Source organism: Tachypleus tridentatus, chromosome 2 (genome assembly GCF_004210375.1).
Source record: "Tachypleus tridentatus isolate NWPU-2018 chromosome 2, ASM421037v1, whole genome shotgun sequence".
Lineage (NCBI taxonomy): Eukaryota > Metazoa > Arthropoda > Merostomata > Xiphosura > Limulidae > Tachypleus > Tachypleus tridentatus.
The window spans coordinates 87667448-87811626 of record NC_134826.1 but is presented as its reverse complement, the minus strand read 5'-3'; the positions used below and the strand labels follow the sequence as shown (position 1 = coordinate 87811626).

General features: G+C 34.7%; 1 protein-coding gene across 5 annotated transcripts; it reads left to right on the top strand.

Moving 5' to 3' along the window:
- The first annotated feature begins 40719 nt into the window (after window positions 1-40719).
- On the top strand, window positions 40720-118904 carry LOC143244433 (thyroid hormone receptor beta-like). 5 transcript variants are annotated; one of them, XM_076489076.1, is made up of 3 exons: window positions 40720-40933; window positions 101613-101748; window positions 116547-118904. In XM_076489076.1, exons 2-3 carry the CDS (start codon window positions 101679-101681, stop codon window positions 117908-117910), a joined length of 1434 nt encoding a protein of 477 aa, XP_076345191.1. In that variant the 5' UTR covers window positions 40720-40933; window positions 101613-101678; the 3' UTR covers window positions 117911-118904. The 5 variants fall into 5 exon arrangements, with proteins under 5 accessions (XP_076345191.1, XP_076345193.1, XP_076345194.1 ...); XM_076489078.1 differs by lacking the exon at window positions 40720-40933 and adding an exon at window positions 62407-62545; XM_076489079.1 differs by lacking the exon at window positions 40720-40933 and adding an exon at window positions 74852-75073.
- Window positions 118905-144179: the final 25275 nt, after the last annotated feature.

Here is a 144179-nt window from a genome sequence, read left to right as displayed (position 1 = left end):
AATTTAAGTTTTCTGTGTCGTTAATGCCAAGAGCTTTAAACCAATAACGAGAACTAAATCCAATGAGAATGGAACAGTTTCAAGAACATTCAGTTAGATAAATCAATACTTCACTTTCACGGAATTCAACAGCAAACTAGAGTCGGCCACTATACACATAACACAACAGAAGTTGTGTGCCTGTTTGTTGTAGCGTATAGCTAGCTACACAAGGCACTATCTGTAATATGGTGTATGTATGTTTTCATAGAGCAAAACCACATCGGGCTATCTGCTGAGTCCACAGAGGGGAATTGAACTCCTGACTTAAGTGTTGTAAATCCGTAGACTTACCGCTGTACCAGCGAGGGACGATATGTGATCTGTCCCTCGCGGGGAAGCGAAGTATTTGTTCTGGTTTTGGGAATATTTTTATTATTAGATAGCTAAATAAAACCCCATATTTTATTCATTTCAATACCACATTGACCTACGAAATAATGATGATTTAGTTGTAAGTGACAGAAGATTACCAGAGAGTTGTGGTTCGAGCCCTGTTTTATATCGGTTCGAAAGTTTATAAAAAAAATTAAATGATGTTAATTGGAATTGTTTGACTTAAAAGCTGTAATCAGTTAAAACGATTGTACTTCTAAATATAAGAAAACTTAGACTGATCTTCGAAGAATGGCGTTACTTAAATTTTAGGTTTTACTGAAAGAACAAAAGGCAAGAATCTCTTTGCTTGCTGTTATAGCAAACTGAAATTATTACAGATATATCCGTTAGTCTAAAGGCTTGTAACTTTAAAAGCCACTGTATAGCAAACAAGCAGGTAGAAATTTCCACAGCGGTCTATACAGATAAACAAGTGTTTAGAATTCCTGAACTGTTTTGGTCAGTCACGCTATTCAAAAGCACGTGAAGCAACAACAACAGAGAACAGAGAAGAAACTCAGTAACCGGAGCTCTTTGTTCATCAGGAAGAAATGACTACTGTAAATATGGCCGTCATTGAACCGGAAGTGAGAGGCCACTGGTTTCTTAGCAGATGATTTAAGTTGTGAAACAGTACTGTGTGTGTGTGATGTATAACCGCTGGGAAACAAAGAGTAGATTAGAGATAAGACCATTTTAAAAGAACTGTCCAGAACAATAACAAATAAGATTAGTGTTTAGTTGTTCAAGACAGATTCAGTTCAATGTACAGTTGAATCAACGTGTCTCGCTTGATTACACTAGTTTCGGAGAATTCCACTTCTCATCAGTAGATTGAACATCAAAGAGATAGATAACCTGGACCTATGTCACAGAGAAAAGATCAAACATACTGTTACTGTGAAAATGCTTCGTAGTCACTATGAGAAAAACTTATAAATTGAACTTAGATTAAACAGTTTTACCAATACGAAATTGATTGATTATTTCTGCTGTTATGTAAGGTGAAGAACTCAATAGTGGCCGATGACACATTTTCTTCACGGATGTTTAGATGTCCAGAACAACTGAAAGTTCTGTCAACTTGCTGATACCGGAACCGTACACGCTAAATAAAAGTTGTTCACTACGACTATAAGAGCATAGTCACATCTATTTTCTGCTTTAGAGACATCGTGGTCGCTGTCAAATTGACTATCTAAAATGTATCAATAAGCAAGATGACTATAATTTTGTAGTCGTGGATATGAAATTGACTATTAAGTAGTAACGATGATCTATTACTAGTCAGTTTGATTCACTCTTAGTCAGTGTGACTGACTCTTAGTCAATTCCAATTTAAGCAATTAGTCAGTTTGACCACTTCCCAGTCAGAATGACCATGTCCCAGTCTGTTTGACCACTTCCCAGTCGCCTTAACTACTTCATAGCAGCACTGCTACGCTAGTCTTAAGAACTACTTTGTGGTCAGGAAGACCAACACCACAGTCAGCATTATCTCATGAATTGACACTCTTGATGTTTCTTATATCATTAATGTGCAGTTCAAACAAATGACTGTATACATACATTTTGTTCCATAAATACAACAACTGAAACGTAGCCAGGACTAAACTTTGCAAGAATTTATTTATTTATTTATTTACTTTTATTTGGGGGGGGGAATAAATTTCTTTAAAACAAAATAAATCCTACCTAAATAAATCTTATTTATCGACCACTACTATTTCTTCACTGTTTTATTTGACAATTGTGTTTTTATATTGTTGTGTGCGTGTGTTGGAATATTCGAATATGAAATCAAATAATCAATACATTTATTATTACAATCCACAACGATCTAAGTTATGACTGAAATAAACTTTCCCCACGTGGTTAACACTCGCGCTGACACTGCACGTCCGGGAAATGCATCCGATTCGTCTCGTGGTCAGCAGCGCAAATCGAGTACAAATGGAAAGCAGCTACATTAGACGCGAGCGAGATTCTCTCTTTTCCAGAGGGGTGTACCAGATTGAGTTTATCTGAAGACGGGAGTTTCTTGTGCAAGGAGGGCTGTAAGTGTTATTTGTGAAGAGAGGTTGATCATTCCTCAAGGTGGTCGAGGGGGGATTTAGGGGCTCACATACAACAATACATACAGAAGGGGGGAGTGAAGACGGCAGGTCTACTCCTTAGCGGTAGCCGAAGGTAGGGATGACACTATAATCCCAAAGGGGACGAGGAGGGGAGAAATCACACACAGCAATATTTTGTAGCACATTAGAGAATTACATATGACGTTTATAGAATTTATAATGACCGAAACTTGTACTGACACTGCACAATTGCCATGTAACCGCGCAGATGACGGAAAGAAGAAATCTAGGTAAATATTAATCGTCTTATTTTCCTATACCATGTTTCAATAAAACAATATAAGAATACGAATGTTTAACTTTCTAGATTAGCTGAAGTGAATCCATCCGTATGTTTTTGTACAACTCGTTATGTGTAGACAAGGATGGTTACCCGTTACATTGTGTAGGTCTGTACTACTGTAGTCTAGTAGTAGTAGAGTAGGAATATTTATATTTAGGTAATGTTTTGAAGCAAGTATGAAATCGAAAACATTCCCCAGTCTTGACATTACAAATGCACATATTTGGTATCTTGAATGCATATCCTGTGGTAGAATCAAAAGCCCGCAATGATCCATGTTGCTGTTCTGTTAAATTTAGCGCCAACTACACCGCTGCTACAAAAATTTGTTACGGCCACCGCTACACAGATTAAAGTTATATACTCATTAAAAAGGACCTTGTCTGTTATTAGTTTATAGACTTTTGATAATGAAAGATGACATACGATAATACGTAAATAATAAATCCTTATTTTTAATAAATCAGCAGAGCTACAAATGCTAAAGCGTACACACTTATGCGACGTGTGTATTATGGCGGGACCCACTGACACAGCCAACAATGGAGTTACAAATGGGGCGGCAAGACAAATAATTTGAAAACAGCGAAAAAGTGAAACATATATTGTGTTTAATGTGTGTTTCTTTAATTTAATATTACAAGCTATCTAAAAATCTAGGTACAAAATTTAAAGGTACAAATTTAGGTACAAAGTTTAAATTTTTAAACTCTATACTGTAATATCGAATAGTGCGAGACAGGAGCCTGCAACATATTCCCCCAACCCCTCTCCCTTCTTTTCAGACTTTGGGTGCCTCCCATAATCCATACCGGTGAGAAAAATGTAGGATCCGGTGGATATTGCATCGAATCATGAGCAACCGAAATATATATGCAAAAACAGTTTAGGTTGAGAAAATATTTTACGTAGAAGAGCGAACAACGTTTCTACCTTCTTCGGTCATCGTCAGGTTTACAAAGAAAGAAAGAGGTAACTGACCGGAAGCTGACCACATGTTTAGAAGGGGGTTGTGTAACTGAGTGTCGGAATGTAGAGGGCGGTCTTAGATGTTTGAATGTATAATTTTATATTATATTTCTTTCTTTGTGAACCTGACGATGACCGAAGAAGGTCGAAACGTTGTTCGCTCTTCTACGTAAAATATTTTCTCAACCCAAACGAGCCGTTTTTGCATATATATTTCTCTACAAGTGGATTTTATCGACATCACTAATGAGCAACCGAGTTGTGTAGTTAAAATAATAAAAATTGTATACCCTTACGAAAATCGGGGGATACTATGGATCACGCATCAGCATGCGTATGTGTCTGCATAGATTTCCTTGTGTTCACTCTACAGTCCACAATTCCTTTCGAATTTCTGTCCAATTTAGTGAATATGCTAGTTAGGTTGAAGTCTAGCCAATAAATGTTTTTGGCCACCCACGGGAGAGGGCAAGAATTTTCATTTTGAAGTACGTTTTCATTCGCTAGATTAAGGGCAAGTCCGAGGATACACCGTCGGTTCGCGGGCGATCGACATTTGCTATTTGTTATTGTTGAAATTTATCATTAAATTTAGTTAAATAAATGATACATTTTACGTTCCAGGATGAAAACCCGTGACATTTGGATGCATGTCTTTCATGATATTTATTAATAGACACTGTGAACTTTGGTAAACTTTGGAGTTAAACATGGCAGAACAATCAGAAGTTTTCAATATTTTCTTTTGCATTAAATGTAATTATTAGGTTAGGCATTTTAGCAAGCTTCATTCACATGTTTATTTGGTTCCTGAGCATGAGCCTGGATTTGTTGTCCCATGTGGGGTTAATGGATGTGAACGACCATTCAAAAGCATCAGATGTTTGAAAAGACATATAAATAAAAAGCATGGATGGTTTGCTACTACCAGTATGCATGATAATGAAGCTGGTGGTGAATGTGTCGAGTACTTTATGGAACAGAGGTATAAAAACTCTGACAGTGATGAGACAGTTGATGGTAATAAGGAGATGGTTGTCACAGACAAGCGAAGAACCTTAGCTAAAACAATTCTGCAGTTGCGTGAGAATGAAAAAATTACTTACAAAACTACAAGTAATGTTTTAAATTTGTCCTGTTCTATTATGGCTGCCAAAGATGAACATTTATTCCAAACCATAAAAAGAACATTGATCAGTGAGGGGTTCCTAGAAATAGTATAGTTACAGTGATGGAAGCTTACAACAAAGAAAGTCTTGACTTTCATTCCATGATTGAAAATTTCACTGACCACAATAATTTCAAGCCTTACTTACATTGAAGATAATTTGTCATTTGTAAAACCTGTTGAGTATGACCTTGGAATTGCTGGTGATGGGAAACATGACACAATGCAGTATGTTTCTTTATTAAATACTCTGAAGGGTTTGTTTAAACATGATGATATTTTTCACCAGGTTGTTTATCCTCGCCAGTCAGCTGATGATTGTCTTAGAGATGTCGTTGATGGTAAACATTTAAAAAACCATCCATTCTGGCAAGAAACTCCCCTTGCCCTTCAAATCATTCTCTATTTTGATGCTGCTTTCTACTATCAACTAGGCAATATTGAACCTGCTTTGAGATTTCAGCTTCATTGTACATTCTTAGCAATCTTGTTGAAGAGCCAAAATGTAAAAAACAAAACATGGGCTAAATACAGTGATGAGACCTTTGATTGAAGAACTATCTGTTCTTGAAAACATTGGTATTGATATTGCCAAACCAGAGGAAACATTCAAATTCAGAGGTGCACCTCTTGTTGTTGTTGCAGATAATTTGGGAAGCCATGCTATTGGAGGGTTTCTTGAATCATTTTCTGCTCTCAGATCATCTAGATTCTGCATGGCAACTCTGGATGATTTAAGAAAGTTGACTGATATTTCAAAATGTCTAGAGAGATATATTGCATCCTATAATTACCAAGTTTCAATGGTCGAAACTGAACCGACCTTGTCAAGTACATATGGGGTTAAAAAAAAAAAGATCGCCCCTGAACGTTCTGCAGCGATTTCATGTGGCAAATGCTCTACCACCTGATATATTAAATGACCTTTTTGAATTTGGCTTGGTGTCAGAAATTTTAGTTTTATTCATAGATCAGTCAGTATGTCTTGTCTGGATAGTTCAGCCGTCAGTACCTTGCAGGCAGAGTGAAGGAGTTTTACTACAGAGGAACTGATAAAATAAATAGGCCTGAGCTTTTAAGAGGATCTGTACACATTAAGCAAAAAGCTGTGCAAGTTTGGTATCTCTTAAGGTTATTTCCATTACTGGTGGGTGATGCAGTGCCAGAAGGCAACAACAAATGGGAAGTTCTGTTGGCTCTGCTGGACATGGTAGAATTGATAATGTGTCTATCAATGTCATATGCAAGCATTGAATTTTTAAATTATGTGATACAACAGTTCCATTCTCTTTATGAAAAAGAATTTCTAAATAGAACTCTCAAGCCAAAGGGACATTTTACTTTGCATTGCCCAGAGATGACCCGCAGATTTGGCCCACTGAGGAATGTTTGGACCATGAGATTTGAGGCCAAACATAGTATTTTTGTTGTTGTTGCAAGACGTACCAAACACAGGAGGAATCTAGCCAAAACAATAGCAATGAGACACAATATAAACTTTGTTCACATTTGGAAAGCAATGGATTTCTTGGAATAGATTCCTTTGACCTGACTAATCCTGTCAGATTGCCTGTGAATTCACTCGGAGAAGAGCGAAACCTTGTCAGTGCATTTGTTGGGGAAGGCGATTTTGTCACTAAAGCATCAGGTTGTACAGTCAACTGCCTCACATACAACACAGAGACAATGGTTGTCAGTAGCTATGAATTCGACAGTCTTCAATTTTCTTCAGTGATCTGTTGCTTTGTTCTTTGGGGAAAACCTTTTTTGTATTGTCAAAGATACCAAACTGTTAATTATCACAGGCATCTTCATGCTTACACTGTAAAGCCAATGAGAAGCTATGAACGAACCCCTGAGCATTTCAGATCTTTATGATCATTACCCATTGCCTTGTTATGTGAACAAAGGTGAAAATATGATCATCCAACATCACTACATTCGTGGCGACTGAATGATGACAAATTTTAAACAGAACTCGGTAATCAGTGGTATATTGTAACCTATTTTACGTAACTTGGTGTGTACCTTCCAGTGACACATTTTATCAAAAGATTTGACATATTTTATGTATATTTGTTTCTGCCTTTTTGTGACACATTTCATCAAAATTGTCAAACAGAGAGAACTTGTGTCATATTAATATGTATCATGCATATTTGCACCAAAATCACCACTATCATTACCATCTATTGAGGTCAGACTACTTATATTTGCTTTAACCTTTTAAAGGCTACTATTTGTTAGGGAAAAAACAAAATTACTTATTTAGCTGATTTATACCAGTCCTGCTGATGTTAAATTTATGGAACTTTAATATATCTTTTTGGTGTTTTGTAGTTGTTCTTCAATAACAACTTTTCTACATGTGTATACATATAAATCATTTTTGATCAGTACCATACTTTTAGATTCCAGAGAGATGGCTTTATCCTACCACATTACATACAATGAAAAAAAAAATGTGGTGTCAGTGGATGATCTGGGATTGTTGCCCAGTAAGACTTCTGACAACCTAAATCTGGATGTAGATGCTACCAACTTGTCAGCTCACGTGTACATGGAAGACTGGCAGGACTGGGTGGATGTTCAATGGTCTGACATTCCAAAACCATGAGCAAAGTTGCGCGATTTTCTGGTTTCTAATGCTGGGGCCTCTGACGGAGAAATAGCTGTTGTGGTAAGTCGTTTGTAAGAATGGGCAACCCATTTAAATTTGAGTGATTATAATCATTTATGTACTCATTGGAAATCACTTTGCGAAAACTTTATTCCAAAGAAAAGAAATAAAATTGTTCAATATACATTATTCAACACAGCACAATTACTCTTGTTAATTTTTTATTACAAATTTAGACCCGTTACAAATTTAAATTTGACCAGAATCCACCGAACCCTGAAGTGGCTTCAAGCAAGCAGAGTGTATCTTCACCCGGTCCCAGTACTGAACAAATTCAGTCCATATCATCATGGTAGGATATGTCCTAATGAATGTCAAACAGATCTGCCTAGATCCACTGCTTTGCTGTTCTCGCAAGGGAAGTCTGTTGAGAAAGAAGGTCGCTTCCATTTACTGGATGCAGTCTACATTGAGGTTTCCAACTATACCTTGTAAGTGCTGTGCACTGAATACCATGTGTACCATTTCTGATTACAAGCGTGTAATTATATCTCTTCAGATGTCTTCATCTGTACTTGATAGCCTGCCCAAACTCTATTTTCCAGATATCCCACTTCAAGCAGTATGACCAAGTAATGGCTGAAATATTTAAGCGCTACTCTCAGCTGTCGGATGCCCCAAGTACTATCCACATGTGCATTATGTTATGTTTGTTGTGAAATATATTTTCATCACAAATATATTCTTTTATCTATACATTTGACTTTATGAGCCCAAAAGCCAATGAGCCCAATACAATTCGTCCTAAAGTACATAACAGGAATGACCACATCACCATAACAGGAATGACCTTGTAAGGGTGTAAATGTATTATGCAATAAATATGTTCATTAGTTACAAAATAAATTAAATTGTATTTTTTGTGTTGTATAATATTAGTGAAGAAACAAGTGAAACTTTTGTGGAAAGTTATATTTTTTAAAATACACACAAGTACATATATCTACCAAGGAGGCGCTCGTACAACTGATTTATTAACCAGTATGTGTATGAGTTTCAGTTTCTCAGATTAAACCTGAAAAATGCCAAAAGTGGTTTAAAAGAGATACCGTTTAAAATAAGTGTAGTTATACCAGGGCAGTTTTGTTATTCATTCTCAATAGAACTCATTCTGTCAATTTTAATTGCAGGAGCTGTGGAGGATGAGGTTTTGTCAGAAATTCCAGAATAATAGAAAGCGGAAGGATTCATCATTGTCTATAGTCCAAGAAAGAAAGAAAAAGATGAAAACTGCAACAGGTGAAACCCCATCTCCAAACCACATCTCAGAACAGAGGCTATATGGATTAAAGCAATGCTTGTGTGAAAAGCCAGTTGGTAGAGAGGATGAAACTTCCACAGAAAAACACAAGGAATGGATGAAAACTCGTCTGCATTGCAAAAAAAAAAAAGTAATCTTTGTAAAGTAGACTTGCTTATGGACAAAACTCTGCATGATCGTAGGAAACTGGTCATTGACAACACTCCTGTAAATGAACTTATAGAGCATTATACTTTCCTTGCGGTATCACCAGCACAGCTATTGAATGAATTTAAGCGGCTAGGAAATGATGCAGAAAAAGGGGTGTCCAACTTTCTCAATATAAGGACTCAGTAAATTCTCACCTGCGGGACAGAAACATATCGCCAGAAAATAATCCATTGCTATCATTTCTTATAAAACAGTCCTCACACATGCCTGATGTTACATCTAGTATTGCCATTTTTTGGTATCCCTTTCCTTCTAAAAGTATCATGGTGGGTACTGAAGTTATGGAACCTGCTGAGAGTGGTATATACATTTAATGTGGTTCAATTTCTCAGTTCTGTGATCAGTAATTCAAACTATATATTGATGGTTTTGATATTTGTGCCACTGAAGATTTTGTGAAAGCATTCACTATGTATGTAGGGAGTTTTTTATATCTTCAACTTGGCATTTCAAACAAAACTCAAGAAAACTTTCAACTTTGTTGAAAGAGTTGTTCTGAAGCTCTATGATGAGTCCAGGAAAATTACCAAATCTGAAAAAGATGCAGACAGATGTGTTCTTCAGTTGCTTGATCTCTTGAATGTCATAAAACATAGCAGCGGGAAATCTGTCAAAACGTCCAAAGGTTATATTAGATCAGGTAATAGTAACTTGTTATGTGTATTTGATCCAGGGTGTATTTGCGAAAACCATGTGTAAAGTTCAGTTGTTTATTTTCAAATTGTTGCTGCATTTTGAATTTTATTTTGGTACATGTATATTGATGTACACTTGATTCAGTTTGGAATAACAATGGTGCTGCTAAAATGCATTTTATGTTTTCCAGGATGGTGGCAGGTTACTGGGACTTAGGTTGAATCATCAGATGGCAGCGGGGTTGACTGCTCAGTGATGGTTCTGTTGACCATAACTGACTGAAGATGGTCTCTTTGCCTAACAGTGACATTGCAGAGGTGGTCCTGACCGGGTCAACATGACTTATCTTCCATGGTCGTTGGACAGTCTTAATGACAACCGCTCCTTGGACGAATAGGGTCACACTGACTATGTCATGACTACTCTGTAGTGGTTTGCAGGCAGGCAATGAGACTATTGTCAGGTAGTCAGCATTGATCAGAATGACTACCTTACGAAAGTCATAACAACTATCATTGAGCAGTCAAATTTATTACCTGCCAGGTATCCCTGCCACCATCACCTGACCTTTTTCCGACTACACAATAGTACAAATGACTAATATTTAATGGTCATATTAGGTAGTCATCGATTTTAGCTACTACTTGGAAAATTTTTTTTGGCAACGCTTGACTACCTGATTTACTATTCACAAGTTGTTCTTATTTTGAGTGTAAGAGTAAAATATTCATTTAAAAATGGGAAATTATATGCAGCCATAATATATACTTTTTCCTCCATTCGACCAAGTTCTGGGCTCAACTGCTCATCTAGTATGTATTAGCCAACAACTTGTACACGTGTATGGATGACTCTGACAGCAACTTTAATGAGCGAACAAGTTCGGTTATGGGATTCGAACCTGCGACCCGCAGATTGCCAGTCAAGCGCCCTAAATATGAGACAATGTCAGGCCTAACTAAGACTTTTTAACGCTTGGCAATCTACCGAAAGGCTTAGCTTCTTCTTTACCAACCTATTGACCATCAACTCAGTACACGTCAAATGTTCAACCAATTCACGCTATCATTGGTTTATTTATTTCGCTGACAAACTATTTAAAAGTTTTGTTATGAAGAGAAGGTGCAATAACAGTAACACTTTAGGCTGTAAAATAATAAATATACCAAAATATTTTTCCTTTACAACTTTTATTTCCTGTCGAAAATCATTTTGAGCTGACATAAGAGATGCAAATTGGTTCAACTGAAAACTGTTCTGACACTTAACCAGAGGTCAAGGACACTATTAGGTCAAGATTTTAATAACGCGTTCGCTCTAACACTTAACCAGAAGCTGACATTTATCCGAAGATCGAGGGTACTTCAAATTATATTCCCGTCTAACACTTATCCAGAGGTCAAGGTTACTTATAGTTCAAAGTGACTGGTTTTAATAACGTTTATTTTTTCTGCGTTTACTCAATACATGTGAGAGAATAATTTTTTAAAAAGGATCTTATATTGGTGACGATCTCTGGCTTCCAGAAGAGACCAGTGTCCTTTTTAAAGTCCATAATATTATTACTGTAAAAATTACTAATCTATAACTTACATGTCGTTTCCTTATTTCAAGGTGACAGATAATATAAACACAATTCAATAACTGTGTATGTTTTCCCTTTCACCATATCCTCCGCTTTAAAGGACATATTGAATGTATTTTATTCGTTTGTTTGTTGTTAAGCAAAACGCTACGCAATAAGCTATCTGTGCAGTACCCGCCACAAATATCGAAACCCCGTTTACAGCATTATAAGCCTTCAAACTTACCGTTAAGCCACTGGGGGTAGGGGTGGCATTTCATCTAAGTTTCATTTTATAATTCTCAGCATGACTTTCACAGATATATCAACGAAACAGAAACTAAAGCTTTGTTGATGTTAAAGGCACTAAATGAGAAAGTTAATACATATTTTATTATCAAAAAGGCTCGAGCGACCCGAATCATCTTTCTTTAACCAGCTTTTTATCAAACATAACTCTCTCCGTCCAACGGTGGTTCGTGCTTTGATTTTTTTTGTACGAAACATGGTCCGCTTCGATAGAGCTCTTCGAAGTTCACGTCTTCCCCAGTCACTACCGACTATAAACAAGGTTAGTGTGGACTACAGTTATTACTGTTTTCAGACAAGCCATAGCAAAAAACAAAGTCAGTTGCCAAGGGAACTTCACTGCACTAATGTTTAACAGTTTAGTGTTAATGCTATGGTACAAACACATATTTTAGTTTAAACCGAAAAGAAACACTCAGCAAGAGCGTGTACTAAATGTCTAATTTTACGATTCAAATCCTTGAATTTATTGTTAATAGAATTGAATTGTGAACTTTGAACTCAGCCATCTGGTGGTACATCATGAAAGATTATACTATTATTTCATTGTCTTAACAAAAATACGAAGCGTCTTTTTCTATAATATTTCGAATCGATATCCCATTTCTTTCTTACAGCACCGCAGAAACGAGTTTTCTCTTAAATAATGGACTTCTGTTGAGATAAACAAGTCGTTTATTGAATAACCTGAAATAAGAAATCAATAAATAAACAACATTTGATGATCACAATGATTTATTGAAACATCTTTATTGAGTTTACGCTATTTCAAAAGTAATCTAAAATACGCTACCTTCCGTCGAAGTTGGTACTAATCCAATATTATGAGACGCCCATTTAGAGTCTACGGGTATTCCTTCTCAACAGTTCTTTTTACACTATATATATATATTATTTTAATATTTTGTGAGAAACCTGTCGTTTTAACTTTACACTTGTTTGGTCTGAACGCTATATTTTGTTGTGGAGTTGGTGGGTGGGTGGTTGGTTTGGCGTTTTATGGCACAAAGCAACTAGGCTATCTGCGCCTGTGGAGTAAGTAATGTTCGTGGTTCATTTACGGAAACTCGGCATGGCCAGGTGGTTAAGGCACTTGACTCGTAGTCCGAGAGTCGCGGATTCGAATCCCTGCCGCACCAAACATGTTCGTCCTTTCACCCGTGGGGACGTTATAATGTGATAGTCAATCCCACTATTCATTGGTAAAGGAGTAGCCCAAGAACTGGCGGTGGGTGGTGATAACTAGCTGCCTTCCCTCTAGTCTTACACTGCTATATTAGGGATAGCTAGCGCAGATAGCCCTCGTGTAGCTTTGCACGAAATTCAAAACAAACCAAACAATCGTTTACGCACATAAAATACGTAATTTTTGTTTGTTAAAGTGCAAACCTGTATACTCGAAGAATAAATCGAATCCTTAACTTTTGCTGCTAATCTTGGACAACCCGAACAGTCCCTAGTTTTCAAGTGATAGACTAGAGGAGAGGTAGCTAATTAACAATGTCTGCCGTCTATTCTGGGGTACACGTTTACCAACTAATAAGGGAATTGACAGTCACATTATAACGCTCCCATGGCTGAAAGCGCAAGCACATTCGGTAATAGTTTGATTGATTGGAATTAAGCACAAAGCTATACAATGGGCTCTCTGTGCCCTTCCCTCCACGTGTATCGAAACTCTGTTTCTAGCGGTGTGAATCCGCAGACATACTGCTGTGCCACTTGTGTGCTCGGAAACGAGGATTCGAGCCTCAGATTGCACGTTGAGTGCCTTGACCTCCAGAAAATACCAGACCCTTTTATGTCACGTTTTACTGGCCTCTTTGTTGCACGTGCAACATTTACCTGATTATATCTTCTTAGATTTAAAGAATCGTTATCTTCATTCAAGGTGCTCGCGCATGTTGACGCTCAGGTTGTCCTTGTATATGTGTCAACTGTATATGTTCTTTTATATGTGTTACAAGATCAGTTTCTGACAGTGTTAACTTCTAGCTATAGCAAATGTAACAAGCGCTACAAGATGAGTTTTTCAGAGTGTTAACTATTAGCTGTAGCAAGTGTAACAGCTGTAACCATATGAGTTTCTCACAGTGTTAACTCTCAGCTGTAGCACAGAGTTTCTTACAGTTAACTCTTAACTACAGAAAGTGTAACAAGCGTTACAAGATAAATTTCTCAAAGAAGAGCTGTTACAGACTTAAATAAATTTTGAGAAACTAAAGTTCAAATAGAATAGAGGACATTAAAATTGCCCCTACCAGTGGCACAGCGATAACTTTGCAGTCATATAATGCTAGAAACCCCACGTTGACATCTCACTTCCCCCAGATCTGTTTCGAATAAGAATTACTTGCTTGTGACATAATATTAGTTTTACCTTATATCTAACATTGTTATGCTACATAAATATATCCGTTAAAAGGCGCCCTTGCGAAACGTATCATGGTATCCTCACTGTTAGCCACATTCTCCGTGATATTATTGGCCGTAAACCCAATAATATATCACTGAGGTTCACTAGCTTATATTATTTCGGTTAGTCCTAAATTTAACTTCCAAGCTACCAATGCAAGACAATATTTGTAATAAAAATATAGTAATAGATTACAAATAAAAATAAAAATTAATGACTTTCGATACATTAAAAAGCAGAGCCAATATCTTTAAAAAAACTAACAATAAATAAACAAAATGACCACCAGCTTTATCTTCTTTTTCTTTCTATCACAATTAATATTCTTCTTTGTTTTCTGAATATGAGGGACTTTTCAAAATTATAAAGATATCTCAAAAATATCTGAAACCTCCAAAGTTAAAGAGGTGGGTTTGAGAAGTATCCATGACGAACTCTGTTAATGAAGAATGAGATTAGTTTTAACATTCCATTAGCCCCCTCCCCCGTTCCTCAGCGTGTCAGCGGTAAGTTTATGGACATACAAAGCTAAAATTAGGGGGCTTGATTCTCATGGTGGATTGTATGGTTTGGTTTGAATTTCGCTCAAAACTAAAATGAGGGCTATTTGCGCTAGCCGTCCCTAATTTAGCAGTGTAAGACTAGAGGGAAGGCAGCTAGACATCACTACCCATCACCAACTCTTGGGTTAATCTTTTACCTACGAATAATTGGTTTAACCCTTATATTATAACGCCCCCACAACTGAAAGGGCGAGCATGTTTGGTGTGACGGGTATTCGAACCCGCGACCCTCGGATTACGAGTCGAGCGCCTTAACTACCTCGCCATGCTGGGCCCCCGTGGCGAACAAGCCACGGGTAATAAATTATTGTGCATCTTTACGCTGAAACGAACAAACAAACTATTAGCAGCTTACTGGTACAAATGAAGAACATCGAATATTTTTTTCCAAAGCGTGTTTTGCAAGTTATCTTATTTCGGTTGACGAGTGACTTCTACCAACTCCCGTCAAACTAGTGTAAATCTAATTTACACATAAATATTTCATTAGTTCCGAACCAATTGGAACGAGGTGTTTATCAAGGCAAGAAGAAAAGAAGTGGTAATAGGACTGTCATAAGATTTACATTTAATCCCAAATTCTAATTCAACTCAACGAGAAATTTCGAATTTTTTATTCAAAATATATATATATATATATATATATATAATACAGTCAAACAATCCCAAGCTCCTGGTAGATCTCTTTCTGTGTACAAACGTAATAGGTAAATATGGTCGGCTACATTTGTTTAATTAGAGAGAGTTTCATGTTATCACTACCGCGTTCGGAATATTCTGTTCAGTTTGAGTTTGTTTTTTGTTTTTTTACTTCCTAATCTTCTTACGCCGGCAGTTGGGGGGTTATTACTGTCCAAGTACCCCCTTATTTCTCTAGTAGAAAGATGTTATAAACCAGAGAGTGAAGCTTGACAGGAAAACAAGCCCTCTTCCACGCTCGTTTTTAATTTAAAGTATAGTCCTAGGATTTAGAACCTCTTTTGTAAGGCAAAGGCGTGTTAAATCTCGGTAGTAATTTATGTATGATGTAACAGCGCTGTGACATCGATAATAGCTTGTGTCTCGTCGTTTCTTTCTGACTTTTTGCAAGAATCTGTGATCAGAACTAACCTAACTAGTTCAGAACATAAAAATAATTAAACATTACTGAATACAGTGTTATGTAATAAAGTAATATTATAAATCATTTCATAGGAAAATCAAAACCTATAATGATTATAAAGAATCACGTTTTAAGTCTTAACAGCAAAGCATACGGTTTTAAGTTAAGGCTTGGTTGAATTAGTTTAATACATAGAGACACTTTGATCTAAAGTGCTTCCTCATTACAACTGTACACATCTACATGCTCGAGCATGTAGAATATAAGAAAATTATCAGCATTTTAAGGTAATAGAATGCAATTCCAATAGAAAAAAAAACATTTCGTATGAAGAAATATACTCTTCAAAAATAGAAACGCAAAAGGCAAAATATGAGACAAATTGTTAACAAGTTTATTCCGGGTAGTTCTGTATGACATGTGTGAACCTTTGCACATTCACTGCTGAGCATCCAAAGTCTGCAAAGGCGAAGTCCACGCTCACTAGGTGAAGTTTAACGTCACTCAACGTCAATAACGAGTATGCCCCCCGTGAGCATCAATAACTGCTTGGCATCTCCTGCCCATGGAAGCGATGAGATGACGAATCACATCCTGTGGAATGACTGTCCACTCAGCCTGCAAAGCTGCTGCAAGCTGAGGTAGAGTCTGCGGTTGAGGTTGTCGCTGTCCCAGACGTTGGTCCAACTCGTCTTAAAGATGTTCGATGGGGTTTAAATCTGGTGATCTGAAGGGCCAGGGAAGAACGTTGATGTTGTGGTGTCTCAAGAAGACAGTGGTGAGTCGGGCTGTGTGAGGACGGGCGTTGTCGTGTTGAAAAACGTCGTTGACGTTCACCATGATGGGTTGCACATGGGGCCTAAGAATTTCGTAAACGGTTGCGTACGGTCTGATCGGAAATCCTACGCAGCCCTTGTATGGTTGAGGCAGTAGACGTCGCAGTGGTGGTCCTATCCCGAAGGTGACGTAACCGGATGTAGCGATCTTGTGCGGGCGTGGTCACACGAGGTCTGCCAGATTGTGAACGGTCACGAGTTGATCCATGTTGTTGGTGACGATTCCATAGCCTTGTTATGGTGCTTGGGTGGACATTCACAGCTTTGGCAACATCTGATTGAGATTCGCCTGCTTCCAAGCGACCAATGGCGTTGTTGCGTTGTGCTTCAGTCAGTCTTGGCGTAACTGTATTGCGTGTCGGTGGCTTAACACTGAGCTATGGAAACCGAGAACCCGTCACTTTTATAGGGATTTTGCACATGTTGCACTTGCAGAACATGCAGATCTCTCAAACAAATTTATTGGACACGCATGCGTTTTGGCAAAAAATCCGATGTTTTCCTCCGTTTTCAAAGTGCACAACTTTCATTGTCATTTTGGTCTGACAATCAGTGCCTTAACACGTGTAACATCACATACTCTGTGCTTGTAACGTTATTACATATATTTCTCTTTAAAATAACAAAAATATCCCTTTTGCGTTTCTTTTTTTGAAGAGTATATTTATAAATTAAACTACTTCAACCAAGCCCTAAATATAATGATCAGAATGCACTCAATCGTCGGTTTGGCATCCTAGCTATTAACGATGTTTTCGGTCGTAATGCCAATAATACCTCACATGGTTCGTGTAAATTGTATTACAGTTAGTGTAATTGAAATACTATTATACATATTTATTTAAACCTATATTGGTCCAGTAAATAATGATAAAATTTAGATAATTATAAGACTTATTGTAATGCAATAGCAAACAAACATTAATATTGCTATTAATGTTTATCAGTGTTTACAATATATATATCAAAATGACTCTAAATCCTGGGTTAAAGCGCAGCAATCGGTAGTTTTAAACGTTTATCAAAGAGCGAACAATGGTCATTTACACACTTTGAACAGTAACCGAATAGTGGAGCTTACCGTCACTGTTATAACGCACTGCATCTAAAAATACAGAACTTATTCAAGAGCATATTGAGAAAACGAACCTTAAACCTTCCGATCCGTGCCACAAGACTGTGACCACTAGGCCAAAAATGGAATTAGCGTGGTTATACAACCATTTAGGATCTAGACAACTAGTCGAGTCCATTGCTTTACGTATTTGTGTATGTTTAATGTTTTGGATATGTTTATGACGATAATTTTTTATTCGCTAAGTAATGATATTCAACCTAATAAGCAAGCCTAATCGTGTTCTAAAAGTCGAGTCTGATATTTGAAGAACAAAAAAAAACAACTCATATTTTAATTTCACCTTTGGCTTAGAAATAGTATCAGTCGTTACTCATAATTTGTTAATATAGTTATGTAGTTAGTTATCCATCAATGTCGTATCTATCTATTCAAAATGGCTCTAATGTAAATTAACGTAAATGATACATCACCTCGTCTCTTTAGCGTGTTCACTTATACTCGTGATTTTGTTACCAGTTATAAACATTAGTACGACGTCTATACCAACTTATAAATCTTTCTGTTCTACCAAACCGTTTATAGTTCCCTGCATTTGTGCTTTAAAACGACTCGTAAAAATTGTATTAAATGTTGACGACGTGACGGTCTGTACAGTATTGAGAGCCATCTGTCGATGAACATATATAACACATCAAATACTGAAATTTTCTCACTCGAGCGATGTCTAGACACTGAATGTTTACGTACACACATGTCGACAAAGTCATACGTTTTATCAGTATCAAAACATGAACATTAGAAAGAATGATCTAAAAGAATGTATATATTTATGTTCATATTCTACCATTGAATGAAAAAATAACCTTTAAATAGGAACTACACGCATGAGGACCCGGCATGGCCAGGTGGTTAAGGCACTCGACTCGTAATCCGAGGATCGCGGCTACGTATCCGTATCCACGTTACGCCGAACATGCTCGCCCTCTCACCCATGGGGGTGTTATAATGTGACGGTCAATCCCACTATTTTTTGGTAAAAAAAGTAGCCCAAGAGTTGGCGGTGGGTGGTGATGACTAGCTGCCTTCCCTCTAGTCTTACACTGCTAAATTAGGGACGGCTAGCGCAGATAGTTCTCATCATGTCTCATTTTTGCGCGAAATTCAAAATAAACTAAACTACATGTACGACACGAAACTTCCAACAAATGGATGCTTAAGGTATTTATAAATATAAAACTTTTGACTGGCATTTGCTTTATAATTATCACTCTATCTATTTTTCCATTTTTACTTATTTCTACCTAAATTATACTTTTAAACCATCTAAGTTACCACAATTATCCGCTAGAGAAACTAAAACATATCTTCCAACTTCTTTTCCAGAGAAGAAAATCCGCTCAGAAATGAGCAACAAAACCCACTGTTACCAGATAGAATTCCACTTGGTGGTTCTGTACTGTAGTAACCAGTATTATCAGAAATGTAGATTGCGTAATAGGTGCTGTCTGAAATATTACTTCTTTTCAAAGATTCTGACATCAGCCTAGCGTGAAAAGTATTACTATAATAAAATTCATAGCACGACAGAAATTAGATACCATTTTTAGTCTTTTGTGACTTAATAATTACAGCCTTTCGATAGTTGTTTATAATGAATGTCTTCTTTCACATATACTCCCTATATTATTGAATTGTGTTCATAAATATTACTTATTTGCGTAATAACCTAAACTATATAAAATAAATATTCCAATCAATGCATGCACTGTATAATACAAGTATTTTTTGATACTTGAAGACAGGGAAATGCACAATCTCTTTCACTTATTAAATGTATTACAAATGTATGCTTAATGTATTTTACTAGTTTCTAACTCTAAAGTCAGTCAATAGATGGCAAAGCATTTTGTATCTTTCTCTGTCTTTCATTTGTTTTAAAATTTTCACGCAGAATTACAAATACACGATTGCCTGGGTTCGCTTCGCCTCTAATTTTGAATTGATACACCAAAGGAATGGAAAATGGTATACAGTACCCACTGCTAACTCTTGGTGATGAATAAGAAGATTTGGCCGCCGTTCTTATTGTGCACCCATGGCACCATAAGCTCAGTCACCTGAACGAGACAGACCGTTATCCATAACATTCGTTAGCTCAGTCATCTGGATAAGACAGACCTTCATCCACAACATTCGTTAGCTCAGTCATCTGGACAAGACAGATATTCATCCAAAACATCCATTAACTCAGTCATCTGAAAACAACAGAATCAAACAACAATAATTTAGTCGATTTTGACTATTGTACATTGGTGAAATCAGATGTTCAGAGCAGCAAATGGACATTATTCCAATGTAGAAATGGTTATAAAGAGACTAAATAATGGTCAGTGAAGTGTATTCCGCTTAAAGTTAATAGTCAAAGACATTAAATATATGTATAAAAAATTGTTATGACCTCGAGATCACGTCCAATGGTCCATACTTTGGACCATTGTCATACTAACTTCGTCATTGGCTGCACCAGAAATTTCTGGTTTATACCATATTTGGAGCACTGTCATACTAGCCAGATTTTAGTTACGCCAATGACTGTACTAGACGGTTATAATTTTTGTTTCTTCCATATTTACATCACATTTGTATGACTTAGGGATCATTGTATAATCATCAAGAGTAACCTGATAACCAGAAATTCTGGTTTATAGTTTTGATATATTTGGGCTTATTACTTCCTTTCACGATGTGATTTGGCAAATATTGAGGTTTTTAACTAAACTTTATTGGAATGTGAACATCTTAGTTTACGCTAAACATTTTTGGCTTTTATTTTGAACCATCTTAAATTTCATATGTAAAATTCTTTCAATTATTACGACCTTTGAGTTAAGTAACTTTAACGTGAAATGTTTTCTTGGTTTTTTATTCGTCATTTTATCTTTGCACTCGTTGACGATAAATTGTCAGTGGAACACTGTGCTGGCCCACGTGGATCAACCTATTATTCTTGGACCTTCAAAGTAATAGAGTAACAGTAACGATCACTTTTAATGGCTGTATGTATAACGAGGTTAAAAGTCAACCTTACATCTATCATTCTTTTACCTGAATCACGTTTTGATCTCGCATGGAGATACGTGCTTCGAGATGACAGGATAGTTACATGGCTGAGATTCAGACAAGCGTTACTCTTTCTGATTTGTTTTTATTTAATTTCGTTTTTCTCTCTGCTGTCAGTAACTGGTGTTGAGACTGACATTGTAATGTTAGGTTCACAACCTATTAATTACACTTCGACAGCGCTCTCTAGTAGCAGGTTCTTGACGGTTAATATAGCATTTTGATGGAGGTCAAGCAACCCCAGAGCTCCAGAAGATAAAACAAAAACTGTTTCTTAGCGTTCCTAAGTAACGCAAGTGATACCTGTTGGCTCGCGTTCGTTTTTATTACTTTACCTTCTGTTCCCTCTGCCCTTGCGTACTTGAACAATAATAATTACACTGATTGATGCATATGCAGAGGTTTAATATGTTGCATTAAAATGATTTATATATTGCTATGTGTAGCCATATCCTAGCTGATGATTGTATATCTTTAGAATAGTCCGCAGCGTAGTTTTTAGTGTAAAAGGCTTCGTTGTGAAGCTGTCATATCTAATCCTCACCATGATTGGAGTAATGAATAATTAACAGAAAGGGCCAGCTTCTCAGTACCTAATAACATGATTGTAAAGCTTTTTTTTAAATCTAAAGCAGTATATAAGCCTGAATATGCATAAATGGAATAACATCATACTTCTCTGTGGGACACTCCTGATAAAGAGAATATGGAAATTGCCCTTACAAATTGTAAACACTTTACTTATTGTTTCGTCCTTTACTAATACTTTTATCCCAGGTATTTCTGATCAAGAGATTAAGAAAATTCTCTTTGCGAGCTCGAAACTTGGTTTTTGTACTACAGAATTTCCTGCTGGTCACCTCTAGTCACGAAAACTCAAAATCTATTGTAACAAACTATAATTTGTTTAAGAAGTGTTAAAAACAATAATTATCTTAAATACTCTAAATAAGTAATTTCTAGAAGTTATTCGCGCCTGGCACGGCCTGGTGGTTAAGTAATTCGCAATATGCAGGTCGTGTGTTCAAATCCAAGTACCGAATGTTCTTGATCTTTCAACCGTAAGGGTCATTATAATTTTATAATCAATCCTATTATTCGTTGGTTAAAGAGTAGCTCAAGGATGGATGGTGGGTGATGTTGACTCTTGTCTTCCCCTGGTCTATCACTTCGAAATTAGGAACAACTAGCGCGAAAGTCAACAAGAAAGGAAACAAATTGTGGCTTATGTAAATAGTTATTGATCAATACAGAGGTTAAATAATTATCAATCGATATAAAGGTGTACAGTTTACATCTTCCCCTTTTCCGTTAAGAATTAATCAATCCCATTTTAATTAAATATTATAAGACATAAAGTGTATTCGAATCTGAAAATTCATGATTGGAGTAATGAATAATTAACAGAAAGGGCCAGCTTCTCAGTACCTAATAACATGATTGTAAAGCTTTTTTTTAAATCTAAAGCAGTATATTAAATTAAAGAAGCTTTGACAGAATGCGCATGACACACCTCTGGGGCTAGGTGCGATTCCAATACACACACCCTTTATTGTTGACAGAACGAGAAGTGACGCCCTAAAAGACATAAATATAGAAGAAAATCCACATCACTACTCCGTATTTCTCTTTTTCAGTTTCTTTGGCTGCGAATGAAGGGTAGCTCCAATTTATACAGCCTCGTTGATGACCAAACCAGGATTCACACCTTAACAATAACGTTTAAGTTAGGTAATGCATACACATACTATGAAACGGTGAGACTTGATTTTATAATTTCAAATGGAGATAAAGTGATTATTTCAATTATAAAACATTCATAACAATATTTTGATAAAAGCTTTTGAAGCACGTGATTGAATAACGGGAGGGCTAACAACACACTCTCAGACGAAAGATATGAATTTGAGCTTTACTTAGCTTTAAGAAAAACACTGAGAGACTGGAAGAGGGAGAGACAAAAAGACTTAAAGAGAATATTAGAAATAAAGATTGGTATTTGGAAAGATAGACACCGAGACTTTAACTACAGTATCGGTAATTCACACTCTTATGGACACACGAAATCATATTCCACTGCTCTTATCTTATCATTACCACTACTGACTTGCCTATATATATTTCACAATACCTAGCCTCTTCATCTCCACTAGCGACCTTTCTACACATATTTCACTACACATAACCTCACCATCACCACTAGTGACTTATCTACATATATTTCACTATATCTTAACTAGCGACTTGTCTTTATATATTTCACTATAACCAATCTTTTCAAATCCACTAGCGACTTATCTTTATCTATTTTACTATACCTAAGCTCCTCATCTCAACTAACGATTTATCTATATATATTTTGGGATACTTAAGTTCTTCATTACCACCAGCAATTTCTCTACATATGTCACACTATAACTAACCTCTTCATCTCCACCAGCGACTTCTCTTAATATATTTCACTATACCTAACACCTTCATCTTCACTAGCAACTTTTCCATATATATTTCACTACAACTAATTTCATCAACACCACAAACGACTTGTTTTTATATATTTCACTATATTTAACATCTTCATCACCACTAGCGACTTGTCTTTATATATTTCACTATACCTAACCTCTTCATCACCTCTAGCGATTTTTCTAGCTATATTTCACTTTCTCTAACCTTTTCATCACCACTAGCGACTTATCTTTATATATTTCACTATACCTAACCTCTTCATCACCTCTAGCTATTTTTCTAGCTATATTTCACTTTCTCTAACCTTTTCATCACCACTAGCGACTTGTCTTTATATATTTCACTATACCTAACCTCTTCATCACCTCTAGCGATTTTTCTAGCTATATTTCACTTTCTCTAACCTTTTCATCACCACTAGCGACTTGTCTTTATATATTTCACTATACCTAACCTCTTCATCACCTCTAGCGATTTTTCTAGCTATATTTCACTTTCTCTAACCTTTTCATCACCACTAGCGACTTGTCTTTATATATTTCACTATACCTAACCTCTTCATTACCTTTAGCGATTTTTCTAGCTATATTTCACTTTCTCTAACCTTTTCATCACCACTAGCGACTTGTTTTTATATATTTTACTTCTTCTTACCTCTTCATCACCCCTACTAACTTGTCTTTATATATTTCTCTATACCTATTCACTTCATTACCACTAGCGACTTGGCGATGTATATTTCATTATACCTAACCTCTTCATCTCCACTCACGGCTTGTCTTTATATATTTCACTATACCCAACTCTTTATTTCATCTATTCATTTCTATATATATATATCATCCAACCTAACCTCTTCATATCCACTAGAGATTTGTTTATATATATTTTACTATACCTAACCTCTTCATTTCCACTGGCGATTTCTCTATGTATTTTTCGCTAAACCTAAACACTTCATATCAACTAGCGATTTGTCTATATATATTTCACTATGCCTTACCTCTTCTTCTCCACAATCGATTTGTCTTTTTTATTTCACTATATCTAACCTCTTCATCTCCACTAGCGAGTTGTCTATATATATTTCTCTATACCTATTCTTTTCATCACCACTATCGTCTTTTCTACATATAATTCACTATCCCTGACTTCTTGATCTTCTCTAGTGAGTTGTCTATATATATTTCACTATACCTAACCCATTTGTCTCCACTAGTGAGTTATCTACATATATTTCTCGATATCTTAACTCTTCATCATCGCTAGTGACTTGTCTTTATATATTTCATTATACCAAACCTCTTTTCTCCACTTGCGATTTGTCTATATATATATTTCACTATTCTTTACCTCTTCATATCCACTAGCGACTTATCTTTGTATATTTCACTATACCTAACTTCTTCATCTCCACTTGCGATTTGTCCATATATATTTCACTATATTTAATCTCTTCATCTCCACTAGCGACTTATCTTTATACATTTCACTATACCTAACCTCTTCATCACCACTAGCGACTTGTCTTTATATATCTCACTATACTTAACCTCTTCATCACCACTAGCGACTTGTCTTTATATATTTCTCTAATACTAACCTCTTCTTCTCCACCAGCGATTTGTCTTTATATATCTCACTATACTTAACCTCTTCATCACCACTAGCGACTTGTCTTTATATATTTCACTATACCTAACCTCTTCATCACCACTACTGACTTTTCTCTGTAAATATTTTATCCTCTCAACCTCTATAACACCACTACCAGCTTGTCCACTTTAATAATTCAGTATGAGTTAAACTCTTTGATTTGATCCGTATTTTAAAACAAATTTTCAAGTACAGTCTAGCTCCCAATATGCGTGTAGACCCTAAACAAGAAGGTTTTTCCATGCTTCACACCTACTTTTCAACAATGGAGAAATTTAGAATTTTTGACTCAGTGGATATTGAGTGTGGTGTACATATGGTTATCAAATGGGAAAAATAAAAATAAAAGATTAGTATTCAAGACACTGAGTGAATGAAGTGGTTGAACAAGTACAGGTGGGTGTTAAAGTAATGTTTTAATGTCATATTTCCAATTTTCAATTACGCTGTCTTCTCTCAAGATGTTCTAATTCCATTTAAAGATCACACTTCTTGTCGTTGCAGTTACACGAAATGCCCGTAACAGAGAAGAATGGGAATATGTAAGTAAATAGCGTTTTGATCATACCTCTACCGGGAAAAAAAAACAACCAAAAACTAAATATAGTTTAATTCAAAAAAGTTGGTCTCTCCCTATATCCTTCGTGCGTCCAGTCATTTAAATTAGATCAACTCTGGATAATCATTGAAAAAAAAAACCACAAAAGCCTTGGATGCGGAATATCTGGTTTCATTTGCAGAGATTAAGGAAAGAAGGCAGGCGTTGTTACATAAGGGGGGGATTAGAAAAGAGACAATAAAATATCTAGTAATTATTGCTTAAAATAGGCACAATGGAGATGAATCCAGATACAGACTGACTGAATCCGGTTCATTGTGTTCGGGGTTATCCAGTACGGATACGTCTTGAAAGGACGTGGCCATATTCATCATCCTGATACGTGATAATACGTTTTTAATCAATGCCACCATTTGATGGATAGAGATAGTTGCATGATATATAGCCAACTGTATGTAATTAAATGGATCTCGATGTCAGCCATCCCCTGTCCTTTTGACATTACAGGCTTTAACTTTTGGTGCATGATTTGAAATGGTAAAACTCTTAAACTTGGTATGAAAATTATCCGGTGCTAACTAAACTGCAGTGTCGCACGTGCAACGCAATCGTAGCACTTCTCGGCATGAGAAACGACTACCTTTATGTCGTCGGTCTTGGAGAGAAGGTTTGGTTTTAATTTCGCTCAACGCTACACTAAGGCTATCTGCACTAGTTGTCCCTAATTTAGTAGTGTAAGACTAAAGGGAAAGCAGCTGGTGATCACAACTCAGCGCCATCTCTTGAGCTAATTTTTCTCCAACTAATAGTGGACGAGCATGTTTGTTGTCACGAGAATTAAAGCCCGCAGATTACGAGTCCATCACCCTAATCACCAAGCCATGTCGAAGCCTGCAAAGAAGGTTCTTTGTTTATGTCTACTTGTTTTTAAATTCCACATGAAGTTACACGAGGGTTATCTGCTCTAGACGTCCCTAATTTTGAAATGACAGGCTAGAAAAAAGGCAGTTAGTCATCGCCATCCTCCGCCAACTCTTGGATTACTCTTGTCAAACCGAATAATGAGATTTGACTGTTATTCTTATAATGCAACCAGGGCTCAAAAGTACGAAGCTCGATGTTTCTCTGTGTGTGTGTGTGTCTGTAACAGGACGCAAAACATGGATCCTCTGCTCCACAGCCCGATACGTTAACCTTATTTACGTTCCAACTTTCATGCGAACTCTAGATTTAAAAAAAACAGAACAAATTAAATAAACTGTAATTTCCTTACTAAAGCACTTAATATTTTCATCACAACGTTATGATGTTAGGTTAAGAAGTAAGTAACTGACGCATTTACAGATATGGTTAGCTAAGCCTAATTACCAGTTAATAACAATATTGTGTTATTTAATTTATTATAAGTAGATACTGATTACTAATAGATTTAATTATTATTAAGTTGTATATTTACATACCAGTTAATAATATACTTAGGTGATTGTCCTAGGCCAGTATTTCTCAGGTTGTACTAGGTATGCAGTTAATATTGGTTGTAGAAGAAAATATTAATTTTTTAATGAGTTCAATTTGTGCTCTCCGTTTACTTACAGACGACTTTCCTCACCTTTAAGTTTGCCAGTTTTTTTTCGTTCCTTCCAATTCACGAAAAAATCACATCATATATTCTTCAACTGTGGTGGAAAAATAAACTTCCCATTAAAGAGTAAGTGTTAAGTTTGACTACTAGGTATGTCAATGTTGCTTATTTTTTATTTATTTATTTTTTTAATTAGGCCTGAGTCTTTAATTCAGAAACAGAGATTGTAAAATAAAATTGTTAGGCTCGCGCGTTGCTGAAATAGGCTAATAGTCACTAAAAACGTGGCAACAATCGATATCCAATCGCCACAACTCTACATACGTCATTTTATACTTGAGTGTTTATCATGACAAAAAAGACCGCCAGAGGGCAGTAAAAACAAAAAGTGAATTTTCACATATTACTGTACGATTAGAAAATTCCAAAGCGTGGATTATTCCATATTTCCCCCCTTTCCACTAGTGGATCAGCGATAAGCTTAGGGATCTAATAACGTTAAAATAACGGTTCGATACCTTCAGTAGAGATAGTGAACACTGCGTGTAGACTTGCGTTTAAACCTATACGAACAAAAAATATCCTAGAAGCCAGGAATGCTTAGAGACAATGAAATTCAAAAACTAAATTTAAAAAGATAGAATTTGTTTGGGAATTTCGCACAAAGCTACTCGAGGGCTGTCTGTGCTAGCCGTCCCTAATTTAGCAGTGTAAGACTAGAGGGAAGGCAGCTAGTCATCACCACCCACAGCCAACTCTTGGGCTACTCTTTACCAATGAATAGTGGGATTGACCGTCACATTATAATGTTTCCACAACTGAAAGGACGTGCATGTTCGGTGTGACGGAGATTCGAACCGGCGACCCTTAGGTTACGAATCGAACACCCAAACCACCTGGCCATGACGGGCGGTCGCCATGAGTGACACTGCCTTTTCAGAAGATGATGGAACTATGAATATAATACGAAAAAACTAAGAGCTTCCTTTGTTCGAAATATCTTGAGGTTTTACAGTGCTAAAATTCGGGGCTCAATCACAACGATGAACAAACTTTGAGACACAAACTTGCACCCGTCTGTAAAGACATACAGAGTGAGGTTTTTGTAGGTGAATTTTAGGAAAATAAAATGTATTATAATAATACCCAATTTTTGTCTGCCTTGAAAAAGTGCGGACACCTTACTCTGCAAAAGCGCATGCTTGCGTGCTTGATTCCAACAGATGTAAATATATTTTTTAGACATTTTGTATAATAGCGCATTAGAAGTTCATCGAAGATTTTAAAAAGGTCTAACTTTAAGACATAGAATAATGTTATAAGTTTATTTATTGAGGGTATTAAGTACACGTTCCCCGAGGTGGGCAGAATACAAACAGCCCATTATGTAGCTTTGTGCATAACTTATTATAGGAATCCTGTGTTTAAAGAAGTACTGTTGTAGTAATTAGACCATAAATATTTGGCGGGTTCTCTGTTCGTCAATGTAATTCTTCACTTTGGAAACAACGTGTCTGAAAGACTTAATGTGATGGCTCAAATGTTTGATAAACAAACATCACGTAGAAAGCTTCTGTGTCCAATTTATAATAATTTACTCGTATTTTCGTATGGGTGTGTGTGTGTTTTTCTTATAACAAAGCCACATCGGGCTATCTGCTGAGCCCACCGAAGGGAATCGAACCCCTGATTTTACCGTTGTACTAGCGAGAGGGTGGCTATTTTCGTATGGAGTAAGACCGACCATCACAAAAAAAATCTATATATTACCTCTGCCATATCTTATATTTCTCACACTAGGTGCAGGACCAACGTGGATGAGAGGTTTACTAGTTTTATTATTTAGCGCTCTGTCCTCCGAGGGGAATCGAACCTTGGATTTTAACGTTGCAAGAGAATTGTTGTTACGCGATGGGCAATAGCTCTATTCGAGGTTTTTTAAAACAGTGAACTTTAGTTGACTAAAAAAAACTTTTTTCGGGGGTATACAAAGTCAATGTATACAAAAATACAAAACAATTAAAACTCAGCGTTAAACGATATTAAGTACAAACGAAAACCTATTTCTATTAGCAATCGTCTTACCATAGATTTGTTGTCTCAGTAGCACAGCGGTATGTCAGAGACTTACAACGCAAGAAACTCGGTTTCGATACCTGTGACTCGTTCGTGGACACAGCACGTATGGACCATTGTCTAGCTTTATGCTTGATAACGAACAAACAAACTACTGGTCATTGTGATTATTGTATTTATAAGCCATTTATAATACTCACCTTTTACTATAATAACCTAAACTGCTCACTCCCTGAAGCCTCAGTAATTTTCCTCTGGATTAAGTGATATAACATTTAATTTGACTGTCTGTGTGACAAACACTTTGTTTCTTTACGTTCGCACAGTTTATGTTGAAATTTTTGTACTGTAGGTGTATCAGTTGCGTTTCGGTTTGGTTTGTTTTGTTTTGTTTTTAATTTCGCGCAAAGCTATACGAAGGCTATCTGCGCTAGCCGTCCCTAATTTAGCAGTGTAAGAAAAGAGTGAAGACAGCTATTCATCACCACTCACCGCCTACTCTTGGGCGACTCTTTTACAAAGGAATAGTGGGACTGACCGTCGCATAATAAGGCCCCCACGGGTGAAAGGGGTGACAGGGATTTTAACCCGCGACTCTCAGATTACGAGTTGAGTGCCTTAATCTTCTGGCCGTGCCAGGCCCAATTGCATTTCGGATAAACTTTCATCTCTCTTTATCCAGCCCAGCTACACAAATTCTAGTATTGAACGACAGGTCTCCTGGACAATAGATGCTATTTCTTTTACACACTACTGATCTGAATCCGAAATGGACAGGTTAAGAGAATTTTGAGTAAATAAAAAGGAACTTCTGCAGTTTCGTGATTTTTGTCACAAACGTTAGGCCTAACAGTTTATGTTTTGTTCAAATTTTACCCCTACCCCCCAAATCAGTTTTTCAATACTCAATATTCTATTTTATCTTTCATCAAATCAACGTAGAAAGCAAATACACAGATCACTGTGTTCTCTACTCCAATAAAATTATATATACATATTACTTTAACAAGCAAGGTGATCGTGGAAACAAGTAGCCATAAACAGTAGCAACTGGTCCGGCATGGCCATGTGGTTAACGCACTCGACTCGTAATCTGAGGGTCGCGAGTTCGAATCCTCGTCACATGGAACATGCTCGCCCTTTCAGTTGTGGAGGCTTTATATTATGCTACCGTCAATCTCACTATTTGTTGGTAAAAGAGTAGCCCAAGAGTTGGCGGTGGGTGGTGATGACTAGCTGCTTTCCCTTTAGTCTTACACCGCTAAATTATGGATGGCTAGCGCAGATAGCCCTCGTGTAGTTTTGCGCAAAACTCAAAACAAACCAAACCAATAGCAACTATTGAAAAATACGATCATAAACAGAAGAAATTGTGGAAACAGACGGCCACAAACAGTAATAACGTCGTGTAATGTTTCTCTAGTACACAAAACTATATAATCCTAACCAAAATAATTTCCGATAGGGTCCATACGGGCTCCACTGAGTTTGTAAACACATTTCCCTAAACTATTATTTATGTACAATATTGCTTGTGACTACACGAGTCTGGTTATCACAGTCTCTAGTACCATTTGAGTTACGCAACAAATGACCTAAAGGTTACAGGGTACGTAATATCATACCAGCTATAAAAGGTGTGATAGTGTATGATACAGGGTTTCTAAAAAAGTCATGCAAAAAATGAGCTTGTAGGTTACAGAGCCCACACATGGAATTATAGATTACAGAATTTATACACTAATTTATAGGTTACAGGGTCATTACATTAATTTAGAGGTTACAGAGTCAATACACCAACTGCTAAGTTAGAGAGCTCACACATGAACTAGTAGGTTACAGAGTCAATACACGAACTGCTAAGTTAGAGAGCTCACACATGAACTGGTAGGTTACAGAGTCAATACACGAACTGCTAAGTTAGAGAGCTCACATATGAACTAGTAGGTTACAGAGTCAATACACGAACTGCTAAGTTAGAGAGCTCACACATGAACTAGTAGGTTACATTGCATTTCCATTAACGTGCAGGTTACAGGGCCCAAACATGAACTGTTATTTTACAGTGTCCATACAATGTAATGCAATATACGGACACCACATAGAATGAATCACATTAAAATTATTCGAAATTTTGAGAGATAACACATCTTTCTTTAAAAACAGTGTTTTTGATGGCGTTGTCTATTCTGTTCTTGTATGAACACCTTCAGGTTATTTTTCTTGTCTTTGATTCAAACCATTAACATTTTTCTCTTCAGTAACATGTTTGTAACACACATGATTAGCATGTTGACCTGCTATCTGAAATAGGACTTCTCAACATGATTGATTACTCGTTGTTTTTTGGTGTGTTTTTTTTAATATTAATGTCTTAATAAAGTTACTATATATTTGAATTGACATGTTGATGGCACTGGACTTCCTTCCTACTTCTCTGGCCCGACATGGCGAGGTGGATTAAGGTGTTCGACTCGTAATCCGAGGGTCGCGGGTTCGAATCCCTGTCGCGCCAAACATTCTCGCCCTTTCAGCCGTGGGGACGTTATAATGTGATGGTAAGTCCCACTATTCGTTGGTAGAATAGTGGTTTAAGAGTTGGCGGTGGGTGGTGATGACTAGCTGCCTTTCCTCTAGTCTTACACTGCTAAATTAGGGACGGCTAGCGCAGATAGCCCTTGAGTAGCTTTGCCCGAAATTAAAAAAAAAAATCTGCTTCTCCATTTTGACATCGTTAGCAATCGTCTCATTTTTAATTCACTCACCTCTTATCTGCTTTATTGAATAAAACCCCTGGCGGTTTTCGTCATTAAGAATGAAACTTACATGTACTGACCTCTAGCAAGTAGTTCTTGTACAGATGAAACAATAATAACTTTCGTAAGACTTAAACAATAATATTTTTTGTAAAGCTGAAACAACAGTAACAACGATATATCTTATAAAGCTGAAATAATAGTAACATTTGGAAAGCTTAAACAATAATATCTCTTGTAAAGCTGAAATAATAATTACTTTTGTAAGGCTTAAGCAACAATATCTCTCGTAAACTGAAACAATGATAACTTTTGTGAGGCTTAGAACATAATAACTCTTCTAAGGCTGAACAATGGTAAGTTTTATACAGCGAAAGTAATAGTAGCTCTTGTAGGGTTAGAACAATAGTAAGATATTTTTAGTGTTAAAGTACTAGCGTCTGGTCGTTATTGTATTTCAGTCAAGATAACGTTGATATCACGTTTTAATGTTTTGTAAATATCTACTATTTGTGGCTATAAGATACGTTCTGCTTCTTGTTAAAGGCAAGACTTATTTATATAGTGGATGAAGATATTCAAGTTTCGGTTGGCTCTTTGGGTTTCGAAATTATAGACTCAAAATGTGGGTCTATCTGTTGAGAGAAAGAGGTAATGGTGACGTTATCGTGGTGATGAAACAATGTAACATTACTAATACATCTTTGGCTGAGGGTCCGTCACGTCCAAATAAAAACTTACTGACACGAAGCGGCTACATAGGCCTCACTTACCAAACAAAAGTCACAGCTGCTCTCGAAAACAACAAGGAACACGAGCCTTAAATAAAGACAAAATGCTCAGTTTTTGTCGTGTAAAAATATAGAGTCGGGGTAACTAGTTCTGAACACTATTTCGTACGCTATTTTTGGACCAACCTGTTCTCGTGCTCTCTCGTTCTTGTCACGAGAGTGACGAACAGCCTTGATTAATTGTAAAGGGAGTCTGCGCGGCGAAGAATTACTGTTATCGACGCAACCCATCGCTGGTCGTTTGTATGTGTGTAGAGAATGCGTGCGAGCCGGTATTAATTGCTGGAAGTTTCTCTGGTGCAAGTGGTAGGGGCGCCAAGCCAAGGGCGAGAAGGTACGGCGGGGTCATCGTATGCTGGGATCGGGAAATCCCCACTCTGGACCTGTTGGCAGACCGGTTCTCAGCGTTCCTGGCTTTCAATCACGTGTCACGTGTGTATAGTGCGACGCTCGCGCAGGTCCACAGACTGAATCGTATTATGCATTTTAACTAAAGTCGACTGATAGCAGCTGTTGAACCGCCACAGTGTGATAAATTCCAGCTTCGAGAAGGTGGCCTCGATTCAGTTGATCTGGTAACTACCATTCTGTTCATCGTTATCTGAAATTAGCACCTGGCAGACAGGAATCGCTGTTTTGTCTCTCACAACAGGGAACATTCGTTCAGTTACAGAACCACATACTCCTTAGTTGGGAAACCCCCTTCTGAAAATTTGCATGGATTAGCTGGACATAGTTTGTTCTATTCTGACATGTCGGATAAGGAACCTAGTTTCTAGCGTAAACTGTTGGATAAAAAAAACGTTTGGATAATGAGGGAGGGGGGGAGTGAAAAGGTAATATAAACACCAAGAGAAAAATGTAGTGTGTCCTTAAATATGTCTCCCACAGGTTCCTTCTGGAAGAACCCATGACAGCATTCTTTCTAAAACAAATTATGACTTACAAACAAAAAGCTGCCTTAACTGTATGACTACAATGAAGTATTTACATGTTGTTCGTTTCTTTTATTAATTATGTTTTTACCAAGCATGTTAAGAAGCTTCAACTCATTCTCTTGTTATAAAATAAATTCATACTTTTCATCAATTTAATTTCCTTTTACGCACCATCAATTAACCAGGTTAGTGGATGTCTTCTTACATCAATACTAATCATTCCTAAGGACTATGAATCTGCCTGGTAAGTGGATGTCTTCTTACATCAATATTAATCATTCCTAAGCATCATCAATGAGCGTGGTTACTGGATGTCATGTTACACTAAACATTCCTAAGTACCATTGATGATCCTGGTTACTAAATGTCTTCTTACATCAACATTAGTCATTCATAAGTACCATCAATGACTCTGGTCACTGAATGTCTTTTTACATCAACATTAGTCATCCATAAGTACCATCAATGACTCTGGTTACTGGATGTCTTTTTACATCAGTATTAATATTTCCAAACTACCATCAATCTGCCTGGTTACTGGATGTCTTCTTTCGTCAACATTAATCATTCCTAAGTAGCATAGATATGCCTGATTAATGGATGTCTTCCTGTTTGTCTTTGACCTATTATCTTCTTACACTTTTATTAACTACTATAAACTTGTAATTCATTCCGACCACCAAGTACTGTACAACTATCAAGTAACTGCAGTACAACTACCGTTCTCTCGATTATTTCTAATAAACATCGCCCGGCATGGTCAAATGGTTAGGGAGCTCGACTTGTAATCTGCGGAGTGCGGGTTTGAATCCTCGTCACACCAAACATGCTCGCCCCTTTCACTCGTGGGAACGTTATAACGTGACGGTCAATGCTACTCTTCTACTAACGAATAGTGGGATTGACCGTCACATTATAATGTCCCCACGGTTGAAAGGGTGAGCATGTTTGGTGTGACGGAAATTCGAGCCCGCGTATGTGTGTGTTTTTTAATTTCGCGCAAAGCTACACTAGGACCATCTGCGCTAGCCGTCCATAATTTAGCAGTATAAGACTAGAGCGAAGGCTGCTAGTCATCATTACCCACCGCCAACCCTTGCCCTTCTCTCTAGTATTACACTTCTAAATTAGGGACGACTAGCGCAAATAGCCCTACTGTAGCTTTACACGAAATTTAAAAACACACACAAACACTCATAAACATAACTTAATCTTACTAATCAAACCCACAGAAACCAGATTGTGAGTCCAGTGTTTCAACCACCAGCCCACGCCTTGCAACACTAGAAACCGACTAAATACTTCAAGAACCGGGATTTAGGAAGAAACATTTCAGATTGTTTTAAGAATTCAGAAACGGGAAAATAGAAAAAATAAAAAATTACAATAATTAAATAGTATATAATTAATACTTGGAAACCATCGGTATTTGATGAAACCCGATAGTTAAGAACTGAAGAGCAAACAAATATAACTGTGCGTTTCATAAATGTATTTGTGAAGACTTAGAAGTATTTGTGCAACGTATAGTTGTTTTGGTTTCTCCCTCAATTCTGTAACTAGATCTTATATAATTTAGATCTGGGAGTTTATGAAGTAAAGGACATTCAAACAATATTTCAATGAGTAAATAATTTTATAAGATGTAAAAACAGAAATAACAAAATTTTCTTAACAATTTTGAAATGGAAATTTAAATATTAAAAGGAAGTAACATTTTGTGAATGATTAAAGAATTCCAAGATGGTAGTTTAAGATGGCGACAATGAATGTTTGTTCCAAGAGATAATAGGTTGAGTAGTAAAAGATAGTAAGAATCAGAGACTGGTTTAAAAGAATACAGAGATAAGAATAGAAACATCGTGTAGTGTTACTAATACTTAAAATATGATGATACTAATGGTTATCTTAAAATATCAGATTCGAGAAGTTAAAAATGAAAACAGTGTAAAACAGTTCACTAACAATGTCATTTCAATAACATTTATTGAAACAATTAAACCTCTAGCACGTGAGGAATGTCCAACAAAGTCGAAAACTTTTCCAACAATGAAGAAACTGTAACCAAATTTTTGTTTTTAATATGCAGTAGCGTTCCAAATACCTTAACAAAGTCACAAGAAATTGAGACTTAACCTATAGCTTTGTTCGAATAAATAGGGTGAATGTTTTTTGTTGTGTCTTCGATTTCAAGGTATCTCTCTTTAGTAACTACTGATAGATGTTTTGAATTTGTTATAAAAGAATGCAATGAATTTCGTTGGAAGAAAGAGGAGGGATATCTGTTAATTTTTAATTACATTTTAATATTTGTTTCTATATTTTCTTGAAGTTGAATTTTAAAACAAAATATAACAAAGTTAAACTTTACTAACTGTTAGTTATCATTGATAAAAATGTACCTAACCTGTTAGGGTAAAAGAAGTATAAGAGAACAATGCGTCTCTGCTAGAACTGTGTAGAGTAAGTAGTTTATGTATGTGTTGTGTAGGCTAGCTGGTTAAAGTACTCCACTCCTAATCTGAGGGTCGCGGGTTCGAATCCCCGTCATACCAAACATGCTAGCCTTTTCAGCTGTGGAGGCGATGTAATGTGACAGTCGATCCCATTATTTGTTAGTAAAAGAGTAGCCCAAGAGTTGGTAGTGGGTAGGTAGTGACGACTAGCTGCCTTCCCTCAACTCTTACACTACTAAATTAGGGACGGCTAGCGCAGATAATCCTCGTGTAGCTTTTCGCGAAATTCAAAAACAAACTTTTCTATGTTACAAATGGCGTATTAAGTTATTTACTTAGCGTTAAAGGGTTCTGGAAGAAAAAAATCTTTAAAATGTAAGAATATTCGCGCAAGAAGTGAATCTTCTAAGTGTGTGAGTGTGTTTTCTTATGACAAAGCCACATCTGGCCATCTGCTAAGTCCACATTCTAAGTGATTCAGAGAGTTGTGGAAAACTGATTTGTAACAAAAAGGTTTAAGAACTTGTTTCAATTGTTTATCGTAATCTGTATGTTAAATATATTACCTTATAAAGAGTTTGAAATTATTTCCCAGTGGGCTAGCGATTATTTTACTTACTTACAACGCTAAAACCCGGGGTTCGATTTCTCGTGATGAACACAACGGATAGCCTAACGTGGTATTTCTCCAAATCAGGCGTCACATTTAAGAACTTGTTTCAATTGTTTATCGTAATCTGTATGTTAAATATATTACCTTATAAAGAGTTTGAAATTATTTCCCAGTGGGCTAGCGATTATTTTACTTACTTACAACGCTAAAACCCGGGGTTCGATTTCTCGTGATGAACACAACGGATAGCCTAACGTGGTATTTCTCCAAATCAGGCGTCACATCTTTATATGTCCTCTAGTGGCTCATTGGTAAATCTGTAGACTTATGATGTTAAAGTCGGGTTTCGATACCTATGATGGGCAGAGGACAGACTGCCCATTTGTGTAGCTTTGCACTTAAGAAAAAACCAAACCATTCTTATAAAAAATTACTTTAATTAAGATTTTTATGAAATAGTCTTATAAAGGATCGTCCCGTCTCATTCTGCCATTAAACTAGTATTAAGCCTAATTAGGCTAACACATGCTGAGTTGCATTTCCTCTAAGCCTAACTCATAAATCAAAAGTTCACATAAAATATCAAGTTCACTAGGGAACATTAACATCGTTATAGAGGACATTGTACAATTAATTAAACACGGAAAATAAAATATTAATGTGAGAAACAACTAGCAGTTAAACGAGTTTTTTAAGATGATATTAACTGGGCGTGACTCGATAGTTAGCATACGAGATTGTGTTTAGGAATGTCCAATGTTCGAGTTTGCCATATGTCGCTGAACATATGTCACACATTCAGATGCGAGTGTGTTATAGAGTAAAAGGTAGTCCTGCTATTCGATCATAAATAGCCGAATAAGTAACGAGTGCTATTAACTGATCAGCAGTTCTGAATTTTTTGTAGCTATGTCTGAACTCTGACCTTTGAAAAACTTTCACAACATCATAAAATTTACTCTTAGAAAGAGAATTAGTAAACGAAAACACAATCTATTACAAAACCAACACTTTGTTGAAAAAAGAAAGAAAAGCAGTATTCCAAAACTCACTCTGTGGTAAAAAAAACAAAAAGAGAGAGAAAACATTCCCCACTCCCAATAAGAAGAGTGAAAGAGTATTTTAAAACCTATTCTGAGATGAAAAACGAAAGAAAAAATACTGAAACTATATTTTATCACCTTTAAATAAAGCAAGCTGGTGTTACGTTGTGAAAAATTACAAAAAGAATACGTTACGCTCAATGCCAGTTTCGGTCGGTTTCAAATAATTAGGAAAGCATCGATGTGCTTCTCCATATTAAAATGGAATCTGGCGCCACCTGACGCCACTACTGAAAAAAAAAGCATTAAAAAACGTTCGACGATTCCCCAAGGGAAGCATGTATAGAACCTTGTGTTACAACGTGCATAATATTCGTTACCACGTGCACATATTGACCCGGAGGCACTAAACCTGATCCACCTTCTTTGCTTCCTTCGTTAAAGACTGACTCTACAGTTCGTCACGAGCTACGAGTCGTTGAACAGTTTGATGGCGCGCAGGATTAATTAATACGAGAACTTTGGAAAGAGCATTTATTTCAAAATGTAAACAACATTCTGAAAATAGTCGTGTCAAAAATAATACCTAATTCTTTGACAACCCTAAATAAAGTTTAAAGCTCTTAAATACGAATATTTAGCATACTATAGGGGTCGGACGTCAACTATTGGTAACAGCATCTAGACGGTGAATTCAAAGGTTTATGGTTTGCAACTTATTGTCTTAAGATTCCTCGCTATAAGGATAACAACCAAAATCACATCATACGATAAAACAAACGTTAACCAAGAACTGACGATTAGTGCTGTCTTCTCTGTAGTGGCTATCAACACAAATGAAGGGATGGTTGTACACAGATAACTAGCTCTCTTGTGGCCGTTTTGCATATACTTGACTTTCACTTTCAATAAAACGCAATTTGTATGTTCCCTTCCATCATAAGTCAAATCCAAACAGATTCTTTCAAATGATTATAAATCACCAGCGACCTTGGGTTGACCTAATTACGTAAACGGTAAATCGTGTTTATGTGCGTTATGAGTTTTAATTGTTATAATTTTGCGGGAAATCACCGTGATTTGTTCAACTGGTTATTGTTTCAAAGGAAACAAGTTATTTTGTCGTTTCTCTAAAACAGGTTCTTGCACATTTGCGTCATAACCATCAAGTACCTATTGTAGTATAATAATAAAAGCTATGTAGGCTGCGCGAGGTACGGAACGTTAAGACTTTCCCGCTATCCTTCCGGGTTAGAATGTTTGCTTTTGGTTTTGTTTTTGTTGTTTTTTTTCAAAATATGTGTGTGTGAGAGAGACAGAAGATAGGATCATTTTTATTGTGAAAAATATTCTAAAGGCGAAAGCAACCTATTAAAGGTTCTTCGAATTTATAGATTACCTTGTTGCTAAGAAACTAAATCATAACCATAGTTTTTACGACAGATTTTCGGGAGGTCTTGTATTGCTTTGAAACCTCTCTTGCGTATCTTCCTTAGCTATTGATAGTAAATAAATGTATATACAGCTGTCTCAAAATAACTAAAGTTCCAAAATAAAACAGATGCAGTTAAACTGGCTGTATGTAGAGTTGTTACAAATTAACTGGCTGTATATAAAGTTGTTACAAATTAACTGATTGTACATATAAAGTTGTCCCAGATTGTCTAGACGCACCTAATAAAGGATAATGATATTGTAAACACTTAAAGAAATTTCCGAACACATCGGGATACAGTCTATTCGCTATCGTAGTTTTAGGGTTGACTGTTTTGTGCTGTTCCTAGTTTTACTCGACAGGTATCATTTATCTATCTACTTATAGAGGAATAGAAGAAACTGTTTAGTCTTAAAATAATGAGAAATTATTAAAATATAATATATATATGTATATAAAACATTGTATATAAAAAAAAAACAATTATAAACTAAAATGGAAATTTCTATTACTGATATGATTTCCCTTAATAAGAATTCAGGAACAATTTAAAGTAAATTAACGTTTAATGATGTTAACGTTGGTTCATTTTAAATTTTAGTAGTGTTGCCAGGCGACAATTATTTTACTATTTGTTGTTTAACGAATTTAGTAACAGTTCAGTAAATACTTTATTAAGCTATAAAAGTGTTGCCAGGAAACAGATAATTGACTGTTTATTGTTTAAAACTTAGTACAGTTTCATAGTGACATATGTTGCCAGGAAACAGTTATTTTGCTATTTGTTGTCTAACTAGTTTAAAGCAGTTGTCTGGTGACAGTTCAGTAACTAATGAATGCTGCCAGACATTTATCTGACAAGTTTACTGTTTTATTATTGATGTTATTACTCAGGTTAAGGATAACGTTTACCAGGCATTAGTTACTAGGTTAGGGATAACGTTTACCAGGCATTAGTTACTAGGTTAGGGATAACAGTTACCAGGCATTAGTTACTAGGTTAGACATAACAGTTACCAGGCATTAGTTACAAGGTTAGAGATAACGTTTACTGGGCATCAGTTACCAGGTTAGGGATAAAGTATACTTGGCATTAATGCGCTACACGAAGAAAGCTCTGAAGCTAAGACATGATTGTTAAGAGAGGACACTAAGAAAGTCTTTATCATGTTTTATTTCTACGTTGCTAGGATACAATTTTCCGAGTAGTGCAGTTTATCGTGTGTTTAGAATCCCAGTGTCAGTCCCGAATCGGAACTATCTGTTACAAGGAATGTAAGACGTCAACTTACGTCACGTAGAAAGTGCTGGTAATAAAAAGAGTGAATTAAATCGAGGCCGACTAAAAACGACTTTCCTCGCTTCAACAACTACGTCAAGGTGAGCTTCGATTTTTACAAGTTGACCGCATTTTCTACATTCCATGTCGGTAGTAGGTTGGGTGGCATTGACATAACACAGATGCCAAATTGACACTCCCCCCTGCACGAACGCGGAGCAAAAGGCCCAATTATGCAAACTAATTCATTCATTATAAATGTTGAATGTGTATTATAATGCAATGTTCAGCCTTCAAAGGCCACTGCTTAAATAGAAGAGCATTAGCCCTGTTGCTATGAGACCCAGTACAAGGGGAAATCCCACAGACGTAGTAACTTTCCCTGGACTTATATAGAGGTTCCTAGCAGCTTGCAAGTTCCAGAGTCGTTCTGAATTCAAATCATTTCATCTCTGAGAGAAATTCCTCCAGTTATCATGACGATGAAGGACTGCACTCCACCAGCAGATCATTACACTCTTCGATGTGAGGTAGGCTTCACTGCTAAGCACGTTACGTTACAGTGATTGTAGTTATATTATTGGCACTTTACTGTTCACTGGAATTTTAAATATATTAAAGGCTACAGAACCAAAAGTGTTTGATGTTTTGAAACACTTTACAGAATGCGAGATTCCATCTGAATATTAATACATCGAAACTTCTTTCTTGTTTAGGTTAAGTATTACTGTTTTACAAGTTATCACCACGGATTCAATAAATTTGTATTTGTTTAGTAACATAAAGTGGCCTTAACCTGCGCCACCATCAGTTATTAGAACTGTTTTAGCAATTATCATAACGACTATCACTATATTTTTATCTCAATTTCTTACTTCCTCGTGTTATAATCACGTGCATCTTTTCACAGTTCTGATAAGGATATTGGTTTATCAGTTCGAGAGATTCTATCTTGCTAGTATTATTATCTGAACGTAAGTTTTTGTAGTTTTAATCACAGTTTTCGTAACTGATATTCAATTATACACTGTTTTCATCATTAGCATCATACGTTCTGTACTGATATTTAATTATTCACTGTTTTCATCATTAGCATCATACGTTCTGTATTTCTTTTTTCTTTTCATGATTCCAGTTTTCTTCGCTTACAACTTCCCTTTATTAGTTTCATAACAAGAAAATTCTCTTTATCATGAATTCTCTTCCCTATCATTTCTTACAACGGATACATTTTCTTTTTACTCGCCCTTCCTTCTCATTTCTTACAACGGTTACATTTTCTTTTCACTCACCCTTCCCTATCATTTCTTACAACTGATACATTTTCTTTTTACTCACCTTTCCCTATCATTTCTTACAACGGATACATTTTCTTTTTACTCACCCTTACCTTTCAACTTTTGCACAGGAACTTTTGCTCTGTATATATACTATTTTCTTATTTCTACAACGAAAACGTCACATCACAAACATGACTAGACAATACAATTTTGAATAGTCACAAGAGAAGTCACAAAAAATTTCCCTCTATATTTCAAAGTAAAAACCATGTGACAGAAGAGAGAATACTGATATACAGAATACGTGTCACGAAGACATGTGACAGAAGAGAGAATACTGATATACAGAGTACGTGTCACGAGACATGTGACAGAAGAGAGAATACTGATATACAGAGTACGTGTCACAAGACATGTGACAGAAGAGAGAATACTGATATACAGAGTATGTATCACGAAGACATGTAACAGAAGAGAATGCTGATATACAGAGTACATGTCATGAAGACATGTGACAGAAGAGATATTGATATACACGTGTCACGAAGACATGTGACAGAAGAGAATAGTGATATACAGAGTACGTGTCACGAAGACATGTGACAGAAGTGAATACTGATATACAGAGTACGTGTCACGAAGACATGTGACAGAAGAGAATACTGATATACAGAGTACGTGTCACGAAGACATGTAACAGAAGAGAATGCTGATATACAGAGTACATGTCATGAAGACATGGGACAGAAGAGAATATTGATATACAGAGTACGTGTCACGAAGACATGTGACAGAAGAGAATAGTGATATACAGAGTACGTGTCACGAAGACATGTGACAGAAGTGAATACTGATATACAGAGTACGTGTCACGAAGACATGTAACAGAAGAGAATACTGACACACAGAGTACGTGTCACGAATATTTGAGTGGGATTTGAACTCTTATCATATCATCTAAAAAATGTAACTTGGAATTGAGTTGTAATATTTGTAATAAAATTCGTCACGTGATGGTTATTTAAAGAAATGGTGTTTTGGTGATGAGATCTCTTTATTTAGAACGGCTATTTCTATCGCACAGTATTAGTTGGTCATCTTATTACTTAACACAGGTGGTGTGATTACTAATTTATTCCATTAACAACAAGGCCTGGCATGGTCAGCTGCTTAGAGTGCTCGACACGCAATCTCAGGGTTGTGGGTTCGAATCTCCGTCCTACCAAACATGCTCGCTCTTTCATCCGTGAGGGCGTTATAACGTGACAGTTAATTTCACTATTCGTTGGTAACAAAATAGCCCAAGAGATGGTGGTGGGTGGTGATGATAAGCTGCTTTCTCTCTTTGACTGCTAAATTAGAAACGGCTAAAAGATATAGCCCTAGTATAGGTTTGCGTGAAATTCAAAACAAACAACTTAAACAACAATACAGGAAACAGTTTAATTTTTTCACACAAGTGGAGTGGTTACTAATTCATTCTTCTAATAACAATACGAGAAAGTTTCATTCTTGTAACAAACATACAGGAAACAGTTTAATTTTTTCACACAAGTGGAGTGGTTACTAATTCATTCTTCTAATAACAATACGAGAAAGTTTCATTCTTGTAACAACAATACGGGAAACAGTTTAATTTTTTCACACAGTGGAGTGGTTATTAATTCATTCTTCTAATAACAATACGAGAAAGTTTCATTCTTGTAACAACAATACAGGAAACAGTTTAATTTTTTTACACAAGTGGAATTGTTACTAATTCATTCTTTTTATAACAATACGAGAAAGTTTCATTCTTGTAACAACAAAACAGGAAACAGTTTAATTTTTTTACACAAGTGGAATTGTTACTAATTCATTCTTTTTATAACAATACGAGAAAGTTTCATTCTTGTAACAACAATACAGAAAACAGTTTAATTTTTTCACACAAGTGGAGTGGTTACTAATTACTAATACATTCTTCTGGAGTGGATAACAATACGAGAAAGTTTCATTCTTGTAACAACAATACAGGAAACAACAATACGAGAAAGGAAAACAGTTTAATTTTTTCACACAAGTGGAGTGGTTACTAATTCATTCTTCTAATAACAATGCGATAAAGTTTCATTCTTGTAACAACAATACAGGAAATAGTTTAATTTTTTCACACAAGTGGAGTGGTTACTAATTCATTCTTCTAATAGCAATACGAGAAAGTTTCATTCTTGTAACAACAATACGGGAAACAGTTTTATGAGTAAGAGTGGTGTGTTCAAGAAAGACTGTTGGCGTTTTTTTTTTTTCTTTAATTTCTTGCTTATTTAATAATGATAAACTTTTCAATATAAAACTATATTAGCTGTTAGATTACGTTTAGTTTTCTACAAGGATAAACGTATTAAAGTTGGGAAGTTAGCCGAATAATTATTAAATTGTTTTAAGCTGAGTTGATGCATACTGGAAAAAGGAAGACCTTGCGTCATAAATTCGGTTTTCGTCATTTGAAACAAAAGACAGAAGGTAGAAAGATCCGTCGATGGTTATACGGAATGAGAATAACAGGAAGGATATACTCAAGAACCAAAGAAAAAGTGACATTCAAAAAACAAAAGAAAACACGTGTTTGGAGCTTTAATACATCCAAATACTATAACTTCTATATACCTTATTACTTCTATAATAGAAGTAAGCAGAAAATAACGAACAAAATTTATGCTTAAAAGTATGAGACTTCGGCAAGAATGTGTTGTTTTTTTATGTCAACCGTACGTATATTGAATAATTCGATTTTTGTCCACCGTGGTTATCTAAAATCGATCATAGCGGGTTAAGCCATCACACTGATCCACTTTGAGTGGGGAGGGGGCATATATTTTCTCTGGTTTAAAAAACGATCAACTAAAAATATTTGTCTTTGTGTAATTTTATATATGAATAATAGTTAATACACAACAAATCCCTTTTTCTCAGTACCGAATTTAATTTTAACGACGTGACGTTCACTTTTCGAACGTTCTTGTCATGCACTTTCAATATGAAAACGTATTTTGAAGTAATTCATGGACCGGCATGGCCAGGTGATTAAGGCACTCGACTGGTAATCTGAGGGTCGCAGGTTTGAATCCCCGTCACACCAAACATGCTCGCCCTTTCAGCCATGAGTGCGTTATAATGTGACGCTAAATCCCACTATTCGTTGGTTAAAGAGTAACTGCTAAATTAGGGATCACTAGCGCAGATAGCCCTCGAGTAGCTTTGTGCGAAATTCAAAACAAACAAACAAACAAGTAATTCATAAACCGTGATAAAACCGTTAAAAATATAACAAATTTTGCATATTTTTCTTAAATAAAGAAAAAACAAAAATGCCTTTTTGTAACTACATACCGTTACAATTAACGCTTTAAAAGATATTCTTGTATGATTAATCAGGTTTCACGAATCTCTTACGTCTGGCCTATTCACGATCACTTTTTTTACTAGTACGCACATAATTGTTTTTGAAAAATATGTTTGTGCTTCTGTATTTTTCCTATAGCAAAACCACATTAGGCTATCTGCTGAGTCCATGGAGGTGAATTGAACCCCTGATTTTACGGTTGCAAATACGTAGATTTACCGTTGTACCAGCGGGGGACTTGGAAAAATGATATAGAGAAATTAATGGTTAATTTGAAGTGATTTTAAAAAAGGAAATGGTTCACAACGTCATGCCGAAAAATATATTTGTGATTCGAGCGAACTTCAGGTACGTATGTACTTATTACTTTCAAACCTGTGGCCCAGCATGGCCAGGTGGTCAAAGCGCTCGACTCGTAATCTGAGAGTTGCGGGTTTGTCTGTCTTTTTAGTCGAAGGGGCGCTATAATATGACGGTTAACCCTACTATTCCTTGCTAATAGAGTAACCAAAGAGTTAGCGATGGGTGGTGATGACTAGCTGCCTTCCCTCTAGTCTTACACTGCTCCATTAGGGACAACTAGAATGGATTGCCCACGTTAGCTTTGCGCGAAACTCAAAAAACAAACAAACAGAATAACACCTTGTTTCACTGTTACCACTAAGTAGAATGTTAACAGATTAATTTGTTCTGGATTGCTTTTAAGATCTCATTAAAACAGTAATTTGTTTCAGTCTTACCAGTAAACAGTAATTAAGGTAGTTATTTATCTTGGTATTATCTTTAAACAGTCTTTAAAACAGTAATCTGTTTCGATGTTACCAGTAAACAGTAATTGAAGGAAGATCGTTTTTACCAAATTTTGTGTATCTGGACTACGTCTTATATTGAGCAATATAGTGGCATGTAGTAGAGTAGACACACGAGGACTATCTGCGCTAGCCATCCCTAGCTTAACAGCGTAAGGGAAAGAAACTGGTCTTGACAACCCACCGCCAACTCTTGGGTTACTCTTTTACCAAGTAATAATGGAATTAAACGCCACATTATAATGCCCATACGGTTGAAAGGGCAAGCAAGCATGTTTAGTATTTTTCTTTACAGTCTATTAAAAACACAATAACATTATGTTATTAGGTTGTTGTTGTGGTGGTGTGTAATGCTTCACATATCACAAAATATATCAGGCCTCTGGATCATCGTTTAGTCAGTGAAATCACGTGTTGATGAATAAAAGAAACCACTTAACAGCTTCTCTCTTAAATAGGTGAAAATTAAAAATGTATCTGGCCCCTACGGAAGTTTGTTTTAAGGAAAAACCGCAATCTAGTAAGCCCCTAAATCTAGCGTTGTAATTCTGTATACTTGCCACTAAAACAGATTATTTCAGTTATCTCCACATATAACTAAAATCGGAAATCGATAAAAAAAAAAAAACTGGAAAAACAAATCGTTTAATCTAGTTAATCCATTTCTGTTGATTACTTTAACAAGTATTTTTTTTTCTTTTCCTAATCTTTACACTCAAAAATGGCCCCATACACTTAGCTTTCTATAATCATTCTTTACTTTGCTGGTACTAATCAATGAGCACGCGCATTTTTGTTTGATATTCTGATAATTCAGAAAATACCTGTAATCACGGTACTAACTTATAAAATCAAACATTTTAAAAATCTCACACACTTTTAACCTTTAGGCTGTTTTAATAAGTCGTACACCGGTGGCACAGCGGCGTGTCTGCAGACTTAGACGTTCAAAACCAAGTTTCGATACCCGTTGTGGGCAGAGCAAAGATAGCCCACTGTGTAGCTTTGTGCGTAATTCCAAATAAACAAGCAAAATAAAGAAAGATTAATAAGTTAATTACAAAATCGCGTAGGTATCGGGTGTGGCCTTGCTCGGACTGCAAATCCTAGGTTTCGTGGTTCGCGGTCCACTGCCGCAAAAACACGTATGTGGGAAGCCGTGGGTACGCTATAAGATTGGCGGTTGAATCCCACAATTCAATCAGATCACGACTAGTTCATAGTTTCTCGGAGGGTGTGGTAAACTATCTCGCTTCCTTTACTCTATCAGTTAAAAATGAGGGGAGGCTATGCGTAGATGCAGCCCTTCCCTTTTTATCAGCCGGAAAAGGGCATGAACTATGAATTTCTGCTACTTACATGCCTAACGATCATGAAAATCGTAAAACATGAACCGAAATACTTCTCTGGTTCTCATAACGGTTGAGTTTGTGAAGAAGTCTAAACACTTGCATAAACCCATTTTTCTTTTTTGTCACCGAAATCTGAATTTAATTTTAGTATTTTGTTGTTTTTCAAATTTGTGATACGTTCGAGAAATTTTTGACTATAAAATTAGAAAAACAAAATGGACCACCACTTACCAACAGTTTATGTATCACTAGTCCTGTGGACCACCACTTACCAACAGTTTATGTATCACTAGTCCTGACGAACGTGATGTTGAAAAGTTGCCTGAAATGAGCCCGGTATGGCCAGATGGTTAGAGCGCTCGACTCACTTAATCTGACGGTCGAAGGTTCGAATCCCTGTCCCACCAAACATTCTCGCCCTCTCATCCGAGAGAGCGTTACAATGTGACAGTCAATCTCACTGTTCGTTAGTAAAATAGCAGCCCAAGAATTGGCGGTGGGCGATGATGACTAGCTGCCTACCCTCTAGTCTTTCACTGCTAAACTAGGGACAGATAGCCCTCGTGTAGGTTTGTGCGTAAAATGCAAAACAAACATTGCCTCAAATGAAAAGTATTTTTATCATTACCTGCATCTAAAGAATGTTTTTTCTAGCTTTATTACCAAAATGTTATATTATTTTAGTACATGTATTGCTGAAATTGTAATGGATATGAATATTATATTTATAATGGATATATTCTTTGTAGTAATTCAAGTCATCGACTGTAATATATTATTGTGGTTTGTGATAAGTTATTTTTTGAGTTACTTGGGTAATTAAAACAAATAGTTATGCTATGTAACTTCTGTAGTACGTCTTGACGTACAGAAGGCATATTAATAGTAGAAATAAACGACCTTACAACACCGAAATGTTGCTCGAGTAAAAAACTCCAGAAGAAACTATAAATCTTAACACTGAGTGTCTGGTTAAATAACATTTTAATGTTATAGGGTTGCTTATTTGTACTATTGAATTGTTATGTTCTTTTTATATCAATTTGGATAAATGTATACAAATATTTTTATACACATCGTAATAATATTTTGAACAATAAATGTATATTGTTTATAATTGTTAAATTCATCAGTACGCAAAAATATCTTAATGGTTTTCGTGTTGGGCATAACAATACCCGTTTAAGCCTTCTTGACAATATTGTTTAAGAAACATTTAATTAAAAGCCAATGAACACAATATTATTGTTAGGCCCAGGTACAATCACGTGTACAACTCTAACTTTTATTTTGGTTTTCTTATTTATTGTTTGTGCCGTTAGAATGTTCAAACAATAATAGTATGTTGTTACTGACGGACAAAGAACCGCCTTTCGAAAAAGCTAACATTTGAAGTTTTTTCATGTTTTGTGATCCTGCGAGCTTTTTCAGTAATTACTGTTACTTTAGTTTTTTCCTTATAGCAAAGTCACATCGGGCTATCTGATGTGTACACCAAGGGGAATCGAACCCCTGATTTTAGCGTTGTAAATCTAGACTTACTACCTTCACATTTTAATACCCCCACGGCTGAAAGGGCGAGCATGTTAAAATGTGATGCTCAATCCCACTATTCGTTGGTAAAAGAGTAGCCCAAGAGTTGGCTATGGGTGGTGATGACTAGCTGCCTTCGCTGCTAAATTAGGGACAGCTTGCGCAGATAGCCTTCGTGTAGCTTTGCATGAAATTCAAAAACAAACATACATATAGTCAGTAGTTATTCATATATTATATGAACCTCTGTTAAAAAGTTCTGAAGGTTTTTCAATCACTGCTCTAATATAAGTACTCCTTAAAACTGAAACTAGTTGATTATGATAGATTAGTTAAATAATTTCCGGATATTATAATATGAACAAACCAGAAACAAGTGATGTTGTTAATGTAATTAACAAAAGAGTAAATCTACCTGTGATTGGTAGCTCATTGTACCAATCACGTTTCTCTCATTTAAAAGATTAAAACTGAAGATTCGATATTAACGACTGCTTTTTAGAGTTTTATACGAACGATGAAAATGTATTAATTTAACACGTTTACGCCTAACAGTTGATTTGACACTGTTGATCCATGTGATTTGGTTTTTGCCTGTCAGATGCCAGGTTTGATTATTGTCTTGAAAATGGAGTTAATATGTTTTTCGGACATTTTTTTGTTTATTTGTGATTAAGCACAAAGTTATACAATGGGCTATCTGTGTTCTGCCCACCACGGGTTTTGAAATCAGATTTCTAATTTTATAAGTCTGAAGACCTGCCGCTGTGCTACTGAAGGAGCAAACGTTTTGGAAATGTTAGGTAATTATATAAATGTGGTAAGATAAATCGTTTTCAGTGTATAGACTGCTAAAGGAGATAAGGCCAAGAACGTCATGCACTATTTGATTGTCAGAAAGTGTTTCGAACTTAAAAAAAATACATTAAAAATATATATTATTTTTACAAAATGAATCGAATAGTGATACTTTAATTATTCGGGATTATTCGATTGAAGCGTGGTTAAAGCTGACTTTTGTACTTAATAATGATTTAAACATTTTATTATTTACTGACAGTGAGGCCTAACATCTTTTGCTGGATTCAGTCGAACTATTATGGGTATTTAATAATCAACCCCATATTATGGGTGGCGTGTGTGTTTGTAGTTAAGCACAAAGCAACACATTGAGCTCCCTGTGCTCTTCCAGCTACGAGTATCCCATATTATGGGTGGCGTGTGTGTTTGTAGTTAAGCACAAAGCAACACATTGAGCTCCCTGTGCTCTTCCAGCTACGAGTATCAAAACCCGGTTTCTAGCGTTGCAAGTCAGCAGACATACCGTTGTGCCACTGGGTTTTTTTGGTGGCTAACAAATTAAAATAAAATCAGTCAATACACACATTTGATTAATTTCAAATTAATTTTATTTCCTATTTCCTCTACAAATAATTTCTAGTAAATTGATCTATTCCAAACAAGTACAAAAGTTTAAACTACCTTTACAGATGTTAGTAGAAATACAGAATATTTGCTTGGTGACAAAATTTGAGAAAAATATCCAAATATCAGAAGAATATTTTTAAAATGCCACATACGATATTAACATACTAGTAAAAACTTATAACGATTCTGAAACATTTTCAATATGTTGTTATACGTATATCAGAGTTTACATTTATGAAACTGAAAGTCTTTGTAGAAACCAAAACTTAAATATATTTTAAGTTTGTAGTTCGAAGTTGCTTTATTTGACCGATAGGATACTGAAACTTACAGACTTATATACGGGTAATTTTCATACAAAATTTTTCTTTAAATAAGGCTGCTCGTAGTTTATATTTCATTGCGATACACAACACTTTCTTTAATGTATATAGGGTGTCCCAAAAAAATGTATACACACCTTGAATGATTATAAATACAATGTTTATTAAGATATATCTAGGTTTTATAATCCAAGTTTAAAAAGACAAATGTAGAATCTTTTGAGGTATCGCAGGTGTTCGAACTGATGACCGTTCTGATCTACGCACTGCTAATAACGCGGACAGATGGAATTGCAAACTTCACGAATCATTTCATTTGGTATTTGGGTGCATTCTCTTTCAACTACTGCTTTCAGCTCATTGATTGTTGCAGGCTTTGTGCTATAAACCTTATCTTTGACGTATCAACATAGAAAAAAAGTCCAGAGGTGTGAATGTGGATGAAATCTTGTTTGAAAACTGTGCATCTTCTGCAGATTTTGCCAGGTACCACTCACAAAATTCAACTCTCCGGTCAGGATCATCTTCATTGAGGGCGTGGACTAATGCCAGAATAAAACTTTTCCAATGAACGCGCTTCAACATGCGATGGACGCTCGATTTTGGGATTCCTGTCTCACGGGCTGTTTGCCGAACAGATTTCCTTGGAGATCGGTGGAGACTTTCCAACAGCTCTGCTTCTCGTGTAGGACTAGTGGACAACCGCGGTCTTCCAGAACGCCTTTATGGACGTCTTGAACGGTTCCTTTTTTCTCAAACTTATCTCTAATGTGAGTAATGGTGAGTCGCATTGGTGGATCTGTTTGAAACTCCCTTCTAAACCGTCTTTACACTTCAGCTACGTTCTCACACTTCCAGTAACACTTTAAGATAAATTTCCTTTTCTCAAAGCTTAGTCTTGCTTCTGACATTACTTCAGTTGTACCTGTAAAAAAGAAAGTTTAGTGAGTTTTAATCATTCAAAATGTGTATACATTTTTTGGGACGCCTTGTATTTATTTGTGGTTTATAGTATTTATACATATTTTTGTTTGCAAATATCGGTATATAAGTCTATTATAAGTTTCACTACCCCGATCCAGCATGGCCAAGTGGTTAAAGCAAGTGGTTATGGACGTCTTGAACGGTTCCTTTTTCTCAAACTTATCTCTAATGTGAGTAATGGTGAGTCGCATTGGTGGATCTGTTTGAAACTCCCTTCTAAACCGTCTTTACACTTCAGCTACGTTCTCACACTTCCAGTAACACTTTAAGATAAATTTCCTTTTCTCAAAGCTTAGTCTTGCTTCTGACATTACTTCAGTTGTACCTGTAAAAAGAAAGTTTAGTGAGTTTTAATCATTCAAAATGTGTATACATTTTTGGGACGCCTTGTATTTATTTGTGGTTTATAGTATTTATACATATTTTTGTTTGCAAATATCGGTATATAAGTCTATTATAAGTTTCACTACCCCGATCCAGCATGGCCAAGTGGTTAAAGCAAGTGGTTATGGACGTCTTGAACGGTTCCTTTTTTCTCAAACTTATCTCTAATGTGAGTAATGGTGAGTCGCATTGGTGGATCTGTTTGAAACTCCCTTCTAAACCGTCTTTACACTTCAGCTACGTTCTCACACTTCCAGTAACACTTTAAGATAAATTTCCTTTTCTCAAAGCTTAGTCTTGCTTCTGACATTACTTCAGTTGTACCTGTAAAAAAGAAAGTTTAGTGAGTTTTAATCATTCAAAATGTGTATACATTTTTTGGGACGCCTTGTATTTATTTGTGGTTTATAGTATTTATACATATTTTTGTTTGCAAATATCGGTATATAAGTCTATTATAAGTTTCACTACCCCGATCCAGAATGGCCAAGTGGTTAAAGCACTTGACTCGTAATCCAAGGGTCGTGGTTTCGAATCCCCATTACACCAAAACACACTCACCATTTTAGCCGTGGGGTCGTTATAATGGTACGGTCAATCCCACTATTCCTTTGTAAAAAGAGTAGCTCAAGAGTTGACGAAGGGTGGTGATGACTAGCTGCCTTCCCTCTAGTCTTACACTACTAAATTAGGGACAGCTAGCCCAGATAGTCCTCGAGTAGCTTTGCGCGAAATTCAAAACAAATCAATTCAGTATCCTATCGGTCAGATAAAGCAACCTCGAACTACACTCTTCAAGTATATTTGTGTTCGGGTTTCTACAAAGACTTTTCTTTCTTAAAAATACTTGTACTTAAACTTTACAATACGTAAAGTTTGTTACTTGAATTATTGATACCGGTGGAACTGAATTCAACGTGGGAAATGTTTCTAACTCTACCTTGTTGTGTACTTAAGCCTAAAATCTGATATTACCAAAGACGCACTGAAATAACCATTTAACGAAACTTCAAACATTCATTTTGAAGCTATTCACATCATCGTTGGAAAATAGTATTGTTTTGTAGTTTTCAACAATTATAAACTTTCAAACAGTCAACCGAAACAGGATGCCTACTGCCTGCCAAGTATGTTTTTAAACATACAAGTACTATTATTCTGTCTGTAAAATGGTTAAAGTATTGTTTTATTTCAGGGTTTTTTACTGACACTATGACATATACAAATAACGTAGCTCTATTTTGAAACGTTTTGTTTGTAAGAATAGGTTTATGTGTGTCTTTGCACATGACTACTAAGTGGAACTGTATTGTGAACATGGACGAACAATGCGATCATACATAATCTAGTGAAAATACACGTTAATGCTACCCCATGAATCAGACATGACACGAATAACGTACGTTACCGTATTTTACGCCTTGTAAGATGCTACACTGTGGAATACGCACCCTAAATTTGGAAAGACAATTCTAAGAAAAACAATATTTTGACTCAGCAACCCATACCCTGATGCAACCTTGACTATTTTTCAACCTACTTAGTAAGTAAGTCAAATACTTCACATTCTTCACAGTATATCAACAATATTAGTTAAACTGAATGTTTTATGTTATTGAAGATACTTGTAATTGTTAAGTAATGAGATAATGGTCTGTATGAGAGGCTGTTTTGAGTAGATCCTAAGCTAACATCTTGTCTTAACAAATCACTTTTGTCTTGGAAGACGCATGGCGATTTTTCTAGGTATTTTTAAAGAAAATAAGTACGTCTTACGAGGCGTAAAATACGGTTATCAAAACTGCGGTCAATGGACAAAATTTAACATAATGTAAGTAGTTTGTTTGTTTTGAATTTGGCGCAAAGCTACTCGAGGGCTATCTGCGCTAGCCGTCCTAATTTAGCAGTGTAAGACTAGAGGGAAGGCAGTTATCACCACCCACCGCCAACTCTTTGGCTACTCTTTTACCAACGAATAGTGGTATTGACCGTCACATTATAACGCCTCCAGAGCTGAAAGGGCGAGCATGTTTGGTGTGACGGGGACTCGAACTCATGACCCTCAGATTACGAGTCGAGTTCTTTAACCAATCCTTATTTAAACAAGGCTGCTTGCAGTTTATAGTTCACGGCGATACACAACACTTTATTTCATCTATACTTAAATAAGTTTCTTTGTGGTGTATAGTTCTTGGATAAACACTGCAGTTAAAAGCATACACTTTAAATACTATTAACAAATGTACTGGTGTTTCTAGAAGAATTTATGATCTCCCATATTTGAAATGCTGATGCTAAAATCAACATACCTTTATATATACCTAAACGTTTCCCAGAAATTACGTTATTTAGAAGTGTTTCTTTAACTCGTTGCTGGTTAGAGAAATAAATAAAGATTCATTAATGTATGTCATTTAGAGAAAAAGCAGTCATATAATATCCGACACTACTTAGAAATGACGGTTGAATACACAGTATTATTTACAATCAGAAGTAAAGGTTTAGTGCATGCTGTCGTTTGCAGTCACAAGTGATGATTTATTACACACTGCTATTCACATTTAGAAATAATGATTTAATACACACTGTGGTTTACAATTAGAAGCGACGATTTATTACACACTGTGGTTTACAATTAGAAGTGACGATTTATTACACACTGGCTTACAGTTAGAAGAGATGATTTGATACACACTGTGGTTTACAGTTAGAAGTGCTGATTTATTACACACTATGGTTTACAGTTAGAGGTGATGGTTTAATACACACTGTGGCTTACAGTTAGAAGTGATTGTTTAACACACACTGTGGCTTACAGTAAGAAGTGATTGTTTAATAAACACTTATTTACAGTTAGAAGTGACGATTTATTACACACTGTGGTTTACAGTTAGAAGTGATGGTTTAATGCGCATTGTTATTTACAGTTAGAAGTGAGGATTTAATGCACAGTATTAGTTAGAGTTTGAAGTGATAGTTTAACACACACTGTTGATTACAGTTAGAAGTGATGGTTTAATACACACTATTGATTACAGTTAGAAGTGATGGTTTAATACACACTGTTGATTACAGTTAGAAGTGATGGTTTAATACACACTGTTGATTACAGTTAGAAGTGATGGTTTAATACACATTGTTGATTACAGTTAGAAGTGATGGTTTAATACACACTGTTGATTACAGTTAGAAGTGATGGTTTAACACACACTGTTATTTACAGTTAGAAGTGATGGTTTAACACACACTGTTGATTACAGTTAGAAGTGATGGTTTAATACACACTGTTATTTACAGTTAGAAGTGATGGTTTGATACACAGTGTTCTTTACAGTTAGAAGTGATGGTTTAATACACACTGTTATTTACAGTTAGAAGTGATGGTTTGATACACAGTGTTCTTTACAGTTAGAAGTGATGGTTTAATACACACTGTTATTTACAGTTAGAAGTGATGGTTTGATACACAGTGTTCTTTACAGTTAGAAGTGATGGTTTAATACACACTGTTATTTACAGTTAGAAGTGATGGTTTGATACACAGTGTTCTTTACAGTTAGAAGTGATGGTTTTAAACACGCTGCTATTTACAGTTAGAAATGATGGTTTAAAATATACTGTTATTTACAGTTAGAAAAGACGATTTAATTAATACACACTGTCGCTTGCAGTTAGAAGTGATGGTTTGACATATACTGTGGCTTATAGTTACAAGTGATGGTTTAATATACACTGTGGTTTGCAGTTAGACGTGATAATTTAATGCACAGTATTATTTACAGTTAAAAATGATGGTTTAATACAAACTGTGGTTTATAGTTTGAAGTGATAATTTAATACACAGTGGTTTACAGTTTGAAGTGATAATTTAATACACAGTGGTTTACAGTTTGAAGTGATAATTTAATACACAGTGGTTTACAGTTTGAAGTGATAATTTAAGTTTACAGTTAGAAGTGATAATTTAATACACAGTGGTTTACAGTTAGAAGTGATAATTTAATACACAGTGGTTTACAGTTTGAAGTGATAATTTAATACACAGTGGTTTACAGTTAGAAGTGATAATTTAATACACAGTGGTTTACAGTTTGAAGTGATAATTTAATACACAGTGGTTTACAGTTTGAAGTGATAATTTAATACACAATGGTTTACAGTTTGAAGTGATAATTTAATACATCGTAGTTTACAGTTAGGATTTATGATAATGGTATTTACATTGCATAATAAGGATTTAAAAGGTTGTGTTATTTAGAATAAGGAGAGACTAATTTATAGAATGTGTATTGTGTATCAACACTATGGTTTGATTATTTATTTGTGTATTCTGGTTTACAACCTACCAAACTGGATTTCTACAAAAGTTGTAACGTTGTTAAACATTTTCTTGATAATAAAGAGAATTTGTTACTGTGTTATATTTTTTATACATAGTGGTGATTTCATACAGTTTATTGTTTTGAGAAACTAATTCTTTATATTTAAAACACATGAACCAGTTTTTCCATTTATATAGTCCACGTATGTTACTGTTTTTGCTTATAACCCTAAGAAACTTGTTTTAATAAGATTACGTCTAAAATAAATATCCTGTTCGACTGGAAATGTCGTGTTCGGTTTTCGTAACAGACAAACTTCACGTATTTATGTTATCTTTATAACGTCTTTGCATAAAACGATTTTTCGAAAAAACTGAACCATCTTGAGTGTGTTGTTCACCGAGAAGAAACTAAATGATAGGTTACTGAAATACTGTGACTGTCATGTTACTGGTGTTAGCACTTGTCTAGCCTGTATCTTTGAATATAGGAAACGAGTTACAAAAATCGATAAATAAACAGTGATGTGTCCTTGTGGGTAACAACGTTATATTAACATGTGAGGAAATTCTTATGGAATTATGTCTTTTGTTAAAAACTGAAGTTGAAAAAAAAAATAATAATAAAGTGTTGTACCAAATTAAATAATCCAGCCTAAGCCTGAAAGATTATATTCATTGTTCCAGCATGTGTAATTGCGTTCATAACAATGCATGATGGTTGTAATTAAAGATTATATTCCTTGTTCCAACATGTGTAATTGCGTTCATAACAATGCATGATGGTTGTAATTAAAGATTATATTCATTGTTCCAACATGTGTAATTGTGTTCATAACAATACATGATGGTTGTAATTAAAGCTCGAAAATTGTCATGATTGGAAATCAAGTAACTTTCTGATAACGAAGGCAAAATACGACGATTTTATTTACCTTTTAAAACCATTTTCATAAAGGAGAGGTATCGTGTAAATTCCTGAAACCCAAGTCAGAAATTTAAACACCTGAGTTGTGAATGATTTACGTTAATTGTTAGTGTAAAACTTTAGAGAAGTATAAACTACATACCAGTTTGTATTTTTGTAAAATTGAAACCTAAATATTTTCGAGAAAGCAAAGTTGAATCATATTTGTCTGACTACCTAAACGTAGGCTTACAGTTCAAGAAGCCATGTTCAAAATAGGCCTAAGCAAACTGTATTGAGTTTATTTCAAGATACTGTATTTTTGTTTTAAGCTCTATGGTTTATAAAAAAATCAAATCTATAACCTGCAAAATTACAAAATTATTGTAAACGCTGGTCACCTACCTGAATTAACTGTATAATTTACGGCCTGTTCATACGCCTCATGTTAGTTGAAATGAAATGTACAAAGTATAGGGCAAACAAGTTGTAAATGAAATGATTTTAAACAGTATTCAGTTGTACATAGCTGATGAACAATCATGTGATTTGAATTTATAATTTTGATCATTCTTTTTGTGACGTAATAATACATACATACATATATATATAATTGTTTATATATATATAATATATATAAATGTTAAAAACGGTTTTTGATATAACACTTGTACAGTCTTGTAATAATACATACATACATATATATATATGTTTTTAACATTTTTCTACTTGACTTTTAAACAGCAAATATCTTCAACTTTTGTTAGCAATCCGAGCTATATAGATTTTAATCTCTGACGTATCTACGTACTTTTTCGAATGAAGTTGGTTCTGATGTTCAAATGGTTTTAAATATTTGGTTTGTACAGTTGTGATATTAATAATTAATGTCACGAAATATACGACACTCGATAAATTTCACTTTATTTACGTTTCCAATAAAATTTGATGATAAATTCGCATTGTTGAAAGACAATATGCTGTTTGTAAGTCTAATTTTTATACAGGCGTCTACAATAATGTAATTACTATGTTAGAGGTATTGTCTGGTTTGATACCCGAATTTAAGGTTCATCCGTATTTTAAGTACTTCTAATATGGAAATCTAACTGTAAATAGTCAATAAAAAACTTATTGAAAATGTGTGGTAACAGTTGAAAATAACGATATTCGTAAACATGGCCATGTACAGTTGCACTTTCCATTTGTATATGTTTATACATTTAAAAATCTGTAACTAAACTTACAATGTCATGGAAACAATATTAATATGTTACATAGGGTTACAGAGACGTTCATAGTTTTAGAAATATGAACTACAGATAAGTATTTATGATGTTATCAGTTGTCAAAACTTGCCCCGAACTCTATGATTATATTAAAAGAACACAGATTATAATGAAAATGTAAAAATAATATTTAAAATAATGAAACTAAAAACTTCTAGTTCCGTTTTAAAACTGACTCTGTAATAAAATAAATTATGTAAGATGATACTTCTGAAATCTAAAATCCAAATGTATATTTAAACCCGTGTATTAATATAAAACATCCGTGTTGGCTCCACTGTCCATAATTTATAGTTTATATTTATGTTTTAAAATTCTATATTAAAAAACGTGGTGTATGTTCATCCTACTGTCCCTAATCTAAAGTTTTTACTTATATTTTAAAATTTGTATTATAATAAATTGTCCATAAGAGCTCTACTCTCTGTTATTTGTAGTATCTATTTATGTTTCAAAACTGTTTATCAGACAGTTTCTTGCATGTTCATGCTGTTGTTCCTAATTTACATTTTTCCTACGTTTTAAAATTGTGTATTAAAAGAAATTATCCATGTTTACCTTAATGTCCATTAATCCAAAGTTTCTTTACTTATTGATGTTTTTGTCCTTGAATTACCAACTTCGAATTGCCTTTTACGATATTTTACCATTTCATTAATAAATAAAGCTGAAATAAATAACTGATTAGCAGTCATGCTTGTTTTTTGTTCAATATTTAAAGATCTTTCTCTGTCGGCTGCCAGTTAGAAAATGTCACAAATAATAACGTTTTTATCGTAAGAAAGGTCTATCAGCACTAAACCAGCTTTCGCTGTGTTTGTACTCACGAATCAATATTGTGTTTTACTGGGTATAGTTTAATGTACTGTCTCATATACATGTATATTATTGACACTTATTTAAATACTGCTTTTGGGAACTTTACAGTTACAATAGAGGAAATAATATAATAAATATTCTAGCAGCTACATTTTATTAGATAAATGATATACTGACCCCCAAGTTTTATACATCAAAGCCAATATTTCTGTAAATAATGAATATGGAAATATCGATTTTATCCTCATGCTCACAAAATTGTGTTTCTTGTTTTGAAGGGGCATTTGCTTCCCCCTTACACATTACAACAAAATTTCACCTAGTGTGATGTTAAATTAACATCGTAGTTAAACTAATTATTTTTAGTAATTTTTATTAAATTGTAAATTTGTGTTTAAGCACACACATGTATTATTCCACTCTGTTGACCTACACAGTGAAAGCTAATCTCCTACATACATGTTCCCCCCTCATAAGAATGTTTCTGTGGGCACCCATTAATTGGTTGAATCGTATAGATTTCAACTAGTTAGCGATTCGGGGGAATTAGGCTTGTCTTTATATTATGTACTCTTTATCAAGTTTAGGTTGTCTTTTTCAGTTTTATGATGTCACCTTATTTTATTGATACAAAATTTGGAAGTCTTCTTTTCATTAAAATTGTTCATCAGTTACATGAACTTGGTGCCGTGGATGCATTATAAAAGTAACCGACAAATCCCACTCTCCAATCAGATAAGAATAGCCCAAGAGCTCCCCGCTAGTACAGCGGTAAGTCTACGGTCTTACAACCCTAAATCAGGGGTTGGATTCCCCTCGATGGGCTCAGCAGATAGCACGATGTGGCTTTGCTATAAGAAAACACACACATAGCCCAAGAGTTGTGGGTGGGTGCTGTTAACCAGCTGCCTTACCTATAGTCTTTCAGTTTAAAATTAGGGGATTATTATGCGGAGATAGCCCTTGTGTAACTTAGCGCGTAAATTCTAGACAAACAAACATTGGTCATGTTTTACAGAAGAGAACTTTCGAAGATGTTCTTAACTTTGACAATTTTATATTATGTAGACAGGAACTTCTATATCGTATAAGTTAATTTTACTTCCACCAGGTTCAAGGACATGTTCAATTTCTTACCATCATCTGTTACGCAAAAATAATTTATCTCAACAAATTTACTCTCCCCACCAAAAAAAAAAAGGTATAAGGGAGAAACACATCAGTCCAAATTTGAAATGAAATTTAGGTGTGTCTTTGTTTGTTTGTTACCAAATTTTGTGTAAAATTAGATAATCTCCAACAGCCAAGAAAAATAATATCAGTACGAGGTTATAATTTAACTTAAATTATACCTACAATCATTTCGTCTGATTTTAAATACGTTTTTTTGTATTCTAGCGTACACGTTTTTCAGTGCTATTCTAACTATTTTCGGAAATTTATTTTCATTACATATTGTTGAAAAGAAATTATTCATATGTTTGGTACAGTTCTTTTTGGGGGAAGGAGTGATACTCTATAGCTTTTTCTTCATTATTTGGTTTGTCAAACATACATAAGTTTATATTTTGCTTTATCTATGATTACAATTGCATTATCATTATTTAGCCGTTGGTAAAAGAGTAGCCCAAGAGTTGGCGGTGGATGGTGATGACTAGTTACCTTCCCTCTAATATTACACTACGAAATTAAGTACAGCTAACGTAATAGTCCCTCGTGTACCTATGCGCAAAATTCAAAAATAAACAAACAATATTCTAGAAACGATTTAAAATGTTCTTTAGATTGTTTTTAAGTTTCTTTCAAACAATGTAGTTTGATTCTTTTCGAAAATTATTCTAAAAATGATTTAAAAGATTCTTCATATTGTGTTTAAGAGTAAATAAGTTTTTTATGTTTAAATAATTCCTTAGATAAAATCTAAAGGCTTTGTTTGGTAGCATTTGTCTTGAAAGAGAGAGGATATGGCCCTTCAGTAATTAAACTTGGTGGTTAAAATATCATTTGACAACCAACCCATCTATTTTACTGACAAACGTCTTTATTTGATTTTAATTTATATTTTCTATCTACAATTCAGTACTTGTTGTTGTGTGAAATTGTTGAATAATATTTTAAAGCGTTTTTGTAGATTGTCGAAAAATATTTATTCATTTCCGATTGCTCAACCCCGTGTTTTGGATGTTACCAATGTGTCTGTAAAGTTAGGTTTATATTTATGCCATTTACTCTGTTTTTAGGAAATTCCAAGTCTGTGTTTTTTGGTTTCTTTGTTTGTATGAGTATTTAGATTGTTTAATTTTTTTTTTTACTAGTTTGTTTGTTTTTTACCGTAAAGCTATGTCTTCCTCTTATTATTGTTTTTTTTAATTATATGTGTTTTTGTATTTTTCCATATATATATACATATATACTTTGTAATTTAACATAAAGCTTTGTCGTCTTCAAGTTTTTCCTGTGTTTTTAAGCTATATCTGAAAACTAATTCCCCTCGGTGGGCTGAGCAGATAGCCCTTTGTGGCTTTGCTATAAGAAAAACACCCAACACCCTGAAAACTAAATGTTATTTCTTTGATTGTACGTTTGTTTGACATGTTTTTAGGATTTTAATTTGTGCTGTGTTTAATATTTTTAATATTATTTGATTTTTATCTGGGACTTATGGTCATATAAATTTAATTATCAGGTCATATTATTTAATGTTTTTAAAATAATTTTATGTATAATTTAATTTTTTGTGTATTAATTGTATATTAACAGTAAAAATTACTGAAAGCTTATTTAGCTGTTGAACGTTATTCTAATAAAAAAATTGCATACAGCTATAAAAAGTGTTTTAAACATAAGGTTAAACATAATGAAAATGTTATCTTTCTTCATTTGCTAGGTGAGGATGCTTTTTTGGAAAAGCGAAATATATTTTTAGTTTTCCCAGAGAAAATGTTTTTCGGAATTTTAATAAATACATATTCGGGTTCTTTGATCAAATATAGACTTTAATGTTCTTCAACATTAAAAACTACATTTATTCCATCAGTAGATTCTTTTCTTTGTTGGATTAACAGCAATTTTTAATCAATTAAAAAACAAACTTTTAAAGTGAGGGTTAATTTATTTTTAGTTAGAAACAAAAGAGCGACGCTATGTGGGCGGAAAAAGTACTTCAAGAAAATTAAGGCTTAGGATGCCGGGAAAGCCAATTTGTATAGTAACCTTACAGTATCGACATATTGAAAGTGATTTTAATTTCTAAAATTATCTTTGGTTTATTTACTTCTCTAATTGAATAATGTTTGTTTAACATCGATAAGTTTAACTACAATTTTCAGTAAGTAAAACCTCGTCTGAAACATTACAATCCTAAGGTATCGGTAATATTAATAGTATTTAGCATGACAAATTTTTGTGGATAGGTTTGAGTTACGTTTATTTATGTTGATAAATTCTAAACTTTGCTCTTCTTGTTAATTATTAACAATAATATAGGAGATAATTTTGTTTTTCTGTATTTTATGGAACAACACACATTCTAATTTATGACTTATACTTTCTTCCTTAAATTAGCTGAAAGTATAATTTAGAAAATCTGAAATAAACTAATATTAATAATGGACCCAAAAACATTTTGAGATTTTTTGAGATCGTATTGAATTCTTAGCTCACTTAGCGTGTTAAGAGAAAGGATGAAGGCGTCAAAATTAAATTACAGTATCTGTGACAAAGGAATTTCGTAATATGCCTGAGTTTAATCCTACTATTCTTTTTAACGTGTGTAACAGCTCTTGCTTATTTTCTCGTAATGACTCTGATATTAATAATCAGTTTTCGTTATGAATTTCCATTAACCCTAAAATTACACTGAACTTCGAGCGACATCAACATATGGAATAAATTTATGTTTTTGTCTGTTACAATACATCGTCTAGAGAACTCATTGAAAATGCTGAATTAAATCATTGATTTCATACATAAAACATGGGAACTTCACCAGCATTTAGCGGAATTAATGATAGTGTTTGTAGTATGATATTAGGGCTCTGTGCAAGTCTAAGTTATAACCGACGAGCAGTTTCGTGCAAAATAGTTCAGGAAAATATGTTTAAAAAGCAGTAACTGTTTCTACGGTTCATAACTATTAATGTTATATATAGCAAGACATTTTTAATTTTCTCTTTAAATCGCATCGCGTTTTCCAAGTATACTTTTTTTAACGTTTACCCATTAAGCTGCTTAGAAATAACTTCGTCGTTGAATGTAAAAGCAAAGGTGTATTTTTGCAACTACTTGCTACTTGTAAATATTTAGAAAAAATCAAAATGGAAGCTTCTTTTTTTGCATTGCAATACGGTCAGGAGACTTGTAGATATGATATCTTTGTTTATGTAGGTATAATGACTTAAATTATGTTGTATTATGTTGACATGTTGATAGTATGTTTGTAAGGTACTCATGTATATGTCCTCCATGATGGTGTAACATTTGTAATATATGCACGTATAACTTATGCAGCGCACGTGAGCAGTTATGAAAATCGTGTAAAAAAGCATAACAATATAACATCTGAGGAACATTGTTACGAACATTGATATGTTTGTAACGTATTTATCATATCTCAGAATTACAATGATAAAATGTCTGTAGCGGGCGTAACTATGTTTGTAATGCATGTTTATATATTTCAAGTGTATAATAGTGTACTGTATGAAATGAATGTTGGTATTGTATTTGGAATTAATGCAATGATAAGTTTTGTAGCTAATGCAGGTATGCACCATCATCTGCCGTAGCTAAGGTAGGTGTGGCAGCATCCCATACCGTAGCTAATGTGTGTGTGACACAATCACCCACGTTTCACTTCTATAGAGTAAGTGTGAGTAATCACTTCAGTACATTTTTATAACGTCTTAATGTTTGTACAATGGCTGTGGTTTACGTATATTGTTGTAGTGGTCGTAATTTGTATTGGTATGTTTGTAATGTATGTAGACTTGTGTGCCATATTTAATATTTATTTTGTATATTCAGTGTTAGTTATCACGTAAGTTAAATGTATATTAACTGATTTAGGCAGTCTTCGTCTCACGTATATACTTGACAGTTACATCTTCACGATACACATTCCAGCAAAATACGTAACGTATCTAACAACCATACTTTCACGATATGTATTTCGCTGAAATTCCGATTTCGCTGTGTGGTATAATTTCTAGACTCACACCACTGTGTGGTAATCCTTTTAGGCCCGTATCAGTGTTTGGTGGGCCTTTTAGACCCATTTTTCCCTTGATACGTGTGTTCAGTTTTTCTTTGCACGTGCTGCTACGATGTTTAAGTCATTTCATTCTTTTTCTCCGTTTTCTTCCAGCTGTTTCCCTCTCCTTTTGGTATCTTACCTAAATATTCAAACCTATTACGTAAATTGGCTAATAATTGCCACCAGCACATAGTACTGCATTACCGGTTCGGTTCGACCAATCACGTGTCTGTTGTAAGGTATCTTGTTGAATTGTGTTTGCATATAATAAAGAGTCCAGTTGATAAGATCGAAATTGTTCAAACTTGTAAACTGATGTACATATAAATTTTCATAAGGAACTTAACATAAAAGAAATACCTGTTGCAAGTCGTGACCCCAACGTATCCGTCTCTCTTATCACAGACGTAGAAAACTATTTTTCCTCAAATATTTGCTACGAATTTACAAAGAAACGTCTTAAGCTTGGAATATTAAATACATCGATTTTATTACATGAAGAGATTAATATCAAGACTATGGCGATTTTTTTCCACTGGCCACCACTGAAAATGAGTTGTATGCAAATCTATGCTTTTATCTTCATGCCTAAAACCACAGAGGGTTTGATTAGAGAGTTTAATTTAGTGTTTAAAAGCAAGCTTTCTGCTTCCAGTATATATATATAACAGTTTGTAGTACAAATAGCATTGTTCAATCTGCCATTAAGGATGTAGGCTTTTCACAATAAAAGTAAAGTTTCGATACCCGCAGTGAGCAGAGCACTGGCAAACAGCTCATTGTGTAGCTTTGAAATACTAGAAGAACCTTTTTATATGAAAAACTTGTTGAAGTAGTCATATGCAAAAGTCTTGAAACAAACCATATACATATATTGAATAGTGAATTTAAAGAAGTTTCATAACATACTATATGGTGAAGTGAAACGGGTTCAAATCCCCATAGATAATAATACGTGAATAATATAGCGGATTTATTAAGATACGTACTTATAAGATGTGATGTACAGTGTAAAACATCATCAAGGTAAGCGTTAATGAAACACAAAAATAAGTCACACTTAATACACTAAGAAAGGTATCCAAACATTTATTGTAAATGATGTTATAAGAGTCGTGTAGTACACTTGAATACATGTATAATCACATTCGTGCAGACAATGCAATGTCCATCCCAATCATCGTGGTCTATTGAAACATTAATCTTGGTGGTGATTTCCGGCACAGAAACTCAGTGCAGGACAAGAAAGTCATGCAATGTTTGTCGATACCCCTGCATGCTTTATTGACAGCCTCTGTTAGGGTTGTCCACAAAGATGTCTAATCTTAGTCTGCTAACCCAATTCACCTGCGGTTGGTACATCCTGTTTGACGTTAATGGTTACACCTATAAATGACCATCCTGTCAAACAGTTCTTTTACACACTATTCAAGAGCATCCTGCACTGGAAGTATGGTTGTTTTTTCTTTGTTTCTGTTCATTGAGAAAAAAGCGCTTGGTGGGCCTGTTTCGCGTTAACACAGTGAACCATTCTGTCAGTGAAGTGTCCTTCCGTGCGTGTTCTTGTAGTGCTTTTGCAAAGTTTGAATCAGGATGTCTTCCATGTCTCAAGTACAGTTTTATTTTCTTATCCAGAGAAGTCTGACACAGCATTTCAACCCACAAATGTGTGAAAGAACAGCAGATCTGTGTGTGTTTGAAACAAGATAATTGGTATTGCTGTGTAGAGAGATGTGCGAGAACAGCAGATCTCTGCGTGTGTTTGAAATAAGATAACTGGTATTGCTGTGTAGAGAGATGTGCGAGAACAGCAGATCTCTGCGTGTGTTTGAAATAAGATAATTGGTATTGCTGCGTACAGAGATGTACGAGACAGTTTTAATCTGTACCTCTCAGTCGTAGATCTGTGTTTAAGGTTAAAATTCAAGGAACTTATTTGAAATATTAAAGTTCACGAACGAACAACATTTGTGGATTTTCATACAAGATCTTTACTTATTCAAAGTGATACGTGTGGGGAAATATATGAAAACCTCCTCAACGTAATTCACTGGTTTACTGACGTGACCTAATATCTTTCTAAATATATTTAAGTACCATTTAAAGGTTTTTGAATATCTTTGTTATTATAAACGCAGAAATAATCACGTACGTTAAATGTAAAGCAATACACTTACATAATTATGTTTTCCCTCTATGTTTAGATTTTATTGTCGTCCACTGGGTTCTCGCATTTATAATAGCTTATAGGTTTATTCAAGTGTTAAAACCAACTCTCCAAGACGAGACGTGTTTAAATATTTTGATGACCGTTAGAATATTTTATTTTGTTGGTTCTCGATGTTGAACATAATGGCGAGGATTTTGTGCAGTACTTTAGTGCGAACATTTTAGATATAACAACAACCACTGTTACCTTAGTAATGACAAATGTAACGAGAATGTTATTAATTTTAAAAACCAAGGCCAATAAAGACCTCATAAAAGACGCGTGCATAGTCAGGGGATCAGGGGAAGCAAGTACTGCTTAAGGAAGTTCTGAAATTTACGACATTAAACTCTTTCAAGAACCTAGGGTTTCTAACCCTGAGAAGCTCACTTCTTACATGCTCACACAAAAACACCTGTTGTGAACATAGTTACAGCTCTCAATAGAATAATCACTACTGTAATCTACATAGCATCAAAATAGCTCACTAAAAGTTACCCAAGCACTTTGGGCCAAGTGGCTAAAGTTCTTGACTCTCAATCTGAGGGCCATGTATTCGAATCCCCGTCTTACTAATGTTCGCTCTTTCAGCGTGGGGGCGTTATATGTGACGGTAACAAGTCTAACTTTTCGATGGTAAAGAGTAGTCCAAGGAGGTGACTAGCTGTCTTCCCTCTAGTCTTACACTGCTAAATTAGGTACGGCTAGCGTAGATAGCCCTCGTGTAGCTTTGGGCGAAATTACAAACAAACCAAACCCAAGCACGTTCAAGTCACCGATGTGTACAGGAAGTATGACGTAACGCATCCTTCTGTAGACTGGAAGTTTATACCTCACAATATTACTCCTTATCGTGTAGCAGGAGACTACGTCAGATGTTCCACTTGGGATGTCGGTGAAAGCACCAATAGCAATGATTTGTACTCTGCTATACTCGAGTGAACCAACAAGAATCGCTGAATGCCAAGGTGAAAGAGACACGTGTATAGATCCTGCTTTTGTAAACTCCACATTGAACACAATCATTACTTGGTGGAGAGGGCCTGATGTCAGCAGCAATTAAGTCGTGTGTAACTTGGATGTGGAGAATCGAAAACAAAATAGTATACAACAATCTACAAACCTATGTAAGGGTCTCAAGCTATTTGGCAGTGTTCGAACCCTCGAACATCGAGGAAAGTCAAGAGAACAACTCATGTAAAAGAAACACCTCATATTAGTGGAGCTGTGGTACTGATAAAGTCCGGAATGCACGGAATGAAGCCAGGGCTAAGTTATGCGGATAAAGCATGACCCAGCCCATAAAGGGGAGGCAAGAACTGCACAGAATAGAAACTATGTTCTCTACAGGTGATCAGCTTCCAAAGAACGTGACATGAAACAAAATGGTTTGTTCAGCAATATCTGTCTCAGAAACACTGTTCTGGCGAATTCACGTAATTGTATCTAGTACAGGAACCAAAAACATGGCAGTTTGAGTAATTTAAAATTATGATAGCAACTACCTCTGAGCATATGAATACACGAAAGTAACACCGTCGTGTACAGATACATTAACTAGTGTGACCATGATGACATGAAGAAGGCAACCCCTCATGTGCAGATACATTAACCAATTTAACCAGATGACATGGGGAAGGGGCTCAAGCTAGATCACTTTCTATCTGAACCACAATTACGTGAAGATATTATGGAAGCCCTCTTTATGTTAGAAGAAATACATAAAGCCATAAATACATCTTAAGATGAAACTTTCTTTTAAGCGTACCAAGGCTACAGTCACATTATGCGCATTCAACAACAGATTTGCTGATAAAGACGAAACATTACTAACTGTAGTGGGCACTGCCATCCCTCTGAAAGAATTAAGTTTCTGAAGGTAATCTTTCACAGAAACCTTTAACAACCTCATTCATCGTGGTAATCACAGCTACCAAACGAACCAATACCATGAAAATCTCAGTAGAAAATAGACCAGCTGAGAAGAGCACTGATAAAATAATTATTAGTTTTATCTCGGTAGCCAAATAAGAATGCTGTTGTTTTGTTCATAACAATAACACTGCTACTAAACTAACCATAGTAACCAAAAATATATCATCAAGTGCCTGCTGGTAAACAGATTGAATTACAATGTAGTACAGTCTTCCTGTTATATAGAACAAATTGGATTATGTCACAAAATCTTAATTCCATACTTGGGCCTGGCGTGGCTTGGTGGCTGGGAGCACTGGACTCGCAATTTGAAAGTCGCAGCTTCAAATCCCGTCACTAAAGAGTCTCGTCTTTTCAGACTTGGTGACTTTATAATATGACGGTCAGTCCCACTATTTGTTGGTAAAAAGTATATTTCAGAGTACTTTGCGTGTTTAACGAAAATATTTCAGTATTCATTGTCATTTAACAAAAAAAAACGATAACACGATAAACTCTTTTATAGGGTACGTTAATTTCTATGACCATCAAGGATTATAAATTCTCTCCCTACCAAACTGTTTTAATTGGATAACCTTGTGTCGAACAACAGAATAAAGTTTTAAAGTCGGTGAATTGGTCATTTCTGGAGTTGTGAATGGTGTTCGTAATAAATACATTTACCTCTTCTTATTTTCAACCATCATACCCCTGGAAAAGGAAGTTCTACGTTCCGAAGGTTATCGGGAATTTCTTTACTTTGTGATTGATTCATCTAGATTTTTTAACGGTATGCGTATTAATCAGTGTTTTTATTTCTGGCATAAACTAAACATGAACTGGAACTAAACTTTAACATGATTGAAATATTCAGACATGCAGAGCAATGACTTATCCATAGCTTCATCTCTCTATGTAGACTGTCACTAGCTCTGGTTTCTACATTGCTTTATCTTCGTATGATACCATATTACTATCAGTTCATTCATCTTGTCACTGCCCTTAATTTAAATACTCTATATATTTCTGTGTAATAAACTATTAATCATTTGATAACCTTATATCTAAGAAGCGCCCCCCGCTAGTACAACGGTATGTCTCCGGATTTACAACGTTAAAATCAGCGGTTCGATTCCTCTCGGTGGGCTGAGCAGATAGCCCGATGTGGCTTTGTTATAAGAAACACACACACATCTAAGAAGCAAAGCGAACGTTAGCTGTACTTTTATAATAGTCCTCCAGTGGGACAGCGGTTGATCTTCGGACTTGCAACGCTAAAATCAGGCGTTCGATTTCCCTTAGCGGACTCAGCAGATAGCCCGATGTTACTTTGTTATCACAAAACACACGCTTTTATTACATAAAATTATTTCTCGTTAAGCACACGACCACACAATTGGATATCTGCCTAGTGTCCACCTTAGATGTCGAAACCCGAATCTTCGAGGACTAGTATAAAATATATGAATGTTTTGGATCGCTTGTTTTCCTTAAGAACCTTGGCCCGGTTCGAACCCCCGTCACACCAAACATGCTCGCCCTTTCAACCGTAGGGACGTTATAATGTTATGGTCAGTCCCACTATTCGTTGACAAAAGAGTAGCCCAAGAGTTAGGTGTTGATGACTAACTGGTTTCCTTCTAGTCTTACATTGCTAAATTATGGAAGGCTAGCACAGATAGCCCTCGAGTAGCTTTGCATGAAATTCAGAACAAACCAAACCTTAAGAACCTACTGTGATCGAAAGTATTATATTTTCATCCAAATTGCGCGTGGTATTGACTACCTTACTATACAGTGAATTATGTTTTTCTTATAGCAAAGCCACATCGAGCTGTCTGCTGTGTCCACTGAGAGAAATCGAACCCATGAATTTAACGTTGTGAATCCGTATATACCCCAGTCCTAGCGGGGGATGCTTCGCATTAAATATATTGTTAAAGAATACAGCAATTTTAGAGACGAGTCGAAACTTCGAACAATAATTCTGAAATAATAACATGATAGACGTGATTTGAACACAGACGTAAACAGTTGTTGAAATTTACAGAAACCGTGTTTGTTAAACGTCGAATAATAAAGTGTTTGTTTTTTTAGTTACAGGAAAGACTTAATGAAACGTTGAATAACAAATTTTTTGAAAGTCACAAAAGACAAAATGTCGGACAGTTTGCATCTTTGTAAACGACACAGGAAGTAAATAAAGGAGGGTCCCTTAATACAAACGCAGTTTTTAAAATACAAAGGTTTAAACACAATGCAGTTTTAACATCTAAGACATTTATTTACTCAGCATACATGATGGGAAGTAGTGTGAGCCCGGCATGGCCAGGTGTTTAAGGCACTCGACTCGTAATCTGAGTGTCGCGGGTTCGAATCCCCGTCACACCAAACTTGCTCGCCCTTTCAGCCGTGGAGACGTTATAATGTGACAGTCAATCCCACTTTTCGTTGGTAAACGTGTAGCCCAAGAGTTGGTGATGGATGGTGATGACTAGCTGCCTTTCCTCTAGTCTTACGCTGCTAAATTAGGGACGGCTAGCGCGAATAGCCCTCAAATATCTTTGCGCGAAATTCAAAACAAACCAAATAGTGTGGTTGGTGTTAAGATAAACACCAGAACACTGCCACTGCAGTTTCTAATAGCACATATTAACTCGCAAAATGTACTTCACTTATCAATCGTTACCAAATATCTCATTTCGTCGTCAGGGGTACGTTTTGCGACAGCAGAGACCCATATTTGGTCTAGATACTACGTGGACATTGTTTTGTGCACGCTTACAGCGTGACGATGGAAAACAAATTTTTATTTTATTTTTTCTGTATGTAAAATCGTCGTGTTATCTTCATTCTCTCTTCTTTATACTACTTTGATGTACCTGCAGTCAGTACATTTCATTTAAAACATCCTGTCTTTGGTCTTATCCACTTTATTGGATAGAGCTAAGACGGAAAAATGTTTTGTGTATATAATAATATATCTTACTATATAAGCATATGAACGAGCTTGAGAAACGCCTCTTTCCGCAGTGTATGATAAGTAAAGGTTGCCGTATAGTTGGTTACATTTTGTGACATTTTGACTGTTTACATACAAGAAATTTACATTCATTTCCACACGCCAAGTACATCACAAGTTGGACAGCACGTGACTGCAGACCACGATTTGTCAGTGCTAAGAGTGCCCGAAAGACTTTCGGTTTGATTGAGGTTAAGCCGCTTGGTTTTATATCAAAAATCTTCACCAAGAAGTAATTCTAAAAATTTGTAAAGAACTTAAGATTGTCGGAAATATAAGTTGTATACTTTAAAAAAATGTATAAGGAAATAGAATATATGTTCTATCATGCTAGCTAATACTTGAAATTTGAGGATTAGTTTGATTCAGTCATTGGAATATATAGATAAATATTAGATGCTATCGGTTATTTAAATACCGTTTTGTTTTGTTTCTTGTAAACTGTTCATTGACCAAATTATAGTTGTTGTTCCGTGATGTTATTTGTTATTATGTTTTCAAAATAATCATGTGAAAAATCTAAAAAAAATATATTGTACCTCGTCCCATTAATAATAGTAAACACCTGAGAAAGACAGACCAGTGTTCTGTCGAAACGTGTAAATATTTCTCCCAAACAAACTATTTCATTGTGATTAGATGTTGTTTGTCACTTTATTGTAATGTTCCATATCCAATATGTATCATATTAATTCTGCTAATTACTGCGGGGAATTTCTGTGTGTTATATCTGTTAGTCTGTGACACCGACAGTGTGTGAACATTTTATCTGACTGTAAACCTTTGCTATCGATAGTGTGTGACCGTTCTATCTCGTATGTTTGTGTTACCGACAGCTGTAAACCTGTTGTTGAATCTCTACAGTAAAATTATATATTACGTCTATTAGATATAATGGTATTTAAGGGCGTTAATTAAGCCTAAATAAATGAATCACTAGAGGGCAATAATAACCCCAACTACTGGTAATTTTTCTCCCAGTTTTGTATCTAGTACCTTCTTTCGTTGTTTCTATCAATTCTGTCAAATTTTGGCAAAAATTAAGATGAAAACCATATGATGTGCGATGTTTAATAGTCAAACGATTAAACATCGAGGTTCTCCAAGATTAGGGCCGAGTTATTTATTAGGCACAGTGTCTAGGGTCTACAGAAACTATGGATTCATAAAAAATATTCTTAAAAGTTAATATTTGGTGTAACTTATACGGCTGGTAGGACCTACGAACAGAAGGTTCCTAGGCCCTACAATCGTCTTGATCCCGTGCTGTCCAATATGATTCAACCTCCCTTTGACTCGCTCTTAGTACAGGTGAATTTTACTTGGGTGGGGCGGTGATAGTTTTCTGTCTACGTTTAGAATAGTTTAGGACTGTTTTGGTCGAATGTTATCACTACTACTATATTACACTGTTTGGAGAGACGAAGATAAGGGAAGTTTTTATAGTGAACCAAAGAAGATAAAAAAACAGGCCTTTTCAGGGCCTGACAGGGATCTGTTAGTCCAGATACCGTGACTGGGATCTGCAGGTAGTGCCTTGAAGATCCGAGAAACCGAACTTTTTAGGGCCTAACAGGGATCTATTAGTCAAGATATCGTGACTGGGATCTGTAGATACAGTGTCTTGAAGATCCGAGATATGGGTCTTTTCAGGGATCTGTTAATCCGGGTACCGTGACTGGGATCTGCAGATAAAGTGTCTTAAATTTTGATATGGAGTATAATGTGGAAGGTTGTGTAATACGGTGTATAACAGAGAAGTTGGTGTGATACGGTGTATAATATGGAAGGTGGTGTGTAGCACAGTTTTGGAACCTTTGCAGTGTTGAGAAGTGGTGTTATCTCATGTTGCATGTGATCGTGGAGCCAGCCGTATTCCATGATGGATTTAACAGAGGTTTAGTGTATATGAAGTATTGTGGATGTTTAGTGACTATTTCTTTGAGTTTTCTACAGATTTAGTCCTGATGGGTCACTGGAACTGCTTCATACCGTGATATTGTATGTGAGAGAGGTGTGACAGGTTGTGTGAAGGAGAGGACTGAGAACAGAAACGTGTGGTGCACCTGTGGTAAATGTAAAGTGTCGTGATATTTTTTTTAAAAGGCCTGACGCCCCCTATTGTGCACAGCGGTAAGTCTAATGGTTTATTATGCAAAAACCGGCTTTCCATGCCCATGCCAGACAAAGTCCAGATAATTAGTTGTGTACCTTTATGTTTAACTATAAACAAAACGAAAGGCCTGGCATAGTCTTGCAGTCAGAGTGTTGATTCGCACTTTGCAAGTAAAGGATTCGAATCCAGTCATCAAACATGTTTGCACTTTTATCCGTAAAGGCTTTATAACGTGAGGTTCAATCCCAATTTTCGTTAATTGATCTGCATGTATATTGTGATGATACGTCTTTTAAAAAGGACTAGTAGTTGGAACGCTCAACTCGGAATGTGTGGGCTCGAATCCCGTCATCTTAATTGTTCGTCTTTTCAGCCGTGGGGGCGTTATAAAGTGACGGTCATTTCCACTTTTCGTTGGTAAAAAAGTAGCCCCAGAGTGAGTAGTAGGTAATGTTTACAAGCTGTGTTCCATCTAGTCTATCATTTCTAAGTTAGGGACGGCGAACACAGATAGCCTTCATGTAATTTTGCGAAGTTCAAGATACACATCTGTTCGTTGGTGAAAAGTAGCCTCAGAGTGAGTGGTGGGTAATGTAACCTAATGTGCTAAATGTAACCTCTGACCCAGTATATCCAGTTTCATTCGTGTTTTATCATGAATACAAACACCTCAAAAAATTTTCCAGCAATACAACACCTCTCTCTTTTTCTTTTAATCAGAATTGGTTAACACTGAGAAGAGATTTTAGTGTAAACCTACAAACCAACCCATCAGATACGCTGTCGAGGGTCTCATAAAGAAATGCAATTCTTCTGTTCAGCTTCGTTTTTTGCATAACATTGTGAACTGCGGAAGAAAATTGGTATAAAGAGTATAGACACGAGTTTAGTCGGGTTAAATGAAGGCGCGAAAACTCCTTACGCAATGATCTGTTGACAGACAACGTAATGAGACCTGTGGCGCCTCTTGTCCTACTTAGATATCCGTTGTGTGTTCAGTAGGTGTGAAATATATAATAAATATAAGGAGATACGCCCCTTTTCATATAAATCATTCCTCTTTTCCGAAACGGTGTCAGCAATTCAAGGAGCAGATCGTGCGAGTTGGGTAATAAAGTTAACAATGGCTAGGCCTCACCCCTGATCCACATTCCGCGGGTGCCACGTACCCTATTGTGGAATAAATGTCACCTGCAGGACTTTATCGTGGACCTGTGGAGTAAGCACCGCCGATTTACGTTGACTTCGTTATTCTAATTCCGAATCACTTTTCTGCGCGTGAATGTACATGTTAACTTGTGCATGGTATGAGACCTGATGATGAGATATCCGAGTTACCAGGTACCATCTGATATAATAATGAGATATCCTAGTTACTAGGTACTACCTAATGTAATGATGAAATATCCCAGTTACCAGGTGCTACCTGATGTAATTATGAAATATTCTGGTTACCAGGTATAATCCAATATAGTGCAGATATATTCTATTTTAACTAAATATATTCAGTGTGTCAATAGATTTCGGTTAACTGATATAACCAATATGATGTACTACTGTACAGGTAGTCATTGGAAAGGTTTCATAACTATGGAAAGGAAATAGTTGCATAGTGTGTAAATGCTGTCAAGGCTCTTAGAATCTTTGATAAAAAGAGCTGTCCATGTAGAGCATTAGTCACAGGTCATGAGGTCAACTTCCAGTCTTGGAGTTTATTTTCTTTTTTGGCATTTTCATTTACAATGATGTGTTTTAGAAAAGTTAATTTAGTGTTGCGATGAACAACTAGTCTATGGAGAAAGGAATTAGAACCTAACAATGATTATTCAAATTGTAGTAAAGTAACACTATAGGTACACTGTTTACTGAACTGTTCAGGTAATTATTCAAATTGTAGTAAAGTAACACTATAGATTACACTGTTTACTGAACTGTTCAGGTAATTATTCAAATTGTAGTAAAGTAACACTATAGATTACACTGTTTACTGAACTGTTCAGGTAATTATTCAAATTGTAGTAAAGTAACACTATAGATTACACTGTTTACTGAACTGTTCAGGTAATTGTTTACTCAAATAGTGGGCCCGGCATGGCCAAGCGTGTTAAAGCGTGCGACTCGTAATCCGAGGGTCGCGGGTTCCCATCCCCGTCGCGCCAAACATGCTCGCCCTTTCAGCCATGAGTGCGTTATAATGTGACGGTCAATCCCACTATTCGTTGGCGGTGGGTGGTGATGACTAGCTGCCTTCCCTCTAGTCTTACACTGCTAAATTAGGGACGGCTAGCACAGATAGCCCTCGAGTAACTTTGTGCGAAATTTCAAAAAACAAACAAACAAACAAATACTCATATAGTGTATATTAAGCAGTCTTTCTAACAGGGTTTACTAAGATAGTGTGTAATAATCTTCTAGTAGATTAAACTGGCTAGATAATAGTTCGTAAATAGTGTATAGTTACGGGAGTAAAAGTCCATTCAAGTACTATTTATAGCATATAATAATTCGACACATATATCAGTGGTTATAATTCTGCTGTATGCAATACCCTAATTGAGTTATAACTGTTCTCTAAGTTATGAATGACAGTATATTTCATTTTTATTTGATATGTAATCCAATCTAATTTCAACACCACATTTCACAGTAAATTTTAATATACTATGATATCTTCAAACATATTGGCAGACTTAATATCCACTGTCATTCCAAAGTTTCGTCCTGGCATCATTTTTCCCGTAAATATTGTTCTGTTCACTACATAATATTTATTAGTTTCATCATTTTTTTTTTATCAGTCTCGTGAAAGGCAAATAAATAAATTATTGGTGTTTCGTGTCAGTGTTGTAAGAGCAAGCACGGCTCGTGTGGTTAGCGGACAGAGGAGCTGAGGTTCTACGGATCGCTGCTCGTTACCTGCACCCTTTCCAAAAAGAACTTTTAAGTCGTAGGTGCGTTATAAGAATAATTGTTAAATTCCAGCTTTCTGTCTGACAAGAATAACGCTTGGTTCTACTCAGTCTGCTAATTAATTATATCAGTCTTAAACTGGGGATAACCTTCTTGTAGCCATGGACTGAGTTCGACAAGAACAGAGCAAGCCTCGTGTTACGTGATTGGCAGGTTTTCGTTATTGGTATCAAGAAAATATTATATTTATCATAAGGCCGTGCATGTTCCCTCTTATACACACGAATTAATATTTATTACTTCTGCTTGGATAGGTTTGTCTATCATTTCTTATTACCTTCCTTCGCGAGATTTTCTAAGCGATCCTGTCTCGCTCTGCTCGAAAGCTGTATCTTTTATGTCGTATTGATGTTTTCAGCCATAACACCACCTTGGTCCCTAACATGTTGGCTCCTAAACAACCCACCGGTGGGTCATGTAGGTCTTCCAATAAAACCCACACGACCTACCGGTAAGTCTATTCGTGCTCTATTTTCTTTTTAAGGAGCCACTTATTGGCTGGAACACAACGACTAAATATACACTCTTTCTGAAAAAGAATGATTGTAGAATGACTAGTAGGACCCTGGAAAGTATTGGCAAAATAGGCTTGGGAGCCAACGTGTTAAGGTTCGGGTACGGCAGCCTCCAATTTTAACTGACTAGAAGGGAACGACAACCAATCGAAAGCACTCTTTCCTGTTTTGATAAGATTTGATTGTCACACTTGTAACGCACCCATAGCTAAAATTATTTAATATGTTTAGCAGGACCATGGCGTTAAAACTGTAGACCTTCTGATACGCAGAACTACACGCTAACCACTAGACCAGCATACTCAACATAGTCATTTTTGTTTCCCTAAACGTCCATGTGTTTATGGGTATTAAAACTGATAATACCCACACTAGCCGTTCTGAGATACATTTTTATTTCAAGTGGATTTCTCGTCGTAAAGAGTCCCTGTGTTCAGTTAGTGTGTTACATTACACTAATCTAAGATTTAGGCCCAACATGGCCAAGTGGTTAGGTTGCTGGACTCGTAATCCGAGGGTCGGGTGTTCCAATCTCCATCGCACCAAACATGCTCGCCCTTTCAGCTGTGGGTGTGTTATAATGTGACATTGATAGGAATAGCCCAAGAGTTGGCGATGGGTGTTGATGACTAGCTGACTTCCCTCTAGTCTTACATTGCTAAATTAGGAACGGCTAACACAGATAGCCCTTGCGTAACTTGCTCGAAAAATTAAAAAACAAAATATACGACTTTGTATCACACTTCTTGTATTCGCTTCAGGTTCACTGATCACACTTCAGCCGATGTTACGTACAGTTTATATCACAAACCTGAGACCTTTTTTTTCTAATTCCTCGCGGTCATTGATTCACTTCCTCGACTTGGAGGTTTCTTTGTCCCGTTTCTTTTGATTTCATGCTCACGTTTTACAGATGTGATGGTTTGTATATCCGTGAACTGCTCTTACCTTGAACTCAGTATTACGCTGTAGAGTTTGTGTTTCCTCCTCTGTTCTCTTCACATCCTTGAACTCGTATGTTTTTGCATCATGTTTGTTAAAGTTTTTTGTCGTTATTGCCCACTTTATTAATGTTATCGTTTCAACGTTCCTCTATGTATTCTCTCTTCTGGCTTGATGAATTACATTTTCTGTGACTCACTCCTATAGTTTAATTACTGATTTTAGTTTTAGTGTAGCGTTTCTTTCTTTCTTTCTTTTTTTATTCCGTTGTTTGGGAATAGACAAATAGATAGTGTTACGGTTTGCTTTGGTTCAAGGTTCACATAAAAACATCATGATCGGTTCTGTACGATTGACTCACAGTCTCAAGCGGATAAAGTAACAGGACTCGCCGTCTTCGTTGATCACGGCACCCCGAGGCCAGTCGGCAGCAGCCGTGTTTACACCGCCGATAGCCTGTTTGCCTAGTCGTGTTCCGGCTTCGGGTTCTGAGTCCGGCTAGACCTTGCCGGCCCGCACGAGGGACGCCGAGCCGCATTCCACTGAAGGACGCTTGGCCTGGTGGACGGCCTTGGGGAAACGTCACATGGGTGGCATGTCAGGCCGCTGCTGGCTCGTGATTGCAAGCCGTTTATTGGTGGAGATACAGAGAATGTTGAACGTCTTCCAATGAGAAAGACGGGGGGTAGGGGTGAACGGCGTCAGGAAACTGTAAGAACAGCACGTGCTACTAGTAACTGGTATTATTTTAGTGAGTTGCTTCCAATGGGGACGTGTTGATTAGATTGTATAAAAGCCCTAGAAGAATGACGGTCGAGAGCCCAGCCAGCTGGTCTTCCTCTGTTTGTAGAGCGTCAACTTTGTAGGTGGTTGTAAGACCTGTCCACGAGACAAGCTCTTACTACTCTGATAGGTCTAGTGGGCAGAGAATTTCTGAAGTGAGCTCAAGAGAGAGAACGAACGAGTTTACCGCGTAAAACTTCGAAAGTGTTAAGTTTTCTGAGTGATGGTAAGGCCCGAAGAGAACGCTTATAGCATGTGTCTGAAGGTGCGGCTTGAAGGACGTGCAACGTTCGAACGTTTGTTGAGGATGGTGTTTTGAAATGTTGAGGAAAATCGAATGCGTGGGATACTGTTCCTTGGTCAGTGTGTGTATGTTCGTGAACGAATATTGTTGTGAAGAATCATCTGATACTGCTGGAGAATAAAAGGTTCAGAGTATAAAACGAACGTGGTTTTATATTTGTTGAGAAATGTATATTTATTTGTATTTTAACCTGTTAAAAATCAGTAGGTAATATTAAAAGAAAAGAACATACGGAAAGGAAAAAGCCTATTAGATTAAAGATGAAATGTCATACCCTTAAGTTTAGACATACAATTAGACAGCGTGAATCTATTAGAAGTTTCTAGAGGTTCGAGTTACGAGAATCGATATAGAAATAAAATAGTCCAAGTAATACAGAAATTGTACAGATGCTAAGATCATGTAATGCAAAGACAACAACAAAAAGTCGGACTTAGATGTGGTGGAATACGGAGTCTTAGAAGACTACTTAACAAATAAGGCAATATATAAAGCTAAAATATCGGTCTCTCGTTTTCTACAGCCACTTTCCTGTAATAATAGCAGAAACATAAGAAATTAATGAAGCGTGACACAAATTAAAGCTGAATAAGTGGAAAAGAAAACCAGGGAAAGAGACAGTGGAAGTTTAAATTATGTAATGTACTATGTTTATAGAACAACATATATAACTAACCAAGGATTTGATAAGAACTTAGAGAATAGGCAGAAGGGAAATGAAAAGTATTACTCAATTGCAAGTAGAAAACTAGGAATTTATAGGAGGGGAATCTCCTGTAAACTACGTAATTTACAATAGTCCTTGATGGAATAGCCAATAACATATAAGAAAAAGGAAGTTTAGAGAAGAGACAGGAAAGACTTGTTTATAGAAGACAGTAAAATTTGGACAGGAACCTAAAGAATATATAGTGAATAACTAAAAAACATTTACTGCGTAGTCAGTAGAAAGCCAAATAGTTTACAGAATGTACGGTAAAAATCAGACACTTCTTTATACAAGTAGCAGTAAAAATAAGACTGGAATTTACAAAATACACACTGGATAAGTCGAGAAATTATTACTAAGCTGACAGTAATGGAATTTATATCTAGAAATTGGCAGAAATAGAATATCAAAGAAATAATAGACAATAAAGAACTAGATAGAACGTAACAAAATAAGTACTAGAAAACTAACTAGAAATGTTCAAAATAAACCATAAAGAACTAGATAGAACCTAATAGAATAAGTACTAGAAAACTAAATAGAAATTTCATAATAGATCATAATGACTAGATCGAACATAATAGAATAAGTACTAGAAAACTAAACAGAAATGTTCAGAATAGACCATAAACAACTAAATAAAACGTAATAGAATAAGTACTAGAAAACTAAACAGAAATGTTCAGAATAGCCCATAAAGAACTTGATAGAATAAGTACTAGAAAACTAAATAGAAATTTCAAAATAAACCATAAAGAACTAGATAGAATAAGTACTAGAAAACTAAATAGAAATGTTCAGAATAAACCATAAATAACTAGATAGAATAAGTACTAGAAAACTAAACAGAAATGTTCAGAATAAACCATAAAGAACATAGCAGAATAAGTACTAGAAAACTAAATAGAGATGTCCAAAATAGACCATAAAGTACAAGAGAACGTAATACAATAAGTATTAGAAAACTAAATAGCAATTTTAGAATTCACCATAACCAACCACATACAATGAGTACTAGAAAGCTAAATAAAAATTTCAGAATAAACCATACAGAATCTAACAGAATAAGTAGTAGAAAACTAAATGGAAATGTTCAGAATAAACCATAAAGAACTAGATAGAATAAGTACTTGAAAACTAAATAGAAATGTTCAGAATGGAACAGAGAGAACGTAATACAATAAGTACTAGAAAACTAAATAAATGTCCAAAATAGACCATAAAGGACTAGAAAACGTAATACAATAGGTATTACAAAACTAAATAGAAATTTCAGAATAGACCATACAGAACGTAGTAGAATAAGTACTAGAAAACTACATGGAAATGTTAAGAATAGATCATAAAGAACTAGATAAAATAAGAACTAGAAAACTAAATAGAAATGTTCAGAACAAACTTTAAAGAAATAGAAAACTGAATAGAAATGTTCAGAATAAACCACAAAGGACTCGATACAATAAGTACTAGAAAACTAAATAAATGTCCAAAATAGACCATAAAGGACTAGAAAACTTAATACAATAGGTATTACAAAACTAAATAGAAATTTCAGAATAGACCATACAGAACGTAGTAGAATAAGTACTAGAAAACTACATGGAAATGTTCAGAATAGCTCACAAAGAACTAGATAAAATAAGAACTAGAAAACTAAATAGAAATGTTCAGAACAAACTTTAAAGAAATAGAAAACTGAATAGAAATGTTCAGAATAAACCACAAAGGACTCGATACAATAAATACTAGAAAACTAAATACGAATGTCAGAATAGACCATAAAGAACTAGATAGAACGTGATAGAATAAGTACTAGAAAACTAAATAGGAATTTCATAATAGACCATACAGAACGTAATAGAATAAGTACTACAAAACTAAATGGAAATATTCAGAATAGATCATAAAGAACTAGATAGAATAAGTACTAGAAAACTAAATAGAAATTTTCAGAATAAACCATAAACAACTAGATAGAATAAGTACTAGAAAGCTAAATAGAAATGTTCAGAATAAACCATAGAAAATGTAATAGAATAAGTACTAGAAAACTAAATAGAGATTTCAAAATAGACAATAACCAACTAGATAGAACTGGATACAATAATTACTAGAAAACTAAATAGATATTTCAAAATAGACCATAAGGAACTAGATAGAACGTAATAGAATAAGTACTAGAAAACTAAATGGAAATATTCATAATAGACCATAAAGAACAAGATAGAAGGTAATAGAATAAGTATTAAAAACTAAATAGAGATGTCAAAATAGACCATAAAGTTCTAGAGAACGTAATACAATAAGTAATAGAAAACTAAATAGAAAGTTTCAGAATAGGCATTAAAGATATAGATAGAACGTAATAGAATAAGTACTAGAACACTAAATAGAAATGTGCAGAATATACGATAAAGAACGAAAGAACGTTATAGTATACGTACTAGAAAACTAAATAAAAATTTCACAATAGATCATAAACAACTAGAAAACTAAATAGAAATATTCAGAATAAACCACAAAGAACTAGATAGAATAAGTAGTAGAAAACTAAATAAAAATTTCAGAATAGATCATAAACAACTAGAAAACTAAATAGAAATGTTCAGAATAAACCACAAAGAACTAGATAGAATAAGTACTAGAAAACTAAATAAAATTTTCAGAATACACCATAAAAAACTAGAAAACTGAATAGAAATTTCAGAATACACCATACAAAATGTAATAGAATGAGTACTAGAAACCTAAATGGAAATGTTCAGAATAAACTTTAAAGAAATAGAAAACTAAATACAAATGTCCAGAATGAACGAAAAAGAACTGGATACAATAAATACCAGAAAAATAAATAGAAATTTCAGAATAGACCATACAGAACGTAATAGAATAAGTACTAGAAAACTAAATGGAAATGTTCGCAATAGACAATAAAGAATTAGATAGAATAAGTACTAGAAAACTAAATAGAAATATTCAGAATAGATCATAAAGAACTAGATAGAATAAGTACTAGAGATGTCCAAAATAGACCATAAAGAACTAGATAGAATAAGTACTAGAGATGTCCAGAATAGACCATAAAGAAGTAAATAGAACGTAATAGAACAAGTAATAAAAAACTAAATAGAAATTTCAGAATAGATCTTAGAGAACGTAATAGAATAGGAACTACAAAATTAAATACAAATGTGCAGAATAGACCGTAAAAAAGTAGATAGAATAAGTGCTAGAAAAGTAAATAGAAATTTCAGAATAGACCATAAAGATTTAGATAGAACGTAACAGAATAAGAACTAGAACACTAAATAGAAATGTGCAGAATATACGATAAAGAACGAAAGAACGTTACAGTATACGTACTAGAAAACTAAATAGAAATGTTCAGAATAAACCATAAAGAACGTAGTAGAATAAGTACTAGAAAACTAAATGGAAATCTCCAGAATATACCATAAAGAACTAGATAGAAAGTAATAGAATATGTATTAAAAACTAAATAGAAATGTTCAGCATACACCAGAATAAGTACTTCAAAACTAAATAGGCATGATAAAAATAGACCATAAAGTACTAGACAACGTAATACAATAAGTATTAGAAAACTAAATAGAAAGTTTCAGAATAGGCCATAGATAACGTAATACATCAAGTACTATAAAACTAAATAGAGATGACCAAAATAGCCCATAAAGTACTAGAGAACGTAATACAATAAGTATTAGAAAACTAAATAGAGATGACCAAAATAGCCCATAAAGTACAAGAGAACGTAATACAATAAGTACTAGAAAACTAAATAGAAATATTCAGAATAGATCATAAAGAACTAGATAGAATAAGTACTAGAGATGTCCAAAATAGACCATAAAGAACTAGATAGAATAAGTACTAGAGATGTTCAGAATAGATCATAAAGAAGTAAATAGAACGAAATAGAATAAGTAATAGAAAACTAAATAGAAATTTCAGAATAGATCTTAGAGAACGTAATAGAATAGGAACTAGAAAATTAAATACAAATGTGCAGAATAGACCATAAAAAAGTAGATAGAATAAGTGCTAGAAAAGTAAATAGAAATTTCAGAATAGTCCATAAAGATCTAGATCAGGGGTGTGCAACAGGCGGCCCGCGGGCCACAACCCGGCCCGCCAAGCCATTTAGTGTGGCCCTAGTTGTTGTAATCTAACCATGTGGCCTGATCTGTAATCCAACGCAAATGGAATATTTTTAAAAGCATCGATCCTACGGGATTCCCAGGCTTCGTCTCGACAAACTTCTAAAATTATCTTTGCTAGAGAGGAGCAGGCCGAATTCGATTGGTCGGCCTCCTTAGGGCATGAATAGGTGACGTGCACTAGCACTATTGTCTATGACTCAACGTCATGTCCTGAACCTCGCCTTCGCCCGCTGGCGACAATTTTCCCTAACCTCTGCTGTCCGTCATTCATTATTGGTGAAAATTTTATTACCTTTACAGTTACTACAAGAGATTGAAGGTAAATTGATTATTATTTAGCATATTGTTGTGACTTTACTGAATTTATTAAAATTTTTGCTTTCAGATGCATCTGATTCTATGTACAGTGTGACCTCGTTATTCGCGGGGGTTACGTTCTTTACCCTCCCGCGAATAGCGAAAAACCGCGAATATTGGATGCAGTTTTAAAACATATATGTATGCGATTATATACTATATGAAATGCTTCCCAAACACTAATGATACTTATACTCATTGATGCAGTAATAATGTAGCAATATTGCATACTGTTATGTATTTCACTAAATTGTACCGTGCGTTACCGGGCTGTGCTTTGCCGTTTGCGTTGTTGGGGAAGCTGAGGCAGTCAGCCAATAGCAGTCCAATCTTGTTTGGTGAAGACGACAATTGATAAAACGGCTTGATTGAGTAAATACAACAGAAATCTCCTCGAAAAGCCCTTTCAGTCTCTGTGACCTACAAAACGCAGTTCGCGCATAACCCGCGAATATGCGGGGCCGCGAATGGCGAACCGCGAATAGGCGAGGTCACACTGTATTTTGCTATTCTCAATTAATTTAAGTACCGGAAGGCTATGATCGGATGCCAATTTAGAAACATGTGTTTCTGTCCATAAGAGGTTCCATGTGTAAATAAATTCTATGTTTTTTTTCTACTTTGCTATTTTCGTGAGAATAATTTTGTTTTGATTTCAGGACTAGTAAAATGTCAGCAGTTAAGAAACGAAAAATTGATGATGAGGGAAGGTTATTCAACAGTGAATGGTGCACAAAATATCTTGTTGTCCCACATAATCAAGGTGTTGTCTGCCTCGTCTGTCAAACTACAATTGCAGTCATGAAAGAGTACAATATTAAGCGACATTACGCAACTAAGCACTCCTCCCAGTTTGATGAAATTGTTGGTCAGGCACGAAAGGACAAAAACATTTAAAACATCCATTGAAAAGCAACAAGGTGTTTTTACCACTTTCAAGAAAAATTCAGAACTGGTGACAAAACTGAGTTTTAAGCTTTGTGAATGTATGGCAGAAAAGGAAAGCCTTTCAGTGATGGAGAATTTATTAAAATTGTTTAACAATATTCACAGAATATGCATGTCCAGAGAAAATATATTTGGTGGAGCAAACTAGCCTTTCCCGCTTTACTGTCTCACGCAGGACAAAAGATCTTTCAGAGGACATCAAAGAAACTTTGAAAGAGAGATTGAATTCGTGTGAAGCTTTCAGTCTGGCTTTGGATGAAAGCACTGATATCAATGACACATCCCAACTTGTCATTTTCATCAGAGCTGTTACTGCAGGCTTTGATGTTTTCGAAGAGTTTTAGATATGGCAAGCCTTTCCTCCACAACCACAGGACAGGATATTTGTGAACAAGTGCTTAAGGTTGTAGAAAAGTTTGAACTGAATCCTTATAAATTATGTGGTGTTACAACAGATGGTGCTCCTTCCATGACAGGTAGGACAAATGGATTCACCAAGAAATTTCTAACTGCAATTGGAGCACAAGACGTAGTTGTAAGCCATTGCATTATTCACCAAGAGAGCTTGTGCACCAAAGTTCTGGATTTTGCAGAAGTCATGAAAAATGTCGTCCAATGCGTAAATTATATTCGAACACGAGGATTAAATCATCGACAATTTAAAACTTTTTTAGATGAGCTGGACAGTGAGTATTCAGAAGTTTTGTACTTCTCTGCTGTACGTTGGCTTAGTAGAGCTGCTACTTTGAAGAGATTCTGGAATCTGCGAGAGGAGATTAAGTTCTTCATGGAGAGCAAACGTCAGAATGTGGACTTCTTGAGCAATGAGAACTGGCTGAATGACTTAGCATTCCTCACAGACATTACACAGCATCTGTCTGATTTAAACTTAAAACTACAAGGGAAAAGTCAACTTGTGAATAAGTTGTTTGAGCATATTTGTGCTTTTGAGAAGAAATTGGAACTTTTCCAGGTTCAGTTGAGAAGAGCCATATTGACCCATTTTACATGTCTTGCAACCAGGAAACTGGAATTTCCTAATCTGGATTGCACCAAATATGGAACCAGTGTACAAAAGCTGCGTGATGAGTTTGCAAACAGATTTCCAGATTTCAGACAAACTGAAATTAGATTGAAATTGTTCGCTCAACCTTTTGATTTGGCAGTGGAAGACAGTCCTGATGATTGCCAAATGGAACTCATTGAACTGCAGGCTGACATGGACACTAAAAGGAAATTCTCTGAAAACAGTTTGCTAGACTTTTTACAAACTCTGTGTACGTGAAAAGTTTCCCAATTTGTCCCGTCATGCACAAAGAATTGCCTCCCTTTTTGGTAGCACCTACTGCTGTGAGCAATTTTTCTCCAAAATAAAGCTCATCAAAACCAAATGTAGAAGTCAGCTGACTGATGAACATTTGACCAGTCAGTTAAGAGTGGCAACCACTTCTGTCAAAGCTTATATTGACAAGCTCTGCAAGGACTCTAAATTTCAAGTGTCGCACTAAAATGATCACTCATGCAAAAATATAAAATATTGTTGCTTGCATTTTGAGAATTTTTTTTAATTTATTGTGCATGTACACGAATAAGCTTGTTTTTTAAGTGGCCCCGCTTGATTGATGAAGTTGGTTATATGGCCCACCGACGAAAAATGTTGCACACCCCTGATCTAGATAGAACGTAATAGAATAAGTACTAGAACACTAAATAGAAATGTGCAGAATATACGATAAAGAACGAAAGAACGTTATAGTATACGTACTAGAAAACTAAATAGAAATGTTCAGAATAAACCATAAAAAACGTAATAGAATAAGTACTAGAAAACTAAATGGAAATCTCCAGAATAGACCATAAAGAACTACATAGAAAGTAATAGAATATGTATTAAAAACTAAATAGAAATGTTCAGCATACACCAGAATAAGTACTTCAAAACTAAATAGGCATGATAAAAATAGACCATAAAGTACTAGACAACGTAATACAATAAGTATTAGAAAACTAAATAGAAAGTTTCAGAATAGGCCATAAAAACCTAGATAGAAAAAGTACTAGAAAACTAAATAAAAATTTCAGAATAGACCGTAAACAACTAGAAAACTAAATAGAAATGTTCAGAATAAACCACAGAGAACTAGATAGTATAAGTACTAGAAAACTAAATAGAAATTTCAGAATAGACCATACAAAATGTAATAGAATACGTACTAGAAAACTAAATAAAAATTTCAGAATACACCATAAATACTAGAAAACTAAATAGAAATGTTCAGAATAAACCACAAAGAACTAGATAGAATTAGTACTAGAAACCTAAATAGAAATTTCAGAATAGACCATAAAGAACTAGATAGAACGTAATAAAATAAGTACTAGAAACGAAATAGAAATTTCAGAAAACACCTTACAGAATGTAATAGAATAAGTACTAGAAAACTAAATGGAAATGTTCAGAATAGACCATAAAGAATTAGATAGAATAAGTACTAGAAAACTAAATAGAGATGTCCAAAATAGACCATAAAGTACTAGAGAACGTAATACAATAAGTATTAGAAAACTAAATAGAAATTTCAGAATACACCATAAAGAATTAGATAGAATGAGTACTAGAAAGCTAAATAAAAATTTCAGAATACACCATAAAGAACTAGAACACTAAAGAGAAATATTCAGAATAAACCACAAAGAACTAGATAGAACGTAATAGAATAAGTACTAGAAAACTAAATAGAAATTTTAGAATAGGCCATACAGAATGTAATAGAATAAGTAGTAGAAAACTAAATGGAAATATTCAGAATATACCATAAAGAACTAGATAGAATAAGTACTAGAAACCTAAATAGAAGTTTTCACAATAAACCATAAAGAACTAGATAGAATAAGTATTAGTAAACTAAATAGAAATGTTCAGAATAGTCCATAATGAACTAGATAGAATAAGTACTAGAAACCTGAATAGAAATGTTTCGAATAAATCGTAAAAACGTAATAGAATAAGTAATAGAAAACTAGATAGAGATGTCCAGAAAAAAACCCATAAAGAAGTAGGTAGAATGTAATAGAATAAGTATTAAAAACTAAATGGAAATGTTCAGAATAGACTATAGAGAATGTAATAGAATAAGTACTAGAAAACTAAATAGAAATTTCAGAATGGACCATAAAGAACTAGATAGAACATAATAGAATATGTACTAGAAAACTGAATAGAAATGTTCAGAATAAACCATAAAGAACTGGATAGAATAAATACTAGAAAACTAAATAGAAATGTTCAGAATAGACTGTAAAAAACGTAATAGAATAAGTACTAGAAAACTAGATAGAGATGTCCAGAATAGACCATAAAGAACTAAATAGAACTTAATGGAATAAGTATTAAAAACTAAATAGAAATGTTCAGAATAGACCATAGAGAACGTAATACAATAAGTACTACAAAACTGAATAGAAATGTTAAGAATGAACCATAAAGAACGTAGTAGAATAAGTACTATAAAACTAAATAGAAATTTCATAATAGATCATAATGACTAGATCGAACATAATAGAATAAGTACTAGAAAACTAGATAGAGATGTCCAGAATAGACCATAAAGAAGTAAATAGAACGTAATAGAATAAGTAATAGAAAACTAAATAGAAATTTCAGAATAGATCATAGAGAACGTAATAGAATAGGAACTAGAAAACTAAATACAAATGTGAAGAATAGACCATAAAGAAGTAGATAGAATAGGTGCTAGAACAGTAAATAGAAATTTCAGAATAGACCATAAAGATCTAGATAGAACGTAATACAATAAGTACTAGAAAACTAAATGGAAATCTCCAGAATAGACCATAAATAACTAGATAGAAAGTAATAGAATAAGTACTAGAACACTAAATAGAAATATGCAGAATATACGATAAAGAACGAAAGAACGTTATAGTATACGTACTAGAAAACTAAATAGAAATGTTCAGAATACACCATAAAGAACTAGATAGAATAAGTACTAGAAAACTAAATAAAAATTTCAGAATAGATCATAAACAACTAGAAAACTAAATAGAAATATTCAGAATAAACCACAAAGAACTAGATAGAATAAGTACTAGAAAACTAAATAAAAATTTCAGAATACACCATAAAAAACTAGAAAACTAAATAGAAATTTCAGAATACACCATACAAAATGTAATAGAATGAGTACTAGAAACCTAAATGGAAATGTTCAGAATAAACTTTAAAGAAATAGAAAACTAAATACAAATGTCCAGAATAAACGAAAAAGAACTGGATACAATAAATACCAGAAAAATAAATAGAAATTTCAGAATAGACCATACAGAACGTAATAGAATAAGTACTAGAAAACTAAATGGAAATGTTCGCAATAGACAATAAAGAATTAGATAGAATAAGTACTAGAAAACTAAATGGAAATGTTCGCAATAGACAATAAAGAAGTAGATAGAATAAGTACTAGAAAACTAAATAGAAATATTCAGAATAGATCATAAAGAACTAGATAGAATAAGTACTAGAGATGTCCAAAATAGACCATAAAGAACTAGATAGAATAAGTACTAGAGATGTCCAGAATAGACCATAAAGAAGTAAATAGAACGTAATAGAACAAGTAATAGAAAACTAAATAGAAATTTCAGAATAGATCTTAGAGAACGTAATAGAATAGGAACTAGAAAATTAAATACAAATGTGCAGAATAGACCGTAAAAAGTAGATAGAATAAGTGCTAGAAAAGTAAATAGAAATTTCAGAATAGACCCTAAAGATTTAGATAGAACGTAATAGAATAAGAACTAGAACACTGAATAGAAATGTGCAGAATATACGATAAAGAACGTTATAGTATACGTACTAGAAAACTAAATAGAAATGTTCAGAATAAACCATAAAGAACGTAGTAGAATAAGTACTAGAAAACTAAATGGAAATCTCCAGAATAGACCATAAAGAACTAGATAGAAAGTAATAGAATATGTATTAAAAACTAAATAGAAATGTTCAGCATACACCAGAATAAGTACTTCAAACTAAATAGGCATGATAAAAATAGACCATAAAGTACTAGACAACGTAATACAATAAGTAGTAGAAAACTAAATAGAAAGTTTCAGAATAGACCGTAAACAACTAGAAAACTAAATAGAAATCTTCAGAATAAACCACAGAGAACTAGATAGTATAAGTACTAGAAAACTAAATAGAAATTTCAGAATAGACCATACAAAATGTAATAGAATACGTACTAGAAAACTAAATAAAAATTTCAGAATACACCATAAATACTAGAAAACTAAATAGAAATGTTCAGAATAAACCACAAAGAACTAGATAGAATTAGTACTAGAAACCTAAATAGAAATTTCAGAATAGACCATAAAGAACTAGATAGAACGTAATAAAATAAGTACTAGAAACTAAATAGAAATTTCAGAAAACACCTAAATAGAAATGTGCAGAATACAGAATGTAATAGAATAAGTACTAGAAAACTAAATGGAAATGTTCAGAATAGACCATAAAGAATTAGATAGAATAAGTACTAGAAAACTAAATAGAGATGTCCAAAATAGACCATAAAGTACTAGAGAACGTAATACAATAAGTATTAGAAAACTAAATAGAAATTTCAGAATACACCATAAAGAATTAGATAGAATGAGTACTAGAAAGCTAAATAAAAATTTCAGAATACACCATAAAGAACTAGAACACTAAAGAGAAATATTCAGAATAAACCACAAAGAACTAGATAGAACGTAATAGAATAAGTACTAGAAAACTAAATAGAAATTTTAGAATAGGCCATACAGAATGTAATAGAATAAGTAGTAGAAAACTAAATGGAAATATTCAGAATATACCATAAAGAACTAGATAGAATAAGTACTAGAAACCTAAATAGAAGTTTTCACAATAAACCATAAAGAACTAGATAGAATAAGTACTAGTAAACTAAATAGAAATGTTCAGAATAGTCCATAATGAACTAGATAGAATAAGTACTAGAAACCTGAATAGAAATGTTTCAGAATAAATCATAGAAGAATAAAAAAACGTAATAGAATAAGTAATAGAAAACTAGATAGAGATGTCCAGAAAAAACCCATAAAGAAGTAGGTAGAATGTAATAGAATAAGTATTAAAAACTAAATGGAAATGTTCAGAATAGACTATAGAGAACGTAATACAATAAGTACTATAAAACTAAATACAAATGTGCAGAACAGACCTTACAGAACTAGAGAATGTAATAGAATAAGTACTAGAAAACTAAATAGAAATTTCAGAATGGACCATAAAGAACTAGATAGAACATAATAGAATATGTACTAGAAAACTGAATAGAAATGTTCAGAATAAACCATAAAGAACTGGATAGAATAAATACTAGAAAACTAAATAGAAATGTTCAGAATAGACTGTAAAAAACGTAATAGAATAAGTACTAGAAAACTAGATAGAGATGTCCAGAATAGACCATAAAGAACTAAATAGAACTTAATGGAATAAGTATTAAAACTAAATAGAAATGTTCAGAATAGACCATAGAGAACGTAATACAATAAGTACTACAAAACTGAATAGAAATGTTAAGAATGAACCATAAAGAACGTAGTAGAATAAGTACTATAAAACTAAATAGAAATTTCATAATAGATCATAATGACTAGATCGAACATAATAGAATAAGTACTAGAAAACTAGATAGAGATGTCCAGAATAGACCATAAAGAAGTAAATAGAACGTAATAGAATAAGTAATAGAAAACTAAATAGAAATTTCAGAATAGATCATAGAGAACGTAATAGAATAGGAACTAGAAAACTAAATACAAATGTGCAGAATAGACCATAAAGAAGTAGATAGAATAGGTGCTAGAACAGTAAATAGAAATTTCAGAATAGACCATAAAGATCTAGATAGAACGTAATACAATAAGTACTAGAAAACTAAATGGAAATCTCCAGAATAGACCATAAATAACTAGATAGAAAGTAATAGAATAAGTACTAGAACACTAAATAGAAATATGCAGAATATACGATAAAGAACGAAAGAACATTATAGTATACGTACTAGAAAACTAAATAGAAATGTTCAGAATACACCATAAAGAACTAGATAGAATAAGTACTAGAAAACTAAATAAAAATTTCAGAATAGATCATAAACTAGAAAACTAGATAAACTAAATACTAGATAAATAAGTCAGAATAAACCACAAAGAACTAGATAGAATAAGTACTAGAAAACTAAATAAAAATTTCAGAATACACCATGGAAAAAAAACTAGAAAACTAAATAGAAATTTCAGAATACACCATAAAGAAATGTAATAGAATAAGTACTAGAAACCTAAATAGAAATGTTCAGAATAAACCATAAAGAAATAGATAGAATAAGTAGAAAACTAAATAGAAAACTAAATAGAAATGTAGATAGAATAAGTACTAGAAAACTAAATGGAAATGTTCGCAATAGACATAAAGAAGTAGATAGAATAAGTACTAGAAAACTAAATAGAAATATTCAGAATAGATCATAAAGAACTAGATAGAATAAGTACTAGAGATGTCCAAAATAGACCATAAAGAACTAGATAGAATAAGTACTAGAGATGTCCAGAATAGACCATAAAGAAGTAAATAGAACGTAATAGAACAAGTAATAGAAAACTAAATAGAAATTTCAGAATAGATCTTAGAGAACGTAATAGAATAGGAACTAGAAAATTAAATACAAATGTGCAGAATAGACCGTAAAAAGTAGATAGAATAAGTGCTAGAAAAGTAAATAGAAATTTCAGAATAGACCCTAAAGATTTAGATAGAACGTAATAGAATAAGAACTAGAACACTGAATAGAAATGTGCAGAATATACGATAAAGAACGTTATAGTATACGTACTAGAAAACTAAATAGAAATGTTCAGAATAAACCATAAAGAACGTAGTAGAATAAGTACTAGAAAACTAAATGGAAATCTCCAGAATAGACCATAAAGAACTAGATAGAAAGTAATAGAATATGTATTAAAAACTAAATAGAAATGTTCAGCATACACCAGAATAAGTACTTCAAACTAAATAGGCATGATAAAAATAGACCATAAAGTACTAGACAACGTAATACAATAAGTAGTAGAAAACTAAATAGAAAGTTTCAGAATAGACCGTAAAACAACTAGTAAACAACTAAAAAAACTAAATAGAAATCTTCAGAATAAACCACAGAGAACTAGATAGTATAAGTACTAGAAAACTAAATAGAAATTTCAGAATAGACCATACAAAATGTAATAGAATAAGTACTAGAAAACTAAATAAAAATTTCAGAATACACCATAAATACTAGAAAACTAAATAGAAATGTTCAGAATAAACCACAAAGAACTAGATAGAATAAGTACTAGAAACCTAAATAGAAATTTCAGAATAGACCATAAAGAACTAGATAGAACGTAATAAAATAAGTACTAGAAACGAAATAGAAATTTCAGAAAACACCTTACAGAATGTAATAGAATAAGTACTAGAAAACTAAATGGAAATGTTCAGAATAGACCATAAAGAATTAGATAGAATAAGTACTAGAAAACTAAATAGAGATGTCCAAAATAGACCATAAAGTACTAGAGAACGTAATACAATAAGTATTAGAAAACTAAATAGAAATTTCAGAATACACCATAAAGAATTAGATAGAATGAGTACTAGAAAGCTAGATAAAAATTTCAGAATACACCATAAAGAACTAGAACACTAAAGAGAAATATTCAGAATAAACCACAAAGAACTAGATAGAACGTAATAGAATAAGTACTAGAAAACTAAATAGAAATTTTAGAATAGGCCATACAGAATGTAATAGAATAAGTAGTAGAAAACTAAATGGAAATATTCAGAATATACCATAAAGAACTAGATAGAATAAGTACTAGAAACCTAAATAGAAGTTTTCACAATAAACCATAAAGAACTAGATAGAATAAGTACTAGTAAACTAAATAGAAATGTTCAGAATAGTCCATAATGAACTAGATAGAATAAGTACTAGAAACCTGAATAGAAATGTTTCGAATAAATCATAAAAAACGTAATAGAATAAGTAATAGAAAACTAGATAGAGATGTCCAGAAAAAAACCCATAAAGAAGTAGGTAGAATGTAATAGAATAAGTATTAAAAACTAAATGGAAATGTTCAGAATAGACTATAGAGAACGTAATACAATAAGTACTATAAAACTAAATACAAATGTGCAGAACAGACCATACAGAACTAGAGAATGTAATAGAATAAGTACTAGAAAACTAAATAGAAATTTCAGAATGGACCATAAAGAACTAGATAGAACATAATAGAATATGTACTAGAAAACTGAATAGAAATGTTCAGAATAAACCATAAAGAACTGGATAGAATAACTACTAGAAAACTAAATAGAAATGTTCAGAATAGACTGTAAAAAACGTAATAGAATAAGTACTAGAAAACTAGATAGAGATGTCCAGAATAGACTGTAAAAAACGTAATAGAATATGTACTAGAAAACTAGATAGAGATGTCCAGAATAGACCATAAAGAACTAAATAGAACTTAATGGAATAAGTATTAAAAACTAAATAGAAATGTTCAGAATAGACCATAGAGAACGTAATACAATAAGTACTACAAAACTGAATAGAAATGTTAAGAATGAACCATAAAGAACGTAGTAGAATAAGTACTATAAAACTAAATAGAAATGTTCAGAATAGACCATAAAGACTAGATAGAACATAATAGAATAAGTACTAGAAAACTAAATAGAAATGTCCAGAATAGACCATAAATAAGTAAATAGAACGTAATAGAATAAGTAAATAGAAAACTAAATAGAAATTTCAGAATAGTACATAGAGAACGTAATAGAATAAGAACTAGAAAACTAAATAGAAATATTCAGAATAGACCATAGAAAGATAGTAGATAGAATAGGTAGACCTAAAGAACTAGATAAATAGAAATTTCAGAATAGACCATAAAGAACTAGATAGAACGTAATAGAATAAGTACTAGAAAACTAAATAGAAATTCCAGAATAGACCATAAATAACTAGAATAGAAAGAAAACTAAATAAATATTAGAATATACTAAAGAACTAGATAGAATATACTAGAATATAAATAAAGAACGAAAGAACATAAAGAACTAGATAGAATAAGTACTAGAAAACTAAATAGAAATGTTCAGAATACACCATAAAGAACTAGATAGAATAAGTACTAGAAAACTAAATGGAAATTTCAGAATAGACCATAAACAACTAGAAAACTAATATAGAAATATTCAGAATAAACCACAAAGAACTAGATAGAATAAGTACTAGAAAACTAAATAAAAATTTCAGAATACTACCATAATAAAATAAACTAGAAAACTAAATAGAAATTTCAGAATAGACCATACAAAATGTAATAGATCAAGTACTAGAAAACTAAATAGAAATGTTCAGAATAAACTTTAAAGAAATAGATAGAATAAGTACTAGAAAACTAAATAGAAATGTTCAAAATAGACATAAAGTACAAGAGAACGTAATAGAATAAGTACTAGAAAACTAAATAGAAATATTCAGAATAGATCATAAAGAACTAGATAGAATAAGTACTAGAGATGTCCAAAATAGACCATAAAGAACTAGATAGAATAAGTACTAGAGATGTCCAGAATAGACCATAAAGAAGTAAATAGAACGTAATAGAATAAGTAATAGAAAACTAAATAGAAATTTCAGAATAGATCTTAGAGAACGTAATAGAATAGGAACTAGAAAATTAAATACAAATGTGCAGAATAGACCATAAAAAAAGTAGATAGAATAAGTGCTAGAAAAGTAAATAGAAATTTCAGAATAGACCCTAAAGATTTAGATAGAACGTAATAGAATAAGAACTAGAACACTGAATAGAAATGTGCAGAATATACGATAAAGAACGTTATAGTATACGTACTAGAAAACTAAATAGAAATGTTCAGAATAAACCATAAAGAACGTAGTAGAATAAGTACTAGAAAACTAAATGGAAATCTCCAGAATAGACCATAAAGAACTAGATAGAAAGTAATAGAATATGTATTAAAAACTAAATAGAAATGTTCAGCATACACCAGAATAAGTACTTCAAACTAAATAGGCATGATAAAAATAGACCATAAAGTACTAGACAACGTAATACAATAAGTATTAGAAAACTAAATAGAAAGTTTCAGAATAGGCCATAGATAACGTAATACATCAAGTACTATAAAACTAAATAGAGATGACCAAAATAGCCCATAAAGTACTAGAGAACGTAATACAATAAGTATTAGAAAACTAAATAGAGATGATCAAAATAGCCCATAAAGTACAAGAGAACGTAATACAATAAGTACTAGAAAACTAAATAGAAATATTCAGAATAGATCATAAAGAACTAGATAGAATAAGTACTAGAGATGTCCAAAATAGACCATAAAGAACTAGATAGAATAAGTACTAGAGATGTCCAGAATAGACCATAAAGAAGTAAATAGAACGTAATAGAATAAGTAATAGAAAACTAAATAGAAATTTCAGAATAGATCTTAGAGAACGTAATAGAATAGGAACTAGAAAATTAAATACAAATGTGCAGAATAGACCATAAAAAAGTAGATAGAATAAGTGCTAGAAAAGTAAATAGAAATTTCAGAATAGACCATAAAGATCTAGATAGAACGTAATAGAATAAGTACTAGAACACTAAATAGAAATGTGCAGAATATACGATAAAGAACGAAAGAACGTTATAGTATACGTACCAGAAAACTAAATAGAAATGTTCAGAATAAACCATAAAGAACGTAATAGAATAAGTACTAGAAAACTAAATGGAAATCTCCAGAATAGACCATAAAGAACTAGATAGAAAGTAATAGAATATGTATTAAAAACTAAATAGAAATGTTCAGCATACACCAGAATAAGTACTTCAAAACTAAATAGGCATGATAAAAATAGACCATAAAGTACTAGACAACGTAATACAATAAGTATTAGAAAACTAAATAGAAAGTTTCAGAATAGGCCATAAAAACCTAGATAGAATAAGTACTAGAAAACTAAATAAAAATTTCAGAGTAGACCGTAAACAACTAAAAAACTAAATAGAAATGTTCAGAATAAACCACAGAGAACTAGATAGTATAAGTACTAGAAAACTAAATAGAAATTTCAGAATAGACCATACAAAATGTAATAGAATACGTACTAGAAAACTAAATGAAAATTTCAGAATACACCATAAATACTAGAAAACTAAATAGAAATGTTCAGAATAAACCACAAAGAACTAGATAGAATAAGTACTAGAATCCTAAATAGAAATTTCAGAATAGACCATAAAGAACTAGATAGAACGTAATAAAATAAGTACTAGAAACGAAATAGAAATTTCAGAATACACCATAAAAAACTAAATAGAATAAGTACTAGAAAACTAAATAAAAATTTCAGAATACACCATAAATACTAGAAAACTAAATGGAAATGTTCAGAATAGACCAGATAAAACGTAATAGAATAAGTACTAGAAAACTAAATAGAGATGTCCAGAATAGACCATACAGACAACGTAATAGAATAAGTATTAGAAAACTAAATAGAAATTTCAGAATATACCATAAAGAACTAGATAGAATAAGTACTAGAAACCTAAATAGAAGTTTTCAGAATAAACCATAAAGAACTAGATAGAATAAGTACTAGAAAACTAAATAGAAATGTTCAGAATAGTCCATAAAGAACTAGATAGAATAAGTACTAGAAACCTAAATAGAGATGTCCAAAATAGAATAAAGTACTAGAAAACGTAATAGAATAAGTAATAGAAAACTAAATAGAGATGTTCAGAAAACACCATAAAGAAGTAGATAGAATGTAATAGAATAAGTAGAAAGCTAAATGGAAATGTTCAGAATAGACTATGGAGAACTAATACAATAAGTTCTATAAAACTAAATAAATGTGCAGAAAGACCTAGATAGAATGTAATAGAATAAGTACTAGAAAACTAAATAGAAATTTCAGAATAGACCATAAAGAACTAGATAGAACATAATAGAATAAGTACTAGAAAACTAAATAGAAATGTTCAGAATAAACCATAAAGAACTAGATAGAATAAGTACTAGAAAACTAAATAGAAATGTTCAGAATAGACCATAAAAAACGTAATAGAATAAGTACTAGAAAACTAAATAGAGATGTTCAGAATAGACCATAATGAACTAAATAGAATAGAATAAGTAAAAACTAAATAGAAATGTTCAGAATAGACCATAGAGAGCGTAATACAATAAGTACTACAAAAAATAGAAATGTTAAGAATAAACCATAAAGAACGTAATAAGAATATAGTAATAGAAAACTAGATAGAGATGTCTAGAAAACAGATGTCCAGAATAGACCATAAAGAAGTAGGTAGAATGTAATAGAATAAGTATTAGAAAACTAAATAGAAATGTTCAGAATAGACTATAGAGAACGTAATACAATAATTACTATAAAACTAAATACAAATGTGCAGAATAGACCATACAGAACTAGAGAATGTAATAGAATAAGTACTAGAAAACTAAATAGAAATTTCAGAATGGACCATAAAGAACTAGATAGAACATAATAGAATATGTACTAGAAAACTAAATAGAAATGTTCAGAATAAACCATAAAGAACTAGAAAGATAGAATAACTACTAGAAAACTAAATAGAAATGTTCAGAATAGACTAAAGAACGAAAGAACGTAATAGAATAAGTACTAGAAAACTAGATAGAAATGTTCAGAATAGACCATAAAGAACGTAGATAGAATAAGTACTAGAAAACTAAATAGAGATGTCCAGAATAGACCATAAAGAACTAAATAGAACTTAATGGAATAAGTACAAAAAACTAAATAGAAATGTTCAGAATAGACCATAGAGAACGTAATACAATAAGTACTACAAAACTGAATAGAAATGTTAAGAATGAACCATAAAGAACGTAGTAGAATAAGTACTATAAAACTAAATAGAAATGTTCAGAATAGACCATAAAGACCTAGATAGCATCTAATAGAATAAGTATTAAAAACTAAATAGAAATCTTTAGAATACACCAAAGATAACGTAATAGAATAAGTACTTGAAAACTAAATAGAGATGACCAAAATAGTCCATAAAGTACTAGAGAAGAATAATACAATAAGTATTCAGAATAGAAAACTAAATAGAAATATTCAGAATAGATCATAAAGAACTAGATAGAATAAGTACTAGAGATGTCCAAAATAGACCATAAAGAACTAGATAGAATAAGTACTAGAGATGTCCAGAATAGACCATAAAGAAGTAAATAGAACGTAATAGAATAAGTAATAGAAAACTAAATAGAAATTTCAGAATAGATCTTAGAGAACGTAATAGAATAGGAACTAGAAAATTAAATACAAATGTGCAGAATAGACCATAAAAAAGTAGATAGAATAAGTGCTAGAAAAGTAAATAGAAATTTCAGAATAGACCATAAAGATCTAGATAGAACGTAATAGAATAAGTACTAGAACACTAAATAGAAATGTGCAGAATATACGATAAAGAACGAAAGAACGTTATAGTATACGTACTAGAAAACTAAATAGAAATGTTCAGAATAAACCATAAAGAACGTAGTAGAATAAGTACTAGAAAACTAAATGGAAATCTCCAGAATAGACCATAAAGAACTAGATAGAAAGTAATAGAATATGTATTAAAAACTAAATAGAAATGTTCAGCATACACCAGAATAAGTACTTCAAACTAAATAGGCATGATAAAAATAGACCATAAAGTACTAGACAACGTGATACAATAAGTATTAGAAAACTAAATAGAAAGTTTCAGAATAGGCCATAGATAACGTAATACATCAAGTACTATAAAACTAAATAGAGATGACCAAAATAGCCCATAAAGTACTAGAGAACGTAATACAATAAGTATTAGAAAACTAAATAGAGATGACCAAAATAGCCCATAAAGTACAAGAGAACGTAATACAATAAGTATTAGAAAACTAAATAGAAATTTCAGAATACACCATAAAAAACTAGATAGAATAAGTACTAGAAAACTAAATAAAAATTTCAGAATAGACCATAAACAACTAGAAAACTAAATAGAAATGTTCAGAATAAACCACAGAGAACTAGATAGTATAAGTACTAGAAAACTAAATAGAAATTTCAGAATAGACCATACAAAATGTAATAGAATACGTACTAGAAAACTAAATAAAAATTTCAGAATACACCATAAATACTAGAAAACTAAATAGAAATGTTCAGAATAAACCACAAAGAACTAGATAGAATAAGTTCTGGAAAACTAAATAGAAATATTCAGAATAAACTATAAATAACTAAACAGAATAAGTGCTAGAGAACTAAATAGAAATGTTTTGAATAAACCATAGAGAACGTAAAGAATAAGTACTAGAAAACTAGATAGAGATGTCCAGAATAAACCATTGAAAACGTAATAGAATAAGTATTAAAAACTAAATAGAAATGTTCAGAATAAACCTTAAAGAACTAGATATAATAAGTAGTAGAAAACTAAATAGAAATATTCAAAATAAACCATATAGAACTAGACATTACGTAATACGTGTTAAGTAGTGAATACATATATATATATTAATTTTGAATATTTACTGTTATTTAGCTTGTCAAGTTACTGTTATTACAGATTTGGCAATGAAGAACTACACGGAAGATTATGGCTTAGATAGAAACAGCAGTTGTAAATTAGAATAAAATTTGTAAAACATGCTCCAGAAAAACGGTTTTCCAATTAAAAAGATTTCGTGGAATGATGAACGAAATGATAAAATCTGTGGCTTCAGAAATTTTGAGACCGAGACCAGAGTGTAGTGTGAGTTAAATGAAACTAGGTAAAGTTTGAAAATATGGATCGATGAATGGAAACCATATAATAAGCTTTAAAAATATATGAAATTTAACATATAGTGGTAATATTCTCTCGCTTATCTCTACAAATACGCACCTGAAACAGGCGACTTATCCCTTCATATCTCTACTTCTAGCTCAACCCTGGTCTCATTCGTTCTCGGTCTTCAATTGGAGGCTGTGATTACCCGACGTGGAAGTGAATGTTTGACGGACGTCCTGGGTCTGTGTTTGATCCCGGCCGCTGGATTTGGTCAATTCATGGATGTGCAGGTGAGTCAAGAAATATTACTGTTTTTCAACCATTTTTCTGCCTGTCATGGTTAAGAAACACAATATCCAAACATTCTTGTGGTCCTTTAGTTAATGGCTCTTTTAAATCCTGACAATTACGTTTCCAATCCTTTTTTTCATCTTCACACACAATCCTGTTTCTCTGTGGTTTGTACAAATATTTTCAACTCTGAGTGAAAAGGTAACATAAACTATTTATGTACACTGTCTGTTGGCTGCTTGTGTTGTAAAACCAATTATTTACTGACATTCGATCTGTATTGTGTTTTTTCTCACGTGTAGCTTACTGACTTTAGTGAGGTTTTACATTCTGGCCTTTGTACATGTGGTTACTTGTAATTTTTGTAAATTATAGTGTGGCATTTTGCTGGTTGAGATCTTGAGTGTAAAACCATATTTTTATTGTAAATCAGTTATCTTAAATCTTTAGTATAGTTTGGCTTAGATTTCCAAAACTCGAGTTAGGGACGTCACTTGCAGTACATATAACGTTCTTGTGAAATATGTAGTGTTAAATCCCGTGTTCGGTTATTTTTACATCAAAATTGTTTTATAGAAGATAGTGATTGACATATTGTTATACATTTTTTTTATTTTCACCTGTATGTTCTTAGAATTATTGGTGTGGTCTTTTCCCGTTGACACAATGAAGTTTATTGGACTCGCTCTGGAAACAAGAACCCCAACTTGCTGATACGTTGGTTCTACTTAATGATCAGTAAAATATATCCATGTGCGATAAAGATTAATAAATGGTTTTGAACTAAATATTAATGCTCCTAACACTAAGTCTCATTTTGAAATAAATAATATAAAATTAATAACAACTACACTTAGCCAATTTAGTCACAGCATAATACTTGATGTTCATATTGTTTGATAATGTAAATAGCGTCCTCGCCTTTGACGTGTCTGTCACGTCCCAGACTGCCAGATAATTCCCAGAGATGGACAGAAGTCTCGTCGGCGCCGGACGAAGCAGATATGGCGTGATTGGCATATACATTTTCTTTACTTTTCCTCACATGTTTTAAAAAAATAGTTCCGTAATAATCGACTTAACGCGGTGCTGTTACTACAATAACCACATGATCCACATTGTTCCTATATCATCCATTATTTTTAAACTATTAATGGGCATACTAAGATGAATGTGCAAACGCCACGTGGATTCCAGAGTCATTTTCTTTCATAATTTTAGGTCCACATTGCCTTATGTACTAAAGTTTATCATAAACATTTTTCCAACAACCAATTTAGGAAACTTTTTGCATAACCTAATTTCAGTTTGTTTTTTTGAAACTAAAAATCCTTATTTCTGATTGGCTTGTATCGTGGATATAAACAATGACGTCAATCCTTTTCTTCTTTTTTTGCATACGTCTGTTTTTGTATTTTAAATTCCCACTATGGTTCAGTTGTAAGTTTACTAACTTATAACGTTAAAATTCAGAATTCGATTCCCTACGATGAACACAGCAGAAAGGCCAATGCGACTTTACGCTGAAACAAACAACCTAGTAGATTATTTTTAAATCATGCACACAGTGTTGAACATTAGTAATAAATGAAAACGTAGATATAACAAGGCATACTTAACTCTGAGTTTATTGATAACAGTAGTAGTTCTAACTAGGTACATTCAAGTTTAAGTTTATTAATAACATCTGTAGTTATAAATAGGTACATAGAGCTTCAAGTTTATTAATAACATCAGTGGTTATAAATAGGTACATTCTATTTTAAGTTTATTAATAACATCTGTAGTTATAAATAGGTTCATTCAGCTTTGAGTTTATTAATAACTTCTGTAGTTGTAAATAGGTACATTCAAGTTTAAGTTTATGAATAACATCTCCAGTTATAAATAGGTACATTCAGCTTTTAGTATAATAATAACATCTGTAGTTATAAATAGGTAGATTCAAGTTTAAGTTTATGAATAGCATCTGTAGTTATTAATATGTACATTCTATTTTAACTTTATGAATAACATCTGTAGTTATAAATAGGTACATTTTATTTTTTCAGGTTGTTAATAACGTCAGTACTTCTGTCTTGAACGTTTACCAGTTTTATTTATAAATCGACATCGTGTTAACTTATATTTATAATAATAATAATAATAATTATACTAGTAGTACTACATGTATGAATATTATCTGCTGTCCAATGGCCAATCTTCGAGTTTAAAGCCACGTAAAAGCACGACAAAATATGAGTACAGATGTCCCGTGTCATTTGATAACCTCCAATAAAACAAACAGTTACTTACATTTGTAACTCCCCATCTTATTTAAAGGTGAGGGGGGGTATAATTACTTTTATGGGTGCCTGCCTTTACCTTTATATTTGGGAGATGATCATTGTAAATAGCCAAATTTACGAAACAACTTATGAACTGATAAGAAATAAAAAGTGTACCTCTGGCCACTGACATAGAAAACATGTCAAGTATGTCCAACTTAGCATACGTACAATTGGGTGAAGAAATCATACCATATGACATATGCACTGGTAACCATGACCTTCATAAATGTTATGGGAAAAACTAAATAGGAACATAATTAATGACCAGTAGAGCAATGGAAACTTTCACGAACGTTTCAGAATCACACATACATTTGCTGAATATGTTAAATTCCGAAACGCTCATCAAGGATGTTTACAATTATTGTTGTTACTCTGTTGTTCATTGTTGGACATGTCTTCCATCAAATGCATCAAGAACGGAAGTATTAGTGTTTGAATGTAGAAGGTAAAGTTGACGAATGTTGATATTTAGGCTCGAGATCTATACTGAAGTATCTGCTAGTTCTTGATGCCCGCCATTGTTCAGGGACAACTCACGTGACTCAGCTGTGGTTTTGTACGACGGTTTGTCTGTTATTATTAAACTATCAGATGGGAATTCCCTTATTCTGTTATCATTGTAGGACGGAACTCTTGGCTCCAAGCTGCTAGAGTCGCACCTTATTACACCGTCAAACCAGTTATATAGAAAGATACTAGACAATAGATTATTCATTTATGTAGAATTATTTTCAAAGCTACCAAAATTTAAAAACAGTTCAAGAAAATACCGACAAACTACTGACCACTTACTTAGATTAACAGAGGAGATAATAAACAGCTTTATTGATGACAAGAAACCTCCAAGGGAGGTCGAAACTTCCTCTGCTTATCAATAAAAGTATTAATACGTATAGCAGCCGTTATGGGATACTATAAACAGCTTTAGTAAAAATCACTGCACAGTCAGATGTTTCCTCGACTTACAGAAACCATTCAATAAAATTTGGCACAGCGGTCTTAGATGTAAATTGTCAAAAATGTAACTAATTGAAATTGTTTGCTGGTTATCCAACTTCCGGGCCCAGCATGGCCATTTGGTTAACACTCCTACGAAAAGTGGGGCCTAATAGGCCCCAGAGCAACTTGAAAGGTTATTAATATTAGGCTAATAAATTTGTATTTAAATGAAATTGCCATTTCATTTGATTCATTTCATCAAGTAGGAGTGTTAAGGCAGTCGACTCGTAATCTGAGGATCGCGGGTCACGCCAAACATGCTCGCACTTTCAGCTGTGGGAACGTTATAATGTGACGTTGGTAAGAGTAGTCTAAGAGTTGGCAGTGGGTGGTGATGACTAGCTGCCTTCCCTCTATTCTTACACTACTAAATTAGGGACGACTAGCACAGACAATCCTCGAGTAGCTTCGCGTGAAATTCAAACCAAACCATATACTTGTACCAAGGGTACGTCATAAAGGTTCTGCTGGAATGAACACACTGATCAAATTTAGGGTATGAAGTTACTTTCATGATACCTTATGCAGTGTCTTAACTATATAGAAAGGAGCTAGGATATGGCTCTGGTATATGCTAGAAGGAATGAATTTAATAGCACTACACATATAAACATTGATAAAAACAGTTTTTAAGGCTTTATATTAAGTTCTGTCGTAATGCCACGACCCAAAACACGTAGATAATTGTCAGTACAACAAAAGCTTTATGTTATGCTTGTTGGACTCTCTGACAAATTGTTGCAGATTTGAAATGCTTCTTTAACACTGTCAAGTATGTTTAGATTTTATATTTAAAAAACAATGCCTGTAATAAGTCGTCACATAAACTCGTGTTAGTAGTAGTATGTGCTTAAGCCTTTGCGTTTTCGAATTTATATTTGTGATACTGATAGAACCATGATTATTAAACTTGTAAAGTTCACATATGTCGCTAAACTTGGATATTTCTAGCTTTGTTGAGGTATTACAGAATAAGTTAGATCAGTGTTTGTTGGATAAGTACTTAGAAAGCCAGCTTTGTTTACAATAAGTGCAATGTATGAATTTGTCAGAGTTTTAGCCATGTTTAATATAGATGGGAACCCACTCAGTAGCACGACTCGAGACAGGTTCTTGACGTAAAAGTGGATGAGTCACTTAGGTCATCCAGTCAGTGTTACGTTGCTGATGGTGAAGCTAATAGAACTTATGGTGTATGAATTACAAGTCAAAATGCTGATCATCTCTTTTTACAAATCACTAGTTAGGCCTCATTTGGAAAAGTTTTAGTCACGCTATGTAAGAAAACGTATAAACTTATTGGAAAGGTTCAGAGGAGGACATTATCATTATTCCAGGGATGGAAGGGATATATTAAGGGGATAAGTATAGGTCTCTCGAGTTATTTTTCTTGAGTAAATATATTTGAGGTGATCTTATTGTATATTATCCGGGAAATCAATAAGACAAAGGCTTCCCATGTGATTGTGGTACATTCTAAAGACAGTAGGACGATGCCTGGCATGGCCTGGTGGTTAAGGCGCTCGACTCGCAATCTGTGGGTCGCATGCATTACAAAGTGAAGTTCAATCCCCCTATTTATTAGTAAAAGATTAGCCAAAAAGTTGGCGGTGGGGGTGTTGACTAGTCTACTACTGCTAGGTTAGGGACGGCAAGCGCAGATAGCCCTCGTGTAGTTTTGCGCTAATTTCGAAACAAACCAATAGATCGAAAAGACGTAAGTTTCAGATTTGGGAAAGACTGGCTAGACTCCAGTTACGACAGTGTTATCTCTTACTGGGGGGCTGACCTAGGAGAGTAGTCGAGGCTGGCATTTTAAAAGCGTTTAAAGAGAGAATTGGTAACTTCCTGAAAAGTAAAGGATGGATTTAAGTTTTTATTTTTAACCCGAGAGTGAGAGTAAAGGGACAGCCCTGTGGGAACAAATGGTAATGTTGACGTGTGTCTCTCTATGGAATCAAAAAATGCCATTTGTGGCCTAAGACGGAGTTCATCATTCGTGTGTTTTTGTCCAGTAAGGGTTAATAATTTTGATAACTTTGATTAGCAGGAGCATTCTGCTAAATTTTTTTTTTCTTTAAAAGGTTGTCAAGCCCTAAAAATAAAGCAAAGTATTAAAAAAAGTTTGTTTTTCGCCGAGTACTCCAAAATATCTTGTTCAATATTCTGACAAGTGGCTAGTTGACATGTTAGAGAATTTTTTTATCTTCAGTCAAATTAATCCTGTTCTAGATTGGTGAAACAAGTTTGAAGACACCCTATAAAATATGACACTCGAAGGTTTAACCAGGGCAGACCCGGCATGGCCAGGTGGTTAGGGCGCTCGACTCGTAATTTGAGGGTTGCGGGTTCGAATCCCTGTCACACCAAACATGCTCGTCCTTTCAGCCGTAGGGGCGTTATATTGGTACGATCAATCCCACTATTCGTTGGTAAAAGAATAGCCCAAGAGTTGGCGGTGTGGTGATGACTGTCTGCTTTTCCTTTAGTCTTACACTGCTAAGTTAGGAACGATTAGACCAGGATAGCCATTGTGTAGCTTTGCGCGAATTTCAAACCAAACAAACCAGTACAACTATGACCAATCGCGAAATTTTGTGGCAAGAACAAACTGATTGGTGAACAGTGCAATAGCGTTTTATGTATTAGTCTTAATATATGAACTATAATTGCTGTAAGCCGTATCATTATTGATGCTTTAACATTATGTGGTTATTTATTTAAATGTCACCCAGTGGTACAGCGTTGCGTTATGCGACGCTAGAAACCGGTTTCAATACCCGTGGTGGGCAGAGCACAGATAGCCCTTCGTGCGTATCTGTTTACAAACAGGCTTTTTAAATATCAGACGACTTGGCCACTTGTTACTGGCGGATAAGGAAAATTAGTTCATCCAGCAGTGAAAGGTAGGCACATCCATTCTTCAATTGTAACGAAGATTAGAAACAAAGATCTCAAACCGACAAGTTTTGTATAAAGATCATACATTCAACGAGTATTAAAATATATTACATATCGGATATCTTTCAAGGAGCCACCACTTCCAATAAGACAATCTAAATATTATTCTGTCGTTGACTTCAGCGTGACTAACTTGCTTGCTTTGATGAGTTTTTACCTGAAAACGACAAAGAATCTATACAGAGGGACACTTGCTGTTCAGTACATAAATATGGATTTGAAACAGCATATTGCCCAGTATGATGAAGTGGTTAGGACGCTTGACTCGCAATCTGAAGGTCACGGGATCGAATCCCCTTCACACCGAACATGCTCTCCCTTCAGCCGTGGGGGCATTATAACGTGACTGCCAGTTCCATTATTCGTGTAAAATAGTAGCCCAAGAGTTGAGGGTGGATGGTGATGATTGGCTGCCTTGTCTTAAGAACACTGCTAAATTAGAGATGTCTAGAGCAGATATCCCTCGTGTAGCTTTGCGCGAAATTCAAAAGAAACGAACAGCATATACCAAAAAACTAAAATAAACCAGAGGGAATTCTCAATAGCCGTGGCACTTGAAAATATTTTAGACAGGATTAAAAATAAATTAATCTTAGACCTCCTTTGTCCAAAACTGTAATTAGATCTCAAATCGGTTAAGGGATGAGGGAGCTATGAACTGAAAGCTTGTACTTGAAAAAACAAACGATAATAATAAGAACTCGAGAGACGTTCTACGAACCGTTTTGCCGTAGCTGAAAAATTCCAACTAGATACCCGTCAAACACGTTATAAGAACATTAAGGAGAAGTCATCACACAAAAAAAAATACATTTGTACCAATTTTTAAGTTTTTTCTTTTTATTTGACCACTCTAGTAACCCCTCCAATAAAAAACAACAACAAAAACGCATAAACCTATCTTCTCCAGGATCTGCCTCCCTGTAGTGCAGCAGTAAATCTGAAGGCTTAAGTGTAGAAATCGAATTTCCACACTCGCGACAGGCACAGCAGAGATATCATTTTGAACTTTTTTTTTCTTAATGGCAAACAGAGAAATCTTAGGACTACTTAAATATTTAGATAAATTGTTACTCGAGTTCTCCTGCAGCTATTAAGCAGGTAAACAATTTCGTATAAATTTGTTTCATGGACCGTCGTCCATGACAATAGTATAAAGGACTATCTAATCCCATGAGCACATATGGAACAAATGAATGCTACTAAAAAATACAATTGTTGGACTTGTTTCCACCATTGTTCAACCTTCTACCGTGGAGACTGAATGTGTTATTTTTCACCATTCTTCAATGCCCTAACGTGGAGATTGAATGTGTTATTTTTCACCATTCTTCAACGTTCTACCGTGGAAACTGAACGTGTTGTTTTTCACCATTGTTCAATGTCCTATCGTGGAGACTAAACGTGTTTTCTTTTTCACCATTGTTCAACGTTCTATCGTGGAGACTGAACGTGTTGTTTTTCACCATTGTTCAACTTTCTAATATGGAGAACGAACGTGCTATTTCTCACCGTTGTTCAACGTCCTATCGTGGAGACTGAACGTGTTGTTTTTCACCATTGTGCAACGTTCAAACATGGAGGCAGAAGGTGGTGGATAAACGTTGTAAAATGTGTGATATTCTGTTATTCGTTGCTTGTTTTATTCAACATGTGATAGGTCATTTAAAGAAAGGTGTCTTTAATCGTATAAACCATGCAAAGCGTGGTATAAAGTTTGGATTCCGTGACGAGTTTTACAACAACTTCTAGAAAAGGCTCTTCACCCAATTTGAATTACAAAGTTGGAATTCTAAACCACGGTTTTTATTAGTGGGACTTTGGAGATCTGATATTCAATTAATTAATTTTACTATCGAATAAGACAATGAACACTGAGTCATTTACTTTTACTTATGTGTCCTGCGATGAATAAATTAGATGTATCGATCTGTGTCTCATAAAGTAATAAATATTTTTCCCTCTACCAAGCCCTCTAGTGGCACAGCGGCATGTCTGTAAATGTATAACGCTAGATGCAAGGTTTCGATACCCGTGGTGAACAAACCACAGATATTCCATTGTATACCTTCGTGTCTAAACTATAAAAAACATTCTCCAGTTTAAACCGTGAGTGAATATTAAATTACTTTTTTACAATTATCTATCTTTCCACTTGTTTCGTAAGTTGTTAAATTTCGTCTACTAAAGAACAAAAGTCGAAGCGATTGTTTTAGTCCTTAGTCGTGAGCGAAGATTATGGTAAAAATTGGGATAACTTGTTTTGAAGTGAATCATATTCCAGACAGGGAGAGTTGGGAACAGTGAATTATAATAGTACTGAATAATGTATGGTTTGTATACAATTGCGATTGTCTCATGTGAATGGTACAGAAGATACCTAAAAAGTTCATACAGTTGTTCTCTGAAATGTGGTTTAAACGGATAGCTCTCGATTGTGTGTTGTTTTTTAAGTGCGTATGACGATAAGGTATGATTTGCATTGAAGAAGGCTTATCAAGAAATCATCCACCTTCTTAATCCATGATTAATATTTGTTTTAAAACACCCACGTAGTGACTCTTTCTTACTGCCCTTTGTTGTTGTTTCCAACTTCAACATAACTAGTTCTGGTAGTTTTGGGGTAAACCGGTCGTTATTTGAAACCGGAATGTTTTAAGTTTGGTTAGGCTTAAACGCTATGCGTGAGAACACGTGTATCGAATAGCGTACTCACATGAATATAAAAATCACGTAAAAACTAGCTTTGATTATATAATTAAGTGTAGGCTACAGCCCATAAAACTTCGTCTTTTATCTAGAATGTTCGATTTTATTTTATACGAAGGTAATTCTAACTATTAAGTACATGAAAACCTTTTTTTATTAAGTTAATCAACAAAACATGTTTATTTTAGACTAACATTCAGTTTGAAGAAATGTGTTTTTGTTGTTTTATGTTTACCACGGGGAATCGAACCTGCCGATCAACTGGGAGACATTTAAGAAACATATTTTGCATAATCTGATGGAGAAGGCATTTTGGTTCTTTGTGGAAATGTTTGTTAACCCTCAGGTCACCCGTTTGTTTTTATAACGTTTACTACCGTTGAGGCCCGATGGTCAGGGTGGTAAATTCGTAATTTACGGGTCGCGGGTTCGAATCCCTTCACCGAACATGTCTGACCCGTCACTCATGTGAACATTATAAAATGTGATGGTCAGTCCCACTATTCGTTGGTAAAAGAATAACCCAAGAGTTGGCGGTGAGTGTTGATGACTAGCTGCCTTCCTTCTAGTCTATCACTGCTAAGTTGGAGACGGTTAACGCAAAAAGACCATCGAGTAGCTGTGGTCAGAGTTCAACAAACAAACCACCGGTGAGATCACATTCAGTAATTTCATGTTCGTGACTGTTACTACTATAAAGAAATATTTGGATGGAATCGCTTATTTCTTATGTAAAATAATTAAAGCAATTAATTATAATATTGGTTATATTTTTATGTCTCTTTGCAGAGACTTGCTAGTTTTCTGTTGTTTCATCCTTCTTCCAAACCCTTTTTGATTCTTTCATTTCTTACTGGATTGACTTGAAACTTGATAAGTTATACTTTGGTCCAATATACCTAGACAAATTTTTAACTTTTTTTTTTTAATTTAGGTGTTTTTAAGAGTTTTATGGTGTCAAAGGTCAGACAATCCAGAACTCTATATTTTGAGTTCCTGTGCGTTCATACAGCAGTAAAGCTGAAATCTGACACAAATATAAATTTTCATGCATCCAACACATTGATTTAAAAAACAAGTTAAATTTGATTATCGCAGGAGGTCAAAAAATGTATAATATTATTAAGATTTTTTTGACAATTTATGTGGAGTTTGGTTCAAAAATACTTTATTTATAGCTCCCATATATGTAGATAAAAATATGGGATATGACCAGTTTTGGTCATTTTAGGGGTGGTCAAAAGGAAGATTAAATAAACTAACAAGATTTTGGGTTTTAGTACATAGCTTATTTTGGTACATACCCTAGTTTTAGTACATACCCTAGTTTTGGTACATACCCTAGTTTCGGCCAATTCACATGAAATTTGATACAAATATACTCGTTGGTCCCAAACAGAAATTTCGAAAATTTTGGAAATTGACAAAAATCTGAGGTTCGATTCCTCGCGGGGGACACAGCAGGTAGTCCAACTGTCGCTTTGTTCTGAAACAAAAACAAAGAAAAAACTCTTTCTCTCCATTAGCACAGCGGTAAGTTTGCGGACTTATAACGCTATAACTCGGGTTTCGATACCCGTGGTGGACACAGCAAATGTAACCTTTTATGTAGCTTTGTATTCAGTTACAAATTATAGATAAACAATTTTTTACCCACAACGTCATTACCCAAAGGACAAGAGGAGCCCATTAAAATTCGGAGAATGTATCTACTGTTAGTGACTTGCGTCAGTTATTGCTTTGAATCCCAAAGCACAAAGGGAGGTCCGTTTGCTAATTCTGCGTTATATTATACATTATTATTTTATTCACACCTCAAAGGATCGCTTATGTTCATAGTACATCGGTAGAACATCTTTAAGTAATAATGTAACAAAAACGAATATCTCGTTATGCAACAGCGGAGAGAGAATATAAGCAGTCCAAGTTCATTCGTGTAATAAATAAATAAGCATTGAATCAAGACTGAACCTTAACATGGCAATGTGTAGCTGAACGCATGGAATCTAGTACAGCCACTATGGGCTTCTGTGCAAAGATGGCGTTGAATAGCTGAGCACATAAATATTCAACCCTTGTGAAGGTCACTCGCTATGCACGTGAATGTGGTGACGTTACGCCATGTTACTTATTGACCAACTTTCTTAGCGTAAGTTGCCTTGGTGAAGGTTGTTTGGTTCTCGAACCTTATAGTCTGCAGTTTGTTTGTTTTTTGAATTTCGGGCAAAGCTACACGAGGGCTATCTGCGCTAGCCGTCCCTAATTTAGCAAGTGTAAGACTGGAGGGAAGGCGGTTAGTCATTACCACCCATCACCAATTCATGGGTTACTTTTTTACCAACGAACAATGGGATTGACCGTCACATTACAACGTTACTACGGCTGAAAGGGCGAGCATGTTTTGGTGTGATGAGGATTCGAACCCGTGACTCTCAGGTTATGATTCGAGTGCCTTAGCCACCTGGCCATGCCGGGCCTGATCTGTAGTTTAGAAAAAACAACAAAAAACAATATCGTTCTCCTGTCTTGGTCCTCTAGTTTAACTATGTTATACTTCTTTGTTGACATATTTAACTCAATGTGATTTTCCTGAACCCAATTCTAATTATTAAATTAGATGACAGATGTTGTTATAGTCTTTGCATTTTAATATAAATTGTTAAGTCTAAAATTACGATGTGGGGTACATATACTGGAGAATATTGACAAATTATGACTTTTTTTTCCCTCACAGCACAAAGAAAGATGAAATCCTCCATTTTTATATCATATACTTGGGGGGATTCCAGCACTGATTAAGGAGTTAATTATAGAATAGAAGGTGACCTAATACGGTCGAAGAGTTGTTGTATGCTTTATTTTGGTAAAAATGTTAATACCCATACAAGCTGTTCCGAGATGCATTTTTACTTCAAGTGGATTTCTCGTCATCACGAAGTTTGGTGACATATTATTACAAAAACTTGTAGCCAACCAATAAAATCAGGTAACCACCAGCAATTTTTTGTATAGATAGCTTAGAAAAAAATTCCAAAATTGATATATGTCTTATTATAATATGCATTTGTATATTTATAATTCCTATTATAATAGAACAAGTCTGTGTCCTTCGACCAAGGCACTGATAAAAAAACTGTTATTTTTTTCCTACTCGACCTAGATCTGATCTGGCAGTGGTACTACTTCAAACATGAACGATTTTTGTTCCTAGTGCAGGATCTATCAATTCTAATAGCACGTGGTACAAGGTTATTGAACACTTGTCACGTTTATATCAGCAATAAGGTTGTTTAAACTTTTATAATTCCGGTTAGGTAGGGTTAGAGCAATGGACAGTAAAATTTATTATGTATTAAAACTACTGGCATGGCTGACATTCTAACGGTTAAGGAAATTTATATATGACTCTCAGGTTGTGTTAAACATTCTTAACATTCGTTATTAGGTGGTCCGCATGTGTACAATATGGCTGCTTCTCGTTTCTATAGTATAATGTTTGATTATTTTGTGGTCTACTGTTCTTGATGTAATAGACCTATTGATTTGTTTGTAGTCGTGGTTACTGCCTCTTCTATTTTTACTGTATTACACCGTTGTTCCTATTGAATGAGATGAATCAAATTTTAATTGCTGAGTAATAACGAATCTGTCGTTTCTGTACACTTTCCAAGGACGAAATGGCATTATTTGTATTTTCGAGAGTGAATTGTAACGTGTACATTGTAAAATGATGTGTACTGTAGAAGAGGATTAGCAGGCAGAAAGAGGAATAGCGTGTTTATTAGTTGGGAATGAATCACAAAATATACATATGAGAAGAAGCCATGATGTGTATTGTTATAGAATTGGTTTTTAAAATGCTGAGTATGATCTTTATGTGTATTAGTGTTGACTAAGTTTCAAGATGTAAAGGTGGAAATATAAGATAAATTTATTCAAAATATCGGACTTTGTTTCAACTGTGCGCCTAACGAGGTGAGGTGACCAACTGAGCGAGCGAGAGGCATCTGATTCCGCCCCTTTTAATGCTCAGTCGAGAGACTTCTCGAATATTCTAGTAAACTGAGCGTGGAAACGAAGCAAAAAAGTGATACAGTTTGCTACAGTTATATCAAGAACAGATACTACATATGAATAATATATTTGGAATTTTACTCCAATATCCTACAGCCAGTGTTTGAGGTTATCAACAATGTATGCCATTTACACATTAAACTGTCCCAAGTAAACTAAATTTCACGGCACAAATCTATTGCACTGAGTAGATTGCAGGGTATTTCACATAGGGCTCATAAAATGTTAAAAGGTAGTACAATAACTCAAAATATTGATGATGTTCAAATTCTGACTACATTTTTTTATATCAGCACCATCGAATCGCCTTAACCTATGGACTGCCAAGTATTTCAGCTGCTACAATACAACTCTAATGCTTCTTCATTTTGTAACTTTTTTCGTGACGCCATTTTGGATCGAAAGTGAAACAATTTGTAAGTAGGTCAAATGAATGTATGGTGCTGTCATCTAGCGTTGAAGTTAGGTATTATTGAGAACAAATTAACTCGTCCGTGGCACTGTGTTACCGATCGGCTTGGACTAGTTATCTCGTCTACGTCACTGAACAGGTTAAATCATTTGAGTTTTCTCCAGTAGCAAAGTTTTTATTGTTAATCTTTATTTCATATAGTCTTGGTGAGTGGTTATTTGGAAATGCCGGGCTCATATTGGAATATCACACATTTGTTTGTGGTTGTTTTTTGTTTTAACTTGTATCCCGTATGTTTTTTCTCAGTTATTTAACGTTTTTTATTTTAATGTATATCTTACAGATTTTTCTCTGCTATTTAGCTTTCCAAGGTGGAAAGTACATGCTTCGTTTTTTTCACTTAATACCAGACCGGTCCAGTTTCTATTGCAGCATATCCAGTCACCAAACCTGTTAAACATATCATTTCTTTCTTATACCCAACCACTAAACCTGTTGGATGTTTTATTCTTCTATTATATCCAATCACCAAGCCTGTTGAATATTTTATTCTTTTACCTTACTCAATCAGTAAACCTATTGGACATTTTATTTCTCCATTATACCTAACCACCAAAGCTGTTCAATATTTCATTCGTCTGTGTTATCCAATCACCAAATCTGTTGGATATTTCATTCATCTATCATATCCAATCACCAACGCTGTTGAATATTTCATGTCTCTTGGGAATTTTCCATTCCTGTATTCTCTAATTACTACACTGTTTGAGATTTTCTGTTCCTACATATTTTGTTTACTGCAGTTAGATTGTTTTATTTCGATTGAATCTGATGGAGGAACTCTGTTATAATATTCAAAAATTTAATTTAGAATTAAAAACCAATCAGACGAACGATTCGAGCTTGGTAGTCATTTCAATCTTACCGCGAATAAAAACTCGGCTGTGGGAGGATGCTGGCAACGAAATACGTGAAACCAACACCAATCATGAGTATCGTTTAATGCCATGGATAGCACGGGTGCCTTCATACCTCAGAAAAACGACTCAAATCCCTCCCAAATAAAACATTACTCCTTAAGCCTAACTAGTACGTTTTTATAAGTGTATTTGCATAGATTCGGTTTTCTTGAAGTATTATCTCTGATCATTGCTCAGTATCATATCGTAATCAATAATGGCTTTGCTGGTTTGGGTTCCAGAGGCATTTCAGGGTCCTAGTGTAGTACATGTACTTCATCTTGTCCATTCTGATTACTCGGCTCTTTCAGTATCCTTATGTTCTAAACGTTCGATTTTCTATTTTCCAGGAATGAGTCTGCCCCCTAACGGCAGTAGAAGCACTGGGTTACCTGCAGAAAAGGCAAGCAGTTCTTTGAGCAGACACCAAAAGGTTTGTGGAGTGTGTGGAGATCGATCCAAAAGTTATCACTTTGGTGGAATTTCTTGTGATAGTTGTAAAGCGTTCTTTCGGCGCTCCGTCCAGAACGAAGGGTACAAACATTTTCACTGTCCCTACGAAGGGAAATGTGATATCACTATCAGCTCGCGAAAATGCTGTCAGTATTGTCGCTTTCAGAAATGTTTAGCCATCGGGATGGAGAAAGGTTGGGTGATGACAGAGGAAGAGCGACTGCACCTCTTACGTAGTCGAATGGAGAAAAGGCAACGAAAAGGTGCGACAGAATCCGATAGGCCACGAAGAAAAACGAACGTGTACGATCACGATCCGGACATCAACGAAATGGGAAAATTCCTGACGGAGAATGACGTGCAAGTCATTGAATCACTAATTACCATATATGAAGTAAGCTACCAGGCAGTTGGTTTCAGTGAAAAGCTGAGCACCCAAAGATCTGAGAGAAGTCGCACAGAAATTATTGACATGTTTTTCACGGTAATCAAACAATTCGCCCACTTCGCGCAGAATCTGGAAGGCTTTTCGGTGATTCCGCACAGCGACCAACAGGTGTTACTTCGTAGCGGGGTCATGGAGATGTGCTTTCTGCGTGGCGCTTATGTGTTCGACGAGAAGAATGGATGTTGGCCAGATCTGAGAAAGACCTTGTACAGGGACTCGCCCCAGTTAAGAGCTGAAGACATCAAAAAGTTGGTGTCGCCGACTCTGTTTGAAAAACACATAAAATTTGTAACAGCGATCAAAGAATTGGATCCAGATGAGCCAACGATAATGTTACTCCTCGTAACGGTTCTCCTCTCTCCTGATAGACCAAACTTGGAGAATGTGGACTTAGTCGCGAAGCAACAAGAGAAATATTACATTCTGTTAAAGAAGTACATGTTGTGGCGCTACGGATCAAGTCACACATCGGTTCTCTATCCTAAACTCTTCTTGAAGCTGCCGGACCTGCGAGAGTTGAACGATGCACACACCGACTATCACTTGAAACTTGACAAGGACGAAATGGAAGAAGTCCAGCAACGGCTCTCCAATCTCAAACTGGACTCCTCCAGCGAGTCCAGCTCAGCTCCAGAACCATACGGAGTAGCAGTGAGACATTGGAGTATTAGGAGAGATCTCTTGCTGGACTTAAGGTCTTCCTCGCCCCTGGACCTCGAAGAGGAGTCCAGCTCCAGTGAAGGATCTGACCGTTTTGCCATGTCGAAACTAAAACATGGCGTTGACCGAGCGGTCGAGGAATTGCAGCCTTAATAAAACACAGTTCAAGACCCTTAATGTTAATAAACAGAGGGTTTATTTATGTGTATAAACGTTTTTTTTTTATAAAGTATGGAAGCCTGATAAATTAAGCAAAAAAATTAATAGATTTATTTATGGCTAGATCTCTTCCTTGTTTACTGTAATTTCTCAGTAAAAGTATTTTATAGGTTAACATTATATTGAAAACAATCTTCCTACACATTTTCTTTAGTTTTGTTGTTTTTTCGGTTGCAAGATAATAGATTTCTTTACCTTCAGTGATTTGGCCCAGCAAAGTCAGTAGAGCCATGTTGAAACATTTCAAATAACGAGAGTTGTCAAAATCTTTCTATACATATATATCAAATTGAAATCACCTTGTAACATGCTACACATATTTCACATGAGCAAGCAATCCTACGTTTCAAGTAGAATAGGGTAGATAAAATGGGTCTGTGAGGTTTTCTATCACAGCTCATAGGCGGCGGAATCTCGGGGTGGAGGACAACAATTATTCTGTAACAAACTACTATTCTATATCTCAGTACGGCTGGTATGGGTATTAAAAATGTTACTAAAATAGAGAACAACGTTTCGACCTTTGGTCATCTTCAGTTTTAATACCAACATCAGCCGTCTTGAGATGCATTTTTACTTCAAGTGGGTTTCTCGTCATCACGAACTTGCCATTTTGAATGGCATATGGTAAAGGTGTGTATAATTACCTATAAAAGTCGATGTCCCAACTCTGAATAAACAGCCACAGTTAATATATCAAATGAGGTGTTTCCCGTATTTTAATTTGTTCGCCGCCTATTGGTAGTTAGATTTTTTTTCGGACGTTCCAGGCCACTAATGCTCCAAAAGTTGTTATTTTATTTTTAAGAATAACGTTTTTAATGAACTGATTGTTTTTTGTATCAAATTTACTTTGTTTTCTTACTTAAAACGTCTTTCAACACTGTAAATTTATATGTTTTTAAATCATAAACACTCATATTTGTTACTTCTTGCCTTGAACTCGACTTTAATTAGTTTTGGTTCCAATGTCTAATATTAGTTCATTGGCTTAAATGCTTGTTGGAGTTGATATTTTTTGTATACGTATTGAGCTAATATTGCCCCCAGTGGCACAATAATATGTCTGCGAACTTCTGCTAAAAACCGAGTTTCGATACGCGTGGTGAGCAGAGCACAGATAGCCCTGTGCTAGCTTTGTGCTTAACAGTAAACGAAAACAACAACTCATCTACTATATATGCATACCTTTGGACCTTACATAGATATATTTATTAAATTTAAAAGAAATTTTCCAACTTATATTTAGGAAACCTTTTTGTTTCATAAAGAAGTTGAAATATTTTATTGGTGATAATCTGTCCGAAATAACGTATGCAAAATATCTTGCATGAGAGTTTTTTGGTTTTTTCTTCATTGGTAAATATATCAAACCAGTGGATCTGTGACTTTCTGTTTTTGTGACTGGGGCAGCTGCCAGATTGTTTTGGAATAACCACTATATTACTTGACAAAGAACTATGAAAAACATACACTCTGATTTGAAGTAGGTGTCGTTCTTTCTTTACTTATATTTCTAATTTGGAGAGTGAAGTCCTCTTGGGACTCATTTGGTGGTTGAGAAAAGCTTATTTAATAGGTCCTGGTGATGAGAGTATATAGGGAAAATCTTTAGGTGTGTATGTGAAAGTGTCTGGTAAGAACGTTCAGTAAATACGGTGTTCAGGGTCAAGTCTGAAAGGCTTTTTGAGGACAGTTTAAAAGATCTCATTTAACATTGTGGTAAACTGTGATGATCTTCTTTGTTATAATCAATGTAAAATATTTATGTTTTTGAGGTATTTCTTTTTTAATTATATTATTTAATAACACAATTAATGGATGTTCTATTCCATGGAGAAGGGGGGAATAGGTTCAACCGCACACCTGGCTACGAACTGTTGTCGCCTTTGTTAATTATATGATGGGTTTCTATCGCAGATAACCCTCTTATTATGTTATAATATTTTAAATTTACATTACTTGTATACTGATGTAGTGACTGAAAAAAAGGAAAACATATTTTCTGCAAATTTAAGATGGTGGGGATTTACCTATTCATCATAAATGTATCTTTACTACTTTAATGTAAATTCAAATTAAAAATAGGTATATTTATTTTTCATTATCCGATACAGTTATTGCATCATTCAAAAATAATACGAAATTTAATTACTAGGTTTAGGCAGGTATCAGAGGGTTAAACATGGCTGGCGTCTTTAATTATTTTAGAGAATTTTTCGTGTTGTCAGTTTCAAGCAGATATGGCGTCATCATTGAATCTAGTACTACGCACAAAAGCCAAGGCCATCGCGTCAATCGCTTTATTTATATCAAATGATTCGCTGAATATTTTATATATTTATTAAAATAAAAATAGAAGGAAAATATTTTCCAGGATCACACTGTAAGTCTTAAAAATATAGTGACACGTTTTAGCTCACTGTTGGATTTATGAACAAGAAATATCAGTGTTAAGGTATATAACCTTGGAATTCAGAATGACTAAAATGTTTTAACATTCACTTATTACTTAGAGAAAAGCTTCCGATAGTTTCTAATTAAAATTGTACGTGTAAGCACTTGTATTTTTACTTCGTTACATGAAAGAGGTAATAATTATATGTGCGTTTTTAAAGGTATATTTTTATCGTTTCTACATTGATTTGTAATAACATATTCCAGATCTTTGGTTAAAGTACATTAATTCCTCTATATTATTTTATTTAAAAACAAATATGGTTTTATTAAGTGATAAAAACTAACTGTTTTCTTGATTAATAACTATGTATATTTATTCCGGTGAAGCGAAGAGGTCTGTTCCCGAACTTTTTGTAGGTTTTCATAATCAAACCATGTTGTAATCGATACGTAAGGGAAATTTTGTGTTTAAATGGATACAAGGATAAATAAAAATTATTGTTTTATTACCATGGTAACAGTTCCACATTTTTCCCCTAAAATTGACACCTATAAATCTGACAACAAAAACAACTAATTTTTTTCAAACATTTAATTTAACAATTATATTATTCCATGCCCACTCTCTGCCACCTGAGGGCGCTTCATGATATATAATTGTAACGTAAACATACATATCTGTAAAAAACAAATGTTTCTCCAAAACATGGCATTTTAGGGTGACACGTGTAAAAACCATTCTTTGAAACAAACACTTTATTCTTCTATACGTATTTTATAGAACTTCAGTGTTTTCACGACACGTTGTTACTAAACCCCATCTAGTGATGCAGACAGACATATTCTATGTAAACATCTGTTCAAAATTTTAACATTTAATACTGTCGTTACTCGATTCCATCGACTAAACACTCAGTTATTATACAACAGTGCTATTGCTCTCAATTGTACAGAGATTTCACATATCTTTCTTTGTTATAATGTAAATAAAATAGACGTTCACCACAGTGTACTTCCAGTTGTACATTCCCTAAGAGAAACTTCTCTTACTACTGTCAACAATATAGACCCTTATTATCCATTAGTTATCTTACTGTCAACAATATAGACCCTTATTATCCATTAGTTATTTTACTGTCAACAATATAGACCCTTTTATTCATTAGTTATCTTACTGTCAACAATATAGACCCTTATTATCCATTAGTTATCTTACTGTCAACTGTACAGACCCTTTATTTATCTTACTTCAACTGTACAGACACTTATCATCGATTATTTATCTTTTGTAAACTATACATACCCTTATCATCCATTATTTATCTTACTATCAACTGTACATACCTTTATCATCTATTATTTATCATACTGGCAACTGTACATACCTTCATCATCCATTATTTATTTCACTGTCAACTGTACAGACCCTTATCATCGATTATTTAACTTTCTGTCAACCGTATAGACCGTTTATTTATTTTTCTGTCAACTGTACATTCCTTTATCATCCATTATTTATCTTACTGTCAACTGTACATACCTTTTATTTATCTTCCTGTAAACTGTACAGATCTTTATCATCGATTATTTAACTTAGTGTAAACTGTATAGACCGTTATTACGGTTTATTTATCTTACTGTGAAATATACAGACCCTTATCACAGATAATTATTTAACTTACTGTCAACCGTATAGACCGTTTATTTATCTTTATGTCAACTGTACATACCTTCATCATCCATTATTTATCTTACTTTCAACTGCACATACCTTTATCATCCATTATTTATCTTACTGTCAACTGTACAGACACTCATCATCCATTATTTTTCTTACTGTCAATTGTACAGACCCTTTATTTATCTTCCTGCCAACTGTACGTACCCTTTATTTATCTCTATCAATTATACAGACCCTTATCATCCATAATTTATTTTACGATCAACTATACAGACCCTTATCATTTATTTTTTATCTTACTGTCAAAGTGAAACCCGTTATTTGTCTTCCTGTCAACTGTACAGACCCTTATCATCGATTATTTACCTTACTGTGAACTGTACAGTCCCTTATTCTCCATTATGTATTTTACTATCAACTGTACGTAGCTTTATCATTCATTATTTATCTTTATGTCAACTGTAATACCTTTACCATCCATTATTTATCTTACTGTCAACTGCCATACCATTATCATCCGTTATTTATATTACTGTCAACTGTACAGACCCTTATCACTTAGACCAAGAACAGTAAATTCCAAGATACAACAAACTACAAAACCTTATACTGCTGCATACCATATGTACTCGACATAAGTGAAAAAATAACCAACATTTGGATAAAAACTTACAACAAAACACATTTCAGTAAACACCAAATTTATTCAAAAACCAGGTACAAAACTAAAGTCCATACTATGTAAAATCTACACTGACAAACACAACACCAACATTATTTACAAAATACAATGCAACAACTGCCACAACTTTTATATTGGAGAAAGAAGCAGAAAAATGTAAACTAGATTCAAAGAACAAAAAAAAACCATTCGTTTTTTAACACTGCAATTCAAATAAATACAACATAACCATAGAAAACTCCCTGATGTTAAGTAGGGAAACAAATATAAACAAACGCGAAATCAAAGAAGCCCTACTTATACAGTCACTAAAACCAATATAAAGGAACACCTTTATACCTATACAAATTAATAACCTAACATCTAACTTGTCTCCGGCAACGGTCAGTTGCAAACTCTTTTTGTTAACCTAAAGATGACCTAGGAAGGTCGTTATGTTGTTTATCAATAAAAATGTTAATACCCATATTAGCAGTTCTGAGATAGATTTTTATTCCAAGTGGATTTATCGTCATCAAGAACTGACTTGACTGTAACTTTTGTAACATTTCCAAAACCGAAAGTGCAGATGTATTCGGTCCTATTACGTCTTGAACTCCAGATCTTCAATACGTAGCGCAGTACACTTACCACAAGACCACTCCCGAACTTTAACAACACTTTTCGTCAGTATGTCTATTTTTTGTATACCTGTACTCAGTTTCGACTTTAAAAACTGATTTATCAGTGTGTTTGATAACAGTGAATATTAAACTATCACTTTTCTTTTAACGAGGGTCTGTTCTTATTCCTCGTGATCACACTATCTTTGATTTCTATAACTGTGGCTATTATAACCCCTTAAAAACAAGAATTTCTCAGTAATTATCACCCTAGAATACAGTTTTACCTTCACAACACTATTAGCACAATTTCGGCTGTGTTACCGTACAAGTGTAACACAGTTATTTCACACTCCAAATACGACTGTTTCTTTCTTCAAAGAGTTATCAAATATTTCCCAAAAGATATGCAGTGCCTTTTGTACCAAATACAATTATTTCGTCCTTTCAATGTGATGTATCATTATTTACATATATTGTCTGTTTGTCTAAGATGCATTTAGTTTAATCCTAGACACTAGCAATAGTTTTTTTTTCCTTTATAATTACCTTATTTTATTGTTATCTAAACTATAGCATACTTATTACAGATAGCATTCCTTCTTCACGAACCCCCTTCCCCAATGGCGGCCCGGCATGGCCAGGTGGTTAAGGCACTGGACTCGTAATCCAAAGGGTCACGTGTTCGAATCCCCGTCACACCAAACGTGTTCGCCCTTTCAGCCGTCGGTGCGTTATAATGTTACGGTCAATCCCACTATTCGTTGGTAAAAGGGTACCTGCCTTCCCTCTAGTCTTACACTGCTAAATTGGAGATGGCCAGCGCAGATAGCCCTCGTGTAGCTTTGCGCGAAATTCAAGATAAACCAAATAAACCCCGAATGGCACAGCGGTACGTCGTGGGACTTACAACACTAGAAACCATGTTTCGATACCCGTGGTGGGCAAAGCACAGATAGTAGCCCATTGTGTAGCTTCGTGCTTAAACTAAGGTAAACTAGAATTGATAGACTTTCTTAATTAAATATTCAAAATTATTTCGTCATTACTCAGATAAGGAAATTGGCGAGAGTGATGGATGGGGGGAGAGCAATCCGTGTTCCAGGAAACACAGAAGGTCGAAATGTAAACATTTCCATAAGCTAATAAAAACAAAGTATGTAGTTTTACCTTGAGACATACTGGAGTCTTGGAATGTACACTGTGGTGTTAAGTCAGAGGCCAAGAAGTAATGGCGCTTTTCAAGAGACCTATGACCAGACGGCATTTGCTCGAAATGTCGGTGTGGGGGAGGTCATGTTCACGAGCGTTCCCCCTCTGTCTGCTTGTTGTTTCTGACTTGTACCAAGGTCTACTCGTGGCCTTGCCTTCGAAGCCGGAACTGGTAACCGTACTGTTCCTTTACATCCCACCCAGCCTACAACCTCTGCACCCTCCAGAGAGTTCAGCTGTTGATATATCACGAAGTGCATTTACTTACCCCCACCTTAAGATTCGCTTTAACCACGTGACTATCTTCAAAACAGCACCAAAGAGAGAATAGTCAGGTATAAGATTACCATATTTTATTGGCCCCGGCATGGCTAGGTAGTTAGGGCACTAGATTTGCAATTTGAGGGTCACGGGTTTGAATCCCTTTCACTCCAAATATGCTCGCATTTTCAGCCGTGGGAGCATTTTAACTTGACGGTCACTCCCACTATTCGTTGGTAAAAGAGTAACCCAAGAGGCGGTGAGTAGTGATGACTAGTTGCCTTCCCTCTAGTCTTATACTGCTAAATTAGGGACGGTTACCACAGATAACCATCGTGTAGCTTTGCGCGAAATTCTAAAAACAAACAAAACATATATCATAACAGTTTATTCGTGCTCATTTATGGGTAAGCGTAGAACATATTGAACGATTTCTGTGACAATCTCGCGAGTCCCCTACTGGGACAGAAATAAGTCTAAGGATTTACAACGCTAAAATCACAGGTTCGATTCCCTTCGGTGGAGACAATAGAAATCCAGATGTGGCTTTGCTATAAGAAACACACACACACAATTCCAAGAAGGTTTCTATGTTAGCTCTGAGCTGCACAGGACCTATATACACTAACCATTCCTAATATTGACTCACAATACGGCCATAGAGAACGATTAGCCTTATTATCATCTCTTAAAATAACGAGACCTCACACAGTTTAATAGTCAGGACGTTTGATTCACAAACTGCGGGTTGAGAGTTCGAATCTCATCACCAAACGTGTTCTCCCTTTTATCTCCGAGGAACTTGTAATGTGTCGGTCAATTTCACCTTTTGTTGGTAAAAGAGTGTTCCAAACATGGCGTTGGGTATTGTTGACTAGCTGCCTTTTTTTTTAGTCTACCACTTTTAAATTAGCAACGACTGGACTGGATAGTCCTCAAATAGCGTTGCGCGAAAACGTGAACAAACAAACAAGACAAGTTGAAGAAGCTGAACAAATAGATGAAAATATTCAACAAATGTTTATGGAAATAGAACACAGGAACTGAACTCTGATCTTAGCTGTTACATAAGATATAAAATCTTGCATCAACTAGTATTCGTGTAAAATATTATTTTTACAAACCCTGTTTATTATGTGCTTCCCTATTACATCTATGCGTGATAAGAAAACTAGGGTAAATATATTAACAGCGTTTTCCTAAGGGGTGTGCTAATAATTTACAATAAAGGGCAATCAGTGGGAAGTGAAAGTGGAAGGTGTGCTAATAATTTACTATAAAAGGTAATCAGTGGGAAATGAAAGTGGAAGGTGTGCTAATGATTTACTATAAAAGGTAATCAGTGGGAAGTGAAAGTGGGAGATATGCTAATGATTTACTATAAATGGCAATCAGTGGGAGGTGTACTAATAATTTACTGTAAAGGGCAATCAGTGGGAGGTGAAACTGTTCCAAAATATGTGTTTACCCCCAATAACCCCCCCCCCCATCTATACTACTGTAGTCTCCATATTTAACGAACAGTACTTACTGTTAAAGCTATCTCACTTCCTAACTACTACACTATAGGTGCCCCAAACGTATAGACTGTAGCCATCAATTCTGATGTCCAACTCACCTCAGCCTGTCCGTCGGGAAGAGACTGGTGACGCCCCTGTCTCAAGCCAACTGATTGGCGTGTTTTTATAAGACTTGTAAATGAGGTACTTGTACCCCTGAGAGCACATCGAAGGGTCACGAAAATAAAATGTGGGGGGATAAAACAAAAGTGGGACAATGAAATTTAACTTCCTGTTTGTCATCTGAGAAATAAGTATTCCCTTTTCTGTAAACCAGGACTTATCATGTCATTCAGCTGCTATTCAGTCGACAATCCTATTTTTAAACTCTTTAATTAGTATAATTTTAACTGAAGGAAACAGGGTTGTATTTGTATTCGTTATTGTAATCGAACAATATTTCAAATGTTTTAAATCAAATTCAAACTTACTGAATTAGTAACTAATAGTGATAACAATAAAAATTTCGATAAAATAAAGAGTAAGAGAAAACTATTTTATAACTGTATTTATATTTCAATACTCGTGGTGGACACAACATAGATTGCTCATTCTGTAACTTTGTGCTATACCTGCTAAACAAAAACATGTATGTGAATTTCTAACATGGAAAGGAGGAATGCAGCAACATGAATGTAAATGAAGTGTGGTGTATCACACAGATGTTGGTTATCTGTGATTCTGTACTAAGGACATCGGGTTTATTGTGAGGTGTCTATACATCCAGATAAAGATATACAATTATCTTACTTTATTCCTCTCCCATTGGTCACAAGTTCTAGTTTAGAATCTACGACAACGCTCATGTAGGTATGTTTATGTATATATATATAAATATATTGTTTCGCTTCCACTGTTACTGAGGTGCCTAATGTTGTAGTACCAAATTCTCAGGTGCAGTTACTGAGGTGCCTAATGTTGTAGTACCAAATTCTCAGGTGCAGTTACTGAGATGCCTAATGTTGTAGTACCAAATTCTCAGGTGCAGTTACTGAGATGCCTAATGTTGTAGTACCAAATTCTCAGGTGCAGTTACTGAGATGCCTAATGTTGTAGTACCAAATTCTCAGGTGCAGTTACTGAGATGCCTAATGTTGTAGTACCAAATTCTCAGGTGTCAGTTACTGAGATGCCTAATGTTGTAGTACCAAATTCTCAGGTGTCATTTACTGAGATGCCTAATGTTGTAGTACCAAATTCTCAGGTGTCATTTACTGAGATGCCTAATGTTGTAGTACCAAATTCTCAGGTGTCAGTTACTGAGATGCCTAATGTTGTAGTACCAAATTCTCAGGTGCAGTTACTGAGATGCCTAATGTTGTAGTACCAAATTCTCAGGTGCAGTTACTGAGATGCCTAATGTTGTAGTACCAAATTCTCAGGTGCAGTTACTGAGATGCCTAATGTTGTAGTACCAAATTCTCAGGTGCAGTTACTGAGATGCCTAATGTTGTAGTACCAAATTCTCAGGTGCAGTTACTGAGATGCCTAATGTTGTAGTACCAAATTCTCAGGTGCAGTTACTGAGATGCCTAATGTTGTAGTACCAAATTCTCAGGTGCAGTTACTGAGATGCCTAATGTTGTAGTACCAAATTCTCAGGTATCAGTTACTGAGATGCCTAATGTTGTAGTACCAAATTCTCAGGTGCAGTTACTGAGATGCCTAATGTTGTAGTACCAAATTCTCAGGTGTCAGTTACTGAGATGCCTAATGTTGTAGTACCAAATTCTCAGGTGCAGTTACTGAGATGCCTAATGTTGTAGTACCAAATTCTCAGGTGTCAGTTACTGAGATGCCTAATGTTGTAGTACCAAATTCTCAGGTGTCAGTTACTGAGATGCCTAATGTTGTAGTACCAAATTCTCAGGTGCAGTTACTGAGATGCCTAATGTTGTAGTACCAAATTCTCAGGTGCAGTTACTGAGATGCCTAATGTTGTAGTACCAAATTCTCAGGTGCAGTTACTGAGATGCCTAATGTTGTAGTACCAAATTCTCAGGTGCAGTTACTGAGATGCCTAATGTTGTAGTATCAAATTCTCAGGTGTCAGTTACTGAGATGCCTAATGTTGTAGTACCAAATTCTCAGGTGCAGTTACTGAGATGCCTAATGTTGTAGTACCAAATTCTCAGGTGTCAGTTACTGAGATGCCTAATGTTGTAGTACCAAATTCTCAGGTGTCAGTTACTGAGATGCCTAATGTTGTAGTACCAAATTCTCAGGTGTCAGTTACTGAGGTGCCTAATGTTGTAGTACCAAATTCTCAGGTGTCAGTTACTGAGATGCCTAATGTTGTAGTACCAAATTCTCAGGTGTCAGTTACTGAGATGCCTAATGTTGTAGTACCAAATTCTCAGGTGCAGTTACTGAGATGGCTAATGTTGTAATACCAAATTCTCAGGTGTCAGTTACTGAGATGGCTAATGTTGTAGTACCAAATTCTCAGGTGTCAGTTACTGAGGTGCCTAATGTTGTAGTACCAAATTCTCAGGTGTCAGTTACCGAGGTGCCTAATGTTGTAGTACCAAATTCTCAGGTGTCAGTTACTGAGATGGCGAATGTTGTAGTACAAAATTCTCAGGTATCAGTTACTGAGATGGCTAATGTTGTAGTACCAAATTCTCAGGTGTCAGTTACTGAGGTGGCTAATGTTGTAGTACCAAATTCTCAGGTGTCAGTTACTGAGGTGCCCAATGTTGTAGTACCAAATGAGATGTTATATATCAAGATATGAAAGACTTAAATGTCAAAACCCGGAGTTTCAAGTACAGTTGTGTTAAATATCGACATGACAAGTAGTACAGAAGTTACATGTATGTTAGTTAATATTACTAAATGACAGAGAGAAAAAAAAACGAAAGTATAGAAATTAATTAAATAAACGTTTTCCAAAAACTGTAGACCAAACTACAATAAATATAAGTTGAGATTTTGTTAAACCTTTCGCAAAAGTTTATGTAGTCCATGATTTTCAGAAAGAAAAACAAACCCGTATTCGATATTATAGTTTAAAGCGCCATCTTTTGAGAATCGTTGACTCCAGTAATAGATAAATGTTCAAAAATCTGTTCCTGAGTAAGGTTTCTCCATTTACTTTGTGGCATAATTTTGTTGTTAATATTTAATAACAAACGCATTCAGGTGGGTTAAGGCGCTCGAATCGTAATCTGAAGGTCGCGTGTTCGAATCCCAATCGCACCAAACATGCTCGCCCTTTCAGCCGTGGGTACGTTATAATGTGACGGTCAATCCCACTATTCGTTGGTAAAATAGTAGCCCAAGAGTTGGCAGTGGGCGGTGATGACTAGCTCCCTTTCCTCTAGTCTTCTGCTAAATTAGGGACAGCTAGCGCAGATAGCCCTCGAGTAGCTTTGCGCAAAATTCAAAAAACAAACAAACGCAAATAAGTAATATACTGTGAAATAGATGCAGATAACTTTTGCTTTGGTTATACTGATATTCAGACGACATTCTTATTAGATACTGTTGACTTGTTAAGCCTCGTGACCATATATAAATTATTTTGTTTTAATTGTTTATAATTTCACGCAAAGCTACGCGAGGGATGTTTGTGTTAGCTGTCTCTAATTTAGCAGAGTAAGACTAGAGGGAAGGCAACTAGTCATCACCATCCACTTCCAACTCTTGAAATATTCTTTTACCAACGAATAGTGGGATTGACCGTCATATCATAACGCCCCTACGACTGAAATGGCGCGCATGTTTGGTTTGACAGGGTTTCGAACCCGCGACCCTTGAACGCCTTAGCCACAAAGTGTAATAAAAATATATCCTCAAGACAGCTGGTATGGTATTAAAATAAAATACTTTATTTCAATTAAAGTGTTAGTATCCACGAAAGAGTAATATAGTTAGCTATTTCATAATATTAAGTTGACTGATCGATTGGAATTATGCACAAAGCTGCACAATGGGCTACCTGTGCTCTGTCCCCCACGAATATCTAAACCTGGTTGCTCACGATGTAATACCGCTTTACCATAATATAGCTCTCTTAAGATTTGAGTCATTATCAAATTGCCAATTGAATAAATGTATCTTTTTTCTTTTCTTTTTTTTACTATTTTCTCGGTTTTCGTGGAACTTTAACCCATATTTAAAATTGTATTTGAGCTTTCTTTTTGTTGCGCCATCTTTTGGAAAACCATGTGAATCAGAAGTTAAGAATTTGTTGCATACATACCATGCATCACGTTTTTATGCTTGTTAATTAAAATATGTAATTATAAAATAAAAGTGAATGTGGCGTCACAGGTGGCAATTAGTGTAAAAGTACGTTCGGTGACAGAATTCGACACTGTGGTTCGGAGATTACAAGTCGAGCGTCTTAACGAGCGGGTTATGTTAGGCCTTAACCCATATATTTCTTAAATTCTTGATGACGAAAAACACACTTTTGTTTCTTAAATTGATGGAGCTGATATTTCTATCTTTTTTACTCTGTAAGCCCCTCGTGTCACCACGATTTAACTCCAAAAATAACACAAATATCTTGAAACATAATTACAAGGCAAGGAAAACATTAACATGTTCTTTCAGTAATTATCACAATTATGCCATTCGCGTTTCATTGCTTCCACGATGTATCATGGTGCTCAATTTCCTGGACACTTGGAAGTGTCTGTTACTTCTAGTAGAAAGCACTTGAAACGTTGAGCGACTATCTTTACAGGTTGCTTGCGATATCAGTTTAATTTATCATTTAACAAGACATGTCTTCCGTCTTTTGTTAGTCCTTGCCTGTGTTGTTGTTTTTTTTATTCAGGTAATGACTGTTTTTACAGTCTCGATCGAGCATGTACTGTAGAAACCTTAAAGAAAATAAAAACAGTTTTTTGACTAAGTAAACATCTTCACGGACTATCATTAAATATTAGGTATCACGTGTGTACTGAACCTCTCTCATTTGGTTTAATTTTGTTTGTAATTAAGGGCAAGTTACACAAAGGGCTTACCTCTGCTCTTTTCACCATGGGTATCGAAACCCGGTTTTTAGCGTTGTAATTTCGCAGGCATACCGTCGTATCACTGGGTGGGTTTGTCCTGAAGGGACCGTGCTATCTTCATTGCCTTTAACATGAACTTTTTCCAGACATTACAAAGTGCACTGTCTTCACAAAGGAAATGTTTCCAGTGAATGTTGTACAAATGATTTGTGACGTAGGGGAATTCAGTATAGGTGAAGAGGCTAAAGATCTCAGCTATCAAAGTTTTTATCGTTATTTTATACTCTTGCTATTTTTGTATTTTGTGTGGATGACAGCAATTACTGCCAGTATTAAAAGCCTTCCATCATTAATTCGTCTGTAAAAGAAGGGCTGTTCTTATAATAAGTGGATATTTCAAACGTCACGAACTGTGTGACGAGCTATGAAGTCGAAACAAGAAGTTAAGACCTGAACAAAATATAAAAACAATCGGGCCTTATGTTGTTATTAGAAACTGCTAGTCCCGGTTTTATGCTTAGCACGTGAAACTCGGCGAGCACTGAAAGTCATGTGAATTAGTTTAAGTTCGTGATGTATAAATATCACACGATATCTGTTAGCAGTTTTGACTGACAATGAACTTCTGACTCGAAGACAAAGTCGTGATGTGACCCTAGATTTGGGTAACGTTTAATTCTATTTTGACCGTTCTGTCCCTACTGTTACACCACTCTGTTAAATATACGTCGTATTCTATGTTAGAACACATCTGGACAATTCAACTTCGATTCTTTCTACATCTTGTCTTTTTTTTTTTTAATTTTGCGCACAGCTGCACGAAGGCTATCCGCGCTAGCAGTCCCTAATTTAGCAGTGTGAAACTAGAGGGAAGGCAGCTAGTCATCACTCCCCACCGCCAATTATTGGGCTACTCTTTTACCACCAAAAGTGGGATTGACCGTCACGTTATAAAGCCCCCACGGCTAAAAGGGCGATCATGTTTGGTGTAACGAGAATTTTAACCCTCGACCCTCAGATTACGAGTCCAGCGTCCTAACCATCTGGCCATGCCGGGCCTCTTTCTATATTTTAAACTATATTAGCCATATATGCATCTTATTATACATTAGCACAATGAGGGAATTTCGACTTTAATGGCTTACACATGTTATTATAGATCAATCAAATCTGGGAATTTCGACTTGGATACCTTATACATTTTACACTACATTAGCACACATCTGGGAAGTTCGACTTGCACACTTAGAAGATGAGTGGTTCAGTAGATAGTTAAAGAAACTAACTATATTCAATATGTAACCTTTCTTATGCCGTAGTTTTCCGTTAGTTAGCCCCGCGTCTCTGGACTGTTTTTTGAAAGTGACAGACAATGGACTGGTAGTAACGTAAAAATAAACTTAAAGGCACAACAAAGCGTCCTAAAACTGATAGGCAGTGTAATGAAACACAGTTAAACAGGCAGGTGTCACGACAGAACAACAATTACCTCAAAAGGAGTGGAACAAACCTGTTTTAGCAACAAGTAACACAAAAAAATGCAATAAATAAAACGTCGATAGCGTAACAGAGCAGCAATAAATTGGATTTTAAGCATAACTAGGCGATTTTAAGCTAACAAGTAGTTTAATAGAACATCAAGTAACAGAACTAGAAAGGATTACCTGCTTAACCCTCGTGGTACTGATTTATTTAATTGCCTTCATTGTCAGTGATATTGGCATATTGTATCATATTGACAAGTTGCAACCAATAAAAAGGACACAATGTGTGTCTTGAAAGAATGAAATTAAAATTGGTGACCAAACTGGTAGATACACTTATCAGCACTGATTAGAAATTTACCGTAACTATTCATTCATTAGTTTGTCTCTTTGTTGTTGTGTTTATTTTTTGTTTGGTTTACCCACCATCATGCCATAAGTTGAACAGTTTGAAGTTGTTTTTGATTACATATCATTACTTTGTTTGTCGTTACGCACTCGACTCGTACTCTGAGGGCCGCGGGTTCGGACCCCCGTCACACCAAACATGCTCGCCCTTTCAGCCGTGGGGACGTTATATGTGACGGTCAATCCCACTATTCGTTAGTAAAAGAGTAGCTCAAGAGTTGGTGGTGATGACTAGCTACCTTCCCTTTCGTCTTATACTGCTAAATTAGGAACGGCTAGCGCAGATAGCCCTCGAGTAACTTTGCACGAAATTCAAAACAAACCAAACCATTACACACCAACAAACCAAAGCAAGTAAAAAAATGACCCTCAGTAGTAACCGACTTTAGCTTTAGGATCACAGCCCTATTATTTAAAACTTCTTAAAATATATGGTGGTAGTTTTCCTCTCTAAAACAGTGTTAATAACTTACTTTATAGTAACGCTGTAGAATCTAGATTAACAGTTTCCTGTCATCACCTCCATGCAATCGGTACAGCAATATCGAGAATCATTATTTATGCTTAAGCTAATATCACATGACGCTAATTGTTCTTTAATTAAGATAATTTCATAAAATTAGGCAAACTTGTGCCGAAAAGTCGACACTAAATAATCAATACTAACCGTCCACCTATATGATCCTTTTGACAACTTGAGCTAGAAACTGCTAACCTGGTTTGCTTGGCCTAACCAATACTTATGTATTTGCACGTCTTTTTACCCTGTAGTTGTAATGCTACAAAGCAGCCGTCTTTAATACAAAAGATAAAAAACTAAAGACATCCATTTTTACTCTTAGGTGTAGATGTAGTAAAAAGGTGAGACTGATAGCTCACGTGACTGTTGCGTAGGCTTGTGCAAACGTTTTCGTTAAATATGAGAGGTTTTAGTTGAGTAACTTTGTACATATTGCTTATATTTATGTCAAAGGTGACACAGGTTGTAAATATTTATCAGTATGTTTTTTTTTTATCAGATAAAAGTTCCGTACTTTCGGTGCGAATGGATAAAAGGAGAAGAAATTCAATCAGAATTGGAGATTTTATATCTCGTGTTTTTCTTAATGAATTACCTTGAAATATGGTATGTAAAGTAAGGGTCCAGCAGAGCACATCCATGGAAAATATGTTATGGTTTAGATTACTATAGTCTGACCTACAGAAGGTAAAAAATCGCTAAACTGTCATTCCTGTTAATAACACATTGTGTCCCACAAGTTGTTTTGTTTATGTAAACTGTCATTCCTGTTAATAACACATTGTGTCTCACAAGTTGTTTTGTTTATGTAAACTGTCATTCCTGTTAATAACACATTGTGTCCCACAAGTTGTTTTATTTATGTAAACTGTCATTCCTGTTAATAACACATTGTGTCCCACAAGTTGTTTTGTTTATGCAAACTGTCATTCCTGTTAATAACACATTGTGTTCCACAAGTTGTTTTGTTTATGTAAACTGTCATTCCTGTTAATAACACATTGTGTCCCACAAGTTGTTTTGTTTATGTAAACTGTCATTCCTGTTAATAACACATTGTGTCCCACAAGTTGTTTTGTTTATGTAAACTGTCATTCCTGTTAATAACACATTGTGTCCCACAAGTTGTTTTGTTTATGTAAACTGTCATTCCTGTTAATAACACATTGTGTTCCACAAGTTCTTTTGTTTATATTTGTTTGTTTGTTTTCCGCACCACATACTACTATGTGTTTTGATAAATAGTATTAAATTGTATTTGACTTATTTATGAAGTTTGGTTTGAGAGCGCCCCCTACAAAACTTGCTTTGGGATCTTGAAGTTCTTAATCCAGTGCTAATTCCAGCAGTAATTAGTGGGATCCATTGCAATATTGATGGTTTATAAACTTCTTTGTGTATATGAGTTGTATGCTATTAGTTTCTATTTTTTGTATCTCAGAACGGCTGGTTTGGATGTCAACACTTTTATTGATAAGCAGAAAGCAACGTTTGGATCATCCTAGGTCATCTTCAGGTTCCCGTCATCAAGGATTTGTTTTTGTTTATTTCGTGTGTGACTCGTATGTTGTTGTGGTTTTTGTTGGTTTTTTTGTTTGTTTGAGAATCACCATAACCTCAAATTATTTTTTAAATAATATATCAGAGGGAAGAGAGTTAACCAACAGCAATCACCGATAACTTTCGGATTATTCGTGTCTGGTCAAATAAAGAAATCTTACATTGTTCAGCACGTACCCCTAAGAGCAAAGCACGGGAACTGACCACTAGACCATAGCCAGCTTACATTAATGGGGATTCTGTGACCAACAAAGTTATCACCCAGAAGCAGTTTGGTGTATATATAAAATATAAAAAAGGTGTGTTAAAACACGATAGGAAAAATCATAAATGATCAATAAACCACCAAAACCGAAGAAATAAATAAAAAAGTACACAAAAAGTGATTATATGTTGTTATTTATTAATCTGTTGTTAAGTCTAAAGCTGGCCCTGGCATGGCCAGGTGGTTAAGGTACTCGACTCATAATCCGAGGGTCGTGGGTACGTATGCCCATCACACCAAACATGTTCGCCCTCTCAGCCATGGGGGTGTTATAATGTGACGGTCAATCTCACTATTCGTTAATAAAAGAGTAGCCCAAGAGTTGGCGGCGAGTAGTGACGACTAGCTAACTTCCCTCTATTCTTACGCTGCTAAATTAGGGACGGCTAGCGCAGATAGCCCTCTTGTAGCTTTGCGCGAAGTTCAAAAACAAACAAACATACAAGCCTAAACCTACACAATGAACTATCTGTGTTCTGCCAATCGCCAAAACTTGATATATGAGCAAAATATAATTTTTTCTTTATAATATTTACGTTTCTCGTAAAACCCCAACTTACCACAACAAAAAAATAACGTGAACGCCTATTAAATGTCTATCTTACGTAAAATGTTATGTAATACATCAACAATCGATAGTCTATTTCTACCACTCTCTTTTTGGTCGGCTTACCTTTTTCTCTGTCTCTTTTCTTTGGATATTATTGTCTGACGAAGTCTTCGATATACCTCATTCTTACAGGCCTCTCTTCTCTGACGTCAGCAATCATGTGAATTTTGAAATAGTCCCTCATCATCCGCTCTGTGACTGCACGAGAGCTAAAACACAGTGAGTGGGTGGGTGGACAAGAACAGGAATTGCACTCCCCCATTTCCTGGTGACCCGCAGGTAAAGCCCAGATGCCACAGCTGTACTAACGTAAAGGTTATCGTTCGTGTGACCTCGCCAGGATCTACTTTCTTATAGGGATAATAGTCCTGACCCAGTACTGCCAACTAGAAAAATCAAATGTAATACATTATCACGTGTACGTTTAAATATTTCTACGACGCAAGTAAAACCATGGAGGCTGAAATATTGTTAACCCCCCAAGCTAAATATCGTCTATTAACCTAATTTTACATTATTAGTTTGCCCCTTACATGTCTCACTACCTTCTCCCTCCCTCCCAGTTTTTGAATTTGTTTGGGAGAGTTGTTTGTCTTTTTTCTGTGCTTTAAACAAACGTTTGTTGGTGCGGGAATTTTCGTACAAAGCCACACAAAGAGATATCAGAACTTCGGAGAAGACGGAAGGCTGCTGGTCTTGGACCACTGTTTCTAACCAAATAGAGATATTTCACTGTCACTGTTATAGTGCTCCCACAGTCCCAAAATACGTACAAGGTGTTTGTAAAATTGATACCAGCAGTACACAGTCCGATCACCTGACTGGTGGTTCATGCTCAACTCACGTAAAACTTTTACTCTAGTTAAAATATATTCATTACGGCTTTTGAAGAAAGTTAGAATAAACATTAAGTATTTTTGTTTGTTTGTTTTTTGAATTTCGCGCAAAGCTACACGAGGGCTATCTGCGCTGTAAGTCTTTTTGTCATTATTGATTAAGCCTTATAAAAATTAATTAAGTGTTTTATAAACATTAAATAAGCCTTTTTATAAATATTAAATAAGGCTTTTATGTATCGTTAATTAAGCCTTACATAAAAATTAATTTTTTATAAACATTGCAGATGAAGTAGCGAATCAAAGAGGAGATAAGTTCTTTACGTCACTAATACATTATTTCTTTTCTTCACTGAAATTACATATTTAAAGTGAGAAGAAGAAATATTCGCAATTAATTTATAATACTCTCTTTTTTAAATATACAGAAATTCTTAAATATTTAAAATAATGGTTTGAATTTCGAACAAAGCTACACGAGGGCTATCTGCGCTAGCCGTCCCTAATTTAGTAGTGTAAGAATCTTGCTCTACTCTTTTACCAACGAATAGTAATTAATCGTCACATTGTAACGCCCCCACTGCTTAAAGTGCGAGCATGTTTGATGCGACGGGGATTCGAACCAGAAACCCTCGGATTACGAGTCGAGTGCCTGAATATGCAAATCACACTAAACTGCATTAGCCACAAAAAAAAAAAAAGCATTCGAAACTAACAATTTTTTTTTACATTGAACTGTGACGTAAGAAAGATGATTTTACGTGTTTTCAGTTTCATTATTTAAAATGTTGTTTATTAACTTCTTATTAGAAAACTTTGGTTCGAGTCCTGCGGTGGACAAAGTGCAGATAACTCATTGTGTAGACTTGATATTAACAAAACCAAAACCAACTAATAGAAATGAAGATTAATTTGGTTTTAGAAATAGAACATACGAAAGTATCACAGTGTTAGAGAGGTTGAGAGTTACAGAGAAGAAGAGATAGAACATACGAAAGCATTACGGTGTTAGAGAGAAAGGTTGAGAGTTACAGACAAGAAGAGATAGAAATCGACACCCGTTGTTTATCGTCATAAGCTGAGCGACTTGGGGGAAGGGAACTTCTGCACTTTATCCGTCATTATTTCACCTGCGCCGAGAAGAATTGTTTTCATTTCTGTTTCACCATTTATCACTATTTCTAACGCTCTGTCATTTAACATTATATTTTCATGTAACTTCATAATACAAATAAAGCTATGTACCTTAACTACCCAGATAGCTAACTGATAATACGTCGTTGTTGTTTTTCAAAGAAGTCAAGGTTATTTTCTTTGAAAGAACAGTTGATGTAATGACTGGTATTCTGACACACTGATCCAACAAAGACCTTTCAGAACTGATCGCTTCTATCAACGGGTTAAAATGCTTCTTTCTGTGTGTACCTATGTTCAAGTCTTCATTTTTCCACTTACTTATACAATACATCTCTACATCTTCATCGTTCTTTCAGTAAGTTTTTATGTGTGTATATATATATGTATATGTATATAATCTAAACAGGTAATTTCAATGAATCATGAGATCGATAGTTATTCAAATATTACAATTTCGTCAAAGTTGACAAGTTAAGTGGAAAAAGTGCGTTATTAAGAAAGACCTAACCTATGATTAATTGAATGAGACGTGGCGAAAGAGAACAAAACTTCTAATAATCTCCTCTTAAAAATAATGTTCGTTTTTTTTAATATAAATTGTGTATAAAGCCATTTTAGTAACTGCTTTTTAGAGGATGCCTTGATAATGTATTATCGTCTGCTTAGTACGGAAAGGATGCTCATAATACAAGTCCTTCAAATCAATTTTAATAATTCTAAGGTCTGGTTTAATGTAATTATTCGATAACTTTGGAGCGCATGACGTGTTAACCCGTCTGGAGGCTGATTTCTGCAACTGTCTAATGCTTGTATTAAAAATTTATTTTATGTTCACCAAAGGTAAAGTTGAAAATTGAATTTGTGACGTAGAAGCCTGGTATATTTTTGCACCGCCAGGGACCATAATTTAATTTTTTTCATTGATGATAATAAAATGAATCTTTAATAAACACATTAAATAACTGGCCCACTATATAATATCGAGTCATAAATTAGACGTAGTGCTTTAATATTATTCACATACCTAAATTAATTTAGGTTAGTATTTCACGAGTTACAAATTACTAAATAATTCCATAAATATTTCTTTCAAGCACCTAAAGGAGATTTTTTTTTCTGGGCGAGGGATAATCGATAAATTAACGATAAGTTTACATGTTAATACGATAAAATCCGAGGTTCGATTCCTTAGGTAATCAGTTTTGTAGTTTTTTTACCAAAACAACAATAATAAAATTTCTGTTAGCTTTATATGAGAGTTCTTTGTTTAAAAACCTTCTTTGCTACTCTGAGATCAGTAACAGAAAGGAGTCTGTATATATATTGGATATATACACCAACAACAAGCTTTCAGGCTAAGACTCGTTATTTATACCTAAACAGAAATATCGATGCAAACGGTATTCGGAGCGTGGCCATCAGATTTTTTTTAATTTTATATACTCAGAATTAAATAAACATTTAGATATGTCAAAATAAACTCTCATACTTACTACAGTCTTGGCCAAAATGTTTGCATCCTGTTCTATATTGATGTTATGGCTTGGAGCAGTTAGTGAGTAAATGCCCGAATAGTAACCAACAAGTTAGTGTAAGATTAGACAAACATATCGAGTTTTTATTTTGGTTTGTACAAATTGTTTTGTATAAAAGGATGTGTGCTTTTAATACTGTCTTTTTCGAAACATATTAACGCTTTGTTCAGACAATTTCTCTGTGTTTGGTGTGGAGTCATGTAGAGTACCCCCAATGTACTATATCTAGAATCCTGAAACGTCATCGCACTACAAGAAACTTTGTTCCTGAAAAGTCTACTGTCAGATGAGGAAAACTACTGTCTAAGATGACCGTGATGACGTCAAAGGCGAAAGAAGTCTATAAACAACTTACGAGAGGAATGGCGTGGACAAATTCATTCCAGGATATTCAGAAGAATAGTGAATAGGAGACTGACCAAACAAGGTTATTTTGCAAGAAGAGATATCTGTAAACTGATATTAACCAGAGTTTGCCGCTGTCATTGAGTTACTTGGGCAAGACAACATGCCAACTTACAATTAGGACACCAGTCAACTTTTCAGATGTTCTGTTTCCGATCCATTAAAGCTAATGGTTGGATTCATATTCATCATTTGCTTGAATAATCGCTGAAGGAAGACTGCCTTTCCCACAGGATATGGCGTAGTACATATTTGAGCAGCTATTCATCATGCTGGAAAACTTCTACAAGGAAATGTCGATAACTCCTTCTACAGGCATCACATAGAGATGATATTTCTACCACGTGCTAGAACAAGGTTGGGCAATAACTTGTGTTCCAGAATTACAATGCCATTACGTACAGTGTGCGTATTGTAAAGAATTATCTCAACCAGAATGATATTACAAAATTACCATGACCAACAAAGTGTGTAGGTTGTAATTCCATTGAGAGCTTTAGGGCAGAACTGAGCCGGAAAATTAATAACCACAGACTCTAAACCAACTACAGTTGTTGAGTTACAACGCCTTCTAGAGGCAAACTTCGATGAAATCGCGGTGGATTACACCAACAACTTCACTGACAACATGCGACGTCGACTTGCAAAGGTTATTGAAGTACGAGGAAGACAAATCCAATAGTGAATGTTTAATATGAACTGATATAAGGTTACAGACATTATGTGTAATAAATTGATTTGTATTTTGTCATTATTTATCTTTTGGTAAGGTTTTGTTGTGATAGGTAAAATACTGAATTACACATATTTTTTTACAGTTGTCTGATAAAATTCATTGATGTTCTAATAAATCGTTCATAATGCCAATTGAACCTGTCTCATTATACAAACTACATATGTATATGTTTAATATAACATTCATTTCTCAGTTTCACAACACTAAGTGTATTTGTGTTCTATTTTACTAATAATGATGTTATCTGTTACAAAATTTCCAAACAATTTGGCCAAGAAAATATAAAGTGTTTATTACCACAATGTAACAATTTTTATACGTGGAATAATAACAGAATAATGGGAAGGAATTCCTTGATGTTGTAGGCCTGGCATGGCCAAGCGCGTAAGGCGTGCGACTCGTAATCCGAGGGTCGCGGGTTCGCTAAACATGCTCGCCCTCCCAGCCGTGGGGGTGTATAATGTGACGGTCAATCCCACTATTCGTTGGTAAAAGAGTAGCCCAAGAATTGGCGGTGGGTGGTGATGACTAGCTGCCTTCCCTCTAGTCTTACACTGCTAAATTAGGGACGGCTAGCACAGATAGCCCTCGAGTAGCTTTGTGCGAAATTCCAAAACAAACAAATCCTTGATGTTGCACTGACAGAAAAAAAAGGGACATAGTTCTCAAAAACGTCAATAGGTGATTTGAAGTATGCATTGGAGCTGCGAAGAATAGACAAACACGATTTGGTGAGATTTTTTTTTTCAAATATGGCTCTCCTTAAATAAGTTTTCTTGTAAGCCTTTAACTCCTATCACTTTGAATGTCAACGGACTGTAGCTAGTGGCAACGCAACGTTTCAGTAATTGGTTTTGTTTGTTTTGTTTTGAGTTTCACACAAAGCTACACGAGGGTTATCAGCACTCGCCGTCCCTAATTTGCATTGTAAAACTAGAGGGAAGGCAACTAGTCGTCACCACGCACCGCCAATTCTTGAGCTACTCCTTTACCAACGAGAAGTGAGATTAATCATCATAATAACGCCCCCATGGCTGAAAGAGCAAGCATGTTTAGTATGATGGGGATTCGAACCTCCGACCTTCAGATTAGGATTCGAGTGCCTTAACCACCTGGCCATGCCGGGCCTTTCAGTAATTGAATTCAATGAATAAAAAATATGCTATTCCAATGCCGTTAATTATTAGGCTGATGAATAATTAAACTGTTATAATGTAACATTTCTTTTTCTGTTTGCTTTTTTTATTTTTGAAACGCTTCATTTAAACACAGCACTTGAAACATATAGACTGATAGAGTTTACTAGCTTATCGCAGTATATTTTGTTGGAAGTAGAATGTGCTATTAATTAAATAAAATAAGATACACAAATTATTTTTAAGGTTTTATTTGACGAAGGCTTTCAACCCAAGTGCTGTATTTTCATCAGTCACTGTTTGAGTAACGTAAGCCTAATTGGACTGTTGTCAGTCTAGGGCTAATTTAAAAACCGACATGTGATGTCAGTGGATTTAAAAACACTTATAATCACTACATTTTGTTAAAATATTAGGATCCTAGTAGCTCAATCGTAATTATGTGGGCTTATAAGGCTAACTGTCGGATTTCGATATCTACAATGGGCAGAGCGCATGTAGCCCATCTAGTAGCTCAAAGCGAACGAATCTGAAAGATTAATATTGTATCAAATATGAAATATAAATGGTGTTTGGCCCGCCATGACCAGGTTAGGTCGCGGGTTCGAATCCTCGTTACACCAAACGTGCGCACCCTTTAAGCAGTGGGGTGGTTATAATTATACAGTCAATCCCACTATTCGTTGGTAAAAGAGCAGCCCAAGAGTTGGTGGTGACAACTAACCGCCTTTCCTCTAGTCTTATACTGCTAAGTTAGGGACGGCTAGTGCAGATACCTCTCGTGTAGCTTTGCGTGAAATTCAAAACAAACAAACAAAACTGAGATATTATGTTTAACAGCAATATATATATATAGATATATGTGTGTGTATTAAATGTGTAATGTCTCTTGCCTATTCGAAAGATGTTTAAAGGAAATCTATGATTTTATGGATATATTGTGGTAGTAAATGAACATATGTGGTTTAAAAGAATATAAGTACGGAATGCAAGAAAAATTGGTACTGGGGTGACCTCTTTTGGCATCAATATGGAGTCCAAAGAAAGTGTGCATACAGATACACAGAAGCTACAACCTGGTATCAGATAACATCATTACTGCTATAATACAGTATCTAAGCAGATAGTTTGGTGCATGTGACATCCATGTTACATGATACCTTAGAAGTCGGCCATACGTTGGACCTGGATCACGGCAAAAGATTCAGAAGAAAATATTGAGTTATATATCACGAACTAGTCGAACAATGAACCAGACTTTCATGACAGTGGTTCCATTCTTAACCTCTGACGGTGTACTTGCCTTGGTTGATTCGATGTGGATAGAAAAACATGTCTGAACAAGCTGTCAAGCTTATCTTTTCTCTACTGTTTAAAACACAAACACATATGTTCTAATTCTTTTGTCAGATAGGATAACAACTTTCTAACCCCCGCCCAGGATATAGCTCATCAAAACTTCACAACAACAAGTGGAATAACAGGTCATCTTTTATCTGATATTCCCCTATGTCATCAGCCTGTCTTAACTAAACGAACGTCGCCTTATTTCCTACACATTATTCAATGCTCCACCAGAGGGTGCAATTTAAGCGTCAGTTTTCTACAACTTTCTTTTTATTTTAAGGTTATAAATAAAACAAAGATTTGTTTTATTGAATTTTGCGCAAAGATACTCGAGAACTGAATGCGTTAGCCATCCCTAAAGTGAAAGATTAGTGATAAGGCAACTAGTCAGCAATACCAACCGTCAACTCTTCACCAACAAAAGTGAGACCGATCGTAAATTTATAACGACCCACACTGTTGATATGGCAAGTACTGTATATTCGGTGGCGGGATTAAAACCCGCAACCCGCCGATTACAAGCATAATGCCCGAATCATCAGGCTAAAAAAATAAATACAGTAAGTACTTTTTCAAGCCTTTTTTAACAGTTCTTTAATAAGAATAGTTAGAACTATCTTCCAAATTGTATATGTCTGTTAATTTATAAAACGTCAATATTTCATAGCCATAATTTCGTATACTTCTTTAACAGTCACGTGGCCCGGCATGACCAGGTGGTTAGGGCACTATTCGGAATCTGAAGGTCGAGGATTCGAATCCCCGTACCACCAAACATGGTCGCCTTTTCAGTCGTGAGGGCGTCACAATTCTTCAATCAATCCCAGTGTTCGTTGGCGGTGGGTGATGTTGACTAG

Coding starts and splice junctions, on each gene's coding strand:
- LOC143244433 (XM_076489076.1), top strand. CDS start 101,679: ATGTTTGACGGACGTCCTGGGTCTGTGTTTGATCCCGGCCGCTGGATT. Junction 101,749..116,546: donor GTCAATTCATGGATGTGCAG/GTGAGTCAAGAA, acceptor TCTATTTTCCAG/GAATGAGTCTGCCCCCTAAC.